General features: G+C 59.8%; 3 protein-coding genes and 1 long non-coding RNA gene across 5 annotated transcripts; 2 read left to right on the top strand and 2 right to left on the bottom strand.

Moving 5' to 3' along the window:
• Positions 1-2,732: 2,732 nt before the first annotated feature.
• CFAP46 (cilia and flagella associated protein 46) lies at positions 2,733-98,575 on the bottom strand. The gene is given in 60 exon segments (XM_038579185.1): positions 2,733-3,276; positions 3,996-4,076; positions 4,175-4,311; positions 4,903-4,984; positions 6,128-6,240; positions 8,486-8,588; positions 9,022-9,057; positions 9,128-9,188; positions 9,266-9,330; positions 13,337-13,498; positions 14,514-14,593; positions 15,613-15,689; positions 16,115-16,245; positions 16,733-16,809; positions 17,222-17,319; positions 22,977-23,147; positions 23,583-23,762; positions 23,837-23,971; positions 25,476-25,664; positions 26,333-26,521; positions 32,937-33,072; positions 34,153-34,329; positions 35,552-35,658; positions 35,748-35,945; positions 37,748-37,894; positions 38,490-38,622; positions 38,915-39,013; positions 39,836-39,984; positions 44,950-45,099; positions 45,686-45,916; positions 46,754-46,959; positions 47,234-47,393; positions 48,343-48,526; positions 48,722-48,860; positions 51,018-51,102; positions 57,115-57,277; positions 57,583-57,714; positions 64,955-65,121; positions 65,353-65,460; positions 66,077-66,226; positions 66,605-66,770; positions 68,252-68,464; positions 68,895-69,028; positions 69,952-70,076; positions 70,877-71,007; positions 71,183-71,306; positions 72,447-72,567; positions 72,661-72,889; positions 77,820-77,947; positions 77,949-78,011; positions 79,529-79,627; positions 88,765-88,864; positions 92,955-93,065; positions 94,075-94,169; positions 94,795-94,918; positions 95,738-95,902; positions 97,101-97,165; positions 97,661-97,792; positions 97,926-98,050; positions 98,441-98,575. Coding segments are annotated over 60 exon segments (7,812 nt in total). The 5' UTR covers positions 98,490-98,575; the 3' UTR covers positions 2,733-3,151.
• LOC111092938 lies at positions 38,843-41,069 on the top strand. Of its 2 annotated transcripts, XR_005380796.1 has the most exons (4): positions 38,843-38,991; positions 39,489-39,625; positions 39,879-39,966; positions 40,684-41,069. It is a non-coding gene; the product is annotated as an uncharacterized LOC111092938 (long non-coding RNA). The 2 variants fall into 2 exon arrangements; XR_005380797.1 differs by lacking the exon at positions 39,489-39,625.
• A 4,074-nt stretch (positions 98,576-102,649) lies between the features above and the next one.
• Positions 102,650-106,336, top strand: LOC119866543. The gene is made up of 3 exons (XM_038577974.1): positions 102,650-104,632; positions 104,767-104,849; positions 105,553-106,336. The coding sequence occupies exons 1-3, from the start codon at positions 104,536-104,538 to the stop codon at positions 106,027-106,029; spliced, it is 657 nt and encodes a 218-aa protein (XP_038433902.1). The 5' UTR covers positions 102,650-104,535; the 3' UTR covers positions 106,030-106,336.
• Positions 106,337-125,787: 19,451 nt separating this feature from the next.
• On the bottom strand, positions 125,788-127,042 carry LOC119877681 (basic proline-rich protein-like; the record flags this gene model as incomplete). The annotated part of the gene is made up of 4 exons (XM_038577989.1): positions 125,788-125,918; positions 126,014-126,371; positions 126,547-126,608; positions 126,664-127,042. Coding segments are annotated over 4 exons (930 nt in total), but the record flags the coding sequence as incomplete, so codon positions are not given.
• Between the last annotated feature and the right edge of the window lie 11,992 nt (positions 127,043-139,034).

A 139,034-nucleotide genomic window follows, 5' to 3' on the forward strand; every position in this document is an offset into this window, starting at 1 on the left:
CCCAGGCTCGGTGGGGACTTCTGCGGGGGACTCTCTCTCCCTCTGCACCCACCCCCGCCTCTGTAAAATACATAAATACGTCTTTTTAAAAAAATGGAAATCACAATTTTCAAGATATGAATTAAAACAGATGAAGGACGCCTGGGGGGCTCAGCGGTTGAGCACCTGCCTCCGGCGTAGGGCGTGACCCCAGGGTCCCGAGATCGAGTCCCAGGTCGGGCTCCCTGCATGGAGCCTGCTTCTCCCTCTGCCTGTGTCTCTGCCTCTCTCTGTGTCTCTCATGAAATAAAATCTTTAAAAAAAATTAAAACAGATGTGACTTTTAAAATGGTGACTGCCAAGCAAGCCGGAGCACGTTGGTGCTTCCAGTCGTTGCAAGGGAGGGGCCCGGCCGGCCTGGGCCTGGACACGCGGCCTGGGAGCGGGGCGAGGTCAGGCCCTTCCGGGCCCCGAGGCCAGGGCTGCCCTTCCCCTAGGACAGGACGGGCTCCCGAGTGACGGGCTCAGGGCCGCCTGGCCCCCTGCAGCCCCAGGGCCCCGGGCACGGGCATCGCGGGGATCCCGCCACCTCCCTCCGAGGCCGGCCCGCCATTCCAATTACCTTCCGTCTATGATCACCAATAAATTCCAAGTGATCCTTTCTCTCCTTACAGTTGTTAGGGTTACATAAATTCCACCCATGCAATTTTTTCATGCGTGAATATATTACGGGATGCCACTTCTGTTACAGGAGCTAATTGATAATGTGATTTGTCATGTTGCTGGGGCATAACTCAGAAAGTTATTTCAAAGCCTCCGATACGCGGACGAGCACTCACGTTTCATATTTCTCACACGCGTAGACACAGCATAAGGTAAAAAATGTGAGGCTGCACAGATGAAATATCTCCAGAGGCTTTTATTCTTGTTGTTTGGGTGGGTGCCAACATCTTTCTAGAAGGAAGCTCATATATCCACGGCTGCTCTGATTTGAATTTATTCCTTGATCATTAGTTAGCTCTTTTATTTTTTTTTTTTTAACTGGAAGAAGTATGTGTATGTTTGACAAAAGGGAAAAAATTAAACAAAAAGAAGGGAATCACCACCTTTCGATGTTCTCAGACATGAGCTGTTTTGAAAGTTCTTACGTTGAACTGACCGTAGATTTGCAAGGAGTCGCGGAGACAGTCGGGGCGGCGCGGCCCTCGCGTGGCTTCCCAGCGGGGCGCCTGGACCTGGAGCCCGACCGCCGCCGAGCTCCGTTCCGCCCGGTGCCCAGAGTGCGTGCACCTGCGCACGGACCCCTGCCTGCCCGGGCCCCGCGCCCCCTGCGCCCCCCGCGCCCCCCGCGACGCCGCCATGTTCTCCCTCCCTGTGCTCTCGTCATCCTGAGAATGCGTCGGACGCGACCCATGACGCGACCCATGCGGTGTGTGACCCGGCCGGTAGCGCCCCGGAGGCCGTCAGGGGTCGGCGGCTCGCTGCCTGTCCTTGGGGACCCCGCGGGCACACGCGCCAGGCCCCGCTCGGCCACTCCCGGGGAAGGACACTGGCCTGTGTCTAGGGCTCACGCTGGTGGGACGGACCGCGCGCCAACGGAGCCCGGAGCCCCGCTTCTCTGGGTGCGGCCTGGGGCGCGGGGCCGGGCGCGAGCTGGGCACACGCCGAGGTCAGAGGACGCAGCCCAACGGCCGCCCAGAGGCTGCCTCGTCTCCGCCCCGTGGGTGACGTCGGGGCCCGGGCCGCCTCTTCCCCGCAGCAGGGTCAGCAGGTCCATGGGATGCTCCCGCCGTCCAGTGTCACACTCTCTGCCTCACTATGGGGCCGGGCCTCCGCGCCACCCAGGAGGCCCCCGTGCAGCCTGTCTGGCCCCGGGCAGGGGCTGAGCGTGGGCTTGCCACCCGCGTCCAGGACACGAGGCCAGGACACGCGCGTCCACGCTCCTCACCGCACCAGAGGGAGGAACCCGGGCGAGCAGGTCTCCCGACCGCTTAGCTCCAGGCCTCCCAGCCCAGAGTGACCGTGGTGCCTTGGCCTAAGGGGGGCTGCCCCCGGCTCCCAGGTGTCCCCAGAGCTGGTGCTCGGAGGCCACGCGTGTCCAGGTGAGGCAGGCAGAAGGCTGCGATCTGTGCTGGGGCCTGGAAGGGGCAGTGCCAGTGGCCCCCGGGCCGGGCTCCCCGTCCTGGCTGCTGCGCCCCTGGGGACCAGGACCCCCACCGCCCGTGGACTCTGACGGGCTCAGCTCCACCCAGAGAGACCTGGAGCCGGCTCTCCTCGTCCACGGCCACCAGCCCGGGGGATTCTGGGGACACGGGGTCCTAGCCGCTCCGTCCCCAGCCTCCACATGGGCCAGGGTGGCTGGGGGCCTGCGCAGGGCACTTGCTGGGCACCGGGGCCTCTGCTCTTCCCACGGCCACCTCGGCTCTGGCGGCCTGTCCAGCCCTGGGTCGGCGGCCTCTCCCGGGGCTGCCCTGGTCCACTGTGGTGCCCACGACCGTGGGGGAGGTGTTGCTGCTGCACGTCCCCCCCGTGGGCCTGGGACACCAGGGCTGCACGTCTCAGCCACCTCTGCCTCCAGCAGACGCCCGTGACTCCCGGGGAGCTCTGGCTGCCTCTGGGGACCCGGCCTCATGGGCACATCCGAGGCCCCGGGGCTGGACTCCCTTCGCTCACGCGCTCATCCGGCGATGTCGGCTGAGGCCCATGCAGGACGGTGCTGCACCCGGGGCCCCAGGCCACACCGCACACGGGGATGCAGACACTTGTCGTTTACTAAGAGGCTCACGCCAAATCCATGGTGTTCCTTGTCCGGGACCCGGGGGACCCCCAGGGAGAGCCTCAGCCCAGGACCAGCCCTACCCCAAATACAGCCGCCCCCCACCACTGGGGCCCGAGGGAAGGCACAGTGCCGGGGAGGGTTCTGGGGTCCTGGCAGCCATGGGGTCAGCGATGCACCCCTCCGACTCTCCTCCTCCACCAGGGTCCCCAGACAAGCCTGGGGGAGGGGGTCCCGAGGAGGAAGCCCCTGAGCCGGCCAGACTCGGAGGGCCCTGGCCTGACCCCGAGCAGAACTGGGGCTCAGGGCGGGGCCACTGGAGGAGGGGAGCCGACGTCTGGGGAGGGCTGGGCGGTGGCTCCTCAGCGGCAGGGTCTGCAGGCCCTGGCCCCGGGGTCACCCGACGGCCAGGTGGGGCAGCCCATACAGGACGGAGTTGAGGGTGACAGGGAGCCAAGCGGAGTCACCGAGCTGCGGCCAGAGGTACGGAGGCTTGTCCCTGGAGGTCCACGCAGACTCATCTGAGGGAGAGTGGGACAGCGCTCGCGGCGGCCCGGCTCACGGGGGCACCCGGAGGACGAGGGGGCCCGACTGCCTGCGGACGCAGCCCTGAACGTGGACACTGCCGCCATCGGCTCCCGGGGACGCTGAGGGACACTGAGCCGAGGGGCCCACTCGCAGCACGGAGGGCCGGGCAGCCGGGCCCCCGCCAGCTCCGACCTCCTGCTGCCACCGCTGACTGTGGGGAGGCCTGCGCGACAATCACGGTTTTGTCCCTGCTTCCAGGGCACATCAGCACGGGACGGCAGCGAGCACGGGGGCGGGGGGGGGGGGCGCCGCGGCTTCCCCTTCCTCCGTCCACAGAGCAACTTGTCAGCAGCGGCTGCACGGCCGGCTCTCCCGGGGCCTCCGCCCTCATGCACCTGTGGCAGGTTCCACCCCCAACGCATTCACAGCCGTATGCGGGCCCCTGGACCCTGTCGCTCCTAAACCCTAAGCTCCTTCTGCGCTGCGCACCTAGAAGGCTCGTGCGCCCGCCCCAAGGGCTCCTGGGCTCCAGGCCTCCGGCGCCCGCGCACTCCTAACGCCCACGTTTTGCCCCAAGGGTCTGCGGTGCCAGCTCCCACGGGGGGCTGTGCTGTCCGTCGGCGCTGCTGGCCCGGGGAGGGGCGCAGACGCAGTGGGCACCCCGCCTTGCAGGCCGCGGGGACGCCGGCGGGGCTGAGGGACAGCCGCGTACCGTGGCTACTCACGTCACCAGCTCCCATCTTCTGAAGGACGCGCGCTGCTCTCCCGATCGGCTTGCCAAGCGCCAACAGATCTAGGAAGGCGACACCTCTCAGACTGGCCAGGGGCGCGGCCTGCGGGCTTCTGGGGGGCCCGCAGGCTGGGGCCGCGCCCGGGATGCCCGCCACTCACTTTCCCACAGGACGCTGGCCCGCAGCGCGTTGTCCCGCAGGAGCGTCGGCCACTGGTTTGCCAGGATGCTCCTGACCCCCGCCAGACTCAGGAGCACGGCGGTCTCGATGGGGTCCTCCAAGCACAGCTGGGCCACGCTGCGGGGGATGGAGCTCCAGTGGGACGGCCCGAGCCGCCCAGCCCTCAGACCAGATAGCACCGGGTAGTGGACGGAAGCTCTTGGGGTTCGCGAAGGAATCAGAACACCCTCCCGCCCCCCGCCCCCCCCCCATGTCGTCCAATAAGAGGGCGACCCGGGGCGCCGCCCAATCCCTCGGGGCCACTCCCAGCCTTTCGGGGGAGCCGGGACGCAAAGCATCCGTCATGAGACAGGCCCCTGCTCTGCCACCTTGGGAGCCCACACAGGCCTGGGGTGCACGAGACGTGGGGCGCTCTGAAGCCAGGGCACCCCCCCGGCGGCCGGCCCTCTGTCCCCTGGCCCAGTCCCAGCAGGCCTCGGGAGGACAGGCCGGCCTGTGCTCTGCTGCTGGAGCTGCCCTCCCCTCCCACTGCACCCCCGCCCCCGGCTCTTCCAGGGAAGGGGTCGGGGGCGGATTCCAGGGCTCTGCCCGGGGGTGCAGGGACACTCTGGCCCCCACAGCCCCTGGAGCACACCCATCAGTCCTGGCCCCCCGGCACCGGGAGTGGAGGCAGGCGGCCGGCCCAGGCCGGTGCAGGGGCCCAGGCACCTCTTGTTCTCCGAGCGCTCCGCCTGCCGCCGCATGCTCTTGTAGGACCGCGTCAGGTCCAGCAGGACCATCATCTGGCACTCTGCGGGGCACGGAGGGGCCTGAGCAGCTGCACGCCCAGGACGGGCAGGCCAGTGCAGGCTGGGGGCGGCACCAGGGGTGCGAGGATCGGGGAAACGCAGCCCCATACTCGGACCTGACGTCCACAGACCCTTTCCCAAGACCCACTGGCTGCACGAGCTCTCGGGGACGTAATCTGCTTCAGGAACTCCCCGCCCTTTGCTGTCTCCTCGTGCAGGCGGCTCTGCTCCCAGCATGCCATGCACAAGCACCCCAGCCTGCGGGGGGTGGTCTCAGGCACGGGGTGAAGGCTGGTCACCCTGGCTCGTGTGCCCCGAGATGGGTGCCAGGATCCGAGTGCGACCCCTGGCTGTGGGCACGCCGAGAGCCCCACTTCCTGCAGTGGCCTGGCTGTGGACAGGGGCAGGCGGCACCTCCAGCGCGTGAGGACGAGCCTCGATGGGGGCAGCACGGGGCGCCAGCGGTGCCGTCACCCTCCCCCAAGCCTGGTGAGCCTGAGAACTCAGCTTCGTGCCTCCGAGACGGCCCCTGAGAGGGCCGGTTCCTACCTCCCCTTGGGGCAAGGAATCCCCAGGTGACCGGCTCTGGGGTGGGTGGGCTGTGGATGGCCCATCTCTCGGGGGCTGGAAAGGAGACAGGTACCAGGTGATGGGCCAGGGGTTCAGCTGCCCTGACCACAGGACAGACGTCCCTGTGCTGCTTGTGCTGCCAGCAGGGGGCCGCGTGCCTCTTGAGGGCACCCTCTAGGGTCCCTGAAAGGCTCCCAGCGACTCTGCAGTGCGGCCAGTCAGCCACTGCCTCAGGACGAGGGCACCAAGGGCAAGTGAGGCCTCGTACTCGGGAGTCCTCAGGGGACAGCCACAGCGTGCCAGGCCGAGAGGAGCCGCGTGTACAGCAGGAGCGGTGGGGGCTGTGGCCAGTGTGCCCTGGAAGCGCCCGGCCAGCTCCCGACTCTGGCGGAGGGTCTCTGGGAGTGGAGGAGGGGCAGAGCCGGAGGGGCCCCCAAGGGCCCCCCCACAAGCCCTTTATCAGAGGGTGACCGGTGGGGACTCAGGGGCCTTGCTCTGTCCCTGCGTGGATTCATCCGGCGCACTGGGGCCCGGCAGAGCGTGGGGCTTTGGGCGGCGCTGAGGGACGGGCTCACCTTGAAGGTTCATGGCAGCCAAACTTTCCACCAGTATGTGAGACAGGAAGCTCTCCATCCCATAGAAGAAGAAGCCGCCACAGCTGCCCAGGAGCTGCTCCCACTCGGCCTGGCTGCAACGCAAAGGAGGGTGGCCCCGTGGGCGGAGCCAGAGGCAGGCAGCAGGTGTCCCGGTGTCCCCAGGTGCTGCAGCCAGGACCACCCCTGGACGGGGGCCTTCAGGGCTGCACACTCTCGGGATGGGTCTGTGCTCTTCACTCCCCGACCCCCTCGGCTGGGACAGAGCTAACGGCCACTCTCCTGGTGCCCAGGGTCAGCTCCCGCCTGGGCTCCTTCTATCCACGTGGCTCTCCTGACAATGGCCCTCGACTCCCAGTAATGAGTCCTCATCTCACTGAGCAGGGAGTCTGGAAAGTGCTAGAAGGATGCGTCCCTGACGGCCAACCGCACCCAGGTCTCAGAGAGCACCCACAGGGAAGTGTCCCTGCCCCCAGCACTCGGGCCCCGCCCCCAGCAGGCCCCGCCCTGCTCTCCCGCAGCCCCGCCCCCAGCAGGCCCCGCCCCCTCCCACAGCCCCGCCCCCAGCAGGCCCCGCCCTCCTCTCCCACAGCCCCGCCCCCAGCAGGCCCCGCCCTCTTCTCCCACAGCCCCGCCCCAGCAGGCCCCGCCTCCTCCCACAGCCCCGCCCCCAGCAGGCCCCGCCTCCTCCCACAGCCCCGCCCCCAGCAGGCCCCGCCCTGCTCTCCCACAACCCCGCCCCCAGCAGGCCCCGCCCTGCTCTCACAGCCCCGCCCCCAGCAGGCCCCGCCTCCTCCACAGCCCCGCCCCCAGCAGGCCCCGCCTCCTCCCACAGCCCCGCCCCCAGCAGGCCCCGCCCTCCTCTCCCACAGCCCCGCCCCCAGCAGGCCCCGCCCTCCTCTCCCACAGCCCCGCCCCAGCAGGCCCCACCTCCTCTCCCGCAGCCCCGCCCCCAGCAGGCCCCGCCTCCTCCACAGCCCCGCCCCCAGCAGGCCCCGCCTCCTCCCACAGCCCCGCCCCCAGCAGGCCCCGCCCTCCTCTCCCACAGCCCCGCCCCAGCAGGCCCCACCTCCTCTCCCGCAGCCCCGCCCCCATCAGGCCCCACCTCCTCTCCCACAGCCCCGCCCCCAGCAGGCCCCGCCCTCCTCTCCCACAGCCCCGCCCCAGCAGGCCCCACCCCCTCTCCCGCAGCCCCGCCCCCAGCAGGCCCCGCCTCCTCCACAGCCCCGCCCCCAGCAGGCCCCGCCCTCCTCTCCCGCAGCCCCGCCCCCAGCAGGCCCCGCCCTCCTCTCCCACAGCCCCGCCCCCAGCAGGCCCCGCCTCCTCCCACAGCCCCGCCCCCAGCAGGCCCCGCCCTCCTCTCCCACAGCCCCGCCCCAGCAGGCCCCACCTCCTCTCCCGCAGCCCCGCCCCCAGCAGGCCCCGCCTCCTCCCACAGCCCCGCCCCCAGCAGGCCCCGCCCTCCTCTCCCACAGCCCCGCCCCAGCAGGCCCCACCTCCTCTCCCGCAGCCCCGCCCCATCAGGCCCCACCTCCTCTCCCACAGCCCCGCCCCCAGCAGGCCCCGCCCTCCTCTCCCACAGCCCCGCCCCAGCAGGCCCCACCTCCTCTCCCGCAGCCCCGCCCCCATCAGGCCCCACCTCCTCTCCCGCAGCCCCGCCCCCAGCAGGCCCCACCTCCTCTCCCGCAGCCCCGCCCCCAGCAGGCCCCGCCCTCCTCTCCCGCAGCCCCGCCCCCAGCAGGCCCCGCCCTCCTCTCCCACAGCCCCGCCCCCAGCAGGCCCCGCCTCCTCCCACAGCCCCGCCCCCAGCAGGCCCCGCCCTCCTCTCCCACAGCCCCGCCCCCAGCAGGCCCCACCTCCTCTCCCGCAGCCCCGCCCCCAGCAGGCCCCGCCTCCTCCCACAGCCCCGCCCCCAGCAGGCCCCGCCCTCCTCTCCCACAGCCCCGCCCCCAGCAGGCCCCGCCCCTCTCCAGGTTCTCCCCAACACTCCCCCCAGCTGTCAGAGCCAGGGGCCGGCGGGCACTGGACTGCCTGGGGTTCCCGGGCAGGAGCCCACCCCTGGGTGCCAGGTCCTCACTTGTGCAGTGGGTATGAGGACAGTGACTCCCCCACACAGGCACCATGAGGACGGGGGAGCCCGCAGTGTGATGGAGAAAGGCCAGACCCCAGGAGCCCCTGGGGGGGCAGCAGAGGTGGGGGTGCACGGGGCAGAATGGGAGGTCCAGGCCGGGGGCGCCTGGGAGACAAGGGGAGACGGAGGACGGCCCCTCCCAGCACGTGCAGAGCACCCCTCCAGCTGCCCACACAGACCTGCCCCCTGCAGGACACCCCAACACCAACCTGGGCAGGTGCTTATTGCCCAGATGGCCCACCCACAGGGCGGTGAACGTGTCTCGGAATCTCTCCAGAATTTCCCGGGTGACGAAGACAGGAGTCAGCATTTCTGCGACAGGAATGGAGCGGTGAGCAAGCAGGGCGGAGCTGCGAGGCCGCGGGCGTGGGCAGCAGCAGGCCTGACCCAGGGCCCGGCCGACTCCACGTTTGCTGCTGGTGGGCACGTCAGGGCGCCTTCCCTCCTTTGTAAAGAGTCTAAAAACCAGTTTAGCCAAAGCAACCCCCAGGAGCTGACTACTCAGCGCTGCAGTGGGCAGCACCAAGTCCCGTTTCTGCACCGGACTCCGTTTAGGGGTTCATCTTTCCCACGACCACTGTCCTGACGTGGCTGTGAGGGCGAAGGGCCTACTCCCCCCGCGTGGTCGGTGTAACCGGGGCAGCCGGGGGACAGAGGCCGTGCCCAGGAGGCCGGCTCCGAGGCCACAGCACCGCGGCCACGCTGCCCTGTGAGGGAGCCCAGCGTGGCCCGGGGAGGCACTCACCTGTGCCCTGGGCCTCCTCGTAGGGGTCCACCACGACTAGGTCTCGGTTAAGGAGCAACAGCGCTCGGGCTTGGGCCACCCGGGCAGCGGGGCCGGTAAAGGATACACTTGAACTTGTCGGCGTCCACGATGATGCAGTCGGGCGGGATGAGCCGGGGTGGAGTGTCCTGCGCCACGGACAAGGGTCGTTGGGGTCCTGTGTCCCGCAGCTGGGACCCCAGGCCCCCCAGGCCCACGTGCCCACCTTCCATCCCTTCTTCCCTGGACTCCTCTTCTTGCCTCTGCCTTCCTTCTTCATGGCCCCTTCGGCTGCAGACGACACGAGAAGGTGGTGTTCGGGGCTAGTAGAGTTGGTGGCACACGGCATCATGAACACACTAACTGTCCCTGAACTGTTCATACTTTAAAAGGGTTAAGTTTACATTCTGTGACTTTCACCTCAATTAAAAAAAAACAAAAACAAAAAAACAAACCCAAAAGTAGTGAACAATTGACTTTAAATCTTTTTTTTTTTTTTTTTTTTTTTTTTTTACTTTAATTCTTGTGAAGCCGAGAGAGCAGTCGCCTCTGAATTGTTAAGGTCGCAGGGCCGGGGAAGGCGGCGCAGGGGACCCCACCAGAGGCGAGTCCCGGAGGCCCCAGCCCACCTGGCTGACCGTTCACACAGCGGGCCCAGCACCCACTGGGCGGTTCTGCCCCCCGCACGAGGATTTACGCCGCAGCGTTCTGGTGGCTCCTGGTTCTATCAGAGGGGCCCAGAGGATGGCAGTTTACTGCCTCGCCTTCCTCCCTCTCCCTCGTGCGTCCCGTTTCTGCACCCCCCCCCCCCCCCCCCGCATCGAGGCTCCAGCAGGGCGGGGACGGCAGGCTCCCCGGGGGTGCCCTCAGGAAGGCAGCGGGCCCCAGGTCCAGGTGGCGCCTCCACCGGCGTGAGGTATTTCACTCTGTCCCCTTTGCTAAGAATTTCTACTACGAATGCACGCATTTTATCAAATGTTGTTTTTCTGCAGCAATTGAGATGCTTGTAAGTTTGTTTTCGTTTAATCTAATCTAATGACACTTGTAAATTGTGGGTTCGGGCTGGGTGGTGAGAGTTCTATTTTTCTTTCTTGTGCTGTTCTTGGCAGTTTGGGTGCCCGGGGCGACGGAAGTCTAGGCCGGGTGGGCCCTCCGCTCTACTCTCGAGGAGACCCGTAGAGACTGGCGTGGACGGTTTCTGGAAAGTCTGGTCGATCCCAGCGGGGTAAGTCGTCCATCTCCCCTCCTTGCTGGCTCGGAGGCCCTCAGGGTTTTCCTTCGGGGTCCGGGAGCTGTGCTTCCCCAGGACGCGGTCCGCTTGGCCTAAGGGTTTGGATACGCGGTCGTCCGGTCTCTGACGATCTTCCAAATCTCTGCGGCATCTTTAGAGTTTGAGTCTCTTTTCATTCCTGACGCGTATTTGTGCACCATCCACTTCTTTCTTGATCATTCTTACCAGAATGTGTCTATTTAATGAGTTTTTTTAAAAAGATTTTGTTTTCTATTTTTGTTGATGTCTGCTCATGCGTTTATTGGACACTTCCTCTGCTTTCTTTTTTTTTTTCTTTTTCTTTTTCTTTTTTTTTTTCCTCTGCTTTCTTAAGAGATTTTTTTTTTGCTGTTCTTGCTCTAACTTCATAAATTCGATGCTTTAAGGCTTATGAACATCCAACCTTTTCCTTTCCCAATACAAATGTTCAAGCTGTGAGGCCCTTCCAGCCCCGCTGCCCTCACTCCGCCAGGCGTGGACCGTCCCGTCCCATGAGATGTGCACAAGTGTGTTTCTAAATTTCCAAATGCAGGGGGATTTAAGAAATCCACGTCCTGGTAGCGGCTTCTGTCCCAATCACTGTGGTGTCGGCCAGTGTTGCTCATCCCTCCGGGCGTCCTTGGGGCTTTGCCTCTCCTCTCCCTGGCCTGTGTGTGCTTCCCGGTCCCTGGCTCCCGGGGACTCGGCTCACGCGTTCCGTTCGTTTGTTTTTCTTACTCGTTCTCCGACTGTTGGTCTGGGGCTCATCCGCCAATTCTCTTCTTTTGGTCGTTCTCCCTGAAGAACCCTGAGCTCTTCCCACGCACGCGGCATTCCTGCAGCCGGCGCGGCCCGCGGCCCTGAGCTCGCCCCTGCTCTGGGTGTGCGGGGTCCTGGTGGTCAGCACCCACTAATGCGTTTGGAGAGCCTGAACTCACGCTTAGTCAGTATTACTGGTACTTCACGCTCAGAGCCTGTGTGCATGTCTCGTTGCTGCCCTAACAAACTGCCCCAAACGTGGGATCTTAAAATACACATTTACTGTCTCACCGTCTGGAGGTCAGAAGTCGAAAAGGGTCCCCCTGGGCTGGAATCCAGGTGTGGCCAGGCTGTTTCCTCCTGGGGGCTCTGGAGAGAATCTGTTCCCCGCCTTTTCCTTACAACCTGCCTCCTGGCGGCCTCGCTGCCTCCCCATCTTCAGAGGCCGCAGCGCGGCTCTTCCCATCCCTCTGCCACCCTCCTGCCTCCATCTTAAAAGGACCCTGGTGCTGCCATCGGGCCTCCTGGGTCATCTGGGTCACTCTGCTGTCTCAGGGCGGTCCCTGGGTCACATCTGCACAGGGGTCAGGTCACACTCAGATTCTGGGGAGTCCTCCCACCCCCCCGGGGGTGCTCTACTCTCTGCTGCTGCCACAGCAACACGGGCCACCCAGAGCAGAGGAGAAACAAGGACCTTCCTGTAAACGACGCACAGACCACTGGGTGCTCATGTCGGGAAAGAAATGGAAACCGTACCTTGCGCTGTAGGTCAGGAGGGTGGATAAAATGTTAAAGGCAGAAAAGAAAACCAGATGTATTTACGAGATACCATGGGAGAAGAGCTTCATGATTGTGAGTCAACAAGTTTTTAAAAAGACCCCAGAGCGGGGATCCCTGGGTGGCTCAACAGTTTAGCGCCTGCCTTCGACTCCAGGGCGTGATCCTGGGGTCCTGGATCGAGTCCCACGTCGGGCTCCCTGCATGGAGCCTGCTCCTCCCTCTGCCTATGTCTCTGCCTCTCTCTCTCTCTGTGTCCCTCATGCATAAATAAATAAAACCTTTTAAAATATATTTTGTTCAAAAGACACCATTTAAGAGAGTGAACAAACTACAGGGTGGGAGGCGGCATCTGTGGTCACAAAAATAAGAAAGTGCACACACAAACCTATGGAAACCCTGCCAACCAAAAAAAAAGAATGAAAACCAGACAACCTGCCAAAACTTGGCCCTGGACGCGGACTCGCCCACAAAGAGCCCTCCCTCTTCGTCGGGGGCTGGGACCCTCCACGGAGGAGGGGGCGCCTGCTGGTTGGTGTGGACACACCTGCTGTTTGTTTCTACCGGCCCCAGCGGCTCTTTCCCTTTTCCTGCCCTTTGCGCATTCCTGGGTGCTTCTGTGTTCCACTTCGCTGTCCTCACGGCGTGTGGGCTGCGGCTCCGACCCTCGGCACTAACGTAGGGATGTCTGTCGCTCGCCGGCTGCGCTGGCTCCGTCGGGAAGTCGGGGTCACTCTTGGCCTTGCTTCTGCGAGCGCAGCGCCTGTGTTCTGTGGCTGCTCCTGAAACGCCGCCCGGGGGCCTGTCGCTCTGACCACCCCCCCTGTAGTCTCCTCTCTGCCTCCTGTGGCTGGGGCTTATGGAAACTTCTGGACCCGTTGTTTTGCATTCGATTTGGTGGGAGACACTGGCCATTATTAATTGCCGTACTCCCCTTCCGAGGGCTCTGAGCACAGGTCATCGCTCCTCTAGGCTCGGATCCGTCTTATGTGGGGTCAGCCCCACCCTCCAGAGTCCAAAACCCACCGTTGCCTCTCTTTCCAGTTTTCACCTGTTTCTGTTGGAAGGGCAAATTCGGTCCTTGTTACCTCCTCTGGGATGGAAGCCAAAGCCCAAACTATTTGTTTTTAATTTAACTTCATATTTGTTGAAGTGCGTAAAACAGCACAGAGCACAAGCTACAGCCTAGATGGTTTCAGGCTCTGGGCCCATGGTTGCCAATGGCCTGAGTCCTGTCCCTGCTCCTGGTCCCTCCCTCCTTGCCTCTGCTCACCACCCAGGAAGCAGGTGGCCATGTCGTTGGTCACCACCCACCCACACCTTTCAAACAGGCTCGTGAGGCCGAGATCAGTGTTTAACCTCTCCTCCAGGGAGCCACGGCACCTCACACGCCATTGAGGCCCCCGAAGCAGGTGGCAGCCACTGATTAGAGCATGTGGCGGGAGCGCCTGGAGGTGACCCGGGTGGGCCCGCAGTGAAGGCAGTTGGGGCGCGGCCGAGGGTGCCCCTTACCTGTCTCCTCCTTCCGGAGGCGATTGCACAGCATCTGCAGGGAGAATTCTCGGGACACGGAGGACACCATCCCTGCCTCAAACACAGAGAGGCCCTCCAGGGGCAGCTCCAGAAGATGCCTGTCCACGATGAGGACGGTGTCGTCTGCAGCCTCGAGCTGAACTGTGGGCAGGGAGGCAGCAGCTACGAAGGCGGCGGGGGATGGGCTCCCCCGGACCTACGAAGCCCAGGATGGGCTGCACTCGCTGTGCGGAGATGCAGGCCCGCAGAGCTCCCGCCAGGTTCCCCAGGCCTCCGCGGTCCAGCCTCCACGTGGCCAGCTCCGGGGCAGCTCCAGGCCAGGACCCCTCTCACCACGGAGCCCCTCTCGAAGGATGAAGGTCTGCACACTTGTCACGTGGCAGCCCGCCCGGCGGCCGTGGAGCCCTCAAGGCCGGGGGACCTGCCTGGCCTGTTGGACGACCCGCTCCTTCCGCCAGGCCCAAAGCACGCAGAGGGCAAGGCCACAAGACACTTGGATTGAACGCGCCGTATGTTCAAAGCAAAACCAAATCGCTTAAAAGTGAGCAAAGACCTTAATCTGGGGAAGTTCTAGGGCAGAGCTGACCTCAGGCGGGCAGAGGCGGCCTCCGAACCACGGGGCGGGCCTGCTTCCCTCCATGCCCACAGCCTCCGGCCCTGGCCTCATCACCCTTCCCTCTGCTCATGGATTCTGCGGGGGCCACGGAAAGCCGACCCATAAAAATGCCTTTGAAGAGCGATTTATCAACCCGCAGTGCCGGGTGAGCGGTGGAGCCCCCGGGTGCGCCACAGCACCTCCCGTCTGGGCCGTGGCAGGTGGCGCAGGCAGGTCAGTGAGGCCGGCGGGTCTGTCCTGGCAGCGCAGAGGTGCCGAGGCCGCCCAGGCCCAAGCCGGGCCCTCTCCCCGGGGCGGCTGAGCCAGGCACACTTCATCCTGCGCTCATCGGCCGTGGGTCATCTGGGGTGCCCAGGAGGGTGACGGGCCACACGTCTCCGCTGCCCCAGCGCGCACATGGGCCACCAGCTCTCTGGGGAAGGGCAAGCGCGCTGGGTCCCCCTGTGCTGGCGGCCGGGCAGGCACAGACCCCTCTGGGGAGGCCTGGCCCCCACCCCGCCCAGCTGCCCCCCAGCAGAGCCCCGTCCAGCCCCCACTCACCCTGGGCCTGCGACACCTTCCTCTCCTTGTCTTTGCCCTTTGCCTTCCCAGAATCCGCGACAGCCGTGGGGACCTGCATCCTGGAAGCCAAAGCACGTCCTCGGGTTTTTAAAAACAAGTGAAAATCATGTGCACGAAGAATGGAAAGAACAGCTCTGGACGCCTCCACATCAGGGCGGTGAGTGCCACGAGGCACTTCTCACAGCTCAGGTTTGGGGCCGCCTCCCCGTACCAGGGCCCAGGGACGACCGGGCACAGCCAGGCACAGCCAGGACTCTGGATTATCTCTGACCCACTGCCAAGCCCTCTGCCTTCCTCTACTGAGAACAAATCACAGGGGCCGTGCCCCCCACTCCTCCCCTGTACCTGCACCAGGTGCTGCAAGGGCTGGGGGCACAGGGGACCTGAGTGGTGGGGACGAGCCCCCAGAAAGGATTTCCAGCAGAGCAGGGCTTCTCCCCTATGACAGACGCCCCGAGTCGGGCATTCTGGATGTGAAGGGCCCTTTGTGCACTTGCCGTTTGAATTCAGCACCGTCTGATTCGGCACAGACGGAAGCATCAGAGACTTGAACCTCCAGGTGGGAACAGCGTCCCCCACCCCACAGCCAGCCACCCGGCTCACCCTGGGATTCGGGGTCCCGCAGCGCTGGCCTGCAGGCTGAGCTCCCACCCCGTCGGCCCCAGGCGGGGCCCCATATTCCTGCCTACCCCCGGCATTTCGGGGCACTGCTGGGGATGGAGACACGGGGACCCTCCTGTCTGTCCCCGGGACAGCGCCGACTCTGGGCCCGAAACCCACCCCACGGGGTCTTGCAGATGTCGCTGGCCCCTCCCTGGCCCCGCCCACCCCAGTGGCCCCGCCCCACTCCCTGTGGCCCCGCCCACCCCTCCGTGCCCACCCCTCCGTGGCCCCGCCCCGCCCCGCGGCCCCGCCCACCCCTCCGTGGCCCCGCCCCATGGCCCCGCCCACCCCCAGTGGCCCCGCCCCACTCCCTGTGGCCCCGCCCACCCCTCCGTGGCCCCGCCCCATGGCCCCGCCCACCCGTCCGTGGCCCCGCCCACCCGCCCGTGGCCCAGCCCCCAGCCCCCGCAGGCACCTGGCCTCGGGGCCGCCGAGCACGGGGAACAGCGGCCTCAGGTACTCCTCCATGGACGCCAGGACGTCACTGAAGCTCTGCACAGAGTGTCCTTCCCTTTCAGGGCTGCACGTTTTCCAGCTCCTGGCTCAACCCAGGCATCAGCCCACGGTCAGAGCAGAGTGGAAGGACCCTGCAGGGCCCTCGAACCTGCCCTTCGGGAGAAAAGCCTGGGGGCCAGGGGCCCACCCACCCGCCCGCACACGGTGCTCCTGCCGGGGTTGCCTGCCCCCCACCCGAGAGGCCACCCTGGCACCCCCTGCCCCATCGGCTTCTCTGCTGGCATCAGGGAGGCATCGGCACCAGACTCACTCAGGGATGTCAACGATTGGCCACCCTGTGGGGCCCCCAGTCCAGGTGTCCAGCACTGCCTGGGGCCTGCATGGCTGAGGACACACTTGTCCCTCCCGACCCCACCTGCCTGGCGGTGGGAGCAGCCCGGAAGCTGGGCTCAGGGGCTCACCGGGCCTGAGCACGGGAGCAGGTCCTCATTGTTCACCTCGGCCTGGGTCAGCTCCCGGAACCGCTGGGTGCTGGCCAACAGGCGGGAGAAGGTGGCTGGATTCACGGCCACCCGAGCCACCTTGCAGGAGCCTGTGGAGACCGACACCCCTGCTGTGCCCGCCCCATGGCCTCACAGACCCGCCCTTTGGGGCTGAGGACAGAGTGGGGCCGTGCGTGAACGCTGGGAGTGTGGGACAGCATGAGCAAGCCGCCGGCACAGGGCTCCTCCACGTGAGAAGGTGCTGGCCACGGACACAGCTCGCCCGTGGGTGCTCACGATGGCCGTCAGAAGTGGGGACACGGATGGGAGCTTCCCGTGCGTGCTACAGCCTTCCTTCGTTTTAAATGAAATGCTAAGTGGAATCCTGTGCCTGAGGCCTGAGGAGAGCAGGAAGGTGGTGTTTCCAGGAGGGGGAGTGGGGGCCCCGGGGGCTGCCAGGGGTCCGGAAGCACATGCCTCTGCCTCCTTCCCAGGCTCAATGACCCCACCCAGCAAGTGCGTGGAGGGTGGACCTGCCTGTAGCAGCCCCACGGGGTGCGTGCCCCAGGCTCAGGATAAGCACCTCGCAGGACTCACCCCCCACTTGGAGCACCTTCCCTTTGGCCGCCGGGATGGACTTGGGTCTCTCATAAGCAGCACAGTACAGATGGGCCCTGTTGGCAGGACAAAGGGCAGGGTCAAAGCCCGGCTCGTGGGGTCCTAGAGGAGCCCCCGAGATGCTGATTCGGGGAACCAGATACACCCGGCAGGAGTCCCCTCCCCATAAATGGCTTGGCCAAGTCAAGACGCAGCGTTGAAATGGGCCCATCTGGGAGTCATCAGCGGCGAGCTCCCGAGCCAGGCCAGCGCGTCCGGGCCACGGTAAAGGTGGCCTTCAGCAGAGGCACAGGCCCCCGCCGTACAGCCTGGCCCCAGCCCATCTCAGTGGGAGCCCCTGCCAGCCCCTGTCTGTCCAGCCTTCGGTCCACGGACAACATGCCCCCCATCGAGGCTGCGTCCCCGCTACCCTGCTACACTCTTAACAGGGCGGGGAACGGCCCCAGAGCAGGAGCAGGAGGGCTTTACCTGTCCCGGGAGTGGTGCAGGATGAGGATCCGAAGGTTAGGCGGGATTTCATTCAGGAGGTTAAAATGCTGCTCGGTGACCGAGAGATTTTGCCAAGCCTGCGTGGGACAGGCAGGAATCAACCGACCGGGCACGATGCAGGCCCAGCCCCTGAGAAGTCCGGGAGGCTCTGAGGGCGTGGGCTGGGGGGCCGTCTACACCGCAAGGCTGGGGCCAGGCCCCCCAGGACTCGTGGAGGCCACAAGGGGGCAGAGGGCGCATGCGGAGTCCACCCGGACCCACGGAGCTGCCCCTCGGGCGACACAAACCTGACCTGCCTGAGAACCCAACAGGTAAGAGACAGAGTGTCCTCCAGCCACCCAGCCTGGTCCATCCTCTGCCTGGTCCCCTGGAGGATGGCATCCTCCATCCTCTGCCTGGTCCCCTGAACGCCACGGGTGTGGACACACTCACGCCCCCGCCCTCCCCTCTGCTGCGCGTGGCCCGCACCCCACCGGGGGGTGCTCCGCGGCCCTCAGCACAGACCCCCAGTCGCTGAGGAACCAGTTTCACATTTGCAAGCACCCACCGGGGCTGCACTGGCGTCATGTGTGCGGGTGGAGCAGACACACGGAAAGCGGAAAATCCTCAGTGGGCCGCACCGCCTGCCACGGGGAGCCGCAGGCCCGGAGCCCCCCCGTCCCCAGGGCACCGGGCAGGCTTCCCGGAGAGTCCTGCGCCTGAGCGCCCCAGCCTGTGCCCCGCGGGCAGGCCCCACCTTGGCTGCCCTGCCCGGGAAGCTGCTGGAGGTGCGGGAGCAGCTCTGCGGGCGCAGGCCCGGGGCGCAGGTGGGAGGCCCGCCCCGCCCACGCGCCCTCGCTCCGCCCGCGGCACCTGCTCGGGTCCCGCCGCTCTGGCGCGGGGCTACTGGCAGCTGAACGCAGCTTTAAGTTTTGCATTTCCCTGGTAACCGCTGAAGGTGAGGGCCATTAAAAACGTTTATGGACCATCTGGGTATCTTCTGTAAAATTCCAGTCTTGTAGTTGTTTTTCTCTGTGGGAGCGCCTGTCTTTTTCTTGTGGAAGGGAGCTCGTCCCTCGTATACACAGAATGTGGGCTCTGAGGCTCTCCTCTGGGGCTTGCTTTTTGTTTAAAGTTATTTTTTTTAAGATTTTATTTATTTATTCATGAGAGACATAGAGAGAGAGAGGCAGAGACACAGGTGGAGGGAGAAGCAGGCTCCATGCAGGGAGCCCGACGTGGGACTCGATCCCGGGTCTCCAGGGTCACATCCTGGGCTGAAGGCAGACGCTCAACCGCTGAGCCACCCGGGCAGCCCTGTTTAAAGTTATTTTAATTTCAAAATAGTTAACACTGCATTATATCCGTTTGGGGTGCACAGTGTCGTGATTCAATATGTGCACGCGTCACCCCAGCTCAAGTGCACACCTTCACCCCCCCGCCTCCCCTCTGCTGACCGTCAGCGGCTTCTCTAGGGCTAACAGTCTATTTCTCGGTTTCTCTCTCTCTTTTTCCCTTTGCTCATTTTGCTTCTTAAATTCCACATATGAGTGAAACCGTATGGTGTTTGCCCTTCTCTGACTGACTTCACTTAGCATAATAGTCTCTGGCTGTATCCACATCATCGCAAATGGCAAGATCTCATTCTTCTTGATGAGTAATATCCCATTGTGTACACGGACCACATCTTCTTTGTCCATTCCTCACTTGATGGACACTTGGGCAGCTTCCAGACCTTGGCTATTGTGTAGTAACGCGGCCACAAACATCGGGGGGCCTGTATCCCTCTGAATCGGTGTGTTTGTATTTCTTGGGTAAATACCCAGGACTGCGTTTGCTGGGTCCTAGGGCAGCTCTATTTTTAACTTTATGAGGAGCCTCCACGCTGTCTTCCAGAGTGGCTGCGCCAGCTTGTGTGCCCGCCGCCAGCAGCTCACCAGGGCTCCCCTTTCTCCACACCCGAGGTCACGAGGGGGCCGTCTCGTTTTCCCCTAATGCTGTTACGGTTTCCCCCTTCGCATGTAAGGTCTGCGATGTGGAGGGAGGCCCGGCGGACCCTGCACCACCCTGCCCCGCGGCCCTCAGTGCCACCCTTCACGCAGCGGGCGCTGTGTGGATGCAGCTTGTTCGGGATTTCTTCCGTGCTGTTGGCCCCCTTCTGTGGGTGGTATATTCTCTGTGTGTCAGCAGCACGCTGCCTTACCTTCTGTTGCTTTAAATGGGTCCTCAGGTTCCGGATAGCAAGTTGGCATTTCTGCACAAATTTTAGACTCCGATTGCCAATTGGTGAAAACAAACAAATAAATAAATGCGTGCCGGGAGCCTGATTTGGCTTCTGCTGCACCTGTGGGTTGACGGCCCACGGGAGGGCTTCCTGTGACTCCCAAGGCCGCCGGGGAGGTCAGGGCAGCGAGGCCCAGATGGCCAGACTCCACCACAGTGTGGCTGCGTCCAGTACTCCTTTCTTAGTTTTTTTGGAGTCTGAATGATCTCCATGATGTCTTTGTATGACTGATGGTGGAATTTGGGGTTTTCTTTCTTTCTTTCTTTCTTTCTTTCTTTCTTTCTTTCTTTCTTTCTTTCTTTCTTTCTTTCTTTCTTCTTCTTTCTTTCTTTCTTTTTTTTTTCCTTTTTGGGCCTTCCTAAATGCTCATCAACTTTATTAGTCCCCTTGGAACCCTTTTACCACTGTCGGTTTCTTCTTCCATATTTTGTCTCCTTTCCTTTGATTCTGTTGTATTTATTTGTTACCTTCTATTTTTCTTAGAGGTGTTTTTATTCTAGCTTCTAGAGGCCAAAACCTCGATTACAGTTTTTAAGGTTTCCTCCTTGTGTTCAGGGCTGTATTTTTCCTCTAAGGCCTGCTGTAGACAAGTCTCGTCGGTTTTGACACGTGGTATTTTCATTCCGTAAGTCACTTTAAAATATTTTCTAAATATCATCCCGATTTCTCCTTTAACTAATTGCTGATGATAAGGGTACTGTTTAATTTCAAATTAATTATAGCTCTCAGTTATGGGCCTTCTTCTAATTTAATTGCCTTGTGGTTAGGACACAGAGGGAATCAGACTCTACTCCTCTGGGAGTCTTCGGGTCCCGGTCGGGAACGGCGGCGGCGGGTCTGCACACGACGGGCTTTCCCCCACGGCCCCGCGTGCCGACTGGGTCTCTGGACGCCGGCCTGTCTGGGGCCCCTTTTATCCCTGTGACTCCTGTTTCGTGCCTATGAGGCTACATCACTGAACATACAGAGTTTGGGTGGGGATCCCTGTGACCGACCCGCGGGGCCCCTGGCTTTCATCTGACGAGTAGCTCCATGACTTGGATACTATTTCTCATCTTTTCCACCCAACATTTCTGTGACCTTGTATGTGCAGCATGTCTCTTTTAAACAGCACATGATTAGATTTTGTTTTTCTTTTCAGCCAGTCCGACAATCTTAGTCTGTGACTTGTACGATTTGGCCGATTTACATTTATTTTACTTACATAGATATTTGGGTTTTTATCTCTTATTACCCTGCTTTTTTTTTTTTCCTACTGGGACCATAATGTTTTTATATTTCTCTCCCCTCACTCTTTTTGCCTATCTTTGGGATAATAAAATACTATTACTTTTTCCCCCCTTTTTATTAACTTAGTTACACGTTGTTTTACTGGTTACCCTAGGGACTTTGGCCTACTGTGATCTCACAGAAATGTAGCTTTACCCTTCCCTAGCAGGGACAGAGCCTGCACGCTGTACGCTCTGACCCTTCCTGCTTTTTGTATCACCGTCTTTCACTTTACTTCTACAAAATAAGTTAAACTCCACAGGATGTTAAAATTACTATTTTGTACGTTCAAAGTTTATTTCCTTGTACCTAAGCGTTTGCCCTGTAGTATTCTCGGTTCTCTCCTACCTTCCGGTGTTTCTGTCTCGCCCCTCCTCCTAGTGTCGGGTGCTGCGGCCACCTGGTGGCACCTTCGCCCGGGCTCTGGGCCGCCACAGTGGGCAGCAGTCTCCCCTGGCTGCTCGCAGGTGCCCTCGGAGCGCCCATCCTGGGCGGCGGCAGCTGGGCGCACGTGCCCGTGGCTCTTGTGTTCCTCCCGCGTGCAGGAGCTGGCGTTCCTGAGTCTGTGACTCGTGAGTTTGGGGACACGGTAAGCCACTGTCAGGTCACTGCTGCCTCAGCTCCGGGTCACGTTCCCCTGGCCTCTGGACACGGGCCCAGTGTGCACGGCCTTCGGAGGGTCTCTCCCGGGGCGTTTGCCTCTGCTCCGCCTCTCCCACGCCCTCCCTCCGCAGCCGGGCGCCTCCTGCCAAACCTTGCTCCCTGCGCCGTGTCGTGCCCCCCGGGGAGACCTCACGTGGCATCTCCCAGAACCGGTGTCCTGGAGGCCACCTCCTCCCAGGACGGCCCTTACTTCCCAGGTGCTGTGAGAACCACGAGGGAGTTCACCGCTGTCCACAGCTGCAGGCAAGCTCCCCAGGGCCCGGGCGCCGCTGCAGTCCCCAGGCAGGTCACCACAGGCGGCCGCATGCCCCAGCAGGCGGCACTGACGCGGGCAGGCTGCTGCCGACAGCTTCCCGTCCCGGGAGCTGTCACAGGGCTTGCGAGGACAGCGGCTCCTGCTGTGGCTGCCGCGGCGGCCTGGCTGTGGTCCGCAGCCGCACCCCCACCTGCAGCCGACCCAAGCCTGCGACTGCTCTGTGCCCCTGACCAGGCCAATGCAGGGCTCCACAAGGACCCTTGGAACAGCAGCAGGAGGAGACGTCACAGCACCCATGATGGAGTTGGCCGCCCGGCACTCATCCCGACCCCCCTTCCGCCCCGACCCCGTCCCGCCCAACCTCGTCCCGATCCCGTCCTGCCCCAGACAGAGCCCCTGCCCTCCCCGCAACCGGCCCCGTCTTCAGCACTGCACGTGCATTGATGTGTCTGGTCCCTCAACTGTCCTCTGAGGTGAGCGGTAGGTTACCCTCACCCCGGCCTCAGTGGACACACATGGATGTGTCCTCCAAGGGCGGTGCCTGGCTGTGCTGCTTCTCCTGGGGGACTGGCCTGCTGGTCCCTGTGCCTCTGACGGCCGTGCTGCTCTTCAGGAGGAGAGCAGACTTTCCAGCAGTGGGGTTAAGGCGCTGGCTCTCAGCCGGGGTGATTCTGGGGACCTTGTGGCTGCCGCAGCTAGGGAGGGGCTGCCAGCACCTGCTGCGAGGAGGCCATGGATGGGGCTCAACGTCCCACGGCGCACTGGACGCCCCTCCACAAACGACGGTGCGGCCCCAAGCATCAGAGGGAGAAGGGAAGCCTCGGCTGAAGGGCCGAGGTCAGACCCACACAAGTGGGCACGGAAACAACAGGGGAGGCAGACGAATGGCATCGAGTGCCCCTAGCCCGTCATCCCGATTTGTTGCAGTTCATCAAGTTCCATTTCTTTAACCCCCCAATTCACACCTGCTCATCCAAGCAAAAGAGGATGTGCTGGTATCTGCAGTGGTCTCCTGCGGCTGAAACAAGTGCGCCCCCCAGGACACCCTCAGGGGCCCTGTCCCCTCCCGCAGTCTGCTGCAGGCCCGGGCCCCACCCGCCACCAACCAGGTGAGCTGCTAGCCCACAAGGCCCTCGGGGAAGCGGAGGCCAGGAGGGTGAGAGGCACCCCCAGAACCACACAGCTGGCAAGAGGCCGAGCTGGAGCATGCTGCCATCAGCTGGCGGCAGCGGGGTGGCACTGCAGAGCTGCATGGCCAGGGCAGGCTGCGCGGGCTCGCTCACCTTGGAAATGACAGCCAGCCTCTGCTTCACACTCGCAAACAAGCTGGTGGACATCCTCCCCTTCTGCTTCAGCTGGTGCTGGAGCTGCATCAGGGCCGCCAGCTGCGAGCTGCTGGTGTTGGCTGTGGCCGTGAACAGGACATCCCGCATCATCTCTGAAGCCGAGCAGCTCTGAACAGACACAGGAGGGCGCCACGGGGCTGAGCTCAGCCCTGGGCCTGGGCGGGGTGGGGGATGCCCATGCGGGAGGGTGGCAGGGGCTGCTACTTGGGATGCTGTGCTTCTCCTGGCCACCGGCAGTCCCCAGGCCCTTCACCACTGTGCCCCCGGCACCTGCCCACTTCTGGGCTCTAGAGCATGAGGCCTGGTGAACCAACGGGAAGTGAGTAATAGGGGCGGGGGCTCAGAGGGATGGGACAGCCTTCCCTACTTCTTCCAGGGCGGAAGCTCCCTCCCCAGCTGAGCACCACTTTCTCAAGGCAGAGACCTGCCCTATAGCCTGGCTGGCCAGCCCACCAGCAGGAGGAGTGCCGGGTGCTCAGGGAACTCCCCTTCCCAGGTAGGCCCAGCTGGGCCTCGAGGCAGGGGCACAGAGCAGAGCCATACCTGAGAGAGCGCCAGGAACTGGCAGGTGGTGGCGGGGTCCAGGGTGCCGGTGCACTCCACCATTTCCAGGCTGGCGGCCGCGGCAACGTCCAGGAGGCAGCTGCCCAGGGCGACCTGCATGCACTGCAGCAGCACCTCGGAGGCCTGGGCCAGGTAGCGCTGGGCCAGCACCAGTCTCCTCTGCAGGGGCCAAGGCTCAGGCTCAGGTGGGCTCTGTGGGCAGGGCATCGCGGGGCAGGTGAGTGCGGCCGTACCTGCAGGTCCGAGCCCTTCCTGGTGTGCTCCTCGGGGCTGGCCCTCATGGCCCGCGGGTCCCGGCAGTGATCCTCGCCCACCCCGTCCTCTGTGATGGTTTCCAGACGCCTAAGGCTGCTCAGCTCAGTGCCCGCCTATGGAGAAGAAGCCTCTTATCAGCCGGCATCTGCCACACGGCCACGCCCGGGGGTGCTGGTCGCCCTTGGGGCATCCCTGTGGACCCCTCAGTGCGGCGTGCTACGGGCAGTGGTCAGGCCTGTCGCCGATGGGGCTGACCCGCAGGGGCCTGGCCCAGGAGCGCTGGCGGCTGGCGGGTGAGCCTGTGTGGGGAAGCAGCTCTGGAGAAGCAGAGCAGTGCAGTTCTGTGCTTGCTCAGCAGTCCTTCAGGCACTGGCACCAGCCAGCATTGTGCCACCAGGAGGAGTCAGGTGCCCACCGCCCCCGGGTGCCAGGGACGAATGTTCAGACAAGCCCTCATGGGGACCTGGGCCTCCCTGACTGCAGGACAAGCCACCCTGAGGAGGACCTAGGGGTGCCGGGGGATCTCCAGGGGGTGTGTGGCAGCAGGTAAGAACTCGGGGTAAGGGGGAGCCCCGGGGTCTGTGGGGTCATGACAGGGAGCAGCAGGCGAAGCCCGGCTGGGGAACGGGGCTGATGGACGTGCTTCTTGAAAGCCACCTGCACCCAGTCACAAAGGATGTAGCACGTGTTTCCCAGGTGGCGCCTCTGCGAGGGAGCATCCTTGGTGCGGCTCCATAAACAAGGACCCAACCCCAAGGGGAGGCGCTGCCCAGGCCACATCTCTGGTCCACGCCCACCTGACTCAGAGCCACGGGCAGGTGCTCAACAAACAGACTGAGCGAGAGGCCAAAACTCCACCATTTCCCCCAAATGTGAGTCCAGCCCTGGGTCCTGGGATCCAGTTAATCCAGCAGGATGGCCAATCACACAGGGGTACAGAGCCCAGCCGCTTGGGCTGGGGGTCTTCCTAAAGGCCTGACTTTGCCTTTGGGCGGGTGCCTTCCAGTGGCAGAAGCGGCACCTGCAGAGGCATCTCGGATGGCGGCCTGGAGCTCCTACAGCCCTCGGTGGTGGTGGCTGTCACCCACGCTCCTTAGGAGGGGTGGGGTGCTCCCTGGGGGGTGCTCCCTGGGAGCACCAGTCCTCCTGGGCAGCCTTGCAGGGGGCTCTGCAGAAGGGAGCAAGCCTGAGTGTGTGACACGGCCAGTGCCTGGGCTTCACCAGACAGTGCGGGTGGAGGAGGAGCGTTAAGAGGGCTCGGGGTTCCCTGCTGCACGTGAGGAGGGGGGCTCAGCACTCAGCACTCAGGCGGACCCCAGGCTCCCTGGAGGAGAGCAGCCGAGGTGCAGGGGGGACGCCAGGAGCCACGACGTGCTGGACACATCTGGGCTGGGACGTCCTGCCCTTGCTCACTCCCCTCTCTCCAGGGCCCGTCCCCAGAAGTCTGTGTCTCTCCCACCCACTGGTCCCACCGGACAGACAACTTCCAGCCTTTTCTCCCTTTCTCGGGTCACAGCACCCTTCTTAAGCAGGGACAATTCGAGGCCTATTTCATGTCCCAGCTCTTACGAGATTAGTGGGAGGGCTCGTGGGTGAGCTAGAAGCAGGGGCACATACCAAGGGGCCCTCCTCCCAGTAGTGGGCGGGGCGCATGGGGTCTGCCTGCGTGGCCAGCAGGCGGAGGGCCTTCCCGGCCAGGCCCAGGACCTGAGCGCGGATCTCCACGCAGCCGCTGCACAGGGAGTGCAGACTCCCCAGCTGCGCCAGCACCACGTGCGCCAGGGTCCGCTTCAGCGTGAACCATTCCTGCAAACACAAACCGCCTAGTCACCTTCACCTCGCCTTGGGAAGTACAGAGGCCCACCCTCTGTCCCCTCTGGACCTCCCCCCACCCATCCAGTCCCTGAGATCCCCGGTCTAACACCCCGGGGTGGCAACATCCAAGCACTCTGACCTTTGGCACCTTTGGCATTGGGGGAGGGCACAACAGTCTGCTTAGATAATCTTATTCGGGGCTCGTGGGAAATACATTAGCTTGTATCGAGTTCGATTTTGGGGCTATCTTTGATGTATTTATAGTTACATCAAGGTAATTTGATTCGTGGCACATGGAATCCAAGAAGATGTCTGAAATAGCAGGATGTTTCCTTCCAATATTTTGCAAATTCAATTTTTTAAAAAACAAAATGAATTCACCTTTGTAGAGCTCTTTAACATGCTGACATAATTAAGTCAAAGCAAATGCATACCCTGGGTAAGAGAGTGCAATGCACCGAGGAACGTCCCCCAGGAGAGCCCCCCCTCCGCAGCCGTCAGACTGAGGAAAGGCCCCCAGGGCCCTGGGAGCCGCTGGGGCGAGCACACACTGGCGGCCCAGGAGCTGGGCGCCGCGCATCCTCCTGGCCACTCCTGCGTCCCAGCACGGTGCCCCGCGGACCGGAGCAACGGGCCCACGTCGTCTTGGGGACGGTTACCAGGCCTACGGAGGTGTAGTCCCTCGTGCTCTGCAGGTAGTCGGCCAGCAGCTTGTCCACAGAGCTCTGCTCCAGCTGCCGAGCCAGGGCCTCGGCCCACATGAGCTGCAGCATGTCCAGCGACACTTCTGCGAGGTGCAGCCGCAGGTGCGCCAGCTTCCTCATCAGAGGCGTGTTAATGTTCTGCAACTGGGCGTGCCAGACACACACGGTCAGAGCGCCACGATGAGCACAACGCCTGTGTCCCGCACCCCCAAGCCCTCACGGCCCTTTCTAACCAGCCCCTCCCTCCCGAGCAGCCCGGGGCCACACTCCTGCACCACGAGCTGGTTTGCAGTTTCCAGGGTTTTGTACCAGGGGGTCACACGGCACGTGCACACTCTGGCCTCTGCCACTCGCATAATTAATTACTCCAGACCCATCCGTGGTGCTGCCTGTGCTCACACCCTTCCACTGACCAGGAGTACCTGTCGTACAGGTGGGCCCCAGTGCACTTATCCACTCAACGCTGGGGGCTACTGCAAACACAACGGCCATGAACACGCATGCACGAGCTTCCGTGTGGCCGTGCAAATTCCCAGGAGTGGGGAGCTGGCTCCTCCAGTGGCCTGTGTTTAACTGCCAAGCTGTGGTCCGTGCTACACCCCGCACGACGACAAAGAGAGCTCGGTCCCCCCCACGTCCTTGCTAACGTTTGCTTGCTTGCTTGGTCTTTTCAATTGTAGCCACTTGAATAGATGTCTGGTGGTTTCCCTGACTCATCCCTTCGTGTAATTATTTACCATCCACCTATTTTCTTAGAGAAATGTCTGCTCAACTGTTTGCCTACTTTTTATGTTTTTTTTTTTAATTTTAAGAGTGTTCTATATTTTGAATACAAGACCTTGTCAGTTACATGGTTTGCAAATATGTTCCCCCCCCCAGCGTGCGCCTTGTCTTTTCATCCCCTGAATAGTGTCTTTTGAAGAGCAGACTCCAGTTTATCCATTTATTATTCTCTCGTGGATCGTGTTTTTGTTGTCGTATGTAAGGAGTCTTCACTGAATCCAAGGTCCCAAAGGTGTTTTCCTCTAGAAATACAGTTTCAGCTCTTACCTTCAGGTCTATGATCCACTTGGGGTCAATCTTCCGTCTGGTGTGAGGGATGAACTGCAGTCTGTGGTTTGGGTGTGGATGTCAGTTGCTCCAGCATCAGTTTTGAAGAGTAGCCTTTCTTCACTGAATTACCTTTGCTCTTTGGTAGAAAAGCAATCTTCTGCCGGTCTGTGTGTCTATTTCTGGATTCTCTGTTACGTTCCAAGATCTGCTCAGCTTATTTTTACACTAAAACCACAGTTTTGATTCCTGTCATTTTATAATAAGTCTTTTAAAAAATCAGATAGTGTTTGATCTCCAACTCAGTTTTTCTTTTTTTTTTTTAAATTTATTTTATTTTTTTAGCTTTTCTTTTTTTTTTTTTTTTAAAGATTTTATTTATTTATTCATGATAGTCACACACAGAGAGAGAGGCAGAGACACAGGCAGAGGGAAAAGCAGGCTCCATGCAGGGAGCCCGACGTGGGATTCGATCCCGGGTCTCCAGGATCACGCCCTGGGCCAAAGGCAGGCGCCAAACCGCTGCACCACCCAGGGATCCCAGCTTTTCTTTTTTAAAGTTGGGTTTGCTATGTTACATCTTTTGCAATTCCAAATGAATTCTAAAATATTTTTTTTTTCAATTTCTATTAAAAAGCCTGTAGCTTCTTGGTCAGGATTGCAGAAAATGTATTGAGATCTTAGTAATATCAAGTCTTCTGGTCCGCGAACATGGTATATCTCTCCATCTATTTAGGTTTTCTTCAATTTCTCTCAATGATGTTTTCTTGTTCTCAGGGGTAAGCTTTCACTTTTTTTGACAAATTTCATTTTTATGCTGTCAAATGCTATTGTTTTTGAATTTTTAATACTTGATCAATTGTTGCAAGTATACAGAAATAAAAAATTAATACTTGCCTATTGTTCTCATGTCCTGAAGCCTTACTGTAATCACTTGTTAGTCTTAGTACATTTATTACCATTTTTGTAGGTTGCAGGAGATTCTTTTTTTTTTTTTTTTTTAAGAGAGAGAGAGCGCTCAAGCATGCAAGCAGGCAGGGGAGGGGCAATGGAAGAGGTAGAGAGAACCTTGAGTAGCCTCCTCATCCAGTGTGGAGCCCGGCATGGGACTCAATCTCAGCACCCTGAGATCATGACCTGAGCTGAAATCAAGAGTTAGACACTTAACCAAGGTGCCATCCAGGTGCCCCTGCATGACATTTTCTATACAGATGATCATGTCATCTGTAAACAAAGATAATTTTACTTCCTTTTATTTTTTTTTTATTTTTTTTTTTAATTTTACTTCCTTTTAATTTCTTTCTCTTACCTATTGAGCTGGCTACAACTCAAGTATAATTCTGAATGAAGGTGGGGAGAAGGCACGCTGCCACCTTAGTGCTTTGCTTTCATGACTAAGTGTGACATGAGCCCTAGTGTTTTCACAGATGCCCTGTATCAGCTTGAGGAACATCCCTTCTATTAATAGTTTGCTAAGAGTCTTTTTTTTCCATCAGGGATGAGTGTTGGGTTTTGTCAACTGAGGTTATGGTATGGGTTTTTTAATTTTTTAAAAAATACAGTGAACCATGGGATCCCTGGGTGGCTCAGTGGTTTGGCACCTGCCTTTGGCCCAGGGCACGATCCTGGAGTCCCGGGATTGAGTCCCATGTTGGGCTCCTGGCATGGAGCCTGCTTGTCCCTCTGCCTGTCTCTCTCTCTCTCTCTCTCTCTCTATCATGAATAAATAAATAAAATCTTTAAAAAAATACGGTGAACCAAATTGACTTTTGAACGTTAAACAAACCCAGGATAGCCCCAACTTGGCAATGATGTATTATCCTTCTTACATATTACGTATATTAATTTGCTAAAATTTTGTTTACAACTTTTGCATCTGTGCTCTTGAAGAATAATGATCTGTAATTTTTGTTTTGGTATCAGGGTCATACTAGCCTTACAGAGTAGGGATGTGTTCCCTCCTTCTCAATTTTCTAGAAGACTTTGTGTTGAATTGATATTATGCTTCCCTTAAATGCTTGCTAGGACTCACCAGTAAAACTACCTCGATCTGATGTTTTCTTTGTGGAAAGACTTTATAAATTCCATTTCTTTAACAGATGGAGGGCTACTCAGGTGATTTATTTCTTTTTGAGTGAGTTTTGGTTGTTTGTGTCTTTCAGGGAATTGTTCTATATCATCATAAAACTGTTCAGAATATTCCCTTAGTATCTTTTTAAATACACGTAGGTTCAGTGGTGATGTTACATCTCTTGTTTCAGATATTGATTATTTAGGTCCTCTCTTTTTTTTTCTGATCAGTCTGGACAAAGTGTATGCATTTATTCATCTCAAATAACAACTTGTGGTTTTACTGATTTTACCTTTTATTTTTATGTTTCCTATTTCACTGATTTCTACTCTGATCTTTAATTTCCTTTCTTCTGCTTATTTGGAGTTTGCTCTTCTTCTACTTTATTAGAGTGAAGGCTAAGTTCACTAGTTTGGGATCTTTTTTCTTTTGTCATATGGTTATTTAGTGTTATAAGTTTCCCCCTGAGCATTACAATTAGAGACATCTTAAAAAGTGACATGTATTTTTTTCTCCCTTCAGTTCAGAAATACTTTCCCTTTTGATTTGTTCTCTGGCTCATAGTTATTTTGATGGATGCTATTTACTTTCCACATATTTGGGTATTTCACCCATAGCTTTCTGGTTTTGTTTTGTTTTTTAATTGAGGTAAAACTCATATAACATAAAATTAACCGTTTTAAAGTGTACAATTCAGTGGTACTTAGTGCATTCACAACTTTGTGCAGCACCACCCCACCTACCTCCAAGATGTCTCATCATTGCAATGGGAAACCCCATCCCCCATGTCTTATGTCCCTCTCCGGCCCCCTCCCCCACAACCACTAACCAGCTTTCTGTCTATGGACTTAACTGTTCTATCTTTTATGCTGCTTTTTGATTTCTACTTTAATTGCATTGTGGTCTTGGTTTACAAATATATTTTTTCCCTTAAATCTGCTTGTATTTATTGAGAATCGTTTTATGTTTATGATCCAGAGTACGGTCTATTGTGGAGAATGTCTTGTGTGCACACAAAACAAAAAGAATGTGATTCTGCTATTGCTGGGTGGAGTGCTGTATAGATTGGTTGGTGGTAGTGTTCAAATCTTCTAGTTCTTTGCTTGCTTTATGCCTCCTTGTTCTATTAATATTAATATTGAAATCTCTGGCTGTAATTGTAGATTTGTTTATTCCATTGGATGTGACAAGCTTTTACTTCATTTTGAAAATCTGCTGTTGGGCCGTTAGACATTGAGAACATTATGTCTTCTTGGTTAGTCGATCCCATTACATTGTGAAATGAACTCCTCTGTCCCTGGTGATGCTCCTTCTCTGAAGCCTGCTTTGCCCGATGTGAATGAACGTAGCCACCCCAGCTTTCTTTTGATGAAGGTCAGCATGTTTATCTTTCCCCACCTTTTTGAGTTTATTCATGTCTTTATATTTAAAGTGGCTGTCCTGCAGGCACACAGTTGTAGCACATAGTTGGGTTTTGCTTCTTCATACGGTCTGACAAGTCTGTCATTTACTTGGCCGTTCAGACCATTCTGATTTACCGTGATTGCTGATATGACTTGGTTTGAGGGCATCATCCTGCTGTTTGTTTTCTCTATGTTCCACTGGTTCTTTATTCTCTTTTCCCCTTTTCTGCTTTCTTGAGGAACAAGTGAATGATTTTTTTTTTGGATTTCCTTTCCTCTCCCTTCTTGGCTTATGAGGTATACCTCTTTGTTCTGCAATTTTCATAATTGCTTCACGGTTTGTGGTGTATTTTAACACTTCACATAGAGCACAAAAATCCTTCACACTATTGTTGTCATACACCTCATCTTTTACAAGCGTTATAAACCTGATGCTACGTTGTTATTATTTTTGCTTGAAAAGCCAGCTATCTTTTAGAGAGATTTAAATAATAAGAGAAAATCTTTGTAGGTTTTGCCAGGTAGCTCACCCTGTCAACGCCCTTCATTCACTTGTACAGGTCATATTTCCATTTGGTATCATTTTCCTTCTGCCTCCAAGACCACTTTGCTTGTTCCTGTTGTGTGTCTGCTGCTGATGTGTTCTCTTAGCTCTTGAATGTTGGGGGGAAAATCTTTATTTCACCTTAATTTTGGAAAGATGTTCGTGCTGGGTACAGATCAGCAGTTCTTTCTCCTAGTACCTTACAGATACTTTGCTGTATCTGAATCTGTGCTTCGCTGTCTCCTGAATCCTACTGCTTCTGGTTTCTGCTGTCACCTGATCTCTGCTGCTCTGTACATAAAATATGCTCTTCCACCTGCCTGATCTTAAGGAAATCTTCTAATCACCAGTTGTAAGCAGTTGGGTTATGACATGCCTTAGCATCACTTCAGTGCTCTTCATAGTTATTGAGCTTCTTGGATCTGTGGGTTTATGGTTCTTTTTATTAAATTTGGAAGTTTCAGCCATTATTTCCTCAAATATTTAATGTCCACTCTTATTCCTCCTCTTCTTGCAAGATTCCAGTTATTGCACACGTACCCGTGCTCGGGACATGCTAACTGGTGTTCTGGTGATGTCAGCTTCCGTTCTCTTTCCTCCTCGTCCACCACTACTGGTTTCTCCCCCATTTTCAGGTCCTCTGACCAGCTGCAGTCTCTGCCGTGTATCTACGCCATGCACGCTTCATCACACACATTGTGGTTTTTGCCCCTAAAAGTTCATTCTTGCTCTTTTTACACCTTCAATGTCTCTACTTAGCTTTCTGAGCATACAGAATGCGGTCAGTAGTAGCTTTTAACACCCCTGTTGTTGTATTCTGGTATCTGTGCCGATTCTCAGCTGGTCTTCATGGATTATTCCACATGTTATAAGCTATGTTTTCCCCTCTTTTTGGCATGGTAATTTTGGATGCAATTTTCGATTGGGATTTCGGCGTGATGATTTTTCATTGGTTGCCAGACATCATGCAACTTGTTTTTTTGGCAGATGGACATTCATGCTCCTACTTTCACTTTTGCTCTGGGACCACCATATGCAGACACTGTAGTCCTCTCAGGTCTATGACTCTTCAGGCAGTTCTGGGGCAGGTCTCATCAGGGCAGCTTATCCCGGATCGAGACAAGACCTTCCCTCTGCTCTGTGCCGTGCTCTGGGTCATGAGGTTGTCCAGTCTGGCCAGTGGGAGCAGGTGCTGCTCCAAGTGGCACTGCACTGACCCATTGGGCCCCTGCAGCTGTGGTGAGTGTGGACATGGGTGGGGCCGTCTGCTCGGGGTTGACGGTGCCCATGCTGACATATAGTGTGTTGAAAATCTGTGCCACATTTTTGTCTACTTTTTGGTTATTTTGGAAGGGAGAGCAAATCTTGTCACTGTTACTGCACCTCAGCCAGAAGTGGGAGCCGGCAGCTTGTTTAGGGCAAGTGCGGGGCATGTCTGTGTGTGCCACGGGGGTGCTCTGGGCTGCAGGGAGGGACCCAGGACAGACTCACCTCCTGCACGGACAGTAAGCCCCGCACGTGGCGGAACAGCTCCTCAGCCTCAGCCACGGCTGTCTGGACCAAGTCATGGGCTTCCAGGTGGTACGCCATTTTTTGCTCTTCATCTTTCTCATTTTGGGCACATAATCTTTGTAAGACGGAAGAGTGGAATTTAGAATAAAAATTTCAAGCATTATGCCAACAGTATTAACAAAACGCAGAGTATATGTAATTTTTAAATAATCATATGGTATTTTTATTTGTACTTCAAGCTTTCTGATGTTTTATATGTAAAGATATTGTTACTATATCTTAGCACAGTAAAATTAAATCTATGCCTGACAGAACCAGTGAACCAATACCACAACATTAACTGTGCTGATTTAACCACCTTGTTTTCCTATTTGTGCTTTTCTGCATTTCTAAAAGTTCTATGATGTCATATATCAATTTCACTGTAATAGGATCAAGGTTATATTCCCCAAGTGTCCAGGTTTCTTTTCCCTCCCAAAGGCTGTTTTTAAGACCTTACACAGGATTGGCCTGCTTTGCTTCGAAATGTCTGCGTGTCCACCAAGCACATGGGTGGCCTGGGGCCAGAGGGATGGAGGGCAGGTGAGAGAGGGAGGGCGGTTCCTGAGGCCTGGCCTCGTTCCTCTGCCTCTGGGCCAGCCCTTGCCCTCGATGACAGTGGGGACTCTGAGAGGTAGCACAAGGGAGGCTGACAGACCTGGAGCCAGTGTGAGCAGGTGCATGTATGTGAACACCTGTGAGTGCTCATGGGTAATGTGCACATGTGGGCGTGGCCTGTGTTGGCACAAATGTGACCACTGTGTGAGCGCTGTGGGGGTATGTCCGTGTGTTTGCAGAGACGGAGCCCATGGGATGCTGAGTAGACGGCACGAGAGTGAGGACACCCCCCTGTGCTGCTGCCCTGGAGGGAAGTGCGGGCGGCCACAGGGTCAGGGCCAGGAGGAGGAGGTTCTGTTGCACGACAATGGGGCCCAATGGGGGCTTGACCTAGGAGAGCTGGGCATGGGGTCAGGACATGGGGCAGGAGGTGGGGGCAAAGAGGGGCAAGAGGGGGAAGGGCTGGTGCAGCCTGGGGGAGCCGCATGCAGGGCTTGGGCACGGTGACGGTCACTGAACGAGTGACAGGCTGGCCCTGACTGTGCTCAGAGGGCCAGCCCCTCCGTCGCCTGGGAGGGCCCACAGCAGGGCTGCTCACCTCTTTATCTTTGCGCGCTCTAGTTTTATATTCACACAATTCTGTGGGCAGCCCCAGGTGATCAACTTTTTCTCAATCTCCATCAAGCGATCATCCATTTCGCTCAGTCGAAACAAGCCTTCGGGAGGTTCTCCACTGACTAGCTCCTGAGCAGCCCTGATCTGGAGGCTCACGCACCTGCAGGGGACACGGACCATCCCGTGCAGTGACTGCAGTCTGGGCAGCATCACCCGACGCCAGAGGAAACACCTGAGCACACCCCCCACAGGCCAGAAACCACCCAGGCCACATGCTTCCCCCGCAACGTGATTGAGTTGGAAAGTAGCAGCCCCCACCCCGGCATCACCTGCTTCGGGAAATTCAAAACCTCTGTCCTATGACTCAGGGGCAGAAAAGGAAACCCACGCGGAAGGGACAGGCTTCACACATGCAACGGTGGGGTGCTGCCGGGGGTGTCCCAGCGTCTGCAGTAGGAGCGGGAAGAGGGGAAGGGGAACAGGCATGGACGGCCACGGAGAGTCACGGGCAGCCCCTCCCAGATACAGAGCCAAGAACTTAGCAAAGACAACCAAAAATGAGGAAAACCAAAGTCAGACAAGCCTCCGTTGCTCTGGTCGAGATAGGACAGGCTGCCTCTCTGTTACAGTCGTTGAAGGGTGGGGTCCAGCTCTGAGGTAGGAGGAGAGCCAGGGCACGGGGTACGAGGCAGGGGACGGCCTTATGACAAAGACTCTGTGAAGTTCCGGGACAAGAGCCCAGACACACACAGCAACACAACCCAAAACCCAGAGGAAACAGTTTTCTAGAAGAATACAAATTACCAGAAAGATGGCTCAGAAATAAGCTGCAAATCTGAGAGACCAGAGCGCTGCCCTTCAGCTCTGCCCCCGGGCACCTGCCGCCCGCCTGCCCAGACAGGCCGCAGGCCCCCAGCAGCCGGAGCAGAGGTGAAGAAGGAGCAGGACAGACCCCAGGGTCTTCCCCCTCAGAGCTCCACGCTGGCAGGGGGGCCGGAGGGCACCCCGCGGCCAGACCACCCCACGCCTGCGCCTGCGCCCCCGTGTCTGCAGGACACCTACGCACACCTGGGGACACGAATTTAGGAACAACACAAGCCACCTGCATCCCTGGAAAGGAAGAGACACGTCCCCCAGGAGCCAGAAGGCCGAAGGTCAGGCTCTGGAAACCTCCCCAGGCTCCCCGCCCGGAGCCGCGTGTGGCAGGCAGGGGGTCCCCGGGTGGAAGGCCCCGCTTCGGAGCGGCTCAGCGGGGTTGGGGCGCGGGCCGATGGCTCTCCGGGTATGATTCTCGGCGCCTCACAGGTTTGAAACACGGCATAAAGAATAAAGCCGACCGTGACTTTTCATGTGAATTAACAGTTTTTCTTACAAAGAACTACCTGGCTTCTAGGTCTGTGATCATAAATTCCAAGACGGGTGTTCGGTTGGGTCTTTCCCTCTGCAGGGCCCTGAAGGCATCCATGAGTCTTTGAAACAACTGGCAGACCTGAGGGTGACGCAGCGCTGACATCTGCGTGTTGCTCTGGCCGTGGGGCCCAGCCACCGCCCCCCAGGGCCCCAGGGCGTCCGTACTACCGCCTCTCGGCCTTCACCCTCCATGGACAGGAGCGCGTCTGCCAGAGTCAGGGCTGAGCTGTACCAGAAGTCCTCACTGCCCCCCAGGCGCTGGGCCTGCTCCACCATCTCCTTCGCTTGTCCATAGTTTTTTTCCTTGTTTGCTAGCTGTGCTAGAAGGTGCAGGCATTTTGCTTCTGCACAAGGATCATCAAGCTCCTAAAAAATATTGTATACAGAGAGGGGATGGGGAAGCGGGAAGAAACAGAGCGAGGCAGCTCCAGGCACCAGGCCTGCCCCCACGGTGTCCACTGGGCTGCTCCCTCACCTCTGAAGGAGGCCCCCTACGTGCCCTCAGGGCACAGAGTGGGTGGGCTTGAGGCCTGTGCATGTGCTGAAACCTCCTCAGGGTTCTCGACGGTGCTCAGGGCCCTGGAAAGCCCCCTCCCCTTAGTGGCAGTCCCCAGCGCCCTCCCAGGAGCCCCTGTCCAGATGCTGGCTGAAGGCAGCAGGGTTCCGGGGCCGGCAAACAGACTCGCACCCTAGCCAGCCAGGGCTGTCTCATCCCCCATCCGTTGCATACAGTTGCAGGTGGCCTGGGCGTGGGGTGGGGGTGCTGTTGGCCTCTGAACCACACCCCAGCAGGAGGACACAGGGTGCTCAGGCGGGAAGAGCAAGAGTCCAAGGCGGCCGGCTCCAGACACAGCAGCTAGTATGCAGCCCAAAGAGACCCAAGTGGAGGCCCCAGGGGCCTGGAGCCAGGGCCCTGGAAGGCAAATGCAGGCTGGAGACGAGGAGAGCAAAGTGCACATGGTAGGTGGGCGGGCTGGCAGGTGGACACCTCTGCAGCAAAGAGGCAGACTGCGGGCTACTGTGGGTGGAAGCAGGCGCTTGTCCACCAGGCTCTGGCTCCATGTCCCCCATGGAGATGTGGCCATGGTGTGGGTGGTCCAGGGCGTGGGCCAAGCACCATCCATGTGTGTGGGACACATGCTAGAAGGCCAGGAGGGGCAGTGTGCTGTCTGGAGGAAGCAAAGGTGGCCCAGCCACCCTGTGGGGACTGACTCTGCCCCAGGACCTGTCTGACGTCCGGCAGGGCAGCGTGCGGCCTCTGAGACTCTTCCTCCCCAGCCTCGCTCCCTCCGCAGTCTGCCCGCCTGTCTCACTGCCAGGCCTGCACACGGCTGGCTGGCTGGCCAAGACCCACACGCCTGAGCACCCAGCCCACCACCTCTACCTCCCACGGCCTTGATTTCTGTTTTTATTAGGAACGTCTCACTCTCTGGAGTCCTTCAAAACAAGTGACAGCCTGTCTGGGCCCGTTTAACTTTGCCTCGCCCACCAGGGAATGCAGTTCTTGGAGGTGGACACAGTTAGAATCACTTGTCTGCAGGCGCCAGAGAATCACAACCTCTGCGAGGAGGGATGCGCACGTGGGCATCCATGCCCGGGGGGACAGAGCCCAGGAGAAAAGCAACAGCAGCTGGGGAGGAGCTGGCATCAGAGGGCCAGTCACCGGGGGCGCAGGAGGGCCGAAGAGCTGTGCTCAGGGTGGAGCGGGCCCAAGACGCTCAGCAGACGGGAGTCGCAGGGGGCTAAGGAGTGAGCTAGGATCCCAAGAGCCAGGCTGCAATGCAGGCCTGAGGGGTCAAAGAAGCCCGGGCTTCCACGAGGCCCCAGGGAGGCGCTAAGGATGAAGCTGCCCCCGGGCCCTCCAGGCTCTCAGCCTCCACACACGACATCAGGAAACAGCGCAGCCGCCCACTGGGAGCCCCACCGTCCAAGAGAAAGAGGCCGTGGAATCAGGCCCACAGCAGCCGTAGGAAGTAGAGACTTCAGCAAACTCTCAATAAAGAGTGAACAAAAACCAGAGAAATGCTGGGCAAAGGGCAGAGACTTGGATCCAAGTCTAACACGGATGTTCCAGAATGGCAAGAGGCTGGCCAGCTTCGGAGCAGACAGCCCGAGCCCCAGAGAGCAGCCGGGGATGCTGCTTTGGGCGGCCGGGGGCGGCCCCTCACCTGGAAGGCCAGGTAGGCCTCTGCCAGCAGCAGCCTCGCGGGCTGGTACAGGTCCATCTCCAGCAGCACCTCTGCTTTGAGGGTCCACAGCTCGGGAAAGGAGGTCCCTTCCAGGCCCTTCCCAGTCTCTCCGTTGATCTGCAGGATCTGTGAGGCAGGGCAGGCGTGTCCACACTGGCGGCCGGTCCTTGCCGCCCCAGCTCCCGCCCGTGCCCCGTGTTCTCAGGTACCGGGTGGCACCCGGCCCAGCCCGGGAGGTGTCCCTGGGCCCCTTGGCCTGTTCCCACCGCATCTCCCAAGTGGTGGACGCTGGGGGCTCACAAATGGAGTCCCAGATGTGGTGCTCCCATCTGGGACAAGTGGCTGGCATGGCTACTTTCCTTCGTGGGCGAGCCCACACAGGGGGAGCCGCTGTGTGGAGGGGAGAGCCTCCACTCTCTGCGGTCCAGGCCGGTCTGCCCTTCCTGGGGAGCCCCCTGGGCAGCCCCCACCCCGTCTTCTCTGAATGCTGCCCAGGGCCCGGGCAGGCCCGCCCCGAGGTGATCTGTGGCCCCATCTTCCTGAGACAGCCGGGGCCCGTGGGGAGGGGACACACCCGGCCAGTCCCGGGGTTTCCCGGGGACCCTGCGTGAGGGTTTAGGACACAGCTCGTGGCTAAGACACGTCCTGGCTAGTGGCCCGAGCACGGCCTCGGCGCTGCCCTGCCGGGCCAGGAACGCAGGCGGCCGGCAGAGAGAGGTACCTTATCCTTGGCCACCAGCGGCTTCACCTCTGCGGGCTGGACCGCAGCGACGGGCTCAGCCAGTGTCGCCACGCTGTCTTCCGAGAACGGTTCCTTATTCTTCTCCTTCCTCAAGGCGATCTCTTTTCTGCAGCTAATATAAGGAACATGGGCAAAATGCCAAAGAAGAAATTCAACAGCCGAGAAATACCTGAAAATCTTCAGTGTTATTAGTCATCAAGAAGTGCAAATGGAAACAGCTGCAGGAAGCCACACGCCACTGCCCACCCACATGTTTACAAAGATAACGAAAAGCTCCCTCGACCGCCCCCGGGCACAGCTGCCCCCCCACCCCCGCCGGGCACAGCCCCGCAGGCGGACGAGGGGCGGAGCCTGCGGTGGGGCAGGCGAGCTGGCGTCCCGCGGGGCCCACCCTGCCTGCCCACCTTGCCTGCTCCGCTTCGTAGATGTGTGTTTGCCCGGCCAGCGCCTCGTGGTGAGCGGCCGCCTCGCGCAGCTTCAGGTCGGAACAAACAACAGCAAGCCTAGGGGACGGGGGCGGCGGGGAGAGGGGACAGGCTACACGGACGCGGCAGATCCGCCCCGGGCTGTCCCGGGCCCTGTGTGCCTCATAAAGAGTGGTAAACGAAAAAGAAACGTCCACTTTGGTGATGTTTTCAATAAGTCTTAGACCTTCGCAGAATTACACAGGTGCCTCTGCCACATTTCAGGTAGAAAAAGTTTAATATTCATTCCTGTACCTGACTCCGTGCACACCTGCGCTCTTAGGGTCGCCTTTAGAGGTAAAAATAAGGCACGTGGGTGGGGCTCTGACCACCCGTCACAACTGCAAGCAGACAGGCTCTGCTTTGATTCTGGTGTGAAACGGTTTTATTTTGAAATGATTTCAAGCCTGCTTGAAGGCCGCACAAACACGGCAAAGGATGGCTGGTCCGTCCCTCGCCCAGACTCCCGTAGCACATGCGCTTCACCACGTTAGCTTTATCGTTTTCCCTCCAGGGCCGCCCCCACCCACGCACACCCCCTTGTATTTTTTTTTCTGGATGATTTGAGAGTAGGCGACAGACACAGCGGCCCTTTTTTCTAATACTTCAGTGAATGTTTCCTTAGAAGAATGACCTTCTCTTAAGGACCAGGTAGGAATTTTAAAATATAATTACTATTTTTATGTTCAAGTATATTGGTTTATTGGGTTTAACAAACCACAAGGAATAATATGTATAGAAACAGTCAACCACAGAATTAATTATTTGAAAATACCGTTTTTATATTGCTTTGGGGGAAATGTTCGCTTTAGCCACCTAAATAGTCCCCAGTTTCCCTGAAAATAAAACAGTTATACTGACCGAAGGTGGTAGAGATCTTTGAGGCTCTTGCTTTCTACCACAGAGGCTGCGATTACTACGCCCAGCTGCAGGACTGGGATGGTGAGCTCATAAAGGGACATCTTCTGCAAGGCTTTGACCAAATGGTCCAGGTAATATAAAGTGTATGTCTACATAAACACACAACAAACATGTAAGGTCAAAGAGGGGAGAAGTCTAGTTCTAGGCCACTAGTTTATAGGGTCTTTCTTCAAAAACTTCTCTCCTTCCCCCTGCCAAGCACGGCTCCTGGCACACAGCAGGTGCCCGGCACTGTTTGTGAATGAATGGACGACGTGCCCTCCCCCTGCTCTCCTTCATTCACAGCTTTCATCAGGTCACGTGGGAGCATCCAGAATCTTCAATGCCCAAGTGCAGCTAAAGGTCCTCATAAGAAATAATCCTTTTATGTATTTACTCAAATTAATGTTTTTGTTGGATTTCTTCCACTAAAAAAAAAAAAAAAAACTGCTGGTCCACTAAAAACAGAATATTTATGAACACATATAACTGCCTTAAAATTTAATACAGGTAGAGAAGAACTAATATTTACAAAGACAGAGTGGGTTTGATAAAATCATTATTCTGTAGCGGAAAATTAGAAAAGTTGGATGAAGTATTTTAGAAACATGCCAAAGGCTCTGAAGCCTGGGTGATGCTGGGAGAAGTTACCAGGCTGAGAGCCGGAAGACAATGGGCGTCCAGAGAAATGAGCCTGCCATAGTGGGGTACAGTTGTCCTGGGAGTTTCTGTGGATTCTGCAGCTGGGAGGCTGCATGTCACGGTACCTCTGGGTGTTTTTTATTTTTTTTATTTTTTTTTTTTTGTAGGGCAGAGACAAAAACCGGTGTTGAGGCCCCACTGAAAGCTACATGCCCAGACTGGATGCCCCAAGGGCTGCATTTTAGGATTAAGGGTGATCTAGAAGTAAAGCAGCCGTCTCCGGGATGTCCTCAAAAGCTTTGGGTGGCCTGGAAAACATCTTGTTCTTTGAGAGACTAGTCACTGAGAACTCCTGGTGAGGCCGGTCAGGAAAGAGGGGTGGGAAGACACAAATCCTACAGACCCTACAGACACTGAGGATAATAAAAGGATATTAAGAACAATTAGGGGATCCCTGGGTGGCGCAGCGGTTTAGCGCCTGCCTTTGACCCAGGGCGCGATCCTGGAGACCCGGGATCGAATCCCACGTCAGGCTCCCGGTGCATGGAGCCTGCTTCTCTCTCTGCCTGTGTCTCTGCCTCTCTCTCTCTGTGTCTATCATGAATAAATAAATAAAATCTTTAAAAAAAAAAAAAAAGAACAATTATATATATATATAATTGAAGGAATTCTTTTTTTTTTTTTTTTTTTGAAGGAATTCTTTAGCCTGGAAGTGACGCTGACAGTTTATGAATGCCCGGTCACCTTCCACTCTGTGCTTTTTATATATAATTATATATATATAAAAGAACAACATTATATTACAAACTTGAAATTTTATATTAAGTGGAAATACCCTAGAAAAACACAATCCGCCAGATTACCAGAAGAAACAGGAAATCTGAAGAGCTCCAGAACTGCAAAGTGAACTGAATCATAACCTGTGACCTTCCCATGTAGAAGAACTTGGCAGAAGTTTCCACCAGGGAATTCCACCAAATTTAGGGAAGAAAGAACAAATAATCTCATACAAATTCTCCCCAAGAATAGTAAAATAAATAAATAAATAAAATAAGGGGGGGGCAGCCTTCCGCGGCGGTGAGCGGAGTGTCCTGGCCGGCCCCACCCTCGTGCCCACCGGGCCAGCAAAGACCTGTGGTCTGCGGCCACAGGGAAAACGGTGGAAGGTTCGCTGTCACCATTCCCAGAAAGAGCGATTTAGGACTTTGTTCTTTTCTCAAGCTCCCAACTGGCCTTCGTGCTATGTGAGGTGTGAGCTTTTTTCCTGAATCCTGACGCCATTCCTTAGGCTCAACCTCCTGGCCTCAAACGTGCCGGGCGCTCGTCCCGCTTGGCTGCCTCCTCGTTCCGGTTAGTGGCTTAGGCTCTCGAGCTGGGATGCCCGTGAGGAGCGCCTCTCCACCCAACCCCACTCACACGGCCAGACCGCGAGGCTAAGGGCCACGGCAGAAGAAACCCCAGGAGAGCGAGGCCAGCCCAGCATGGAGCAACAGTCCCTTCCTGAGGTCAAGCAAATGTTCTCCCTCGTAGTCGAAGACCTTTATGCCAGAAACGAAATGGTTTGTGGACTCAAACCAAGCATTTATTATGTTTTGGCACAGTAATTTTGACCATAATTATTTTTATTATCTCCTATTAATACTCTGATATTGCAATGTAAAAAACTGAACTTCTTCGATTACATTCCATTAATATTGAAATGTTCTCAAATATTAGTTACTAAAGACAAAATAAACACAACATCGCCTTGTCATATACCAGACTTCTAAAAGAAATAAGTATCGGTAAAAGCAAGAAGTCCCTCCAAAAAAAAAAAAAAAAAAAAAATGGGGAGGGGGAGGGAATACTTCCTAATTGATGAAAAGGTCAGCGTGCATCCGCAGGACGTGCATCTCTGGCCCTTGTCCCTGGCTGCCGGCACGGAGCTCCTGAAGCCCCTGCCATCTCCTTACTCCCGAGCCCCTCCCACGCACACCTGAGTTCACGCCCGTGGGGTGACTGTGGCAGCCCCCAGACAGCTCGGGACCAGCCCTGTGACCGGAGGCCTGGAGGGTCCGGTCCCACCCCGATGCCGGGGACGGGAGAGGCAGGAGGTGGGCAGATCGCCCACGGCCAAGGATTTCATCAGTGGGGCCTGCGCCACGGACGCTCCCTGACACTAAGTGAAGGGCTGTGGGGAGTTTCTGGGGTGGTGGACACGTCCACGCGGGGGGCGCACCTGAGGCCACGCGCACAGGACTCTTGCGCCTGACCCCCACCCAGGCCTCGCCCCCAGGACCTCTTCACCCGGCCGCTCGCGTGTCTCCCTAACAGCCCGGCCACCCGGAGAGTGGTGTGTCCCTGCGTTCTGGGAGCCGTCCTAGCGAGTCCTCCAACCCCAGGGTCTCGCGGGAACCGCCGATCCGCAGCCACGTCACACAGGTGCGGGTGGCCCAGGGGCTCGGCACTTGCTGACCTGGGGCCGCCGCCCTGAACCTGCGGGGCCCCTGCCAACCACGCCTGGGGGGTGGGTGTCGGGCCTGTGGATCCCACAGACGACGGGCGGGAGCTGGACGCTGCGGGGAGAAGCCACACGCCTGGGTCACTGTCAGCGGGACCGGTTCTAGAGGTGAGCAGTGGAGGAGAGCATCCGTGGGACGGGCCCCGGGCTCAGGGAACGGAGGCCAGTGCCCACAGGCAGAGGGGCCGGCTGGGGGCCGCAAATGGCTCAGGGTCCGTGTTACTTTTTACCAAATCCTGCCAAGGGCGCTTGTACGGACGAGAAATGTGAGGGGAAGTCCATGACTTCTCAGAGAACAGGGTGAGGGTGCGCGGGCAGCAAACACGCAGGGTCACGACGCCCAGTAATCACGACAGTGAGGTGCGGACACTGGATTCAGGACAGACGTGGCGCTGCGAAGAAGGCGGGCGAACGCTTTCCCCATACACGGGGTTGGAACAGTCAGAAACCTTAGAACCTGAGGCGACCCTCCACCCGCGCCACGGCCACAACACCGTCTCCGTGGGCCGTGGGTCTGGATCGGACACATCAACCATTAACACTTGGGAAAATACTGTAAGAGAACATCTTCATGACCCTTGGAAAAGGAAACCACCTTTTTAAATAGGACATAAAAAATACCAGCGACACAGGAAAAGATCACTAGTTTTGTCCCATTAACACTAGGACAGTCACAAGACGACCTCAAGAGCCAAAGCACAGAGTGGAAGGAGACCGGGCGTTCATAAACTGTCAGCGTCACTTCCAGGCTAAAGAATTCCTTCAAATCAACAACAAAGAGACAGAAACCTTAATAAAATGTGGGCAACAGACTGGAAAGGCCACAGAAGAGGACATGCAAGTGGCCAGTGGGCACGGCAAGGGGCGCAGCCTCACGGTGCCCAGGGAGCGCCCAGCGAGGCCACGGGGACGTGCTGCCAGGCCCCGTCGGGGTGGCCGATGCGGGAGGGTGAGCCACAGGGGGCTGGCAAGGGCGTGGCGGGAGCTCCTGCCCGCCCCGGGTGGGGATGGAACCTGCACGGCCACTTGTGGGGCGGCCTGGCCACAGGCGATGCAGCGACCACACACGTACCCCAAGACGCTCAAGCCCTGCCACGGGTGCTCACAGCACATGACCCAAACGTCATCGTGAGCCCAATGGACAGAGTGTGGTCTCGTCATGGGCCGCGGGACCGCTCCACAGCAGTGAAAGCCACCGATGACGGAGACCCACGACCGTGGAGGAGTCCCACAACATACTGGATGAACGAACCCAAACGCGAAAGCTTTACGATGAATATTTCCACGTTTTTACACCCAAAAGACAGGCGGAAGGCAGTGGGTGATTAAGGTCCCGGAAGTCACTGGGTCAAAGCCCTGGAACCCCACACGGCAAGGGGCCTCGTCGCCAGTGCAGTGAATGTTATGATCCAGACAGGGAGAGACCTTTGTGGGTTCCCCGGAGGCCCCAATGTCATCACAGGGCTCACTGTAAGGGGGAGGTGGAGAGGGGTGGGACCCCGAGGTGGGAACCAGAGATGGGGGTGCACAGCCTGGGGACCCCTGGAGCTCTTCCTGGGAGACCCAGAGGGAAGGTGGCCCCGCTGACACCCCGACTTGGGCCCAGCGTGCCAGCCGTGGCCTCCGGCCTCCGCAGCGCAGGGAGGAGCTGTCTGCTGCTGCAGCCCCCAGCCCTGCTACCGCCCCAGCCCGACAGTAGGCACGGGGTCCCCGCGTTCCAGGGTGTTGGGGGGCCTGCATGAGCTTCCGAGGACACTGGTGGTTGTCTGGGGGCACCTGGGAGGGGCCCGGGGCCTGGGCCTGCTCGATAAGTGTCTAAGCCGGCCCCTTGCTTTGTCCCCCTCTTTCTGGGTGGACCTCGCGACGGAAAGGCTAGCGGGAGGGACACGGGCTCGGACCACAGGCGGCCCACGCCGCTGTGCAATCACCTCACCGGCTTCTGGATGCTTGATGGGTTCATGGTCAAGTCGCTTCTGTCCTGTTTAAACACAGACACCACGTCTTCGGGGCAGGAGTAGGACGCCCATTCTTCTATGCTCCCCGGTAAGTCTTCCGGTTGTTTGCCAGGAAGTGCCGTCTGGTTCTGCAAAGCAGGACCCCGGGGCTTAGCACCCAGCACAGCTTGAGCAGAGGGGGTGACGGCGCGCCCGCCCCTGCCCCGAGGGCGCCCCGCTGTCCCGGCCCGGGCGGACCACACCACAGCCGCATTCGAGGCCACGGGCAACGCGCTCCGATGTCACTCGCAGGCCGCGAAGCCAAAGCTCCTGGCCGCGGGCGCAGCCAGTGTCTCCCCGGAACCCGCACACCTGGGCCCGGTCAGTGCCGCGTGCACGAGCGCCCGGAGGACTCGGTGCCGCAGCCCAGTGTGGGCACCTGCTCCGGGGGCCGCGCCCACGGGACTGTCTCCCCGCGGCTCCCGAGAGCCGCCCTCCTGCGCACACACCTGCCCGGGCACGCACACGGCCCGGGTCACCCTCCTACCAGCCCGGGCTGGGGGTGAAGTCGCTGCCTCCACTTTACGGAAGAACAAACTGAGGCACAGAGAGGGTCTCCAGGCCTTGCAGCCTGGGTGTGGGCCTCCACTCGCTGCGTGGCCCCAGCCCGCGGCCCTGCCCTCCCACTGCCAGGGCCGCCCGGGCACAGTCTGCACACTCGGTCGTGCGCGGCACCTGCTTGGGGTCTCGGCCTTTCTCCTTCTCCTTCTCTTTATCTCTCTCCTTCTCCTTCTTCTCCTCTTTCTCCTTCTCCTTCTTCTCCTTCTCCTTCTTCTCCTTCTCTTTCTCCTTCTCTTTCTCCTTCTTCTTCTCCTTCTCTTTTTTAGGCAATAACAAATGTGAACTAGGTGCTGCTTCTAGAATTTTACTTTCTGAAATTGTTTTTCCTGCTGTTAATAAAGAAACCTGTGAAAAGTAAAATCCAGATTTGCCACATTAAGAGCAGCTGCGCCCACCCCCCTGCACCTGCGCCATCTGGGATCTGTGGTCCTAAGGCTCCGAGTGGGAACCTCGTGTCCGCTCAGGCGCCGGGGCCACACCAGTGAGCCCGCCCCCTGCACAGGTGGCTGCAGCGCCCCTCGGTGGTGGGACACTCGGCCTCCAGGACGCTGGGCCAGCGGGCACACAGGGCTGCCCTCCAAGGAGCACTTGTCAGCTCCATGACGTGAGCTCCTGTCTCTAATTAAGAGCACATACGACTTTTAGCAGTTCTCCTGGAAGACGTGTAAAGAATCCCTGTTTTGTGGGTGGTGGGAGAGTGGGCGGGGCATCCCGAAGCCCAGGGATGCCTCCCAGTCCCTCCCATTCTTCCCGCTGCCGACAGGTGACAGCCCCACTGTCCCCCAGCACGTTGCTGGGAGGGTCAGGGGCGCTGCCCTCAGGAGGTTCTCAAGGACCAGAGGCTCCAAGAGCTCCAAGGGAGTAAAGAGATGGTGGGGACGGGGGACACACGGAAGAAGGTTCTGGAAGCCGAGTGCCAGGGTGCGAGGGACAGGCAGATGCAAGCATAGGCTGGCCATCCCCTCCACATGCAGGGGCTTGGGCACCCTTGCCCCGGGCACTTCTGGGTGGATGGACAAGGGTGGTGGGTGGGCTTCGGAGAAGGGTGGCCCTGGCCACTGCAGTGGGGGAAGGCACCCCTCCGAGGGGCTGCACAAGCCGGTGAGGCCTGTGGGTACAAGGAGGAGGCACGGATTCCTGCCAAGGCCCGGGGACCCAGGGTGGAGCAGCCTCACGCCTCACCTGCCAGATGCGCTTGAGAAACGTGTAGGCCATGAGGCAGTAGTCCTCGTAGTCGGCAGCGCTCGGGGACACCACCAGGGCCAGCAGGGTGTAGGCGCGGGCCAGCGCCTCCAGCTGTCTCACGTTCCAAAGCCTCTCCAAGGGGGCCATCCCCGTGTCCTCGGGCCCTGGACTCTCAGGGGCCGCCTGAGCGGGCAGGTGCTCCTCTGCAAGACAGGGGTGCCCGCAGCCATGAGCACCCGATTGGGGGTCCTGGGCCCTTCTGGGAGGGGCGCCCACCGTCAGGGGCCAGGCTGACCTGAGGGACGGCCATCCCAGGGCTCCTCCCCTGGCTGCAGGTGCCAGCGGGGCCGAGAGGACACATCCGTCCCAGGCCCGCGTGGGACGGAGCTTCCCCACCTGAGCTCCCCCGGCGCCCCAGGGGGGCACAGCCCTGGACACACTGAACGCCGGCTGTGAACCAGAGCAACCCCACGTCACCTGCCGGCTCAGGCGTGTCCCTGGCAGATGTCATCATCAGCAGGATGTCAATCGCCCACTTTAGGTGGAAAGTCACATCTTCCATAGGAAACTGTTTGTAATAAAGCCACTCGCTGAATTCCATGATGTACTCGACTTTTTGCCACTCACTCTCTGGCTTCTTTGGGATGAAAAACAAGGACAGAAGAGACATGTGCTTGCCACTCGGTGTCCCAAACACTGAAATGGAGGGCGTCGCTGCTACATCCTCTGGAAGCAAGTGTGTGCACTGACCCCGCCTCCACTGCAGCGGGACCCCCTGGCCTGACTTATCTGACGGCCACACTGGTTGGAAGCTTTCCGTTGTCCTCAGAACACAGCCTGGCAGTCTCCCGGGGCCCTCCACTCCGTCCGCGGGTGCCCGCCAGCCCCGCCAGCCCCGCTCCCCACCTGCCCCCTCCTGAGTCAGGCCGTCTTTGCTCTGCGCAGCTTTGATTCCTCGGGCAATCGTTCGGATGTGCAGGTGAGGCTTTCTCTGGATGGTTCTGTGGTTAACCAGAGCTCCAGGGGTCAGGGAAGGTGCTGCTCCGAGCAGCAGGCAGCCCCAGCGTCCAGCCCAAGGCCCTGGCCCATGCTCAAACGAGGTCACGAATCCCTGACCCTCAGAGAGCAGAGCCAGCCCTGCCGATGGCGCCTCCGCCTTCCACCTGCTGGGCCCTACACCGAGGCACCCCCCGAATCCACTCCCACGTCACAGCTCTTGTTGGGGTGGGGAGCGCCCCAAGACCCCCGAATCTCCGAAGGCTGCAGAGTGCTGCTCCCTCCTCAGCCCAGTCTGGCCTCGGGCGTCCCCTCCTTGGGTAGGCTTCACCCGCTGCCCCCCACAACCATCTCCCCTGCAGCAACACGGGCGCCCCACCCACACGAGGACCTCGGCCCTCCACGCTGGGAAGGTGTCAGAGAAGACACGGGTCGTCGGTCCATTGCCCTTGACTCGTCAGAAGGGCCCATCACCTCGCGCGGCTGCACCTCCTCCTCTGAGGCTCCCGCACAGCAGCCGCCCGGGGGCTCAGCCTCCCTCCAGGGGCCACGTCTATACCGAGCAGCTCCAGTCACAGCCGCAGGCACACCTGTAAGGCCTGGATCGCGTTGTGGTAGCAGACCAGCTCCCCGTGGACGCTCTTTGAGTTCAAGGCCAGCCGGTGCCACATGTGTGCCAAATAATCTTCACTTTCGTCTTTGAATTTCTGTATTTCCATTGTAAAATTCTGGCCAAGTTTGGCCTTCACGATTACCATGTGTTTGAAAATCAAGCTAAAAAGAGGAAAAGAGAGAGATTAACGCTTGAGTGATAAACAAATATGTGTGATGCATCTAAAACTAAGGGGTCGGAGTCCCTTTTCCTTCTGACAAAGACAAACCAGAACGGAGCCTGAGTTACTTGGGATTCTCGCGTGTTGGGAATGTGGGGTGGGCGCCGAGGGGGCCCCAGGAGGGAGGAGCACTCACAGGCGGTGTGCCGTCCGGGGCAGCACGTGCACGGCCTCGTCCAGCACCTTGAGGCCTCCCTCCCAGTCGCCGTGGTCCGCGTGGCAGTGGAAGAGCAGGCCGTAGAGCGCCGCGCGGAGCGTCAGATCGTCCTCGGCCCCTGTGGCGGGAGAGGTGCTCAGGAGCCGGAGAAGGGGCCTGTGCGTGGGCAGCGAGGCTGGCAGGGCCCTCGGGTGCCACGGGGAGCTCACTCAGCAACACTCAGAGCCCCAAACTGTGGCCCGACCTCAGGGCCTGACAACTGCCCTCAGGCCGACACGCGGCGCTCCGTGGGGAGCAGAGCCACGTGACATGGCTCCTCAGGGGCTGCTGTCCCTGCAGCTGCCCCCCTGGTCTTCCTCCCCTGATGCGGTTCACCCCCACCAGGTGCTTCCTGAGCGCACCCGCACCCCTGCTGGGCCGCCCGCCCCCACTTAAGCTTGCTCAAACTCTGCGTCCTCCGAGCCCTTTGTCACGTTTCCGTAGCTCTGAAAATAAGCAGTGTGAGCATGAGGGGAGCAGAATCAGTCCCCACAGCCGTAACCAGCACCGTCAGCTGTGGCTGCTCGCTGGGCCCCGCAGGTGGAAGCACCTGCTGAGGGACGGCGACCACCGCTGAGCTTCAGCGCCCCACCGTCCATGTAAGCAGAGGCCCCGCCGTGGGCACAGGACACTCAGGTGGCTCTAGTTGACATTTCTGACCATGTAGCCATTCAAAACTTTCCCTGTTTTGAATTGTTGGAGCAGAGGGGAGAGCATGCCTGGGGACTCCGCCAGTACAGGCTGTGTGGGACCCGTGGGCCCCCTGTGGCCTCTGCACGGCCGGTGCTGGGATCTACAGGTGTCCCTGCTGTCCACGCCCAGGAGCAGGTGGATTCGGGCGCACGACCGGATAAGCTGGCCAACCTCTGAAACAGCCAATAGGGCTGCTGTTGGGCATTTCAGTCCTGCCTGGCTCAGGGGGACTGATCCCTGATCCTCAGTCATGGGCCTGTCATTGGACCACCTCCTGCTTCTCCAGTCCACCCACGGGGGGCTGTGGCCCAGGCCCCGCCCGCCAAAGAGCCCAGCAGTCGTCTGTGCGCTGGGACCCCCCCTCCTGCACCCCTTCCCCCACAGGTCCTTCCAGGGGAGGCCGTGAGGTGGAGGGGAGCCCACGAGGCCTTGCGGGGGAGACCAGTGCTAGTGGAGCTAAGCCCCTGGGCTCTGGGGCTACTTCGTTACCGCAGCACAGCACAGCCCACCCTGACTAATACGACTACATATCACAGGAGTTATTCATTTAGCTCCCAAATTTGGTGAAAATATTGTCCCAGTGTTTACTTTTTAATTTTCTGTATTTCCTATTGTTCTCATTATTTAAGTTTTTGTGTATTTGTAGGTGTGACTCTCTGCTCACTTTAAAGTTTAAGAGGTAATCTTCCCACAAAACACCTGCTACGCTCAATTCTACTTTCTCATTTTTCCCTACAGTTTGAATTCTTACTACTGCTCAACTGTTTAACCTCTGTCGTGTTTATTCTGGCGCAGGGAGTTCAGCGCACACTTGACCTGCACAGTGTCCCAGGGGTGCTGCATTCTAGCAGGCAGCGTGGGCTGCACGGGGCTACGTGTCCCCTGTGTGGGCCGCCAGCCACAGCACGCTCTGCAGCGCCAGCGGACTCCTGCCAACTGTTTGGGTGTAGGATTCAATGTTTAATTACACATGGGTATACTTTTGTTCATTATTTTAAATCAAGTTTATCTCTCTAAATAGACCTAAAGTTCTCGGGGAGGGGGGACTGCCATCCTAATCCCCGGCATTTACACTCTCCAACAGACACTGACACTCTTACAGGGATGATTATTTTTTAGCAGAATTAAACATGAATTCTCAAATATAGTTTTGCTGTTCTAAGTTCAGTTTGTGTCTTATTTGGTTTTGCAAGGGTCCATCTCCACATTTTTTTTTATGGAAGTTAGAAGAATATGGTCTATGTGCCTGAGTAAGCCAGGGGCCGGGTTTCACAGCGGCCACTAGGTTGAGAGCTCCTGCTCTGACCCCAGGGGGCCCTGGACAGGGGGCCTCTAGGCTTTGGTGTCCCTGTGCACACAACGGGGATTCCATGAAGTTGTTCACGAGAAGCGCTCAGGGCTCATTACCCATGAAGTGCCAAGTGCCGAGCAGACACTCCCTGTGGTCACCGTCCCAGTTAAGCAGCCTTCGCACAGGAATTCACAGCACTGAGCACTTCCCTTTCCTTGTGCCTCTGGCTGTGTCTGTCTTGTGTCTACAAACCTGGGAGAAAATGACCTTCTGTCGACCCTCCACTGTGGAAGTCCGCTGTAGGCCACTGGTGCAGGAGCAGTGCTTTGCCTTCTCTCTGATATAAAAACAAAGAAACAATACATAGATTTGAAAGTTGCAATTTATTCTTTCGCCATTTTGGTGTTTATTTGGCTCAGTGTCTAATAACAGAAACTGCAGCTAAATTTCTGAAATACTGGGCAGCCCCAGTGGGGCAGCGGTTTAACACTGCCTGCAGCCCAGGGCGTGATCCTGGAGACCCAGGATCGAGTCCCACGTCAGGCTCCCTGCATGGAGCCTGCTTCTCCCTCTGCCTGTGTCTCTGCCTCTCTCTCTCTCTCTCTGTGTGTCTCTATGAATAAAGTCTTTAACAATTTTTTTAAAAAAATAAATAAATTTCTGAAATACTAAGTCATAAAAAGTGAAGTCAAGTTTTGCCCATGAGAAAAGGCTCCCTGGAGCACAGGAGGACACACACATAGGGACTACCCCCAGCATAGCCTGCAGCTTTTTTAATGACAGGAAGCACCCAAATCCGTTTTAGAGCTTGAAATCAATGGGATCAAAAGCACATTAGAAAATACTTGTAAGGGGGTGCCTGGGTGATGCAGCTGGTTAAGCATCTGACTGTTGATTTAGGCTCAGGTCATGATCTCGGGGTCCTGGGATGGAGCCCTGCCTTGGGCTTCCTGCTCAGCGGGGCGTCTGCTTGAGATTCTCTCTCTCTGCCCCACTCCCCACTTGTGCAAGTTCTCTCTAAATAAATACATAAGGAAAAACTTGTAAGATACAGCAAAAGCAGTGCTCAGAGTTTATAGCTGCAAATGCCTACATCGATAGAAGAAAGATCTCAAATCAACAACCTAACTTCACAACTTAAGGAATTAGAAAAGAGCAACCAAACTCAAAGCCAACAGACCAGAGCACAGATAAATAAAACAGATTGGAAAAATCATTGAGAAAGTCAATGAAAAGATCAAGACAACTGACAAAATTTTAGCAAGACTAACAAAAAGGAAAAAAAAGTAGACACAAATAACTAGAATCAGAAGTGCAAGTGGGAACCTTGCCACCAATCCTGGAGAGATAAACAGGATTCTAGGAGAACCCTGGGGGCTAGCGTACACCACCAACAGATTAGAAGACCAGAAGAAATGGAAAAATACCTTGAAACATACACGCTGCCTAAGCTGACTCACCAAGAAATGGAAAAATCTCAACAAACGTGCACAAGCAGAGACGGAATCAATAATCAGCTCCCAACACAGAAAAGTCCTGGACTCAGTGGCTCATGGGTAGATTCTACTAAACATCTAAACAATTGACACTAATCCTCCTCAAGTCTTCAAAATACTGAAGGGGAAGAAATACTTCCACACTGATTCTGACACCAGCATTACCTTAATAGCAAATCCAGACGAAGGCATCACAAGGAAAATCACAGAAAAATACTCATAATGGATATAGATGAGGCAAAAATCCTCAACAAGATTTAGCAAATCAAATCCAGCTGCACGGTAAAAACATTATTCACCATGACCACATGGGGTTTATCCCAGGAATACAAGGGTGGTTGCACAGAAGATCAATCAATGTAACCCATCACATTCATAAAATGGCAGAGAAACTTCATGATCATCTCAACTGATGGAGAAAAGGCATTTGACAAAATCCAACAACTTTTCATAGTAAGATCCTAGAAAACTAAGAATAATGGGAACATTCTTCAACACATAAAGGGTATTTATGAAAGATCCACAGCTGACACTGTGCTCAGTGGTGAGAGACTGACGCTCGCCCCTGCTATCAGGAACAAGATGAGGATGCCTGCTTTCACTGCTGCTGTTCAAAATTTTACTGGAAATTCCAGCCAGAGTAATAGACAAGAAAAAGAATACACGTTATCCAAATTGGAAAGAAGAGGTAGAACTGTCTCCATTCGCAGAGGACATGATCCTATATACAGAAGATCCCAAAGAATCCCCAAGACAAAATTGGGACTAATAAATGAATTTCGCAAAGTTGCAGGACACAACAATACAACAATCGGTTGTTTTTCTACGTAGCAGCAATGAACAATCCAGAAAGGAAACTAGAAAGTGCTGTGGACTTAGTTGTGCACCCGCCCCCTCGACCCTCGTCCCCAGTGTGCTGATATTTGGAGATGAGGTCTTTGGGGGTAATTAGGATTAGATGAGGTCATGAGGGGAGGGAGGGTCCGCATGATGGGATTAGTGTCCTCCTAAGACGAGGAGACAGCAGATATCTTGCTCTGTCGCCACACTGCCCCAGAGGAGGACGGAGCAAGAAGGCAGATGTATGCAAGGCAGGAAGAAGGCCTGTATCAGAACCTGACCACGCTGCTTCCCTGGCCTTCGACTTCCAGACTCCAGAAGAACGTGAAACAAATTTCTGTTGTCTAAGCCACCCAGTCACCCAGCATTTTGTGACGGCAGCCAGAGCTAACACAGAAAGCGGTTTCATTTATATTAGCTCTTAAAAGAACTAAATCCAAAAAAAAAAAAAAAAAAAAAAAGAACTAAATCCTTCCAAAGAGATGAGAGACAGATCTGCTGCAAACTATGGAAACATCGCTGAAAGAAATTAAGGAAGATCTACATGAATGGAGAAACATCCATGTTCACGGAAAGTCTTCAAAATGTTAAACTGTCCGTACCACCCAAAGATATCTACGGAGTCAACACAATCCCTCTCGAAATTCCACCTTTTTTTTTCCGGAGACATAGGAAAGTCAATCCTCAAATTCATGTGGAATTGCAAGGAGGCCCCAAGTGGCCAAAACCCATCTCAAAAAGGATTAATAAAGTTGTAAGGCTCGTAGTTCCTGATTTCAAAGTTTACTACAAAGCTGTAGTAATCCGATCAGTGCGGTCCTGGCATAAAGACAGACACACAGACCAGAGGAATAGAAGACAGAGCCCAGAAACAACCTCTCACATACATGGTGAAATGGTCTTTGGCCAGGATGCCAAGATCATTCAACGGGGCAAGAACAGTCTTTTCAACAACTGGTGCGGGGGAAACTGGATTTTTACATGCAAAGGAATAAAACTTTCCCCCCATCTTACACCATATACTGAAATTAACTCAAAGTGAGGGAAAACAACCCTAAACCTAAGAGCTAAAGCTGTACCACTCTTAGAAGAAATCACTGGAAAAATTCTTCATGACATTGGATTTGGTGATGACTCTATGGACGTGACACCAAAAACACAGGCAAAAAGAAAAACATAGTTGAATTTCATCAGAATTAAGAACTTCTGTGCATCAAAAGATTCCACCAAGGGAGTGAAGAGGCAGTGAAACAAATGGAGAAAAAAATCTCCAAGTCTTTTGCCTGATAAGGGATTAATATCCAGGATACACAGAGAACTCTTACAACTCAACAACAAAAAACAAACCAGTTCAAAGATGGGCAAGGAACTTGAACAGATGTTTCTTTTTAAAAAAAACTTTTTTTATCGGTGTTCAATTTGCCAACATATAAAATAACACCCAGTGCTCATCCCGCCAAGTGCCCCCCTCAGTGCCCATCACCCAGTCCCCCTGGCCCCTGCCCACCTCCCCTTCCCCTACCCCTTGTTCATTTCCCAGAGTTAGGGGTCGCTCACATAAGAGATGTTTCCCAAAGAAAATCTGTGGATAGCTAATCGGCAAATGTAAAGCTCAATATCATTAGTCATCAGAAAATGCGAATCAAAACCATGGTGAGGCGTGGGAGCTCCTGGGCGGCTCAGTCCGTGAAGCGTCTGCCTTCGGCCCAGGTCATGATCCCAGGTCCTGGACTGGGCCCCACGTCGGGCTCCCTGCTCAGCCCAGAGTCTGCTTCTCCCTCGCCCTCTGACCCTCCTCCCACTTCTGGGTGCACACATGCATTCTCTCTCTCAAATAAATAAATAAAATCTTAAAAAAAAAAAAAAACCCACCACAATGAGGTACCGCTTTGTACCTCTCTATTGGGATGGGCATGATTTTTTTTTAACATGGGAACTAACAAGTGCTGACAAGGAGGTGCAGAAATCAGAAGGTCTGGTGGGAATGTACAATGGAGCAACTTCTGTGGTAAATACTTTTGCATTTCCCCCAAAGGTTAAACACACAAGTACCATATAACCCAGCAACTCCACTCCTAGGTACACGACCAAAAGAACTGAGAGCGGGGACACGGAGATACCTGTACACCCACGTTCACAGCAGCGAAATCACGTCCATCGATGGATGGATGGATAAGCCAACTGTGGTCCATCCCTACAGTGGAATACTACGCAGCCATAAAAAGGAAATGCTGACGCCTGCTACGACACGGACGAAGCTTGAGGACACTACGCCGAGTGAAATCAGCCAGACGCAGAAGGACAGGGCCCTTATGATTCCACTGATATGAGGAACCTAGGGCCCCCCATTCACAGACACAGGAAGTGGAGCTGTTGTCTTATGGGGACAGGGTTTCTATCGGGGATGATGAAAAGGCTTCAGGTATGGACACTGGTGAAGGCCACACTGAATTGTATACTTTCGATCAGTTAAAACAGTAAATATTATGTTACGTGTATTTTACCATAATTTTAAAAAGCACATTGGCAAGAACTGAACTTGAGGCTAAGTTCACGCCTGGGCTTGGCAAACCTTTCCCGTAAAGTGCCAGGTACTAAGTACTTCTGGCGTCGCGGGTCACCCGGCCGCCGTCACCACTACTCCCCTCTGCTGTGGTAGCCAAGCCACAGACAATACGTAAACGAACAGCACGATCGTGTCCCGATGAAACTTTATTTACACAAACAGCAGACAGGTGAGATGCGGCCCATGGGCAGCGCTGCGCACCCGCTCAGACCGCTGGAGCTCCTCAACACCCCAGTAAGGGGATAGGAAGCATCGACCAGGGATCCCTGGGTGGCGCAGCGGTTTGGCGCCTGCCTTTGGCTCAGGGCGTGATCCTGGAGACCCGGGATCGAATCCCACATCGGGCTCCTGGTGTATGGAGCCTGCTTCTCCCTCTGCCTGTGTCTCTGCCTCTCTCTCTCTCTCTGTGACTATCATAAGTAAATAAAAATTAAAAAAAAAAAAAAGGGTCATGTCCCCATTAAAAAAAAAAAAAAAAAAAAAAAAAAAAAAAAGGAAGCATCGACCAATTGCTTATGTGAGACTACGATTTTCCATTTTCTTCTTGCTGTGCCTTGGACGGCAGTCTCCCCGGCCGGGGACGGCCTTGGGAAGGTCACACGTTCACACACCGCTGTGGGCCCTCCTGCCACGAGCCCAGCGCTGGAGTCAGCGCAGCGGGTAGCTCCCCTGTGGTGCCCGTCCTCATCCTCGTCCCCCTCCCCGCCACGCCTCCCACAGCTCGTCTGGCTGCTGGCCTCTGAGGCTCCGCGGGGCGCTGGGCCGAGGGCCCAACCGGCTCCGTCCACAGGCTCTGCCCTACTGTCTGCCCACAGACCTTGGTCTGCCAACGCCTTTGACCTGCAGACCTTGCCCTCCTCGGGGCCCTGCTGAACACCGCGGGTTCATAGGCATGAGGCTGGCCTTCCCGGGCAGATGGGAAAGGTGCCGGAAGGCCTGCGGGGGCCAAGGGCTGGGGCTGGGAATGCGCAGGATGTGCTCGGGACACACGTGGTCAGCAGGCGGGAGGGCCGCCTCACGCACCTCCACGGACCCTCTCGCGCTGGCTCTGGGCCCAGCGGTGCCCGCTCAGGGGCCAGCCAGACACGGGGAGCCAGTCGGGGGCAGTCCCTCTACCAAGACCTCACGCGCTGGTGATGGGGTGGGCGTGGGGTGGTCACACCTTGACTTCTGCCATCTGAATCTACCCTTCTGTCCCCCCCTCCTCTGTCCCCTTCCTCTCTCCTGCTGGAGCTTTCTGGTGTGGGCCAGCGTCCTCCGGAGGGCACAGAGGGTGGGGTGACATTTCGCCCAGCTGGGATTTGGGAGAGGTCGCCGTCCTCCGAGCCCCCCACTCTGCGGGCCTTCGTGTTTCCGGTTTCGACAGCTCCCCGAGGTCTGTCTCCCTTGGGATGTCCCCTGCCCCTTCTGGAGGGAGCCCACCCCACCGCGGCCCCACGCGGCACACCTGCTTTTTCCTTTCGGTCTTGTTGATGATGCTAATGATCTTCTGTATGACGTTCTTGGTCTTCCTTCTGTTGACAGCGGAGGACAGGAACGGAAGCCAGGTGTTCCAGTAGTGCCTCGCGGCCAGCATCACCAGGGCGCTGCTCCCCGCAATGCCCCCGAACCTGAAAGGGAATCCCTGGCTGGGAGCGGCGCAGACACGGTGCATGGGAGGCTCCTGGATTTACAGGGAGGAGGTGGGGCTGGGTGCCACAGGGCACCCCACGATGCACGTGCCCCCTCCCTCTGATGACTCATGTCCAGGGGGTGGGGTAGGTGTCACCACAAAGGGTCACCAAGGAAGGGCCAGCCTTACTGACAGTCCCCACCAAGCGCCGGGCCCTTCATGCCGTGGTACTGCAGGTGCCGTTCATCTCCCCTACGCGGCGTGCACCCCAAACCCCTGGCCACTCGGCACGGTGCGGCGTACCTGGCGGCCTCTATGAAGGCCCTCGCGGCCGCCAGGCGCAGCTGCTTTCTCCCCTTCAGGTTCTCCATGATGCTCCTGCCCTGGACGCAGGCTGTGGTGCTCAGCATCTCCGCCACCGGCGCCGTCTCGGCCCTGGAGACAGAGAAGGGCCGCACATGCAGGACGGCTCTCCGGGGACACAGGCAGGAGGGGGTGGGAGCCCTGGGGGTGTCCGCGGAAACCTCAGGAAGGTCCCCAAACCACGACTAACTGGCTGAATCCGGTCGGCCCCCAGAACCACGACACACAATCGTGAACTGGGGTTTTACAGGACTCGTTTGTGGTTTGTCGCGCGGCAGCTACAGCCGAGCACCAGAAGCCCCCGTTGGCTCCCGCCTCGTAGGATGGCCGAGCCCCGCTGCGTGCTGAGAGCTCAGTCCTACAGTTTCGATGCAAACCCACGTCATGTGCGAGCCCTTCTCCCGAAATGTCTATGGTGGCCGCGCCGTGGCTGGTGCACACGCGACGCCCCATCGCCCCCGTCCGACGCTAGAGGGGAGCAAATCCCCGAAACTCCCCCCGGGGGGAACCTGGGCAGACTCCCTCCACGGGCCACTCGAGTCTTCGTTTTTGAAGAGAGTCTCTTGCAAACAGCTTCTCGTCGGCTCTTACTCACTGTATTCAGTGCAACACACCCCGCATATTTACCTAGACAGCTGGATGTGGTTGGGGTCGACCCCTCCCTTTGCCTTGCTTGCCTTTCAATCTCTATGTTGTTTCTTTCCTCCCCCCTTTTGAGTTAATCCACTATTTTTTAGCATTGTATTTCATCACCTCTATTGGATTTTTAGTTATACTTTTTTATTATTTTTTTAGGACTTGCCCTAGAGATTACAACATGCGTCCTTAACTAGTTACGGTCTAGCTTGGGTTAAGGCGATGTAAGAACACTGAACAATATACTCCTACGCACCTCCTTCCTGTCACCCGTGTTCCTGCGGCCGTGCATTTTACTTCTATATTAACAATCCCACAATTCAGCGTACTTTTGTTTCAAACAGGCAAATATCTTTTAAAGCATTTAAGAACTGAGGGGGAAAGCCCTTGTGTTTACCCACAGATTCGCCACTCTGGGCGCTCTCGACGGCTGCTTGGGCCAGGTTTCCATCAGCTGTATCATCTTCCTTTAGCCTGAAGAATTTCTTTTGACATCTCTTCTAGGAATGGACGATCTTACCTTTAGTTTACCTTAAAACATCTTGATTTTGCCTTCATTTTCTGAAGGCTATTCTTGGACGTACAATTTTAGATGGACAGATTTTTCTTCTTTTAAAAAAGATCTCATTTCACAAGAGGGAGCAATAGCACACACACAGGGGGAGCGGCAGGCAGAGGGAGAGGGAGCAGCAGACTCCACTGAGCAGGGAGCCCGACACGGGACTCGAGCCTCAGGCCACAGGATCCCAACCTGAGCCTGAAAGCAGCCGCTTAACCCTCTGACCCACCCAGGCGCCCGACTGTTTCTGTCCTAATGACTGTGTCTTCTCCTGGGAGGGGAGCACATCTCCTTGTGTTTCCACGTGTCTAGTGGTTTTTTATTTCATGCTGGACACTGTAAGGGCTCTATTGTCGAGAGTGTGGCTGACGTCTTCCTTTAGAGGAAGGTTGGGTTTCCTTCTGACGGGCAGTTAATTTACTGGTGGCTCAGCTTGTTCTATCAAGATTCGAATGAGGCTTCTTAGGGTGAGTCTACAGGAGGCCTTACCGCCCTATCCCCAACGTGAGGTCTTCCAGAGCGCCTGGCAAGTTCAGTGACGCGTCCCTGACTCTCGTTGGCCAACTCTAGGTTCCACCATCTGTCTTCAGCTTAGAGACCACACCTCCGTGCCTGTGAGCACACATGCTCTGTCCAGAAACCCCCCCTCTCACCACGTCATATCCTGTAAATGCCAGCTGCCTCAGCAGCCCCCAGCATGGGACCCTGTTTTATCCCAGGATGTCTTCCATCTGGTGTTTGAACAGCCCTCCAACCCCACACGGCAGAAGGTAAGAGTGAAATGTGAAGCCCACCTTTGAAGACCCCTTCTTGCAAAAATTTCTGCTCTGGACCGTCTGTTGTCCAACGCCTGAAAATGATTGTTTCATGTGTTTTGTTAATCTTTACAGTTTTTTTCCCACAGGACAAGAGTGTAATATCCATTACTGTATCATGGGCAGAAATGGTAGAAAGGGGGACATTCGAATTTATATAAAGACCCAACACTGATGATTATGTTAAATAATAAAATAATAATGGTGAACCAAGTAGAAATGTCCCAGATGCTCTTAGACTACTTCCTTTCAATCTACTTTGTGCTGTTTTAGGGACCCACATGAAATTTCTTATTAACGTATATTCCTTTACGTTGATACTGTAAACATGAAAGTTATTCTGGTAATTAAATACTCAGAGGTGAAAAATACTAATTGATTAGCAACTGTCCTATTTTTCACCAAGAACTAAAATTTATTTCTACTATTGAATGTGAAGTGCTATTATAAACTTGCTCTGTGACCAATTCCGTACTAGAGTTCTTACATATAACCTGCAAAATGGAAAAATTAGCACAAAAATTTGAAATGTGTATAGTTTTTTTAAAAAAAGAATCATCTGCGGTGCATGCCATGTGGCTGAGTGTGATTACGTATCCTGCTTGACCAGGCACAGGGTCCAGTGCTCTGAGCGACCGGCAAGATCACCGCAAAGTGTGGCGTCGCTTACAGAACCAAGGACCACTCGTGTCGGTCTCTCCCGCCGCCGAGCACTGAGCAGCATGCCTGGACACAGCTAGCACCCGAGGGTGGGGGATGAACCGTCAGAGCCACAGTCAAACCCGGGCGAGACGGCAACCCACGGGGTGCAGTGACGCTGGTTACCACCAGAGGACGGTGATGTTCTACAAATGAGTCCAAAAGTCAAAGTGGAAATTAAATTTTTACAGTACCTCTATTTCCCTGTTACTGTATGTAATATAAAATGTAAATGTAAAAATATTTGTATTTTTATAAGATTCGTCATTTTATTTTTATTTTTTAAAAATTTTTATTTATTTATGATAGTCATACACAGAGAGAGAGAGAGAGAGAGGCAGAGACACAGGCAGAGGGAGAAGCAGGCTCCATGCACCGGGAGCCCGACGTGGGATTCGATCCTGGGTCTCCAGGATCGTGCCCTGGGCCAAAGGCAGGCGCTAAACTGCTGCGCCACCCAGGGATCCCAAGATTTGTCATTTTAAAGTGAAAGTAAATTTAAGAGACTCTGACGAAGAATGGCAAAGCCAGGGCACCTGTGCTGCATTCCCTGGCCGCGCCCTCCTGACCAGCCCTCAACCAGCAACAGAGTCAGCCTCAGCCCAACGACAGGACTAACGCAGCGGTGCTCACGGACCGACCCCTTGTAGGACAATGTCTTTGCGGTGTTGGATTTTTATCGCAACGGAACCTGCACATGGTTAGGAGTAACTACCTCCTACCCACCCCCACGCTGTTCCCCCGAGGAAGTGACCCCTAAATCCACAGCTGTCCTCCAAGAGGCACGCGCTTGCCTCTAGAGCCCTGGCGTCGAACTTGACTTCCCATCGGACCACCTCACACCTTACCTACGGAGCTCTCACAGCGACCCACGGAGCTTAATCACTCAGACCCTCCTTTGCCCTCTTCCCAGCCTGTGGCACAGCTGATGGCGGCATGTGCCTCAGAACATCACACTAGGGATCCCTGGGTGGCTCAGCGGTTTAGCGCCTGCCTTTGGCCCAGAGCGCCATCCTGGAGACCTGGGATCGAGTCCTGCGTCAGGCTCCCGGCATGGAGCCTGCTTCTCCCTCCTCCTGTGTCTCTCTCTCTATGTCTATCATAAATAAATAAATAAATAAATAAATAAATAAATAAATAAATAAATAAATAAATAAAATAAATCTTAAAAAAGAAAAAAGAACATCACACTAGCTTCCAATCTGGTGGACCCGCAGCGGGTGACACCATGGGTCACCTCCTTGGGCGAGGACGTTATCACGGCAACACCCCTCCCCCCCGAAGTGTGTCGTCTGTGCTTTCACTGTGGCACCGTCAAAGTCGGTAACACTGATCTTCTGTTAAATAGTCACAAAATGTTGATCCTAAACTAAAATGTCAGCAAACACCGTGATAACGCAAGTGGCTTTCACCGGGAAGTCCAGCTGCGTATTACTCCGGGGTCTCCTGGAGCTTCCGGTTGGCTTTTTGTCCACTGTGTTATTTTCCTTCCTCACAACACCCGGGGTCCTCTGGCTTCCCTGCCCTCACTCCCCAGGGCATCCTCCATCCTGCCCCAGTTTACACGGTGGCTCTCGCAGCGAGCAGCACAGCTTGACAACTTTCTGGGTTGGATCTATTATTTCCAACATCCCACATTCTTCTCTTTTTTTGGTTTATTCCCTTGTTTTTCTGGAGCATATCCTTCAACGAGCTTTCTAAAAACAGGTGTGTGGGACATATATGTTCTAGGTCTGTGTCCATCTAAAAATGGCTCTCCGTACCCATAGATTTGACAATAAGTGTGGGTGAGCTAGAATTTCCACTTAGGAAGCTCCATTCTTCCTCTACCTTCCAGGGATGGGTTCAGACGACTTGAATTTCTGTCTCCTGCGGCCTCGCAGGTCCCTCTGTGGGGACTCTGTGGGGTGGCCTGCACCCGAGGGTCTCCTCGCTCTCTCTGCGGCTCCGTGGTGGCGGGGCTGCTCACGGGACGGGCTTCCTCTGCGTCACCCCTCACTCAGACTTCGCTCTCAAGACCATTCCCTGCTCCTTCTGGAGTCTGAAAGTTAGACGTCCCGCGTGTCTTCTGGCTTCTGTCCCGTTTTCTGTACATCTGTCCTTTTCATCGACTTCCTGCGAGACTTCCCCACACTTCATCTGCACTGAATTTCTGCTCAGGAGATCCTCCGTCCTTCGTTATTCATTTTCCACAACAACGCAGTGCTGTGCTTCTTCAATGCTGCATTTTTCGTATGTTTGAGAGGTTTCTCTTAACGTTCTCCTCCGATTGCTGTGCAATCTGCGCCGCAGACTGATTTCCCTACTTAAGAGTGTGGCTGAGGTGCTGCTGGGGAGCTCTTCATACGTGGCTTCGGCCCATCTGCTGACGGGCATAGCTTCACGCTGGTTGGTGGGCAGCCGGGGTCGGGCGAGGGACCCCCGATGCCTACCTGGGGCCAAATGTCCCGGCAGGTGGCCAGGTGCACGTCCCACCTCGGTGCATGGCTGTCTGCGTGGGCCAAGGCCAGCAGCAGCAGTCTCCTCGCAGCCCTCGGGCTGGGTGGCCCGGGACCACCCCTCGGTGCCCACCCACTGCATGGTAAGCCTGGGGTGGGAAGTCGAAAAGTAGGAGATTTTCCTTTTGGAAGCAAAGTAACTCTTATTACAGATTGTTGAGAAAAAATAATGTCTGGCCTCCAAGCGCCGTCAAATATACCACCACCACCACCAGTGCACGCTGTTTGGAGGAAGGGTCCCTCCCGACAGCAAGGCCCCCGGTGCTGTGGTGAGAAATGACAGGCCCCGTGGCGGCTGGCTCTGCTTCCCCAGAGAGCCTTCCTGACGTCCCACGGCTCCCGCCTCACCTCGGGGGGCCCGGGCACCTGGGGCGAGGCTGGCGGGCACAGGTGCCACATGCTCAGCTCCTCGGGGGCTTAGCCGACCGTGTGCTCACAGACTTGCGGGCTCCTGCCGCCTTCCAGCGGCCTCACGCTCCGCCCGCTGACCTCTCCTCCCCTCCGTGGGGCAAGCTCCGCAGCTCCACCTCATCCCAACACGCGTCCACGACGGGGGCGTTCTGGAAATCTCTGCCTCTGCTTCAGCGACGCCTGGGCCTCCTGGGTGCTGCCCTGAGCCCCGGGCTCCCTCGGGCGCTGCCCTGTCCTGACGGGTCATGCAGCCCAGCGTCCTGGGCGCCCGCCCCGACTTGCCCTGCAGGGCCACACCTCACCTGCCCGCCACCCACCGTGTTGAGCCGGGACCACAGCCCCCCAGCAGGACTTTACGGCCCCGTGTCCACCCCCTCCGCCCCCAGGGCGAGCTTCCTGCGCCCCGTCTGAGGCGGGAGGGCAGCTGGTGCTCTCAGAGCCCGAGCGGCCACCGTGATGGCTGATTCCCGGGAAGTTATGTAAAGTAACCAAACACGGGGGACCCCTGTTCAGTTCGGATGGTTTCCCAGTACTTTGCAGGAACGGACGTCGTTCCTCGGGCCGCGTCCTCAGAGCCCCTCTGTGGAGGGGCCTCTCCTGCCGCCTGTGCCCCCGCCCGGGGCTCCCGTCTCAGGGACGCGCACTCACAGGGGCCACGGCTGACGTCTCCGGCAGTTTCCAGCACGCTCCTGCCGACAGAGCGGGGGCCCCAGTCACGTCCGAGAGGCAGCCTCCAGTGGTCTCTGGGGGTGTGGGCTTGTTGCCCAGAGCGGGGTGGCCTCAGGCCAGCGACTCGACCTCTACTTGCCTCAGTTTCTCCCATCAACGTGGGAGCCGTCGTGCCCACCAGAGAGCTGCTCCAAGGTGTGAGGCAGCCCGAGAACCCCCGGCCACACGGTGCCCCCGCCAGCCCCTGAGCTGAGGCCCTGGCCACGCGCCGGTCAGCGGTGGGAGGACATCTCGGGTGCCTCCATTCGCCGGCCCCCAAATACACATCGGATGTGTCTGATGCAGGCCGTGGAGCTGCGGCTGAGATACGGCGGACGGATCCCATCCCCAGGGGTTCAGAGTAGGAGACGGAGCACCCCTCAACCACCAAGCGCGCTGCTGCAGGGGCGGCCAGGGCTGGGGACACAGGGTGGCGGGCACGCCTGCGATCTGCCCTCGGACAAGCAGACCGGCTGTTCGGCCACCAAGATCGTCTTCAGACTCTTCAGTTGGTGATTTTGCCATTTTCAGTAAATAACCCCAGAAGAACGTCCGGGACAGCTGTCTTCACCTCGGACGCAGTCACAGCAGCGACAGACGGGAGAGGTTGGGCTCGGGCGTTCCCGGGCGTGGGGCCGGGGGCCGGAGCAGGTCCTGGAGCCCTGGCCACCATGGCCCCGAGCGGGCGCGGGGGTGCTCCCGTCGCTGACAGTCCTCCCAGGGACTTCCAGACTCACCGGACACGTTCATGGCTACTTCAGTCGAAGCTCTGGGTGCCTCGGGCACAGCACACGTGGCTCCGGGCGCCCCCCGGCCTCTGCCCATCACGGGCAGCTCGGTGACCCGGGGAGGCTGCGGGGGGCTGGTGCGCACATGACCTCGGCCTGCCTGCCCCTCCGTCCACACGCAGCTGCCGCCCGTGTGCCCCTCGACCTGCGGGGAGTCAGTCCGCGTCGTATGGACACCGGGCGTCAGGTGCTACTTACGGGCTACACATCCGCAGGTACCGGATGCCCATCTGGACGGCCTTCTGTGAGCACAGCATGGTGACCTCGTAGTCATGGGCCACGTGGGCAAAGTGGGTCAGTCGCATCAGGGTCTGCAGCTCCACCAGGGGGTCCGACCAGGTGCACTCAGAAGCCATCTTCACCAACTTCCAGGGTTGGGGGGGGTCTTAGTGCAGCCGCGTGAGCCCCACGGGCTGCCCTTGCCCTGCACTGAGCTCCCGTGGGGAAGGGACCTCGGGGGCCCTGCAGGGACGGCGCCGACTCCGAGGTGAGGACGGGGTCACTGCATGGGGCGCTGAGTCCCTCCTCCCCCCGTAGGGGAGGCCCCCGACCCCAGCTCCATGTCCAAGGAGCAGCCTCGGGGCGGGGACTCCTACCTGGGCCAAGGGGGGCACGGTGAAGTCCATGAGGCCCAGCCCGTTGCAGGAGTACATCTCCAGGGCGACGAGGACCCGTGTCACTGAGTTCACGTCCTCGTTGGGATTCTGGGGGAGGAAGCAGCAGCGTCCATCAGCCCAAGGACGCCAGACACCGGGACCGTGGCCCCAGGACACGTGGCCCCTGCCACTGCTGTGCCCGTTTCTCTCCAAGATCCCTTTCCAGGCTGTGACAGGTGGTGGCTGGGCTGGCCGGTGGGGCGGGGCCTGCCCTCCTGCGGCCCAGGTGCCCTCTGACTGCCCACCAACTCAGAGCCCACGTCTGGGGGAGCAGAGGCCGTGGGCCCCCTGTCCCTCTCCTCCCCGGGCCCCTGTTCGCCCGCCCAGCCTCACCCCCACAGCCTGGTTCCCTCCAGCCTGGGTTCCGCACCAGGTAAGGCCAGAGGACTCAGGAGAGGACGCTGTGGCCGGGGCAGGGACCTCAGCGGGCACAGACCTTCCTGGAGGGCAAGCGCTCCTCAGCGGGAGGAGGGGGTCTCCCCGCCACGCACTCTCATGCACGTCGGCGAGGCCGCATGGTGCCCACCCCGCTGCCCCTTCAGGTGGGAAACAGAGGAAGATTCCGGCCAGAGGCGCCTGCCCACAGGTCCTGGCACGTGGGGACAAGCCTCCCCAAGCCCACGGGCACCCCTGGACGCTGGCTAGCACCCCAGGGTGCCGGCACCTGCTCATCGATGCCCAGTCGTGGCCCGATCTGCTGCTGCAGCAGCTGCTTGGCCTTCACCCAGGTGGCGATGAGCTGCTGCCGGGTGCTGGTGGGCACCACCTCCTCGGGCACAGTCCCGTCGGTCAGGCCCAGGGCAAACTCACAGACCTAGAACAGACAGCTCCTCGCTCATAGGACCTGAATTTCGAACAGGGAAATCTGAGCTAAAGCCCCCATTATTAAAAATAAGTGGACGCGGCTCCCGGTCAGACCGCAGCAGTGGTTCAAGTGGGCACCGGCCCTGAAGCTGGGCGGCCTGACCCGCACATACCCTGGGGGAGCCCGAGCCCCGGGGCCCTGAGCCTCCCCGAGAACGTCCAGGTCTCTGCGGCGGCCTTAATTTTAGAGAAATCCATGTTTTCCGCCCCTCTGTGCCGTGCACCCTGCTTCCTGGCCGTGGCCAGCCCCCCTCCCGACCGCCCGGCCCTCTGTCACCTGCCCGCACTGAGCGGGGTCCCGCGGCCTCACGTGCAGCGGGGGCCGTACCTCTACAGCAGTTCTGACTTCAGAGCTGGCTCCCGAGTCCAGGGGTATATGAAACAGGTTTGGGCGCACGGGTCTTTTAGATTTTTCTGGCACTTGGGTGGGAATCCAGGTGATAATCAAGCCCCGAGCCAAAGCATTGCACAGCATCACCAGCATGGTGGGGTCTCTGAAAGCAAGCACCAGCGGGTGAGAGCACAGTCGCACGCACACCGGTTCACGGTTCTCAGGCCTTCCGGGGGGCGCTGGCTGTGACGAGGTCCACACTGGTGACGCCTCGGTCCCCCGCCGCCGCCGGCCTTCACACCGAGAGGGCGCCCCATGCCAGGTGGGCAGGCTCCCCGGGCGCCGTGGGGTGCTGCACAGAGAGAACCTGGCCTCCTCGGCCGCTGCGAGGCGTCTGTGCACCCGGCCCCGGTCACAGCCCAGGCATGCCCAACGGTCAGTTAAATTTGTCAAAAATGGTCTCCACGTGTCAAGAATCAGGGACACAAAGTCTGATCCCCATCCACGTGGCAACTGGCAGGACAAAAGGGAGAGGCTGGTATCCAGGGGGTCCCGGCGGGCGCCCGAGTCAGAGCTCTGGGCTGTCCGTGGGGCCTGCTGAGCTCTTCTGGATCTTGTGGCCCATTTTTGTTATTTGTCACAAAAATCCACAAAAGCACTGCTGCGCCCTGACCCACCACGGCGTCTCTGCCTCAGTACCTGATGCAAAAACCTAAAATCTTATCATTCAGGGGATGCCTAGGGGGGGCTCAGCAGTTGAGCACCTGCCTTCAGCTCAGGGCGGGACCCCGAGGTCCCGGGATCGAGTCCTGCATCGGGCTCCCCGCAGGGAGTCTGCTTCTCCCTCTGCCTGGGTCTCTGCCTCTCTCTCTCGTGAATAAATAAATTATTTTTTAAAAATAAAATCTTGGGATCCCTGGGTGGCGCAGCGGTTTGGCGCCTGCCTTTGGCCCAGGGCGCAATCCTGGAGACCTGGGATCGAATCCCACGTCGGGCTCCCGGTGCATGGAGCCTGCTTCTCCCTCTGCCTGTGTCTCTGCCCCTCTCTCTCTCTCTCTGTGACTATCATAAATAAAAATAAATAAATAAATAAATAAAAATAAAAATAAATAAAAAATAAAAATAAATAAAAATAAAATCTTATCATTCAGACTAAAACCCAAACCAACAACAACAAAAAGGAGAGCTCTAAAACGTCATCCTCGTCAGGGAAGCTTCGGCCGACCGGATGTTTCCAAGGTCTGCCTCAGCTCACGAGAGCGTTGTCTCTCACAGACTCACACCCACCGGATAAGAAATCACAGATGAAGCGTCTCAACCCCACGCGGAACCCGAGTGAGGTTCGTATAGAGGGTCCTGTCCCCTCCCATTTCCCAAGTCTCAGCAAACTTTCCTCAAAATCCTTCTGTCTGGAACAGTGAGGTTGGCGGGATCCACGCAGGGCCGCTGCGGGGCAGGGGCGGGGCTGTGTGCGGGAGGGTGAGCACCGCTGGGGGTGCAGGGCAGCAAAGAGCCGGGGACGGCCTGAGCAGCCCCCCACGTCCCCGCCACCGCCAGACACCGGCCAACGGCAGTCCCAGCCCTCCCCGCAGGGAGCGGTCTCGGGGCAGCGGATGGAGCCTCCGTGGGGCTGGGCGCACCTACCCGCTGTGGCCCGTGGCCTTGACGATGCTCAGGAGGTGGTCCAAGGTGTTCACGAGCTCCTTCTGCCTCCCGGCCACGATGAGGTGGTGGTTGTGGTTCAGGACGTAGACCACCGCATTCTGCACGATCCAGCTCTCCTGGATCTCTCGTCCGATCTCGGCGGACCGCAGCCAGCAGCTCATGGCGCTCTGCGACAGTCCCTCGATCCAGGTCCTGCGGAGCAACGCCCCCTCAGGCTTCCCCTGAAGGGACGCCCCCCCCAAACGGGCATCAAAGGCACGAACGTGACCTCTGCCAGCGGCCTGCGGCGTCTGGGGCCAGGAAGAGGCCCCTGCACGGGGCTGTCCCTGCGACCGCGGCTGCCTCCTGGCCCCGCGGCAGGTCCCGTGAGGAGCCGTCCTCGGAGCACACAGAGCGCGCCCCCCGCACACGCCCGCCACTAACACCACCTCCTCGTCTCCCATTTGCACTAATAACAGACCCACCGGAAGGAGGCAGTTCGAAGTCTAAAACACACCAGACACATCTGTGCTTCCAGGCACACGGCGCCAACCGCGGCCCTGGGCTGCGCACAGCCACCCTGAGCCTGCACCCTGCTGCCCCCACCGCTGCGGGGTCGCCCGGGCCCCGGCAGGCCACCTACTGGTACGTGATCCACTGCGTGTTGTCCTCCGGGGACTCGAGTGTGTAGCCAGCCGAGTGCTGGCTCAGGTCCTCGGGGGGCTGCGGACGGTCATTTAGCTCCACACCTTCCGACCGCAGCAGGTGCACGGTGGCCTGGGAAGGAAGGGCGCGGCAGGAGCGGTCGCAGGAGAGGGCCCGGGCGCCAGGCGGGAGGTGGCGGGCCCCGGGAGGAAGCCACGGTCTCCCCAGCCTCGAGCATCCTCCCCCCCGCCCCCTGCTCGCGTCTCACCCATAAAGGCTGTGTCTCGGGGAGAGAAGGCCCTGCCAGGAGCACCAGCCTGGTCGGCCCCTGGCTCAGACACGCTCACTTCTCGACGGCACCAAGTGCCTGGCCAGCGCCACCCCCGCCCCCGGTCACTCCGCCAGTGTGTGGAGACACTGACTGCTCTTGGGCGCGCCGGCGTGGGCGGGCAGGGCTGCTCACAGCGGGGCCCAGGGCCCTGCCGCTCCTGGCTGCCTGCTCCCCAGCACAGGGCTCCGCGCCGTCACCACCGTGTCCCCAGCTCACAGCACCGGGCCCGCCCTCGGGAGGCGCTCGGCAGACCCTGACCGAATCATTCGGGTTTCCCCACTGACCCCAAGAGAAACCATGGGAAGCGGCTCCAGGAACCATGAAGTGACAAACGTCACCACGTATCCCCTCCCTGGGTGCGGGTGCAGGTGCGTGGCTGAGACGGGAGCCTGGGGTCCCCTGGGCTCACTCCGGCGGCAGCCGTGACGCCCGGGAAGGCCCCGGGGGCCGGTCCCTGGAACTCCCAGCCCTCCTCCCTACTACACCTCGCTAAAGGTGCCGTCGAAGCCCACACCGACGCAAACACCCCCACACGCAGCAACGGTCACCTTGTGGTACCTCCAGACTTAGGGCTCGGGATTCAGAAATGACTTCTAAGGAATATGAGATCATCGCGACACATTCGTGAGCCCAGGAAAGCGCCACCCCCCCCCCCCCCCGCACTGCCGTTCCCGGAGACCGTGTCGGGGTGCCCGCTGGGCGCACGCTGCAGACAGGGGCGCACCTCTGCACTGATGAACCCCACCTCCGCGAACTTCCGGAGCAGGCTGGACGACACCTGCTTCTGCAGGGGGACCTCCGACGGGCCCCGGGAGTCCTGGGCAGAGCTGTCTCCGCCCTTCTTCCTCCCTGAGGGAAAGAGCCACGGTGCAGCCTCGGCCAGACATGCTCGGCTTTCCCGGCAAACAAAGCACAGGGGTCCTGGCCCACCCCAGCTGTGGGGTCGTGCTGGTCTTGGAGGTGGGCCTTCTGCCCAGGACGGTGGGCCGGGCCCCGGGGGAGGACGGCTAAGGCGGCCCCAGGTCAGCTGAGGACGTTCCTGACACAGTCGTGGCTTTTCCTCCTGCACTTCTGCACCCGAGAAGCCCTGGCCCTGCCCAGCCTGTAGCAACCTCATGCCCAGAGGCCCCGGCCCCAGCCCCCCCCCGGTGCCCAGTAGCCCCAACACCCCTGTGCCCAGCGGCCCCAGCCCCCCTGCGCCCAGCGGCCCGACAGCCCCATGCCCGGCCGTGGGGCCCCTGCGTGCATCCCCTGTGTCCTCACAGTCCACTAGACCGCGGCCCCTCCAGAGCTGCCCCGAGCCATCCCAGACCTTGTGCCGACGCGGGTAGCTGGCTGCTCCCCGACTCCTGAGGGGCCCGCCTTCAGCCCTGTGCTCCGCCCTCCGCCCCCAGGCTCCCACGCAGCGGCCCATTTCCCTGCTCACGGCAGGTGCCTGCGCTGAGCCCCTGACGACCTCAGGGGACCGGAGGGCCAGCAGACACGGCGAGAGCAGCCGCTGCACGGAGGGCCCAATGGGCCCCACTGAGCTGGGCTCGGGCACAGGCGCCCGCCCCCGGCCACCCTGAGCTGACGGCCCCACGGCCCCTCGGCTCCGGTTCCGGGGAGGCCGAAGCCCCGAGCTGCACACGCGCGGCCACGCCCCGTACCTTTCTTCAGCCACATGGGCTTCTTCACCTTGACGTTGTCGTACAGGAGGCAGAAGCGGCTGGCGGCCCGGCAAACATCCCACACTCCCTGCTTCCGCGCCACTTTGGCGAGCTCCGCCCAGATCTGGATCCTGCTCACAGGACAGGGAAGCGCGGACGCGAGGAGTGGGATGAGGCGGGAGCGGCCCAGAGCCCTGCTGCTGCTGCGCAGGGCCACGGTGCTCCCGGGTCGTGGCAGGCACCCGCGCTCCCCCCGCCGTCTGCCCCGCACCCGTCCTGTCCCCGGGTCAGGCGCCACCCACCCACCTCTCCTTGTCGTTCTTGTTCCCCAGACGCCGCAAATGCCCGGCGGCTTTGTCCACGCTGATGATGTGGTGCCGCGCCTTCGCGAACAGGTAGGTGAACCGGCCCCTGATTTTCCCCGTGGAAACTGAGGGTGGAAATGGAAACGCAAGGCTGAGGCTGACGGTGAGGGACCCCAGGCCGGGCGGAGCTGCGTCTCCATGGGGCAGTGTGCCTGGCGGGCCCTGCTCGACGCCCCCCCACCCCATGGCCCGGCCCCTTGGTCTGCCTGGTGCCAGAGGCTCCTGCTGGCGAGGAAAGCACAGACTACGAGAGCCCGGCCGCTCCAGGCACCGGCTGCCCAGCACAGTCGTGCAGGGTGTGCGACACAAGCAGCTCCCCTCAGCCAACATGCCAGCCCCTCCAGGAGCCGGCCCTCAGAGCCCCCGGAAGACCCTCACCATGCGGGGCCACGAGGCCGTCTCCAGCTGGGCTACTGCAGGCGGGCAGCCAGCTTGCTGGTGGGAGCACGTCAGCACTGCCGCCAGAGCCCGACACCAGCTGGGCAACGTGGAAACCCGTGGTGGCACCACCACACCTCAGATGAGCCCGAAGGCCGACGGAGGGCCACGTCCCAGGCCATCCGCCCCCACCGCTAGGGCATGACAGCTGGGGATGCAGAGCCCTGGGGCGGCTGTGGTGGGGCCCCAGCTGGGCACAGACTGGCCGTCCACAAGGACGTGATGCACTCGGCGGATCAGTGTCCCCGGAAAGGTCTGATGGAGCCCTAAGCCCAGAACCTCACGATGCGACCTTACTTGGGTCTCTACTGGGACAATCCAGTTACAGTGAGATCATTAGGGTGGATCCTGATCCATTACGATAGACGTCCTTAAAAGGGGCAACTCTGGACCCAGAGAAACAGGTACAGAGGGAAGATGCTGTGAAGACCCGGAGAAGACCACCGGCTGTAAGCCAAAGGGGCAGGGCCGCGCTCTGCCCGGGCTCAGGGGTTGCTCCCCGCCCCGCCGACACCTCATCTGGGCCCCGGGCCTCCAGACCGTGATGGTCCGTCCTGCGGTGACGGGGTCCCGGGTGACGGCGGCCGCGCGGAGACCCAGACCATACATCAAGGCCTGCACAAGGGCTGCACAGCGGGTGCAGACCTCAGGCGGGGCGCAGCACGGTCCCCACATGTCGGGCGGGGGGTCTGCTTCCCGAGGACGTGAGGCTCGGGGCGGTTCGTGAGCAGAACCTTCTGGGCTCCGGGAGTGAGGGCGCTCTGTACCTTTGGCCTCGTTCTCGCTGTCGAGCACGATCTGGAAGGTGTCGGGGGCTAGCGCCAGGCCCGCGTTCACCAGGAGAGCCCGCTTCTTCCTGACGCTATCCTTCAGGATGGCTTTTTTTGCCTGCAACAGGAAGAGAAGGTATGGAGAGTAGGCTGTTACGCCGTCTGAGGCGACACCGCCCCGGGCTGTCCCACAAAGAGGCCATGACGGCACCTGCTCGATGGCCATGATGGCCTGGTCCTCCGCACGCTCGGGGGACTGGTACTGCATGGTGCACAGGTGCAGCCGGTTGAAGGCCATTGTGAGCTTGTCCTGGTAGAGGCCGAGGCTGTCCAGGAGCATGGCCTTCTGCAAGTGCTGCATGGCCGGCTCCAGCCGGTCCTCGTCCTCGTCGATGTGAGCCATCTCCATGTGCACTTGGCAGCGGAGCAGGACCATGAGGCTGCGGAGGGACAGCGTGCTGCTACACAGGCCCCGGGCGAGACCCTCTTGCCGCCTGGGCTTCCCGGCATCCTCAGCTCCCCCGGTCTGGCCTGGGGGACTCCCAGCGAGGAGGAGCAGGGAGGTCCCTGCAGAGCGGCTAGGACCGGGGCTCCGGGGCTGAGGAGCAGCAGGTCAGCAGACTGGGGACGTGCCAGTGAGACCTGCTGGTGGAGGGCCCAGCGGACACGGAAGCTTGCAATGCTGCCACCGCCATCTCTGTCCATCAGTGCCGTCCCACCCACCGCCCCACAGGCGCTCGCCCCTGCCTGGCGGAGAGAGACCCCACGTCATGGCCACCGTCCTGGGAACCAGCATTAGCAAACCCGACCAATTTGGCCGAATCCAAGTTCTGCAGGACCCGTGAACCAACTGAGCGCAGACGGAGGTGTCCGTGCCTGTGACCTCAGGGACAGGGGAGTGCCTGTGGCTTCACCCGCACCCGTGAGCCGTCCCTGGTTAGTGCCAGGGGAGGTCCACACTTGCCAGGGAACCAGCTCCCACAGACTCTGCCCAGAATGCGCCATGTTTCTGGGACAGGCCCTGCACTGAGTCATGGGCCTGGAGGAGACCCCACCGTGGGAGACCCGCCCAGGGCTGGCGGAGCTGAAGAACCGGCCGAGGCAAGCCAGCAGCACACGCCGTGGGAGGAGAGCCCATGTCAGAAGCAGCCCGGCAGACAGCTCACTCGAGGAGGCAGTGACTCCCGTGAGCAGACCCAGACCTCCCGGAGCAGAGGAACGGAACCAGCCGACAAGGACATAGAAGTGAGAAAATCTCGGGCTTAACTTCTACTTCCAGCCATGGGAAGTGACTCTGCCACACGTAACCACCATCCACCTGAGCCAGATGCACCAGCTTTACCAGCACGGGGCTCTGGGCAGCACGAGGCTGCAGCCCCTGGAGGGTCGGGAGGGGGGAGCCCGTGATTGTGGCCCCCACCGGGGACAGAGCAGGGGCTGCTGAGCCAGGGGGGCGAGACGGGAGCACAGCCTGGGACGGAGACCGCATGGGCAAGAGCCTGCTCATCACCAGACGTAGTTAACTCAACAGCTACTACAACACGAATGAAGAGGGCGGGGGCCAAGCACTCCTGGCGCATCTCCCTACGACGCCCCGCACACCACGGTAACACTAGACGTGCAAGGGAAGAGAAGAATGCGACCCAGCGTCAGGATATGGGAAGGAACAGATGTTGGGTTTACCAGAGAAGTCCTTCAACACGGATGCTGCAACACAAAACGTGTTCACAAACCTGCGGAAGACAACAGTAAGGACAGAACAGGCGTGGACTCTCAGGAGGCCAGGGCCCGGAATCAGAATATGTGGCGTTGGGAAGCCGCTGCTCGGGGCTCACGGCTCACAGCAGGCCGGGGACGGGGAGCCAGCGAGCCCAGAGATCGCCCGCCGGAGCGCAGGTTGCACGAGCAAGACGGTATAGACACGCGCAGAGGCTCGGGACCTGCGGGCAGGACTCAGGGCGTGTGCGCAGCTCGAGTCCCAGGAGGCGGCCGCCCAGCGGAACGGCTCATGAGAGGCCCCGTCCGCGTCTGAGCGTCCCAGCAGACCCGTGGAGGAGTTTCTAAAGGCTCCAGGGAAAACCCCAGTCGGGACTCTGAAAACAGAAGGAGCGGCAGGACCGCAGCCTGCATGGGGACCCCCCGGCATGGGGCGCAGCCTCGCCCGAGCACAGCGGCCTCTTACCCGCATCTGCAGAACAACGTCTAGGAACCCAGAACCCAGTAGCCGGTGGCAACAGGCTTCAAGGATGAGGGTGAGGGAAAGGCCTTTCCAGGTCAACAGGAAGAGTTCATCTCCAGCAGGAAGGTTTGGGGTTGAAATAAAGCAGGTGAGAGAGAACTGGGACGTGTGGGAAGGAAAGAGCCTGCGGGATCAGCAAACGAGGTAGAACTACTGTTTTCCTCTGTGATTTTCTTAAAGACAACAATCAAACCGCTGGCTGCTCAGAGCAGATGACAGCCCTGGAGGGGAGGTGGATCCACGTACGTGGAGGATGCATCTGCCTGGACGTGAAACCCACGAGCACAAGCGCGGGAAGGCGTGGGCGCGGTGAGGGGGGAAGCGGGCAAGGCTCTACCCTGGGGCGTGGGGGAGGCGTGCAGCTGACCCCGCGCACCCCGCCGCCTGACGACCCGTGCTACTGGCCCTCGATCGACACCCCCCTGCCCGCCCCAGGAGGTGCAGCCGAGAAACAAAGAAGCCAGTGGAGGAAATGGAGCAGGATTCTAAAAATTAACCTCAAGGAAGGCAGGGAAGGAGCAGCAGGAAGCAGAAGGGACGAGCAGAAAGAAATGAGGTTGAAGACAAGCGCAACGCGGCGGCGGAGGGGCTGGAGCTCCAGCCACCGCACAGATGGTCCCAGTAGATGAAAGGAGGACGGCGGATGCCCACCAGACGCCCGCGTCAAGCCACGCTCCAGGCTTTAACTTGAAGATGCACGGTGGGGGGCGGAGAGTAAAAGTAGGGAGCGGAGAGGCTGTGCAGCTGCCACACATGGGGCCTCCGGGCGGGGGGGGCAGGAGGCTAAGGGGGCAGACACGACCCCAAACATGCAGGCACGGCGTCTGGAAACACACAGAGCGAGGCTGATTATCCACGGGGCGTGAGAGGCCAGCCTGCTCGAGCCGGAGGCCGTCCCCTCGGGCGCTTGCCGGGATGAGCATGGCCCACTGGGGACGGAAGGCCAGACCCCTTCGGCACAGGCGGGCGATGCCCCGGCCGCCACCAGGACTCCCTCCCGTCAACATACCACGGGGCTGTGGCCGCCTGGGCCTCCCCATGGGAATAGTCCCCAGGCCCAGAGCATTCCACCGGGTTCTATCAACCATGTACGGAAAAACACCAATATCTGCAGAGTCCTTCAGAAAGCAAGGGAGAAAGAGGCTGCCCAGCTCCCAAAGCATTTATAAAGTCAGCCTGATGTGCCGTTCAACCCTGGCAGGCCAGCGTCCCCGTCACCAGACACACGGAACGCTGCGACACGACCCCAGGCCCTAAGCGGGCAGCACGCTGCAACGTGGCTACCCCAGGCCGTGTGCACAGGGCAAGGCTGGCTTGACCCCCGAAACTCCGCATAGTTTGCGGCAAAGAACAAAGGAGACAAGGCACGTGACCGTCTCCAGAGACACAGCACGACGCCGTCTGGGTTCGAGGACCCGTCGGCAGACCAGGTGTTCACACACGTGGTCTGTGTTCCACGCCTCAACGTCATCAGGACAGAATTACGGGAGAGAAAGGGGAGCGGCAAGTAGTCTTCAAAGCTCCGGCAAAGGTGGATACAAACTAATAGGACAGATTGGGAAATGGGAAATAAAGTCCTTAAGGTTAAAAACAGGCCAAAGACAAGAAAGAATTATAGACAATCTGCAACACAAAGAACTGATGGAAATGAGGCGGGGGTTGGGGTGACTGGGTGACGGGCACTGAGGGGGCACGTGACGGGATGAGCACGGGTGTGATAATCTATGTTGGCAAATCGAACTCCAATTTAAAAAAAAAAAGGAAATGAGGAGGCCCGGGGAGGCGGCCCGCACAACCTCCAGCCGCCGGCCGCCCACCCGCACCCGCTGCCGACCATCCTCCCCGCACAGCCCGCTCCCCCCAGCACTGGAACCCCGCCCCACCCTCCCGGTTGCCTGGCGCCCTGTCCGGAGCCCAGGTGACCTCCCTGAAGATCCCTGCGAGCTCCAGACACAATTCCCACAGCCTCTCAAGCCAGGGGTTGTGTGCCGCCTGCCTCCTTCGGATCCGTCCTCTGGGCCCCGCTGGCTTCCAGGCCACCGTGTCACCTGCACGCCTGTGCCAGCTCTGTCTCAGGCTGTTCTCAACAGCCGCAGAGCAGCCATCTGACCACCGAACACCCCTCCTCCATGCCAGGTCCTCTGATGACCCCCTAGCAGAACCCCTGTCCTGAGGGGAGGGGCCTTCACAAGCCCCCTTCAGGGTGGACACAGGGCTCTGCTCCTGGGGCGCCACCCCCCTAGCCCCCAGGCCGTCCCCTCTGCCTGGACTCCAACAGGAAGTGGGCTTCTCAGGGACCAACCAGGACCACTCTGCCTAAACAGCATCCTCTGCCCCTCCCTCCCTGCTTCACTGCCTTCTTAGCACTTAACACGACCAGCCTACTGCGCAGAGTGCAGATGTAGGTGTGGGTGCAGGCGGAGACGGGGGGGGGCAGGTGGAGACGGGAGTGCGGGTGGAGACGGGGGTGCAGGGGCAGGCATGGGTGCAGGTGGAGATGGGGGTGCAGGTGGAGATAGGCACAGGGGCAGTCATGGGTGCAGGTGGAGATGGGAGTGCGGGTAGAGACGGGGGCACAGGAGCAGGTGTGGGTGCAGGTGGAGACTGGGGCGCAGGGGCAGGCGTGGGTGCAGGCACTTGGCTGCACACCCTTGCTGTGTGTGTCCAGGCCGGCGTGGCTCCTGGCCCCGGGTAGGCGCTCACAAGTGCGTGATGTATGCCTCCGACGCAGTGAGCACAGAAGGCGGGTGTCGCCTCAGCACTGACCCCGGAGTGTTCCAGGCACCAGGTGATGGGCGCTGGCTTCCCGGCCTGCGGGCCCCCCACGGTGGCTGGTGGAGCACAGACCCCGTGTGCAGGCGCCGGCCGTCAGGCGACCCGAAGGGGTTCCCGCTGCTGGGGGTGCGCCTGCAGGCTCGCGGCTCGGCGGGGCCGGGCTGCCCTGAGAGCCTGTCAGCGGCTGAGGAGGCCCACCCGGCCCCGCCCCGGGCACACTCCCGGCCTCTGACGCAGGGGGACTTTCCTGCTGGCACGGCTGCTTGGGGCCCGAGTCAGATGGCCTCGTGTCCCCGGTGCTGGAGGGTTCCGCGCCAGGCCGCTCCCGCCCGAGCGGCCCCCTGGAGGGCAGCTACCTGTCCACCTTCTCCAGGATGTCCGCGATGTTGGTCAGCGGCTTCCGCAGGTGGTAGCGCAGGTTGTGCTGGAGCAAAGGGAGACACGTGTTCCACTGCGTGGTGCACACCACGTGGATGAGCCTGGGGTTCGCCGAGGCGCACGGCTCGCTGTAGCGCGACGTCAAGCCTCTGCACTAGATTCAGCTGCGTCTGCACAAAACACACGGGCCGGTCCGTGAGGACGGGAGGTGAGGAGCACGCACCGCCCTGGGGCTGGAGGGTCAGGAGGCAGCCGGTGCGCCAGGGCGGGTCTGGCCGGGGCAGCGTCTCCGGAAGGCCCTGCTGTGTATTCGACGCCTCCGTAAAGGGCCTAGAACGGGCTCTGCACACCCAGGGACACGCTTCTCTTCCATGAATTGACTCCACCAGCATTTCTCCGGCTTATCTGCTCACTGCGCCCTGGGGCCGGGGAGCACCCCTGGAACACCTCTGCTCTGTGCTATGCGCGCCTCCCACCGGACAGGCTCCGGCCCCACATCTGAGGATCCGTGGACCCTGTTACCAGCCCCACGCTTCCTCAGAGCCCACCGGGGCTGCCAGCGGGCCTGAGCTCGCCCACATCCCGCGGCCTCTGGCTGCCGCCACCCCCAGGGCATCTGTTGTGCTGCTGGTGAATGGGCCCCGGGGGCAGCAGCACAGGGGCCCCGTGCACCCCTGCCTCCTCTGCTCGAACATGGCCCGGTGGGCTCCGCCAACCGCTGCCTACGCCCCTGGACAGGCTCTGCCAGGAGCCAGACAGGTCCATGCCGGCAGCCACACGCGCCAGTGCAAGGGGGCACGGGAAGCCACGGGTGTGGGGACGGAGCCTGGACGGCAGATCCCTGGAACCCGGAGGCGCCTGAGCTCATCCTACCGCACCGGCCTCCAAATCCACAGGGGCCACCGTGACTGTTTCAACAGATTTTTTTTTAAGCTGCAAAATCCTCATTCAAGACTCGTCTAAAATACTCTCTGGATTCCTTCTCTGGCCAGGGCTGCTGGGCCAAATCCTACCGCGTGAAGTAAGCAGACGGGAGGGGCAGTGGGCCGAGCTCGCACCCCTGCTTCCGGACCCTGAGCTCACACAACCCCCTGCTCCGGGCCCTGTGCTCACGACCCAGTGTGAGCCCTCGGGACCTGGCCTCCCCGGGCTCCTCGCCCCTCCCCATGGACCCCCGGGGTGCCTGTATGCCCAACCCCCTCTGGCGACCCTCCTCTGCTCGCCCCGGGAACCCCCTGGCCCCCGTCCCTGGCAGTGACCTTACCCCGCCCCCAGGCCCAGCGAGGCGGATGGCCCCACGCCGGGCAGGCCACTCCTGCCTTCCTGGACAAGAGTCACGGGGGCAAAGAGCCACGACGGGGACACGGAGGCCCTGACCAACGGCAAGTGCCGTCAGCGTGCACGTTGGCGAGGGGAAGAGCAGCTGCACACGGGCGGCAGGAGGGCTCCCCAGGGGCTCCCCCGCCCCCCCTTCCAGCCCCGCACACAGGCTGCAGGACCCTGACGGGCCTGGGACGCCGTGGGGGGCGGCAGCTAGTCCTGGTGCGGCTCCCACCAGAGAGGCCGTGTCACAGGTGCGAACCCGCAGACTGGGGCGCTGGCCTCGTGTCCCCGCCTCCCGGGAGCCAGCAGCTTCCAGGACACGTGGAAACCGCTCCGAGTCGCTGACTCCTGCTCAGGGACTTACCTCAACAGCTGCTCGGACGTACATTTTAACTTTACTCTCGAGTCTTAAAGCTTCTAGTTCGTACTCCAGGCATTCGATTTCAATCAGCTTCCCGGGATCCTGCAGGACACACGGCTTTTGTCAGCGGGGCAGATGCTTCACGAACGACGCAATCACGCACATTCCTCGGCTTCAAAGACCATTTTAAAATATAACTAATGTGCTAGGTAGAGATTCAACAACAACAACAAAAAATCAGAGAATACAAAGACATACAACGAAAGCTTAAGATGTTTCCCCCAAATGCAAAGATGTTAAGTGAAAAACAGTTTTTTAAAAGACTTTTTTAATTGTGCGCCGGGCGGAGGCCGGGAGTGGGGGGGGGGAGATGATTTCACTGGACATTGAATTTTTACATAATCACGTCAACTTCAGATGAACTCATAAAATGTGGCAAATGTGTTTTACTTGGTCCCCGACAGGGCTAGGAGAGGCGGAGGAGAGGCGGTGGGCAGCAGGCCCGGGGGCCTTCAGGGGCACCCTTGGCCTCCAGCAAACCGCGTGCGGCTCTGCGGGGCTGCGGGGCTGCAAGCCGGGGCTGAGGAGAGCGGAGGCCTCCGGCCCTCCCCCCGGGGAGTAGGGCCCGGCTACGGTCATGGGTCTGCTGCTGTGCAGGCTGCGTGGCCATCTCTGCCTGGTTCCCGGCGGAGCACTCCCGACACCCTTGGGGTGCCCTGGGGGCATCTTTCCTTCCAAGGGTGAGACTCCCGTGGGCTCCCAGGTGGGGGCTGCTCACCCGTGATTGCAAGCTTGGGACTCTGAGCCTGCCCCATCCTCCAGAGTGGGGAGGGGCTGGAAACAGACCGATAATTGGATCACGCCTACGTGAGGAAGGCCCATGAAATCCCAATAGTACCGGGTTCGAGGAGCCTCCAGGTGGGTAACCCGTCCACACGCGGGGAGCGTGACCCACCAACTCCGCAGGGACAGAAGCTCCCGCCTCGCCTGGGCCTCTCCCAGACCCTCCCTCTGTGTCTCTTCATCTGTGCCTTCATCTGCATCCTTTATCACGTCACTTATTACACAAGAAGTCGGCAAACGTGTGTCCCTGAGTTCTGTAAGCTGCTCTGGAAAATTAATCAAACCCGAGGAGGCGGTTGTGGGAGCCCCTCACTTGTAGGCAAAGATGACAGAAGCTGCGGGTAACTTGGGGACCTTTCTCCTCGCTGTTGGCACCAAAGTCGGGGGGCAGTTTTGTGGGATTGAGTCCTTCACCCGTGGGATCTGACGCTGCCCCCCGTTAAGAGCGTCAGGGTTGCATAAAATTGTAGGACACCCAGCCGGAGTCCCAGAGAACTGCTCGAGGTGGGGAACACCCACCCCTTTTGGTGCTGGAAGTGCCAGAAGTGCACTGTTCTGTGTAAAAGCAAAGCCGAAGTCGTCAGGACTTGGAAAAGCAGCTCTTCCCAGACAGAGTAGTTAGTGGCGTCACAAGGCGTGATGCTCAGCGCCTCCTCCCTCCATCCACGCATCCTCACCGGGGCAAGTGAGGGGGGCTCCATCCAGAGCGTCCCCCCCCCCTCGCCCCGCCTTTTTTTCCCCCGTTGTTGGCTTTCTTGAGTATTGAGAGTTCTCTGCATACTCTGGATACGAAGCCCTTTATCAGATATGTGATTTGCAGACATTTGCACTCGGGATCTCATTCGTATTTCCATTTTCTGAACGATATCAAAGAACAAAAGTTCTTCGTTTTAACAAAATGTATTAATTTCTTGTATGGATTACACTTTGACATCACTTCTGAGAATTCTTTGCCTAACTCAAAGTCACAAAGACTTTTTTTTTTTTTTTCCCCTAAAAGCTGTATCATTTTGACTCTCACATTTAGGTCTACGGTGCATTTTGAGCTAATTTCTGTATATAGAGTGAAGTAGGGGGCCACGGTTTTCCTTTGTTCTACCATGTGGCTCGTCACCTGCTCCAGGAACACTACACCTGTGTCAAGTCAGCTGGCCTCACGTCTGCGGCTCTGACGCTGGGCTCCTTTCATCCCGTTCATCTGCGTCACCTCCTTCCGAGCAGCACCACACTGGCTGAACTACCGTCCTCAGGTGACGCAGCGTCCACCTTCTGACACCGCACTGCTTTTCCTTTTTTTAAATTTTATTTTTTTATTTTTATTTTTTGCACTGCTCTTCCAAAGTGGCTTTTAGGTATTTTGGTTCCTTTGCATTTCCATCCACGTTTTACCATGAGGGTGTCCCTCTCCGAAGCACTCCCGCTGGGACTCTGGTTGCGAGTGCCCTGAAGCCACCGTCCCAACCCAGAGGGAGCTGGCATCTCAACGGGAAGTCTTGTGATTCCCACCGGTCTCGTCTCTCTGAACAGCCAATGATCTCTTGAAGAGATTCAAATATCTTAAAAAGTCTTTCACATTTGCTCACGTTGTCGCCCTCTCTGGGGCTCCTCTCTATTTTCTGCAGACTTGGGATCTGCACCGGGCACCGCTTTCTTCTACCTGAACAGCTGCCTCCCAAGTTTCCTGTAGCCTGAGTCAGACTCCTTCAGATTTTGTATATTTTGTATAAATATTTTACCTCCGGGTTTTTTTTAAGATTTATTTTTATTTATGATACAGAGAGAGAGAGAGAGAGGCAGAGACACAGGCAGAGGGAGAAGCAGGCTCCATGCACCGGGAGCCCGACATGGGACTCGATCCCGGGTCTCCAGGATCACACCTTGGGCCAAAGGCAGGCGCGAAACCGCTGAGCCACCCAGGGATCCCCTTACCTCTGGTTTTTAAAGACACTTTCTGAGTATAGATTTTTAGGTGAATACTTTTTTCTTTTCATATTTTACAGATGTTGTCAATTTTACCTTTTTTAAAAAATAGCTATTAGGTTTTTTTGTAAAAAATAGCTATTAGTTACATTAATCTTTTTTATTGGCTTTTTGATGTCTATTTCATTTATTTTTGCTCTGATCTTCCTTCCTTCTGCTAACTGGGCTTGTTTCTTCTTTTTCTAGTTCCTTGAGGTATAAGGATAGGTTGTTTACTGTAGAGCTTTCTTTTTTCCCTACGTTGGGCGTTTTTACTGCCCTGTTAGGACTGCTTTGGCTGCATCCCGTAAGTCTTGATATGTTGTGTTTCCCTTGTCATACGTTCCAAGATACTTTAGATTTCCCTCTTGATTTCTTCCTTGACCGATTGGTGGTTCAGGAACATATTGTTTTAATTTCCATGTTTGTGAATTTCCTAGCTTTCTTCCCATTACTAACTTCTGGTTTCCTATCACTGTGTTCAGAAAGGATACTTGATATGATTTCAGTCTTCTTAATGCATCAAGATGTGTTTTGTGACTTAATGTATGATCTATCACGGAGAATGCTTTCGTGTGTGCTTAGATGTATTTTGCTGCTGTTGGGTGATAAGCTCTACATATGTCTATCAAGCCCATTTGGTCTAAAGCGTAGCTCAAGCCCGATATATCCCTAATGAGTTTCTGTCTGGATGATATACCCATGTTGAAAGTGAAGTGCTGGGACGCCCCGGTGGCTCAGTGGTTGAGCTTCTGCCTTAGGCCCGGGACGGGATCCCGGGGTCCCAGGATCAAGTCCCACGTCGGGCTCCCTGCATGGAGCCTGCTTCTCCCTCTGCCTGTGTCTCTGCCTCTCTCTCTCTCTCTCTCTCTCTCTCTCTCTGTGTCTCCATGAATAAATAAGTAAAATCCTAAAAAAAAAAAAAGTGAAGTATTGTAGATCCCTACTATTATTGTGTTGCTATATATTTCTGCTTTCAGATCTGCTAATACTCTCACCTCATACACTTAGGAGTTCCAATGCAAGGTACATATGTCTGCACAATTGCTATATTCTCTTTTTTAAGATTTTATTTATTCTGGGATCACATTATAATCTGTTATATTCTCTTGATTAATCAATTGCATGTCATTATAGAATGATCATCTTTGTCTCATTACATTTTTTTTTTACTTTTGTATAAATATAGCTACTCCTGCTCTTTTGGTTACCATCAGCATGGAATGTTTTTTTCCCATTCCTTCACTTTCAGCCTACATGTATCCTTAAAGTTGAAGTGAGTCTCTTGTGGGCAGCATATGTGTATTTTTTTTTAATACATTCAGTATTCTGTGTCTTTTGATAGGAGAACTTAGTCCTTCATATTTAAAGTAATTGTTAATAGGTAAAGACTTATCGCCATCTTCTTTTCTGGCTGTTTTACAGTTTCTTTGTTTCTTTCTCCTGCTTTCTTCTTTTGTGATTTGATGATTCTCCATTGTGGTATCCTTTAATTCTTTTAATCTTCTGCACATTGTGCTTTGTGGTTACCATGAAGATTACATAAAACACTTAAAAACATTTATGTTAAATGACAATCTATTTTAAGTTGAAACAGCTTTACTCCAATCACATACAAAAACTCTTCTTACTATCCCCCCATTGGTTTTTTGTCACAATTTACATCTTTTAGTGTTTTGTAACCATTAACAGATTATTGTAGCAAGTTATTTTTACTAATTTTGTCTTTTAAACTAGTGATTTACACGCCACCATTACAATAGGAGTATTCTGACATAACTATATACTTACCTTTACCAGTTAGTTTTATACTTTCATATATTTTTATGTTACTAATTAATGTCCTTCCATTTCACCTTGAAGAACTCTCTTTAGCATTTCTTCTAAGGCAGGTCTGGTAACTCACCCAACTTTTGTTTCTCTGGAACTGTCTTTCTCTGTCCTTCGTTTCTGAAGGACAGCTTTGCTGGATAAAATATTGTCTCACAGTTTTTTTTCTTTTAGCACTTTGAATATATCATCTGATTCCCTCCTGGCCTGCAAGGTCTCTGCTGGTAAATCCATTGATAGCCTTATGGCAGTTTTCTTTCATCAGATCAGTTTGTTTCTCCTGTTACTTTCAAAATTCTCTCCTTTATAACAATAATTTTTATAAAACTTTTAACAGTTTTATTATAACATGTCTTGGTGAAGTCTTCACTGGGCTGAATCTCCATGGGACCTATGAGCTTTATGTACTTGGATGACCATACCTCTCTGCAGTTTTGGGAAGTTTTCAACCATTATTTTTAAAAATCATTTTTCTTTCCCCTTTATCTTCTTTTGCCTTCTGGAACTCCCATAATACAAATATTGTTTTGCTTACTAGTGTCCCATAATTCACATAGGCTTTCTACGTTCTTTTTTTTTTTTTTTTTTTCTCTACGCTCTTTTTCATTTTTTTCTCTGGATAATTTCAAGTGATGTTTTAGGTTACAAATTCTTTTTTCTGCTTGATCAAGCCTCCTACTGATGCTCTCCACAGACTTCATTCACTGTATTTATTCTTCAGCTCCAGGATTTCTATTTTATTTTATTTATTTTTTTATTTTTTTTACTATTAAACTCATTTTCGTCACATATGTTTTTCCTGATTTCATTGTGTACCTGTGTTCTCTTGCAGCTTGCTGAGCTTCCTTAAAACAATTATTTTGATTTCTTCGTCTGGAAATTCATATATCTCCATTTCTATGGAGTAGGTTACTGGAAAACTGTTCTCTTGGTGGTGTCATGTTTCCTTGATTTTTTGCTGTTTCTTGTAGCCTAGTGTTGACATCTGTGCATTTGATGTAATCATTTTTTTCATACCTTACAGTCCAGTTTTGGTGGGGAGAGACCGTCACCTGTGGGTGGGGTGAGAATGCAAGCTAAGAAGGATGTGGCAGCTATAGTTGTAGGGAAGGCCTAGAACTCCATGCAGCTCCACAGCTGAGGTCAGCCACAGCAAACACTAGGATTCCTCAAAAGTCAAGACTGCTAGTCTCTAGTTTCAAGGTCTGTTGGGGTCTTTGGTGGTAAAGCCTGCTAGGACCCCCCTGATCACTTTTTCTCCCTCAGGGGATGTTGTGGCCATGGGGGATCTCTTGTGGCACTAGGTCTGGGTTGCAAGCACCCTAGCAGTGGTGGCACTGATTTCTGATGCACAGGCACCCACAGAGCCACTTAGAGCTGAAGACTGCATTGGAGGGCACTTTCAGAGTCACAGCAGTTCTGGGGTCCTAGGTACTGGCTAGCTGACAGCAGTGATATGGAGTGTGACACGGGCGTGACAAGTGGCCATGAGACCAGGATCTACATCTAACTGCTTTAAATTCCATTCCAGGAACTATTCTCAGCCCTATGTAACTTCTGAAGGTTGTTCCCTGGTCTCCTTTTAGGTGGCTCTCTCTCCAGCTTGTGTGGTTCCCTTATAAACATGCACTAATCAGAACTCAGTTGAAGATTTGAGGGGTAGCCTCTGTAGGTCTCCAGAGCTCTCACTCTGTGCAGTTCACTCCTCCATCCTATCAACCACAGCTGCTCTGTCCTCCTCACTGCCAACTCCTCCTCAACTCGGGTAGACAGGCCCAGGCTTCACCAGTGTGCTCTTCCCTCGCCGAGTCTGCAAAGTCTCCAGGCAGTAAGCTGGGTGATGACAACGAGACTCACCCCCATGTGTTCCCCACCTCTCCAGTTTTGCCTTCTTTCATTATCTACTGTTCAGTGTCTTCAAACATATTGTTACAAATATTGTTTGGCTTTTTTCAGTTGTTTCAGGCTTGAAGGCCTTTGACTCCAATTTGGCCAGAAACGTTCATTTCTTTCACTATATCATTTTCATATTCTTTCCCCCTTTTAAGAAAAGTCTCATTTATTTCTGAACAATCATATATGATTACGTATTTGTTTTTGCTTTGTATTTGTTTATTGTTCCTCTCAAGAAGGTAGTAAAATATCAGGCATTGCAATTCAGTGTTGGAGATCTAACCCAGCCTCACAGTCATTTCTGCTTTCCTCGATTGCCTCTTCCCCCTCGATTGATGTCACTCCACACTGAGCTCCTCGGAGTGACCCAACTCCTACACTTCCCAACCATGTGGCCTATCACCAACAAAATTTGCCGCACACCTCTTAAGTGCCAGGCATTAGGCTAGGAAGCAAACAGATCAGGTCCCCGTCCTCCAGGAGGTCTCGTTCCCATTGGGAAAATGGGCAAATCACCAAGTAACACATGAACATCATTATTAGGCATAAAGAGGGGCGAGATGTAATAATGTAACCACTTGCCAGGAAAATCTAACAATTCCAAACCTATATGAACAAATACACATAAGAAACAACAAATGTACAGTGTAAAACTGAGAAACCCGTGTTTGTAGGGAGACTTTTAACACATTTCTCATAGAACTCAATAGAGCAAACAGATAAAAATGAGTGAAACCCTGAAACAATGAACACTGCAGTGCTGTTTAATGGATACGTACAGAATCCTTTACTTAAAAAATGAAGAAATCCTTTTTGAGTATGCACAGAATGTTTACAAAAACTAAGAGCAATAAATACTGAGTATGTTGCAAAGTGCCAGCAAGGAGAGGGTGCCTTCATCTCAGAGGTGCAGTTCACCAAATGAACGCTCTGCGTTTGAGTTATACATTTAAGTTAAAAAAAAGAACCAGTACTAGTCATTTCCACAGATACCACACGGCAACACCAGGAAGGATAACACAGCCCGGGGGGAACGTCCCTCTCGTACACAGAGGCTGCTCTGTGCAGATGGTCTGAGGGAGGCGATGTCCGAGCTGAGGCCGGGCAGGGAGAGTCCCCTGGGGGACGTGCTCTGGAAACACCAGAGTGGTGAGGGCCCCACCACCTACATGTGATCCTCCTTTACAGGAACCTGCTGGCGGCAACGAGGGCGACTCACCTCACCATAGGCAGAGCATCTGCGTGACTTCCGTAGCAGCACCAGGAAAAGGGGCTTAGCCCTGCTGACATTTTACAGAGATAAAAACCCACACTCCGAGGGTGTCACTCGGCTGGTGAGTGATGCAAGCACGGTGAGACCCCAATGCTAAGTTAGGGCCACTGTGTGTGGAAACAGACTATGGGAATGGGGCCATAAAAGAACTCTGAAACCCTTTGAAAATAGGCACCTCTGCTGTTTTCATCCTGTGCCTTCTGGTCTAGGTGTTCCCAGCCCGAGCTGCACCCATGCTTGCACGCCATCCTACCTCTCCCACCAGCAGTCCTATCCAAGTCCTACCAGGCCACCAAGGTGCAAATTTCCTGCTTTAGAACAATTTCCAGATCAACATGACCATGATATGACGACTGATTTCCCTTCTGCTAAACCATAGGTCTTGGGCACCTGGGTGGCTCAGCGGTCGAGCATCTGCCGTCAGCTCAGGTCATGACCCCAAGTCCCGGGATCAAGTCCTACATCAGGCTCCCTGCATGGAGCCTGCTTCTCCCTCTGCCTGTGTCTCTACCTCTCTGTTTCTCATGAATACATAAGTATTAAAAAAAAAAAAAAAACTGTAGGTCTTATTATCTGCACCGTGGAAGAGGCACTACCCTAGAGCTTTATTTGGAGGAAACTCCTGAGGGTCAGCTGATATCTAGGACTCCAGGTACTTTGAGCCCAGCAGGTGTTCCCTGGAAAGGGCAGACACTGATGCCCCTGCAAATGGTCCCACTGCCCGAGTGAATCCTCCTCCCTCCGCCTCTGTCACCCTCACGGGCAGCAGTGCCCCCAGCAACACCTGCTGGTCACCAGGCACTACGTCCACACCGCCTGTGCCAGTGGCTAAATGAACCTCTGCTCTGAGCAAGAGTCCTTGCAGCTTCTTACGTTAAAACACATACACCTGAACTGAAGCATGTGCTCTTAGAAACTCCTGACGGCAGTGTAAATTTTTCTTTGGAGGGCAGTGTTGTAATATGTGTTTTAAAATCCTCAAAGTGAAAATTCCCAAGTAATTTCATGTCGATGAGCTTACCTTAGCGGAAAAAAAAAAAAAAAAAACTACGTGCAAATAAAAGCTTTGAGTGTAAAATATTGATTGCAGCCCTTTAGGTAGAAGCAAAAAGTAACAGGCTTTAAACGTCCAATCACGGGGCTGAAGAATCTGCTTTGGATCATGAATACCATGAAATGCTGTGCAGCCTTCAAGTGAATCGTGTAAACACCTGGTGGCAACACGGGCCGCTGCTGTGATGGCAGCGAGAGCGCGTGATGCAAGTGTCACATCGTCTCCACTGTGTCAAGGGCACATGTGGAAAACTGGAAGCGGTTTACCGACCACACGCTGCGAGGCCCTCCTGCCGGAGGGTTTTGTAATTCCTTTCCCTTCCTTTAGCCTTTTATGTCCAGAAGACAACGGGCAGGTGCCGCACATCCACAGTCACCCGTCACTTACTTTGCTGTCCATGTTCTTCAAGTCTGAGAGGCAGCCAGAGGAGATCTCCTCACATTTCAAGGTCAAAGAAAGACGAGCCAATTCAAAAAGCAAAAGAATTCTGGAAATGAAAAAACAAAAAAGCAAGGCATCAATAGAGGCGTCGGGGAGCATGTACCTGCAGGTCGCTGTCGGGGAGAGAAAGCAGTCAGTATTCAACCAGAGGCAGGAAGTAAAAATAAAATAAATACCCTGCCCAGCCCCCGCCAGGCCCTGACACAGAATTTGGCAGAGCTGCGTCCGCTGGGCGAGCTGCTCCTCCGCCGCCGCCGCCCTCACGTGGGTACAAGTGCGGTGAAGGAGGCAGGAACAAACAGCCCTGCACACTGACTCGGCGCCACGGGTGTCACCGTCCGAATCACCAGGGCAGTGGGGGCAACATGGGGAACAGGCAGGAATTTCCTGACTCAAAGCCTCTTCCTCCAACCACGGGACAAACACCCAAGGACGTCACCAGTGGGCATCTTTGTACGAAGTGGCAGGGGGACTCTGACATCTACAAGGAAACGCAAAACACCGACAGCCTAAGCGAACTTGGAAAAAGCCCAAGGCTGGAGGACCAGCCACCTGACCGTGAGACTTGGTATAAAATCGTAGGAGTCCAGGCCTGACGCAGGACAGGCCCGAGTCCTCCGCCTCGACCCTGACATTCCGGACCAGGCCTCCTCGCTGGGCATGGGACACCCGTCGTGTGCACCAGGCGCAGTACGTGTCGCAGCATCCCTGGCGGCCAGGCACGGGATGCCAGTAGCAGCCCCAGCGGCGGCCACCGGCGGTGTCTCCAGACATGCCCACTGGCCCCTCGATGAGCCAGTGCCCCCCTGCCCCTTGCCAGCCAACCATCAGTCTTACCCAGGCCCTAAATGGCTTGTCTGCTATAAGAGCCGAACTTGGGGTCACCACCCTCCCCTCCCTGCACTCGGAGTGACATGGGTCCCTGCACCCCCACCGTGCCGGCCCATGTCCTCTGCCACCTGCTCACCCCTGGAGCCGCGGGGCCCTGGCAGGCCTGGCCTCCTGACATTGGCCCCTCAGTGCTCCCCGAGCTCTGGCCACACGCACCCACCACACAGGTCCAAAGAGAAAACCCATAAAGATAAATATCACTGGGTTTTAGTCCTTTTTTGTTTTTTTTTTTAGTTTTAAACAGAACATTTTTCCCACCTAGAATTCTTGGCACAGAAGCCAGGGTGGAGGGGTGTCAGCAGGGTCCCTCACAGAGTCGGGGAGGACCTGACAGCAAACACACAGAGGCAGCTGCGGCCGGCAGACGGCACGGCCGCTCCCCCAGGCCGAGGAGCACCGACCACGTGCCGGCGGCAGGCGAAGCCACACGGAAACCCGACTATCCACGTCGAAGCTGCTGGGTCGCCCTCTGTGGCCACGCATAGCGATGGCACAAGTTCTTACAAAAGTCAAGGCGCAGAGACGCGGCAGGGGAAGGGCCGTGCCGGGCACATACGCAGAGTTGGGGGCACACGACGGGGGGCAGAGTGTGCAGCGGCTCTGAGTTGGAGCCGCATGGCCTGGACTTCGGGGGGACCCGGGTCAGCCTCGCCCCACAGGGCTGTTGGGCAGGGAATCCGCGACAGGCCCGGGACTGGCGGGAGTGGACGGGGGTTCAAATCATTCTCACGTTAAATAAAACATTTCTGTACATAAAAAATTAATTTTATAAACCTAAGAGATACACAAACGGGAAAATTGATACATATACTGGAGCTGGAGGGCTCAAATTTTAAAATAGAAAAAGCTTCTGCACATCAATAATGAAACAATTTCTACTCCACTTACAAAAAACAGGCAAAAGAAACGTATAGGAAACTAATAAAGGGACAAAATGCCAGGGAACATGACAAAACGGCAGCAGCCAGAGGACTCAGGGTGAGAGCAAGGGTGCGTCCCCTCCCCTCCGACTTGCTCCAAGGCGACCGGAGCGACTCGGAGGCCCGGGTCTTCACGTGCGCGCTCCGTAGGGCTCCTGCAGCATGTCTCAAGTGCCCCAGAGGCCCATTTCTAGAAACTTCCCCCAGGGCTGCTCTTATCAATAGTGATGCGTCCAAGGGAGGGCCACTGTGCCAGGGGGTGCCAGAGGGGACCCTGCACATTCGTGCCTGCACGTGCCTATGCATTCAAAAACGTGTGCCCGGGTTCACGGGACCCAGAGCGCTCGGGCTGACCTCCTAGAGCGCTTGAAAACCCAGGGGGAGAACCTAGTTGTAGAATATTCTGTGATGCAGAAACACGTTCACAATTCACATGGGAAAAGCGGGTTAAAAACCTATCTTACGATAATGTTGAAAATATACGTTGATCCATTTCAGACTTTCTGCAATTATCGCATATTACATTTGAAATTTAAAAGATGATGAAAATCATTTGAAGATTATTTGGGGGGGGGGGACAGGGAGAGGGAGAGGGAGAGGTGGGTAGCGGCAGGGGAGGGAGAACCGCAAGCTGACTTTGCACTGAGCGCGGAGCCTGATGTGGGGTCGGTCTCACAGGCCCGAGGTCGGCCTGAGCGGAAGCCAGGAGGCGGATGCTCCTCCGACCGGCCACGCCGGCCCCTGCTGGGGGGAATCACGGGCAGTTCTGTGTACGCAGCACCCCCGGCCCGTGCACTCAGGAGCCGCGGCGCAGCTCACGCGGGCAGCGACAGCATGAACACCAGACAGCCGGCCGGCCCTTTCGTCCGATCTGCCCCAGGCCGCCTGGAGACACCCGGCGACCCTGAGCCCTGCTGTTGGCGGCCTGCGTGACCCCTTCCCCCGGGTGACTCCCGTCTAACCAAGGAGGCCTCGACGTTGGGCCTGCTCAGACCCCAGGCAGCTCGGACCTCCTCGTGCGTGTTCCCCCTGCTGGCTCTGATAAAGCACCTGCTTGGTCGGGCTTCGCGAGAGACCGCAGCCCCGCCGTCACCCGGGCGGCGGCCGCGCCTGACTGCCCCACAGACACGGCAAGAGGACCCACGTGCAGGGTCAGCAGCTGCGGCTCTGGGGTGATGGTGACGCCGCGTCGCTAACACCCCCTCCACGGGCCTCTGCTCGACTGACTGGCCCAAACACCAGAAATCCCGTCTTCCCCGGTTCTCGGGGCCCGGAGACTGGGAGCAGGCGCGCAGGACCGCGCTCCCTGGCGGGCTCAGGGCTGCCTTGCTCCCCCAGCTTCCGGAGTTTGCCGGCCAGCCCGGGTGCTCCCCGGCCCGCAGCTGCAACACCCCGACCCTGCCTCTATTGTCACCCGGCCTTCGTCCCCGCGAGCATCCACATCCCAAATTTCCCTCGTCTTATAAGGACAGAAGTCACTGGTTAGGGCCCATCCTCGTCCAGCATGACCCCATCTCAACTCGATGACTCTGCAAAGATCCTATATCCAAACCAGATCGTGTTCACAGGCAGCAAGTCCCAAGGGTGGGCACGTGACTCTACCTTTTTGGGGAACACGATTCTGCCCATAACAACCCAAAATCAATGAATGAATGACAGACGGAAAAAATACATCAGTAATTACCACAGACGACGGCCCAAATGTTTCACATGTTAGGAGCGCAGAGGCGCTGACGAGAAAGTCAGAGAAGCCAAAAGAGAAATTCTCCCAAGGGGTGGTTCGGAGGCCTCCGCACGTGCTGAGTGGGACGCCGCACTGGTGACCGCACTGGTGACCGGTGCGCGGGGGAAGCCAAGGCGGGGGGTGACTCCAGCCGCCGCGTGCACGGGGTGGGCCGGGGCGTCGGTCCTCTGAGTCTGCACCCGCGGGAAGCGCATCCGCCATTTCCGGGGCTCCGCTACGGGCTGCTCCCCGCTCCTCCCGTCAGCCTGACGCCGCGGCGGCCGCTGGGCTCCGGTCCGGGAGGCCCCCCCACTCGCTCAGCCCCGAGGCTGAGGACTCCAGCTGCCGGACGGACGTTACGCTGCGACTCCGACAGGTGGGAGACGCTTCAGTAACTTGGAAACCACCTGCGCTTACAGGTCAGCCTGGATTTCAGAAGCGTGATGTGAAGTCACGTATCCCGAGCGCCCCCCAGACCGCACAAACCGCCAGAGCCTCCACGGTGGCTGCCGAGGCCGCTTCGTCCACCGCGCCCCGTTTCCTGTACTTCGGGTCTCACGCAGCGACGGCGCAGACGCCCGGGGGGCGAGGGGGACACTTACTTTTCCTCTCTGACTGAAGGGAGGTGCTGGTGATTGAAATAGCTCAAGTGCTTATAGGTCTTCTTCAGAATCGCACCGACATCTTCAGGTAAATCATTTTTATCCAATTTCCTAGAATTTATAAGAACCAAAACATCATGTCACATTCGTTCAAACCATCCTAGGGGAGACTCCGAGTCTAAGGACCTGTGTTTCCCACTGAACAGAAGGCCTAACGACAACCCCCTCCCGCGTTCTTCACTCCCAGAACTCCTCCCGCCTTCCTCACGCTCCTCCTGCCAGAGCAGGCGCGTCCTCCCCGCGCAGCCCGGCGGCCAACCCGGACTCACAGGAGGGCAACTACGTGGACGGGCCTGACCCGTAGTACTGGGGCGGGCGCGCCTCCCGCCGGAACCTGCCTCTCGTCACCCGCACGCTGATCTTCACACGCACTCGTCTCCCCGCCCTCTCCCCTCACACACGCTCATCTGCTCACCGCCCTCCCCTTACACACACTTGTCTCCTCACACGCAACGGTCTCCTCACCACCCTCCTCCCACACGCACTGGTCTCACCACCCTCTCCCCTCACACAGGCTCGTCTCCTCACCACCCTTCCCATACACACATTCGTTTCCTCACCACCGTCCCCTCAGAAGCATTCATCTCCTCACCGCCCTGTCCTCACATGCGCTCGTCTCCTCACACGCGCTCGTCTCCTGGCCGCCCTCCTCCCAGGGCACCGGTCTCCTCAGTGCCTTTCCCCTCACACAGCGCACCCCCCTCGTCACTCCCTCCGCCACGGTAGCAGCTCTCTCTGTGCCGTTCCCCTCCTCCCTCACCTCACCCACTACTGTCGAGTTAGCTACTGTTGTTTTCCTCGACGTCGGGGTGCAACGTCCAGCCTCCTGGGGGGGCCGTCGCCAGATCTCAGGCCGCCCGCCAGTCCTCCTCCCCCACCCTCCTCACTGGCGTAGCAGCCGCTCACCTCCTGGCAGCCTCTCGCTCCTCGCGGTAAAGGCAGGGAGGCCGAGTGCGTCCTGTGCGCGGCGCCCCTCCGGCCCCCTCCCGCGCACAGCCGTAGCCCGTCTGGGGCGGACCCCGAGTGCGCAGCGGCCGGCACCGACCCCCTGAGCACTTACGCTTTGAGCACGTTGATGTCGTAAGTGACAGACAGGCTCACGGAGGTTCTCTTTTCCTGCTTTAGCTGAAGCTCATCCACTAATTCGTGTTGTACCTGCAACAAAATGGAACCGAATTACTAACCGGCTTAAATAATTAGGCAGAGACGCAGGAATTAGTTCCTTTACATTTATTTCTCCTTTAAAATTAATATTGTAACGAACAACATCTCCTCGTTAGTTAGGTTTCCCGTTTAGTTTTCACAAAGAACCTCAGCTGGTTTCCTACACACGGAAGTTAGCAAAGGGCGACGGTCCTCGTACCTTGGGGGGCTGGTTACTTCAGTAACGAGCTTTCTGCTGCTCTTTTTTTATTTTAAGATTTTATTTATCTATTCATGAAAGACACAGAGGGAGAGAGAGAGGCGGAGACACAGGCGGGGGGAGACGCAGGCTCCATGCCGGGAGCCCGACGTGGACTCGATCCCGGGGCCGAAGGTGGCCCTAAACCGCTGAGCGCCCGGGCTGCCCTCTCCTGGCCTTTTTTAATTCAAGGCTGTCATGAGTGACCTATTCAAAGATCACGGTGAAGGGAAAAGATTCTGTTTGTCTCCTCAGGTACGCACGACGTACGCGTGCTTTGGTGTCTCTCGGGGGATGGACTTGGCTGTTTTTATAGTTTTGCAAAAACGACATCGAAGCCCGTTCCCTCCTCCCGGAGTCCTCAACGCGCCAACCTACCAGGACAGAAAACATCTGTCGATATCTGTGTGGCACGTGGGCCTTTATAAACGGCGCTGCAGTGACACAAAACTTCGCGGCCTCCTCCTTCCTTCCAGCCTGTAGGTAACAGTCCAGAAGCTCCCTGGATGATACAAAAACACTGTTACCACTGACGAAATCGCCTCCTGCTGCAAACGTCGAGCCGCCGGGTTATCACGCGTTTACTCCTGTCCCGGTTCACGAGGTTCGAGAAGCCGCCCACGGCCGCGTGGGCCACACTCCTGCAGCGCAGGGCCCGGGACTGGCGCGGGGCTGGCGGGGCGGGAGGACGTGTACGCACCGCGACTCCCCCCAGTGCTTAGAGTCGCACTTCGAAGAGAGGCTGTCTCGGCGCTTGTGGTCTGTTCAAGGCTCCCCACGTCACCAGGCCGCAGGTGGGACAGCCCGGGGATTCTGGGTTCCCACGTCGGGCGGATGGCGGGTCCCTGCGGACACTCACGCAGTCGCTGGCCTGCAGCGGCGCTCCCCTCGAGGGGCAGCCCGCCACTGCCTTCGGGTGCACCCAGCTCGGGGACCGCACGCTGCCCGTGTCACTGAGGCCCGTTGGGCTGTCTGCGTGCAGACACGCTTGTGCGCGCTGCCCTGAGCAGGCCCCACCGCCTGGGGTCATCTGCTGCCGCAGCCACCATGTCACCCATGCACAGGGCCGACTTCTAACCCCCGAGCGCGGATGTGACAGAAGCTCGGTTTCCTGCGCTCTAAGTGTCAACGGCCATCATGTTGTGCCATCCACATGATCGGCCCCGAGTCCAGCCACAGACCCCAGCGAACAAGACGACGACACGACTCTAACCACGCGGCAGAGAGCACTGACGTCCCCCTGTGGGCCACCGGGCCGGGAAGGTCACGGGGCCGCGGGTCCTGCTCAGGCCTCGCCGCAGGGGAGGCGGCTTCAACTCACAGCATCAGCTCTGCGCGCCACTCCTTGTCCTCCTCCTCCGTCTGATTTAACACGGCGACGATCTGCGACAGGCTGGAGATCAGGTGGTGGTGGAACCCGGGCTTCAGGAAGGGCCTCACCATGTGCCAGTACAGCACCGACGCGTTATACACCAGGAAGTAATACCTGCGGCGGGGGACAGTCACCCAGGAGGTCGTCACGGGAGGGGACATTGTGGGGGAGGTGGTTGTGGGAGGGGATGTCGCAGGGGGGGGGAACGTCGTGGGGGGGGGGAGGACGTCGCAGGAGGGGATGTCGTGGGGGAGGTGGTCGCAGGGGAGGTGGTTGCGGGAGGGGACATCACAGGAGGGAACGTCGTGGGGGAGGTGGTCACGGGAGGGGAGAGCCCTCCCAGGGCGTCCTGGCAGAAGGGGCTCGAGGCTGCAGGTCAGCCCGGGCCATGAGGACCCAGCCACGGGGCTCCTGAGTCCAGACCAGAGGTCCGTTCACTCATTCACCCATTCACTCATTCACTCATTCCCAAAGTGATCGGCTCCCTGTAAAAACACAGCACCACAAGGTCTTTGGCTCCCAAGGGACAGACGAGAACAGGCAGGCACAGCAGGAACCCAGGAAGTCTTCCCGGAGGGAGTAACATCTTCTGAGACCTGCACCGTGACGAGCAATCAGCCCGGAGACAGCGCACAGGAGGGGCCGACAGGCAGAGGTGGGGGAGCAGAGCCTTTGGGGAACGAAGTCCCCAAGCCTGCACTCGGAGTGCAAAGTAAGGTGGGGGGGCAGGGGCCCCCCGGAGGGCGGGCCTCCCACTGGGCGCATCTGAGTGAGGAGCCCCCTCTCGGGAGAGGCCAGCTCGGCCTGGGACGCCCCAGGTGCCGGGAGGAGGCCGTGCGGCCGTGCACCCCGGGCTCCTTCCACGGGGCAGCCTGCTCGATTAGCGGTGTTCACACGGGCTCGTCTGCGAGCCCAACGGTTTCGGGAACCTTGCTTTCTGATGAAGGAGACGGTAAGTAGAAAACCCGGCTACTTCCAGCTAAATCACTAGGGACGCGGACACGAGGCCTGGCAATCTGCCTGGGGGAGAGGACCCCGATGCTGAACCCTCAGGGAGGCCCAGGGAGTGAGGGGCTGTGGGGAGACCCCAGAGGAGGTTCCCGTGGAGAAAGCACACAAAAGTCATCGCAGACCACAGACTGCAGGACAGACAGAAGGACAAAGGCGTGCGCCGTGCCCGGCCCTCCACGTCAGAGACAGAGCCTACAGCACGCACAAAACCCTGCAGTGTGAACAGGTGTCAGCACATGGGAGCCGTGGTCCCGAACCCCTTCCACAATCCTCGTAGAAACGCCGCGTGCATTACGCCCACCTGGGTTCTCCTTTTGCGAAGTTTATTGCCTTCATATACTGGGTCACACAGTTTTCAAATTCCTCCTAAAACAATGTAAAGAACGCACAATTACATGAATTTGCCCCTGAAACCTCAATCGTGGCTCGTGGTCGCTTCTGCGGACAGTAAGGAGCCCACGGTAAGCAGCAGGAGCGGCCACGGTCAGGTGTCAGACACGCCCGCTCACAGGCCGGGGCCCTGGCACCAGCAGGGCAGGGCGCAGCCGCCAAACGTCAAGCAGGAGCTGAGTCCTGGAGCAGCCCACACGCAGCCCACACGCTGCTCACCGTATCCGTAAAGGGCACGTGAGGACACGTCTGGCCCCACAGTTCCGGAAGCAGAGTGGGACTGCGTTTCCACACGAGACACAGAGTGCTGAGGATCAAGGCAGCCTCGGGGAAAACCCGGAGTGGGACAAACCACTAGCCACCCCGGAACGGCCCACTGGCAGGGGTGCTGGGTCCCCCGGAAGCCTTGGGGCTGTGCCCACCAGGGCTGCACCCTCAAGCCCCCGCCTGCCCCCCTGGGGCATCTCTCACCAGGTTTTCCGACGACTTGGGGGCACAGAGCTGGGCCCGGCACAGGTGCGCTCTGCCCAGGAACTGGGTGACCGGCCCCTTCACCTTGAAGTACATCTGGATGCAGTCGTCGCTCATCTCGGGCTGCCCCATCTGCAGGACAGGGGTGCCCCCCCAAGTCGCTCTGACGGCAGCCTGAGGGCGCAGGTCCAGCAGATCCCCAGGGACCCCCCTGGGTGCTCCTGCCCTATCCGCCCCGCGACCCCTGGACCCCTGGACTCGGTACCTTCAGGGCCTGCTCCGCACACAGAACAAACAGGTCGGGGCTGAAGCTCTCCGTGGGGTCAAACTCTGACTTGCCCAGGTTGGCCGACTTAATGAGCTCATAGGCCCTCCTTAGGGAGGCGGCATCTACCGGAGGCCAAGGTCCGGCGGAGGCCGTGAGGAGGGGCTGCAGCCCGGGTCCACACCCTCCCGCGCCGGCCTCCCCTCCCCATCCCCCCCCCCCCGTGGGCCTCCTCCCCTCCCCCCTGCTGCCCGGCGTCTGCACCCTCCCCTCCCCCTCCCCCATCCCCCCGCGGGGCTCCTCCCCTCCCCGCGCCCCCTCCGCTGCCTCCCCCAGGCCGAGCCCCCGCAGCAGTGGAGGATGACACGACACGGGGTCGCGGAGGCCCCGCGGGGGGAGCGGCGGACGGGGGTTCGGGGGCGCCCCGAGTCAGGGGTCTGCTGGGGCGGGCGTGTCGCCTCCCGGGGCGGGGTCGGGGTCGGGGTCTGGTCGGGGTCGGGGTCGGGCCGGCGCACCCTGCTGGCTCTGGGCTCGGGCCAGCTCCTGCGTGATGACCAGGTCCATGGCGGCGGCCCCGGGCCCTGGGTTTCCTCCCTCTCGCGGCCGGAGCGCGGTTGCCTAGCGACGGGGGACGCCGCGGGCCCTACGGGTCGGCGCCGGGGCCACACTAGTGCGGAGGCGAACGGCCGCCGGGGCCGCCTTCCCCACGGGGGCGGGGGCGAGGGCAGCGGAGCCAGGGCGGGGCGCGCTCGCGTCGGGGTCCGGTCGGGTCGGGTCGGGTCGGGTCGGGGTCGCGCTGCCCGGGCGCCCTCACCGCACCCGCCCCGCTCCCCCCGCCCCGGCTGATGCTCCGGGGAGCCCCGCCCCCTCGCCCGCATCCCCCCAGCCCAAGGATGCCCCGGCCTGGTCCCGGCCCCGGAAGTGTCCTGCCGGCCTTAACTCCTTCACTCGGGCATGCACGCGTGCGCTCATTCACTCGTTCCTTCGTTCATTCATTCGTGCCCGCTGCAGAAGGAGGATCCTACAGCTGCTGACCCTGCGGGGCGGGGCTGAGCGCGCCTGGGAGCGCAGCAGGTGCACCTGCCGCTGCCTGCGCCTGCGGAGGGGATGTCAGGCACAGCGAATGCCTGCCAGGGGTCGGATCCCGAGGGGGTGGCGCAGGCGAGGGCTGGGGGCCGAGCTGAGATCCGCCAGAGGAGAGGAGGCTCCCCACAAGTGCGGGATGAGCAGCACCTGCGCCGGCGGGGAGCAGGACTGGGTGCCCAGGAGGCGTGGGGGGGGAGGGAACCCGCCAGGGCAGGTGCCCCCCACACCAGGATATTGGACCCAGTGGCCCAGGGTCTCAGCGTTTTCTGATGGTACCAGGTGGAGACTGGTTTGGAGGTGGTGACAAGGCCACAGGCTCATGCCCAGGGCAGGAAGGGAGAGCGGGTCTGGGTGACAGGTGTATGGGTGACAGGTGTGGGACCAAAGAGGACCAAGAGGGCCGTCCACCCCGGGGGTGCACAGGGCAGGCACCAGGCCGGGGAGCTCCAGGAGAGGGCTGGCCAGGGGCAGCTCAGGAGCGGGTCCTGGGTGTTCTGTGGGGGCATGTGGGATGCTGAGTATTCAGAGCTCATGTTCGCAGGAAGGCTCTGGGCTGGAGATGCAGGCGTGCACACACCTGCCCCGGCCTTGGTGTGCGGGTGAGAGCCCCGGGGCCAGGGGGGCTGGAGACCGGCCTTGGAGAGCCCTTGGCCAGGAGCAGCGGGAAGAGCTGCAGGAAGAGCTGCAGAGGTGGAAGGGAAGCCGTGCAGAGCCCCCGCAGCAAGGGCAGGGGTTGGGGGAGGGCGTCAGCTACGTGAAATGTGGCCAAGGTGTCGTGAGGCGAGCGCTTAGAAGCAGTGGTCGGGGTTAGCAGCGTGGAGGCTGTGAGCAACCCCAGGACAACCATTTCTCTGAAGGGGGCGTTGGGGGGGGGTGCAAGAGTGAGTGGGCCCTGGAGCAGAGACAGAGCGAGTTGCACAGCTTTTTCAAGAAATTTGACTTCTCACGGAGTGGAGGAGACGAGGCAGGGACTTAGTCATCTGGGAGGGATATTTCTAAAGGAATGAGACAGGCGAGCTTGTAAAGCTGATGGGCTTTTATTGCCTCACGTGGCGGCGAATGTGGAGAATCCTGCAGCCTCCACGGAGACAAACAGCTACTAGGAAGTGACTTTAGCCAGGAACAGGGTACGATGCCAACAGTGAGTGTGGATCGTGTCTGTAAATACCAGCAACAAGCAGAAAAGGACAGAAACACGCCGTCTAGAACAGCACCAAAACAGAGCACTTTGGAATAAATTTAACAAAAGATGCGTAAAACCGCAGCAGTAAGGCTACAAAACGTGGCTGAGAGGTCGCAAGTCTGGGATTTGGGGTTCGGGAGATGCCCTTTCCTTCGGAGGGGCGCTTCTCGCTCCGGGCAATCCCAGTCACGATCCCAGCAGACCTTTCTCTGGAAACCTGCAGGTGACCCTAAAATATCCACAGATACACGAAGGACGCAGAGTGGCCAAGATGACGCTGAGGAGCAGGGCGGCCTTGGAGGACGCACGCTGCTTCCTTTCAGGCCTGACGGTGAGGCTGCGGCCGGACGCGACACGGTGTGGACCAGCGGAGCCGAGCAGCCGCAGAGCCAGCACCTGTGTCCGCAGCCCGCCGACCCTGCACCCCATGGGGAACGGAGCGGTGTCTCCCCCTGGGCGCCGGGTGCCTCGGCCTCGCCGGGCAGCCCCGTCACAGCCCCGTCTCAGGCTTGGGGGCCGATTTAAGGGTGTGGAAGAGGGAAACAACCACACCGTCTTGGAGCAGATGGAAGTTTCTTAGCAAGGGCACAAAAGGGAAACCATCAAGGAAAACATAAAGCCGTCCTCGTCGAAAGTGAGACCTCTGCTCTCCGAAAGGCTGCAAAGAAAATGAACAGACCGGAGGAAAGTATTCGCAGTAAATGTGCCTGACACGGGGATTGGGCCCAGGCTGTATTCCTAAAACCACTAAATCAATACGGAAAGACAAACAGCACACAAAAACTCGGCCACAAGAAACGCTGAAATTAAAGACACTGGCCACAGTGAGTATCGGTGGGAGGTGCCGCGCGACCCTCACACGCGGCCCATGGGAATGAAAAGTGGTGCAATGTCCGAGACAGACAGGGTAACTTCCACCTACCCCGACCCCCCCATCCTCCTTTTAGGGGTTTACCCAACACACATGATGCCTCCACAGAAGCCCGTGCACAAGCATGTCCACAGCAGCTCTGTCCCCATCTCCCCGAAGTGGAAACCACCCAAGCATCCCGCAGCCACAGTGTGCTGAGCTCCCACGGCCACGTCTCCGCTGGGAGAAGAGGAGCCAGGCCACCGCCCCAACACCTGCGGACCTGCCGACCTGCCGACCTGCCACCTGCCGAGGAGCAGCGCCCCAGAGTGGGGAGAGGGGGAGCCCTCCTGAGAGCTGCACCTGGAGGATGGACCAAGCCAACGCGGGGCATAAACCCACAGAGCTGGGGAGGGACGGGGGGGAGGGGCTGGCCTGAGAGGGCAGCCAGGTGGGGGCCTGGTGGGTGGGAGGGTTGGGGGGGCCAGGGTGGGGGCCAGGAGGGGGTCAGGCAGGGGTCAGGCAGGAGCTAGGAGGGAGGGGGGGGCAGAAGAAGGGGGGATGGGAAGGCCAAGGGAGGCACGAGGGGGGCGGAGCCAGGCGGGTGGGGGCCGGGTGGGGGTCAAGCTGGGGACTGGGTGAGGGGGCCAGAAGCGGGGACCAGGAGCTAGGCAGGGGTGGGGGGCCAGGAGGGTGGTGGGGCCAGGCTGGGAGCTGGGCAAGAGGCCAAGCAGGATGGGAGGGACCTGGGGACTAGGCAGGGACGGGGGACCGGAATGGGGCCTGGGAGGATGAGGGGGCTGGGTAGGGGCCAGGATGGGGTGGGGCCAGAAGGGGGGCAGGCAGGGGTCAGGCAGGAGCTACAAGGGGCAGGGGACCAGAAGGGGGGCCAGGGGGATGGGGGGCCAAGCGGGGTCACGACGGGGCAGAGCCAGGAGGGGGGGAGCCGGGCGGGGGTCAAGCTGGGGGCTGGGTGAGGGGACCAATGGGGGGACCAGGAGCTAGGCAGGGGTGGGGGACAGGAGGGTGGTGGGCCAGGCTGGGGGCTGGGCGGGAGGCCAGGCGGGATGGGGGGACCTGGGGCTAGGCAGGGGCGGGGGCCAGGGGGATGTGGGGGGGCCGAACGGGGGGGGCAGGCAGGGGTCCAGCAGGACAGGCAGCAGGACTGGGTGGAGGATCAGCGCATGCCCCGGGAAACCCTGGACTCCGGGGGGCATGGGGGGGGGCTCCTGCTCCTGGGTAGTGCACAGGCGGGTGGTCTGCGGGGTGGGGGTGAGGTGCCCAGGGCTGGGTGTGGAGGAGGACGGTCCAGAGGCCCCAGGGGTGGGCAGAGCAAGGCCCCCCGAGGTTGGAGCCCCTTCCCCGTGACCTCTGCCCACCTGCAGGCCCCCAGGATGAGGGAAGGCCCCCCTGGGGTCCTCCTGGAGGGAGGGCTGGCCAGCCCCGCAGAGTCCCCACGGCTGGTGGGCGGGAGCTGTGGGCCGCTCGGGCCTGCGATACGGGGTGAGGGGAGTGGGCGGGAGGGGGGGGTGTGGGGAGGGGGGAGGAGGGAGGGGGCGCGGAGGGGGCGGGCAGGGAGTCGGGGGCAGCCCCCCACAAGAGCTGCAGAGGAGGCCACCTGGAGCTGTTGGGGTGTCCGCTCCCTTGGGGGCCCCGCCCGCGGTGGGCGAGTCTGCGGGCCTTGTCTACACCGTCCCTCCCCTTCCTGTGTGAGGAAGAGACTCCGATTCCCGCAGGCACGAGGCTCCCTGACGTTGCACCTCCCTATCGCCAGGGTGGCCAGGTGTGCAAGCTCTGGGCACCTTAAAGCAGTTTGGGGGTGTATCGTCACGGGAGCGCAATCCCTTGGTGGGCCCTTCCTCTTGCCTGCCGCGGAGACACAGCCGTGAAGGCTGGAGCTGGAGCAGCCCCTTTGTGCCACGTGGGGGTAACCTGTGGGGCAGCTGCTGTCCCCCACGGCCTGTGGGAAAGAGAAGTAGGCACCTCCCCTGGTAAGCGTAAGCTGCCTCTTCCCTGTGCGCTCCCCGCCGATGTCTTCCCTCCGCCTCCACTTTGCCTTTGGAAGACGAGGATTCGGGAAGATTTCGGGCAAGTATCATGTCTACGTTCTCTTAGATAAGATTTAAATTCAAAGCATGACAAGATGTACATACCTGCACGTACGTGTGCACACGTGAGAGATGCGGCGCGGTGGGCGAGAGTGAGCGTGTGCTGAAATGGCTTCTGCCCGGACACGATTCTGACCCCGTTTCGCCCGGGATCTGCAGTCACGCGGGGACCGGAGGGAGAAGGCTCGGGTCTCGTCGGCCAGCTGTCAGCTCCACAGTGTCCTGAAACGTCTCCGTTTATTCAGGGGGACGCGGGGCACCGCGCACACGGCGGTTATAAAACATTTATTCCCCCCAAGGAAGCATCTGCCAACGTTACGTAGTAAGAGATTTTCCAAATCCTGGAGCATGAAGTATTAAAACTCCTTTTCCTCGCGCTGCAGCGTCTCAGGTTGGAGAATGGAGCACAGGCTTCTTTGTTCGACGGACGGGGGTTCATTTAGTGAAGACGATTCGGGTCAGGCCCAACCCGCTCTTCCCCTTCCTCCGCCTGAGACCCGAGTGTGGACCTTGCGGGGTGCCCCGTGTCCCCCAAGAGCATCTCCTTGTCCTTGCTGTGACCCAGGCCCCACGAGGACAGCACCGAGCACTGCGGCATCGCCCATGAGGGACACGCTGCACCCGCAGGACCGTCCCTCGTGCCCCCTGAGTGGCTTCCTTCCAGGTGCACCAGCGCCCACTGCAGCAGGACCTCCCTGATGTGCCCCCCACGCACCCCCCACAGCGTCTCGGTCCCGTGACGTGGCCACGCCCACGTGTACCTCCCTCAGCCCGGCTGCACCGACTCGGGCTCCTCAGTGGCCGCCCTGGGGCAGCGAGGGGGGCTGCTCCTCCGGGCCCACAGCGTCAGGCCTCCTAACGCTGTGCCTCCGCACGGGGGCGGGAGGTGGCCTGGGTTTCTGTCCGTGAGAATTCAAAGGTTTGTTCCTCCAAGGCCACCAGCTCTTGTGAAACTGGATTGTTCTTTTGTTTGTTTTCAACAAGCGACCTTGAGAGTGTGTCTGCATGCGTGTGGGTGTGTGCAGGTGGGTGTGTGCACGGGGGTGGGTGTGTGTGGGTGGGTGTGTGTGTGTGTGACACACCCGCCCGCACTTTTCTGGAACAGCATCGGCGTCACCCGGGCTTCAGGACGCGCAGCCGTGAACGTGGTTGTGTCTCGTCTCCGCGGTGCCTCGGGCTGTTTCCTTCCCACGGCTCCTTTATCCTGCGTCTCTTTAACGTCCTACTTTACTCTCTTCCTGTTTTTAAAGACTGAGCTTTCAGGCTTCTTCATTGATCGTAGAATTCATTTTCGACTAATTTCTTCTGTACTTGCCCGCTCGCCCCTTTTTGTCACTTAGCGCGACTTCTTGGGTGCTTGGCTCGCTTCCTTCCACCCCTCCTATGAGCCAACCGACCATGAGCAGAGGCACGGGCAGGTGCGCGGCGGGCGCACAGCGTCGGGGCGGAGACCGCGTGGCTCCTCGGCCACCTTCCACAGGTGACCTCTCTGTCCCCGGGTTGGACGGCTGTCGGGAGGCCCGGCGGGGGCCCTGCCCTCTGCGTGGCCAGACGGGCACGGTCACAGAGCCGTTACTTTGCTTTCTCCGAATCTGGCTACGTTTACCTGAACAGCGGGGATCTCCGCGGCGTTGTCTACGGGACGTCCTGGAACGAGAGCTCTCGGGTCTCCTCTGGAGCAACAGGCTCCGAAGAAGGTGCGTGTTCCGGCGGCGGCGGCGCTCCTGCCTCCTGTGCTGTGGGGAGCGCGGCGGCACCCCACTCGGCTCCCGCATCGTCCCGCAGACATGTGCCAGGCCTGCGCTGGGCATCAGCACATTTCCATCCCACGGTTTGCCTGGCGTTCTCTGGCGTCCGGCTGCTATTCTCGCTGAACACGATGCTCTCCACCCTCGTCCACGCTGCTGTGTGTGCGGCGTTTTCCTTCATTTGCTGACGCGTAGAGCTGACCCCGAACACGGGGGGAAGGGGCGCCCACCCCGCGCAGCTGAAAATCCGCGTGTAACCAGATTCCCCCAGAACTTAGCTACCGATCGCCTGCCGCGGACCCGCGGACTTGCCCGCCACAGACGCGTGCTGACGCTGGTTCATGCGTGCACGTGTCCTGCGCTGTGTTCTTACAAGGAAACACGCTGGCGTCACCATGGCGCTCGTAGAAACCGCTCCATGTGGGAACGGGCCCGCCCGAGCGCCCTGTCGCTGTGGGCTGCGCTCTGCTGGGTCACACGCACGTCCCTGTCCTCTGGGGCCTCGGGGAGCAAGGCTACCGTCAAGTCGGCGTGTTTGGGGCGCCGGCCCTGGCTTCCCAGGGTGGGCGGTAAGACGCAGGGTGGCTGAGGCCTTAGCCTCACGACGACTGCAAACTGCTTTCCAAGGGGCTCCTTTTGCCATTTGCGCCAGGACGTGGGACAGTTCCGGCCGCCCCGGATATCCGGCACGGTTTGCTGTCACCTTCATAGTGTCACCGATCCTGTGGACGGGACGCAGCGATCCAGCCTGGCTTCTGCTTGCACGTCCTTACTGACGCCCCGTGGGACTGCGGGACTGCGCAGCCGGCTCGGCGGAGGGTCCGGCCCTGGCCTTTCGCCTGTTCGCGGAGTCAAGCCATCTGTCCCTTGGCGATGGGGTCACGGCTCCTGGCACATCCCGCGGACAGGCCTTCCCCCACGGGCTGTGGGGCGGGAACGTGACCTGCCCTCCGCCGAGTCCCCTGGGTTTGCAAGCGGGTCAGCGTCACCTGCACAGGTGCAGGCTGCCCACGGGGCCGTGGGGTGGAGGCCTCCGCGTGGCTGGAGGGACGGGCCTTGTTCCGTGGCTGCTTTCGGGCTCCTCTGTGGCTCCTCCACACGGCTGTTTCTGGAACCTGCACTTTTTTGAGGTTTTCAGCCCCGTGGGTCATCTGCCAGTGAGCCCAGAGCTGCAGAGCCGGGGAGCAGCCTCAGCGGGCACGGCCAGAGCCCCCACGCCACCACCTCAGCCCCCCCCAGAACGGGGCCGCGCCCCTGTTTCTGGCGCCAGGACGAGGGAGACGGCAGCCCTGCCCCTGTGTCCTGCGCCCTCCCGCCCCACAGAACCACTGACACTAGATTCAAGAGGCAGCGTCTTTCGGAACCGCTAAGAATTCATTTGACAAAGTAAATGTCAGGGGTCCGACTGGCTTTGTTCAATGATTCAAGAACCGGGTGCCCCCATCCTGCAGACAGGAGGGCGTCGGGGAGGGGGCCTGGGAATTACCAACAGAAGCGGGGGGCGGTGAGGGCCAGGGGACGGCGCCGTCAGGCCGATGGCCTCCAGGCTGCCCCGGCCGCTCCCACCTCACTGCCCTCAGGATCCGTTTCTGGGGAAGCCGAACCTGTAATTAGGGTTTGGGTGGGTGACCTGAGGCTTGGGGTGGCGAGTCCGCGTCGGGCCTGTTGTCTTGTTTGCACAAGACCCTGCAGGAAGGTGACTGGGGGGGTCCTCCTGCCTCACCAGCCCCAGTGTGGACGGGACCCCAGCCCCCCAACGCCCCCTCCCACTGGGACCTGAGGACGTGCCCTCCCAGGACAGTGGTTGGCGGTGGTGCCCTGGCTAAGAAAGAGGCAGGGGTCAGGGAAAGGATTTCCAGGGGGGGTTTCACTGTGCGCAAAGCACAAGGCACGAGAACCTTCTAGAACTGTGCTTTCCTCTCACCCTCCCAAGCAGGATTTGGTGGAGGAAGCAGCCAGTCTGAAAAATGTCCTGCAAACGGGAGCTCTGGGGGCACGCTTTGACATTGGGGGTTCAGAAGGCCCCGGGGGCTCAGCATGTCCCCAGCCCCTCAGGGAGAGAGGACTCTCGGGTCACGATCAGCTCTTTGGGCAGAAATGTCTGGCAAGAAGCGAGAGGCTTCCGGAAGGGGCAGGGTGGGAGCCTCGTCCTCGCAGGCCCAGAGTCGGGCCCCGGGGGAAGCCAGAGCCCTGGACGTGAGGGGTTTGGAGCCGACACTCGGGCACCTTCGCGTGGGCTGGGCCTCCCGCGGCAGCTGCACGGGCCCTGGGCACAGCCACAGACGCAGGCTCTGCGTGGGCACAGCGAGTGCAGGTCCTGAGCGCCCAAGGCTGAGCGAGGCCCAGGTGCCATGACCTCTCCCTGCTGGTGGCCAGATGCTCGCCAGGACCCCCCCGCCCCAGGCTCAGGAGCCCCCAGCCTGGCCTCGAGCCGCACGCTTGGTGTCCTCCTGCCATTGCCTGTTTTAGGAGACGCCACGTCGTTACTCACGTGCTCAGGCCTCCCTGCCCGGGGCTCTGCTCTGCGCTGGCCGCTGCCCCGTGCTCCGGCCTCGGAGTCCAGCCGGGCCGGCAGGTAGCCCGGCACTCTCAGGGAAGGGGCCGCGTGGGACAGGCCGGTCCGGGGGTGGGCACGCGTGGGCTGTGACCCGGGGGTCCGGAGGTCAGTGCAGGGGCAGCCCAGGCCGTCGGGCGGCTCCGCAGCAGAGGGATGCGCAGTGACGCCCGGTGAAGCTGCAGGGGAGGGGGGCTCGTGGAGTAGAGGGGAGTGCGGACCTGCAGCAGGAGTCGGCGTCGGTGCCTGTTCCCGCTGCCCGGGTGGTTGCTCGGGAGAACCTGCAGGATGAAGGCCCAGGAAGGAGGGGCCCAGGAGAGGGGATTGCAGATGCTCCGGAAAGTTCCGGGGGGCTGGGGAGCAGCCCCCACCTGTGTGGACTGGGGTAGTAGGGACGACAGGGCTGCTCACAGATGGGTCCCTCCTGCTGGGCAGGGAAGGGCAGGGACGGGCCGTGTGTCCCGGGGCGGGAGGGCCAGCAGCCCCACGGCCACAGTCCCAGGGCCCCGGGTACCCGCGTGCTTCCCCAGCGACTGGCTGGGAGAGTCCTCAGCTCCGGGCCCGCTCGACCGCTCCCCTGGTTCCTGTCAGCAGAACCTCAGAAATCCCACCCCAGAGATTCAAAGAATTTTATGGAAAAAATGCATTAAGAGGAAAAAGGAAAAAAGCCCAGGCAGGGGTAATGAAGCGGAGGCGCCCTGGGATGCCAGCGAGGCCATGGAGAAGCCTCAGCACCAGCCTGCCACGTCCACAGCGAGCCACACAAGCCCAAGCACAGGATTCACAGGTCATTTGGCGAAACAGAAAGATAAAAAAAAAAAAAATGATAAAGACAGAAAGCATCACATACAAATTTTAAAAATAGGAATAAACATGAAATATAAATAAAACAGATAAATGCATAAAATATAATAAGACCAAAGTCATATCCATGAATATCACAGGCTTAGAACACACCCGTGGAATGAAAAAGGCTCGAATTGGAACATAAAACAAACGAGTCACTTGCTGTCAAAAGAGACCCGAGGGCACCCGAGTGGCCCAGAGAGGTCAGACAGGCTGACAGGCCAGACGGAGCGTCCGCCGCCGGACGAGGTTAAAATCAAATTAAGAGAGCGTCAGCAAAAATAAACAAAAAAAAAGCGTCAGCAAACACAGTAGAAAAATATTCATAACAGGAAATTCCAGTTCCGTCTCGTCCACAACGGGGCCGAGGAGACAGACCGAGATCTGTACCGGAGGCTGAACGTAGAGAACAAAGCTTTGTTTCCCACAGAATGTTCCATCGCTCGTCCCAAAAACCCTCAAATGGTCCCCAAAGTAGAAACAGCGCAGAGGACGTTGTCTGATCATGACAACAAAATCAGACGTTACAACACAACAGCAAACAGCCCTAGAAGCACCCGCGTCCTCACGCTGAGATTCAAGGAGAAACGAAAACAAATCTGTGAACCGGAGCATCCCAGGAACGAGGGAGGGCGTACTCGGCGCCGCGGGGCAGGCGTTCCCCCAGGACTCGCGGGCGCTCAGGGGTGTGGGCCGGCAGGTGCCCACCGTCCAGCTCAGGCCCCAGAGGACGAGCATCCACGTACGAGCGCAAGACGGAAGCAAGGCGATCGTAGCAGGGGGACGACGGAGCGGAAGGACCGAGCTCCGCGGCCACGCCCGGCGCCAGGTCAGCTCCTCGCTAGTCCAGAAGATCCGAAAAGGCACAAATACGCAAAAGCATCCGGGGTAAAGGGGAATCGCGGAGATTTAGAATGAACCCCCGGGAGAGAGCCCCGTCGTGTGGAGGTTTTGCAGGAAGAGGTGAAGTAGGAGAGCTCCGGGGACAGAGCCTCTCGGTGGGCCCGTGGCCGCGGAGGATGCGGGGACGGTGGCTCGGCCGCGCACCCCGGGACGCAGACCCGGCCCATGGCGGACAGGCCGCGGGACCTCACGGCAGAGCCGACCCCATGCTGGGCCCTGCAGAGAGGAGCGGGGACTCGGGTGTCCTCGGAGGCGGGGACTCAGCGTGGCCGGGACACAGGTCTCTTTAATTAATAATTAAAAATGATTACTAACAATTAATTAATCATTGATTAATGACAATTAATAATTCATCTTCCGTGAAGAGTCGCAGAGCGCAGAAAAGGAGGCAAGCTCCCAGGTGGGGTCGATGAAGACAGGACGACCTCGGTGTCTCACTCCGACCAAGGCGGCACACGAGTGGATTCTTGTAGTTCGGGCTCCTCGTCGCTGGACCCCGAAGGGGGCGGTGAAGGGGCCGGTGAAGGCGGCAGCCGCGTGCGGGCCCCTCGGAGCTCAGTCCGCAGGAGGTAGGTGGACGCTGCTCCTCAGCAAGCCGTGTCCACGTCCACCTGGAACCTGTGACCGTGACGGCACCTGGAAATAAGGTCTTCGGGTGTGATTAAGGTGTCAGGACGACATCATCCTCGATAGGGGGGGGACCCTCCACGCAAGTCCCAGAGTCCCTCCCTGTGAGGGGACAGAGGAGGGGAGGGGCCCCGGGACGGCGAGGCCACAGGCGGGGGACACCCAGGCCCTGGGGCTGGAAGAGGCGGGAAGGGTCCTCCCCTGGAGCCTCTGGAGGGAGCCCCACGGGCTTCGGGCTCCTGCCGCCAGCACCCCAGCACGTCTCCCCGAGTGTGCATTTGTCGCGTCAGCCCTGGGAAACCAATGCCCCGGGACGCCAGCCCCGACCTCTGCCCTCGCCCAGCATGCAGTGGCTTCAGGGAGGGCAGCGGTGAGCACGCGGGGGTGGTGAGCACAGGGGGGGCTTCGGGGAGGAGGGGTGGGCGCCGGCGGCCACGTCCACCCAGAGCAGTCGAGCTCCCGGGGGGTGACCGCAGCGCCCCCGCCCCCTGACCCGAGGCCGCTGCCCCCGCGGACACCCCTCCTGTGGGCCGCCCGATGCTGCGGGGTGCGGGCGCCCCCTCAACCACAGCCGTGAGGCGCAGCGGGCGGGCCCGGAGTCGGCCGGGGCCTCAGTGGAACGAAGTCGGCCCTCGGGGAGCGGGTACCAGAAGCTCGGCCGCGTCTGGTGCTCAGCCGGGCTGCGCCCATCTGTACTCAGGTCTCGTCTGGCGGGAGGTCCCTTAAGTGTTCAGTTCAATGGTCTAAAAATATGGGCGCTGCCACCTTTGCCCACTTGCCTTCCTTTCTTGGAGGAGGAGGGAGGTCTTGCCCCGAGCGAGCCGCTGGCCTGGCGAGCAGTGAGCACAAGGGCAGCCACTGATGCTTGGGGTCTCGTTGCTCCGTGAATATTTCAGCAGAGAGTAGGAGGCTCCGTATAGGGCAGCAGCAAGGTGGCTGGGGGGCCGGGCGCTGGGGGCCGGGGTGTGGGGGGCCGGGAGCTGGGGGCCAGGGAGCCCGGGGGACTGGGAGCCGGGGGCTGGGGGGCTTGGGTGCGGGGGCCCTGGGTGCTGGGGGCTGGGGTGCTGGGGGCTGGGGTACTGGGAGCTGAGGGCTGGGGGCCAGAGAGCCCAGGGTGCTGGGGGCCAGGGTGTGGGGGCCCTGGGTGCTGGGGGCTGGGAGCCAGGGAGCCCCGGGGGACTGGGGGCCGGGCACTGGGGCCGGGGTATTGGGGGCCAGAGAGCCCGGGGTGCTGGGGGCCAGGGTGCGGGGGGCCGCGCCTCCTTCCTCCCCTGACTCTCCTGAAGTCATTTGTTTGAAATTCAGGCAGGCGTCGGCTCCATTTTCCGTCACCGAAGAGGCCGTCTACACTGAGGAGGACGCCGGGCGCCCCCCACCCCCGGGGCCGGGCCTCCTTCTGCGCCCACGAGGTGTGTGGTGAGGCGGGTCCCGCTCCGGCTGCCGTGGGTGGTGCCACGCGGTATCGCAGGTGCCCGGCATCGTGCTGGCAGGTCCGTGACGCCGGCGTCACACGTGGGGCAGGGAGACGGCTGGGATGGACACACCTGCTGGGGACAAGACTCTCACAGATGCACGCGTGTGCTCACACTCACGTTTCACAAACACACACGTACGCACTCATGCCCATGCTCATATCCTCATACACCCCTGAACTCATAAATGTGCATGTACTCACACGCACGCTCACAGCCCCCACTCACACACGCACACTGAGCTCACGCTCACACCCCCACTCACACTCACGTTCACACTCACACACTCACCCCCCCACTCACACACTGTGCTCACGCTCGCGCTGACACATGCTCACACCCCCCACTCACACACGCACACGTGTGCTCGCACACACACAGCCCACCATCCTCGGGAGCCAGCTGGCCTTCACCCGGGGGCTCCCAGGGCACAGGCTGGCGGCTGGAGGGTTCACTCTGCACGGAAATGTCACCATGTCCTTCGTGCGACCGCAGCCTCTCGTCCTTGCCCTGCGCCTCAGGAATGTCATTAGAGCCGACCTCGGTCAAACCGTTCCCAAATTTTCCAGGACACCCGCCGACAGCATTAACTAGCAACTCCTTTGCACGTCCCACCGCCTAAACGTGAGAGCCCTCCCTTGGCGTCAGGAGTGGCCTTGACCCTGGCGGGCGCTGGGCTGGGTGCCTGTCGGTCGGGGAACACCCGAGAAGTGTCTCCCCGGCCCCATCACCCTCCCATGTACCTGAGGCCTGATATCAGGACAGTTTGGACTCACACCTGTTCTCTCTCCTCAGGGGACAAGCCGCGGCATCCCTGGGAGGGTGGCCAGGCCCCGCGACCTCCGCCCTGACCCACGGAGGGGGCCTCACCCCTGCAGGGGGCCTTTCTCCTCACAGTGTGAGGTGGGAGCAACGTCAGGGCCAGGCTGGGACACGAACCAGGCAGGCAGGTGGTGACCCCTCCTGGCTGTGGGTGTGGGCAGCTGAGTCCCTCTCGGTCCCCATGCACCCACCTACTCAGGCCACACGGGTGGGATATGTGATCGTCCTGGGGGGTCCGACGTGGACGCTGGGGAGAGGTCGCTGAGCCGGGCCCAGGAGGGCGCTTGGCCGTGCCGTGGGCTGGCCTGGCCACAGGCCTGATCTGGGGTCCAAGTGCATGTTTGCTGGGGGGGGCTGAGAAGCGGGTGGGGACAGAGGAGGAGGGAGAGGGAGGAGGGACCCCCTCCCTGGTCCCGACGTGGACTCCTGCTCCGGCCCCGGGGCTCAGTCCTGCTGGGGCCCAGGACACATGGAGGAGCCCGGGCAGGTGGGGGCGTGTCCCGGGGGAGGCACGCGGGGAGACCAAGTGCACGTTTACGTGAACTACAAAACGCCACCCTCCCAGGGCGGGCACAGAAACCACCCCTGGGGTGACGGGCCCCGGAAGGTGCCGGCGCCTTTGTACCGGGGAGACAGTCCACCGACCCCCAGGGGCCAGGAAGAGTGGCCAGGGAGGAGGATGGGCCCTGCCTCCAACCTATGGGCTGGGGCCGCAGGAGGAGGGGCCGCGTCCCCCCTGCACGGCGACGCGGTGGGGTGCTGGAGGCCAGCCCTCCGGGAGCCGGGGACGTGGCTCGCACCCCGCCAGGACCCCCCGGGGCCGCCGTGACACGGAGGCTGGGTGGGGCAGGAGGCCTGTAGGGGCCACAGGCAGCGATCCAGGTGGGAGGGCGGCAGAGCGGGGGTCTCCACAGGGGGGCATTAGCCCCGTGTGGCAGCTAGAACCTGGGGGCTCACGGCCCCGCCGCGCCGACCACCCGGAGGGGCTGCATCTCCAGCACCCCCATGGGTCGCCGGCTGCAGAGAGTGGGGTCGTCTGCCCTCCGGGGACCTGCAGGTCAGGCTTCCCAGCCGGAGCGGCAGCACCGCACGTCGTGGGTGGGATGCCCTGGAAGGAGGCCGAGGGCGGGCCCTCCGGTCACCCCTGCCGGTTCCCTGCCGTGGGTTGTTTAGCCGAGGGCTCCTGTTGGATGACGGGCCCCATGGGCGGACCGTGCACGCCACGTCCCCATGCTCGGGGTGCGTCAGGGATGCCAGCCAGATGGCCGCACGGAGTGGGCAGGGCTGCTGGCCACGGGGGTTTGCGGCCACGTGTGGAAGTTCGGGCACAGGGAGCGGCCGCCGGCCTGGCCCACTTGCTTCCCAGAGCGCTGTGGGGTCGGACCGTCCCCATCCCTGTCCTTCCCACACGGATGGATGCAGGGGCTGCCCTGTCCGCGGATGGACACGTCCCTTCTTAGGAGGCGCTGGCCTTAAACGCGGCTGTGCCCCCACCCCGTCCCCGCGCTTTCCTGAGCGTGTGGCCACTTTCGGGCAGATTTGCAGACGTGGGTGCGGAAGCCAGGCCTCCGCCCGTACCACGTGCTGCCGCTGGTCCTCGCTTGTCTGTCTTTTTACCTCCTTACGGCGGGATTTTTATCATTTCGAAGTTCTGGGCTGCCTTTCACAGTCTCCGAGTCCCTGCACGCTCACACCGGACCGAGACTGTGTGACGTCTCCTGCTGCTTCTGGAGTCTCGGTCCCCGTTTCTCTGTGTCGCTTGTGGATTCCCTGGAAGGATCCCGGGGTTAGCAGGAAGTAGGACCGTCCACCCCCGCCCCCTCGCTGCCGGGACCCCGGGAGGGCGCGCCCTCGCCCTCTCACAGTGGGGCCGCCCCTCAGCCCCCGCAGGGAGTGTCCACGCCCTTCGCCCCGCGCCCATGCCCGGGACACGGCCCTCCCGTCCCCACCGCCCGAAGGACCGGTGTACCCTCGATTCCGCCACAGGAGTTTTGAATGTGTGTGGGCTTGTTTCTCAAAATAAAACTTGGCCCAGGGGACCCCTGGGTGGCGCAGTGGTTTAGCGCCTGCCTTTGGCCCAGGGCGCGATCCTGGAGACCCGGGATCAAATCCCACGTCGGGCTCCCGGTGCATGGAGCCTGCTTCTCCCTCTGCCTGTGTCTCTGCCTCTCTCTCTCTCTCTCTTTCTATCATAAATTTAAAAATTTTAAAAAAAGAAAAAATAAAACTTGGCCCCAACCTGACCAGTTCTGAGCACATACACGCACCTCCATGGATTTGGTGACATCGACTTTATAGGTTAATTGTGGGAGAATGAGTCTCTGTAATATCGAGCTTTTCTGTCCAAGAACACGGCCGCTCCTCCCAGTTGTTTCCCCGTCTTCAGGAGCATCGCGAATTTTCTTTGTGAACATCTAAGCTATTTCTTGTTAGGTTTACTCCTGGGCACTTGGTGCCGGAGTCGCCGTGGTGGTGGTAGACGGCGTCACCTTCCCGCGGTCCCTTTAACGGGTCACGGTCTTCGCAGGACGTGTGTGGACTATGACGCGTGGTCTTCCGCTGACCTGTTTGCGACGTGCCCACGGCCCTGCCTTCCCGAAATACAAGTCACTTTACCTCCGTTTCCCCCTCTTTATGCCTCTGATTTCTGCATTTTTACCAAATTGCATCAAGGTAACATTGAACATCTTTGTCTGTCTTCTGACTTAAGGAGGGTAATGATAATATTCCCTTAGGATGATGGAAAATGCTCGTTTCTTCCCAATTAATTGAGAGCTTTTAATCAAAAATGGATGTTTAGATTTTATCAAATTCCTTTCAGGCATTTATGGAAATAATCATGTTTTGTTTTTTTCTGTTTAAGATCATTACGTGCTGATTTATAAGAATAAATGCCCACGTGTTACGCTGCCTTTGAATTCCCAGGACGAGCCCACCTGGTCGTCCTTCTCTTTTTCTTTCTTTTTTTTTTTTTCTTTCTTTATTTGTGCTGTTAAATTCTGCTCGCTAATAGTTTACTTATTGCAGGTTTTTACATTGATGTGCACAGCAAGGTTGGTCTGTAGCTTCCACTCGTGTGCCGCCTTGGTCGGAATGAGACACCGAGGTCGTCCTGTCTTCATCGACCCCACCTGGGAGCTTGCCTCCTTTTCTGCGCTCCGCGACTCTTCACGGAAGATGAATTATTAATTGTTATTTATTAGCAATTACTTAATTGTTATTATTATTTTTAATTATTAATTAAAGAGACCTGTGTCCCGGCCACGCTGAGTCCCCGCCTCCGAGGACACCCGAGTCCCCGCTCCTCTCTGCAGGGCCCAGCGTGGGGTCGGCTCTGCCGTGAGGTCCCGCGGCCTGTCCGCCGTGGGCCGGGTCTGCGTCCCGGGGTGCGCGGCCGAGCCACCGTCCCCGCATCCTCCGCGGCCACGGGCCCACCGAGAGGCTCTGTCCCCGGAGCTCTCCTACTTCACCTCTTCCTGCAAAACCTCCACACGATGGGGCTCTCTCCCTCTGCAGGGGCTGGGTCCTCCTCAGTCGGGCTTGGGCCTCAGGAGGTCACGGGCTGACCCTCCCTAGAGCAACGCTGGACGGGCAGCAGCCGCATGAGAGAGGACACCCCCCGGGGGAGAGGACTGGCTGTGGGCACAGGGGACGGTGTGGGTGCAGGGGGTGGGGGAGGGGGTGCGGGAGGCAGGGGCAGAGGCCCAGGGCAGTGAACGTCCCTGCTGCCTTGGAGGCACGGCCACTTGCGCTCTGAGTGACCTCCAGCCTCCCCAGGGAAGCTTCCAGGATCCTTCTCCATCTTTCCGTTGCCCCGTGACGTCTTTGGCAGCCCCCCCCTCCATCCCGCCTCTTGCCCCCCGTGGGGTCCCTACCCTGAGTCCTTGGCTGGCAGCTGGGAGTAGACACAGTGTCACCTGGGGGAAGCCGTGACCCCCTTCCTCGGAGGCCCCCTAACCCTGGGGCCCCAGCTAGAGCTGAGTGGGACTCCCCTACGTCCCCCCGCTGCTGGGTCACGGCAAGGATGGAGGGGCTGCGTTCCTGTCCCCTGTCCCGGGACCCAGGGAGCTGGGTGAACACCGGGGGCACCTGACCACACTCCGTGTGAGGGGAGGCTCTGAAGGCAAAGGGAGGGAGGGAGGGGGAAGGGACAGAGAAGGAGAGACACTCAGGGGGCAGGGGGAGGGAGGGAGGACCCCCAGGCTGCTTGGCAGGGCCAGCATCCACTAGGTCAGCTGGCTGGCCACCCAGAGGGACCCCAGAGGGACCCCAGGGGGACCCCAGAGGGACTCCAAAGGGACACACAGAGGGACTCCAGAGGGACACTCAGAGGGACCCCAGAGGGACTCCAGGGGGACACGCAGAGCAACACCAGGGAGACACCCAGAGGGACCCCATAGGAACCCCAGAGGGGCACGCAGAGGGACACGCAGAGGGCCCCCAGAGGGAACCCAGAGGGACTCCAGGGGGAGACACGGACCCTAGAGGGACCCCAGAGGGACATGCAGAGGGACACCCAGAGGGACCCCAGGGGTCGCCGGGCTGTGCGGGCCCACATGCCAACCCTCAGGCCACCCAGGATGTCTCTGTCCGTGGAGCTGGTGTCCCCTGGAGGGGGCTCTGTCCCAGCCCCAGGGCACAGCTCTGTGCACTGCCTGGGGGGAGCACAGCAGGGAGGACGGTGACTGGCAAGACAGGCTGTCTGTCCGAGACTGGGGGCCTTCGGGTGCTCATGGCCCTCAGGACACAGGCCCCACGTCTGGTGCTGGGCCCGCGGGTGGGGGACGCCCCTGGGACGCCCTGCAGGGAGGAGGGCCACCCGCCCTGACAGAGGAGCCTGGGGCCTGGGGGCCTGGGCTGACGAGGGGGTGGAGGCACCGCAGCCCGCGGACGCACGCGCCCTGGTCGCCACCCCGTCCATGCAGGAGGGAGCCTCAGGGATGGCACTCGGTGCTTTCGCTGTCCCGACCCCAAGTAGAGGCTGAGAGGGGCCCACGTCTCACCCACGGATGGGGCCTCGTCACCACCGAGGCGGGGACCCCGGCTGCAGCCCAGCCCCCCAAGGCTCCCACTGGGGGCTCCCATCACAGGTCAGTGGAAATCGCCAACCCGAGGGACGCAGAGGCAAGGACAGAGCGCGGCCCGTCCCCCGGCCCGGGTGCGGCCCTCGCCCAAGTGGAGCAAGACGACGGCGGAAGACTCGCTCAGCTGAGGGCCGACATCCCCCCAAGTCTGCGGAAAAGCCGACGCGTCCAGGTGCCCGCAGTCCAGCGAGTCCAAACCAGAATAAGGCCGCGCAGAGCCGGGGGGACACGCGTGCAAGTGTGGAGTGGAGATGGACGCCCGCGTGGGGGACCCGCCGGCCGACGCAGGCTGCCGGGAGGAAATGAGGCGCAGACGCCGCGGGCCCCGGTGGAGGGCAGGTCCCGGGAGCAGGCGCGGGGTGTGGGGAAGCGGGGGGACAGGAAAGCCACGCCAACCTCAACCCAGCGCATCTGCAAACGAGCTGAATTGTCGTCACAAGAACCTCAAGGTGGAGAAGACAGTGCGGGGCCCACCCACCTGCTGGGGTCACGGAGAGGGAGGGAGTGCGGCCGCTGGGCTTCCAGGACGCCGTGCGGGGCACCCCCGAGCCACTGACCCGCGGGCCCGCCCTGGCGCCTCTGTGACACGAGCTCCTTCCGCTCATTCTCTCAGCGGAGCCGAGTCGTCCTTCCTCGGAGGGTCCCCAAGGGCCGGGTCTCCTCGGCGGGGTCGGCGGCCACCGGGCGGCACAAGGGGCCCGGGGTGGGGGGACAGGGCACGGGCGGGACGGCGCAGTCTGCCACCAGGAGGCGGAGCCCAGGCCGTGGTCGACCTGCCCCAGATAGAATAACCGATGGAATCAATCGATCGATTAATTAATTAAACCAATTGATGGAATTATCGTCAGGCCCAGGCTGGACTTTTTCAGGCCAACCTGCGTTTTCCTGCACATACGTGTAGGGCCAGCTGTCAGTTTCTGAGCTGCTTACGAGGGCCGCTCGTGGGCACCCCGTCCAGCGCGGTGGAGCGACAGTCCCGCCGCCTGTCCCGCCGCGACGCCCCACGGGGCAGGCCCAGTCCAGTCTGGCTCTGGGGCACAGGGTGCCGTGAGCGCAGGCCCCTTCTCCAGACGGGTCCCCGCCAAGGAGGTGCAAGCGGCTGTTTGTCGCCGTCCTTCCCGGGAAGCTGAGTTCCCAGGACCTGACTGTGGGGCCCTCGCGCCTCCGCCTGTGGCCGCGTCACGACTTCCCAGGCGGCCCGGACACACCGAGGCTGCGGCGCCGGCGGGCCTTCGTCCAACGCAGGCCTCCATGTGGCACCAGCTCCGAGGCGGTTGGGGAGGCATTTCTATGGAAACAAAAGAAAAACAGAAGTTAATAGTTACTGTTATAAACTCAATTCCTGGGGATCCCCAGGGGGCGTCACCCCGGGGTCCCGGGATCGAGTCCCGCGTGGGGCTCCCTGCATGGAGCCTGCTTCTCCCTCTGCCTGTGTCTCTGCCTCTCTCCGTGTCTCTTAGGAATAAATAAATAAAATCTTTAAAAACAAACAAAACTCCTTTCCTCAGGTCGGAGAGCATCCAGTTGAGAAGCTTTCTGCCTTTGAGCTTGGAGCATCTTTAGATGGTGGAACGAGGATGGTGGTTTATTTAATTTTTTAAAGAAAGATTTTATTTATTTATTTGAGAGAGAGAAAGAGAGAGCATGGGGGGGGCAGTGGGAGGGAGACGCGGGGAGCCCGACGCAGGGCTTAAACCCAGGACCCCGGGGTCCTGACCTGAGCCGAGGGTGGAGCTCCAGGACCGAGCGCCCCAGCGCCCCGACGACGGGGTTTCAATCAGGTGGGTGCTGCTGGTTTGCGGCCGGAGCGTCCCTGGCGGTGTCACCAGACGTCCTGCTGGGTTCTCTGAGCCGTCCACGCGGTCGGCGGAGGCTTGTCCCCGCGGGCTCGGTCCGGGTGGCTTCTCTGGACTTGGCACCGAGGGGTCCAGCCGTCCATCAAGCTCTCGGGGCTTCAGGAAAATGGTAGCTTCAGTTCTTAGCCAGAACGTTCTTTCTTTAGTCAGGAAGGTGGAGGAGATGCCCAGAGAGCTGGGGGCACTGGGAGGATTTAGGACCGAGGCCAGTTCGCGGGGAGATGCCGAGGCCTCAGGAACCATGAACAGGACTGGAGTGTGGGGCGGGCAGCCTGCGTCCCCCCCGGAACGTGCTGCCCGATGCGTCACGGTCGGAGGGGGCCCGCCTCCCCGAACACCGCCTGAGTGTCCCGTGGGGCGGCGGGAGCAGTGATTTCATGCATATTCTCCAGTGGGATGTTGAGGCCACGCCTGGGTGATCCCCGAGGGCGTCGTGGGCTCCAAAAGTCGGTCTCGGCTCCTCAAAAGCCGTGCGGGAATAAGGAACCTCCGATGAGATGTCTGGAGCGTCCCGGGTGGAAGCCAAGCCAAGGGCTCCCCCGCCGTGTCCCGTTCCAAGGACGACAGGCTGTTTTGAGTTTGGGTGAATCCCTACGTGACCGTGAAAATAAGAACACTCGGCGGGAGGCCCTGCATTCCGGAGGGATCGGGGCGGCGGGGGAATAAATGTTTTATTTCTGTTTATGCAGAAGCGCAGGTCACCGAATTGCTGTAAGTTAAGAGCTGGCACGAAAGGAGATCCTCAGATCTGGACGCGCGACGCGAAGGACGGCGCTGAGGGGAGGCGCAAGCGCTGTAACGGCCCCGTCGGTTCACGCGACCTGATTAGTTCTGGGTCTGCTGGTCGGAGCCGGCGGTTCGAGGGCCCGGGTCCCGGCCGACGGTGTAGGTCCTCGCCGGGCTCGGGGCCGCGCTCTGCAGGTCTGTCGGCGGCCGGCAGCGTCAGGGAGGAGCCCACGGGGACACGGGCGCTGCGAGGGACGCGGCCGCGGGGCAAGGGCAGGCGAGACACCCCGGGAAAGCACGGCCTCGCTGCCCGGGGGGCTCGGTCGCCTCCGTGACGTGTGGCATTTTGAGATCGTAGCAACCAGGAATGTGATCCTGCGCACAGCAGCGACGCGGAGAAATTTCTAGGCATTTTACGTGACTTCCCGGAACACGCAGCCAGGGAAATAAAGGCAAGAGAAGCAAGTTACGAGCGGCAGCCCCGCAGCCCCGCAGCCCCGCAGCCCTGCGCCAGACCTGCTGGGCCAGGGGTGGGGGTCCCGGGGCTCAGGACCACCCCCTGGCGCCCCCTCGCGGCCGTGAGCCGGGAACGGCCGGGGCCATCCCTGGGTTTGACAGCTCCGTGCTTTCCTGCGTCCTCCCCTCGTCCCCCCACCCGCCCGCAAACACTTCATCCCCAAGGAGCGGGGGCTCGGAGTGCGGCTGGGCGGGGAGGGCTGACCGCTGACCCTGCGAGTGCTCCGGCCCCGGGGGGGGGGGGTGACCCCAGGCCCCAGCGCTGGGGGCCGAAGCCCCGGCAGCTCCCGCCCCCCGCGTCCATGAGAGCCTGGCCATGGGGCGCACTGGAGCCTCCTCTCCTGCCAACATCCTTTGTAATAATTCCGGGGCCCCCTCTGTGACGATCGTGATTTACAATAAAAATAGGTACTTGGTCTTCACCGGCTCCGGGCTCAGAGCTCCTCAAACTCTCGCATTTCCTAAGTGGTGACCGCAGCGGGTGCCACCCCCCCCCCCCCACCAAGGAAGGCGATAGAGCGCGGCCTCTGCAGGTGCCCGGGCCGGTGGGGCTCTGTCCCCGAGGCCGCAGCCTGATGCCCCCCCCGCCCCCGCTCCCCTCTGCTCTGAGGCCCGGACTCCTGCAGAGGCTGGAGGGAGGCCTCCTGCGGCCAACGGGCTCTTGCTGCCGCGCTCCTGCCTCTCCCAGAGCTGCACCTGCCCAGGGACCATCTCTGCATGTGACGCGGGTCTCGGTGGGCCCCGGCCCCGGGAAGGGAGGGCACGGACTTGCAGGTGGAGGAGGAGGGCGCGGTCGGGCTCCCGCAGGCAGCTCCTCACGGGGCGGGGGACACTGGGAGACGATGTTCCCCGGGACAAGCTCCGGGCTCCTGGGACGTCGGCTGTCGGGGCCGCAGGGTGGTGGCCGTGGGGAGCGCTGTGTCCTGGGCATTGACCCCGGCCTCGGGCGTGCAGGATGGAGACCCCCCCACAGAGGCCCTGCTGCCCCTCCCTCCGCACCAGGGCACGGGGCCCACCAACGGTCATCTGGGCGGACGGAGGGCCCCCCACCCCGGCCAGCGCTCTGGGGGGATGAGGAGGCTCATGGTGGGTCCATGGAAGCCGCCGGGAGGATGACCTGGGTCTGCGCGTCCTGGGACGGCCGTGGGGGTCTGCTGTGACCTCCAGGGGGCGGGAGCTGCTTCCCCGCAGATTTCAGGGGACCTGCGGCGCTGGAACCCGGGGGGAGGGCCTGGGCCCCGTTTCTGGCAGGCACCTGCCGGCCGCCCGTCCCCGAGGCTCCCCCAGGCCTGCTGTCCCCGCTTCCTCCTTCCGGAGCAGCCGCCCTCGGGCTGATGTTCGCGGCTCAACCCCGCTGGGCGAGACCTGATGAAGAGCTTCGCACACCTCACTCTGCGTACCCGGGGGTCCTACTCCCGCAGGAGGGAGCGGCTCCCAGGAGGGCGACCCTCGTCCATGGGCGTCGGTCCGGCACTTCCTTCGGGAGCGGGAGCGGCGCTGCCCTCGGAGACCGGACGTCGGGAACTGGAACTGGCCTCGCGGAGCAAACTGGCTCAGCTCTGGGCAGCGAGGGGGCCCCGGAATCACGGCTCCCACCTCTGGGGCGAGGAGCCGGGCAGGCGCCAGGCTGGGGGGCGTCGAGGGGCTCCTGCCGCCGCCTCTGCGGGGCCACCCCTACGTCCTCGTCACTGAACGCCAAGGGGCGGGCCACCGGGGAGCAGGGCCAGGCCCCCCAGCTGCCCCATCAACCCCGGAGGGATGTGGAACCCGAGTCCTGGCCGGAAGCCCTCCTCGCCCGCGGGTCAGAAGGGGCCCCAAGGGACAAGCCCCGCTCAGTGGTGTGGGACCCATGGGACAAGCACCCAGAAGGCCAGACCCCGGGGTTTGACCTGACCCTCTCCACTCGGCAGCACGGCCGATGGGGCCAGCAGAGAGGGGCTGGGCTCGAGGGACCTGCCCCGGGGCTGCGAGTGAGCACATCCCGCATGCCCCGTGGCGACTGCTACCTGTGGGCACGTGGCGGGAAGCTCGGCCAGGCCCCTTCCCCGGCGTGTCCTTGCTCAGCCCCTTGGGGGTCCACCTGCCTCCGTCCTCCTGCCCCCGGACCGTGGGCCTGACACCCTCCAAGGAACCTGCCCCTCGTGGGGTTCAGGCTGTGCCAGGGACGCGGCACACACGTCCAGCATCCGTCCCGGCAGCCCCGAGGGCCCGGCCTGCGCCCACCGTCCTCTCCAGATGCTCCCCACCTGCCCACCCAGAGCCCTGGTCGCTCTGGCCCCGCCGCCTGGCCACCCTCCCGCCTGGGACGCGCCTGGGTGGGCCTCTGTCTCCGCTGGCCCCCAGCTCTGTTCTAACCTACGTCCAGTGAGGTCGGGGCCCCTGCCGCCCCCCGTGGGGCCCGGCCCAGGGCGTAGTTCTTCGGGGGCTACTTACTAACTGTCCACCCTGCTCTCGGGGTGGGGCCTTGGCTCGCCCAGTGTCCAAGCTGGGGGGACCCCACTGAGTCTGTGCAGGCCCAAGCGCCCCACAACACTCCTACTTGCTGGGGTGCAGGTGGCGGCCGTCCTTCCCCCCGGCGCCCCCACCTTCCGTGCCTCACTGGCCGGTCCAGGCTCGGGGAGCCTCAGCAGCTGCAACCCCAGGCGCCAGGCACCGGCTTGAACTGGCCGAAGGGGAGAAGCCCCGGGAAGGCGTAGGGGGTGGGGTGGGGCTGGGGGAGCCTGTCTGCCCCTCGGGCGCGTCTCCGGGCCGGGAGCTCGCGGCTGCTCTGCCCCCTCGGAGGCCGGAGGGTCCCGGAGGGTCCGGCCTTTCCCCGGATGGCGACCGGCGACGTCGCAGAAAGGCTACTGTGAGAATAATAAACACCCAACCTGTCAGCGTCAGAAAAGAACCCCACCTCGGCAAGGTAGGAACGCATCATCTGCCAGAGGTTGATTACCGAGTTTTGTTGAACCTTGTCTTGGATTTTTGAAGACAGATTTTACCATTAGCAGCAGAAACCGTGGAGCAGGGAAAAAATCAGCCTCTCTCTCTTCTATAAAAAGGACAGGTGATTTAGTTAAAAATAGCCGGGCTGCCCCTCCTCGCGACCCGGAAATCTCATCATGCCCTTTGCTCTGTCCACATGCAGGTTGTGAGGGCTCCTGACGGCCTGGCTGCCTGCTCCCCGCACCCCGGGCTGGCGGTCCTGCGGGCTGGTGCTCCCGGAGGGCCCACTGGGCTGTGGGGAGTGGAGGGAGGGGTGGGGGGAGGTGGAGGGAGGAGGGAGGGGTGGGAGGAGGGGGGAGGAGGAGGAGTAGCGGGAGGCAGGGGGTGGGGGGAGGCGGGGGAGAGGAAAGAGGAATGGGAGGAGGGGGAGGAGGGGGGGAGGGGGGAGGCAGGAGGGAGGGGGAGGGGTAGGGGAGGAGGGAAGGGTGGGAGGAGGGGGGAGGAGGCAGGGGTGGGGGGAGGTAGTGGGGAGGAGAGAGGGATGGGGGAGGTGGGGGGAGAGGAGAGGCAGGTGTGCCCTTCTGTATTATAGGGTGGCTTCCCGAAGGCCCCCAGTCTGGTGAGGCCTCCGTCTGTCGTGGGCTTGCACCTGCTTCTCCACCCTGCTTGAGGCCACCCTAGGACCCATCTTCTGATGGGGAATAACACGCTTCCACACTGCAGGGAGTGCTCTGGGTGGGGCCGCTGCAGGGAGTGCTCCCGGGGGACTGTCCCGCTGCAGGGAGTGCTCCGAGTGCTCCCGGGGGCCCGCCTAGAGCTGCCTGAACCCTGGAGGGCACCTTCCCGTTGCTTCCTTAGACATCAAACACTAACACCAACCCCAGAAAGTCGTCTGAAGGTCACCGACGATGATGGGAATCAACAAAATGAATGTCGTGTGAGGGGAGTTCGGGCCAGGAGAGTGAGCCGTGCACCTGTGCTCTCGGGGGACCCCCGCGTCCTCCAGCTGCAGGGTGTCTGCTCCAGGTGGGAGCACCAGGCAGCACCATCAGTGGCCCCTAACAGCGCCGGGCCTGCTCCTGGGGCCACTGCGGACTCCGCTGGACCCTCAGCGGCTGTGAGGCGAGGGCAGGGGACAGGGAGGCCACTGCCTTCCGGTTACGGAGGCGTCTGGTGTGGCCGCAGTCGGGTCTCCACTTCCCGCTCCCGACTGCCGGGTCGTCTCCGTGCGGAGACAGGCGGGCGAACACGCCACACGGCGGAGGCGCCCAAGGAGGAAACGGGGAAGCAGCGCGGGTTTGAAGCCAATTCCTGGAGCCTGCGACACGTGGCTGGCTCCCGCCAGCTGGGTCTCTTCCGAACGGTGTCCTGGCCTTGGCCCCGTGGAAAGGCCCAGAAGCTTCATGCTGGGCATGGAGACGTGAGGGACCGGGTGCGGTCGGGGTGCGGGCCAGGCCACAGCAGCCAACTCTGTAGGCCCTCGGCTTCCGGGGCGTCAGGAAGGATCCCCCACCCCAAGGACGGGGCCGCACCAGAGACGAGCTCGGCGGGCGGGTGGCACGTCTGGGGCCCTGGCGGCCCGGGGTCTGTCCGGGGAAGCTCTCCTCCCTGACCTTGAGCCGCACGGGTGCCTCCAGAAAAGAAGCTGATGTTTTTGGTGCTGGACACTCCACGGACATAAAATGAAAAAACATAATTTTTACTGTCAAACCTTGACTTCACTCTGCAAGAGTCTGAGGACCACGGGTGCATGCAAGTGCACATTCACCTCAAAATCCCCGGTTCTTGGGCATCTGTCCGCGTCGGGGGCCGGTGGCGTCCTTGGATGGGGCAGCCTCTCGTCTGGCAGCTGGGGGCTCCTTCCCGCAGAGCCAAGCCTGGTGTAGACACTGTTGAATTCCACTCGAGACAGTTTCCCTGCCGGCGAAGCTCCCTCTGGCCCCGTGGGTCCGCATTGGCTCTGGTGGGACATCTCCGAGGTGCCCAGAGGCTTGTCCCCTGATGGGCAAGGACCGAGGAGCTCTGGGGCACAGGAGGGCGGGCTGCGCAGGAGCCTCTGGGCCTCCGGCACCCAGGGCGGCTCTGCTGCAGGTTTCCATCTGGTTTCCATCTGAATCCATCTTCTGGATTCCATCTGAGGCTTTGTTCAGGAAAACCAAGGCTCTTCTGCTGAAAAGGAAAAAACAGAAAAAAATGTGGAAACTGTTTAACGTGTGCTTTGCTGTTTAGGCTTTGGGGCGATCCACGTGGGGGGCCCCCATCTATACCTACTGCAGGTCTCCCCTGGAAACACATGGCAGGTGTGCTGGGACAGGTGTGCAGGAGTGACATGAGTCCAAAAGCTGAGTTGAAAGAACGTCTTTTCATTCTCCCTTCACGAATGGATCACTGCGTTCCAACGAATTCCTGACCTCGGCGCTGTCCAGGTCCCAGAAGTATCCGGAGGTGGTGATGGTGGTGATGGTGGTGGAGGTGGTGGTGGTGGTGGTGATGGTGATGACGGTGGTGGTGGTGGTGGTGTGACGGTGGTGGTGATGGTGGTGATGGTGGTGACGGTGGTGGTGGTGGTGGTGGTGACGGTGGTGACGGTGGTGGTGGTGGTGGTGGTGGTGATGGTGGTGGAGGTGGTGGTGGTGGTGACGGTGGTGGTGGTGGTGGTGGTGGTGGTGATGGTGGTGACGGTGGTGGTGGTGGTGGTGATGGTGGTGATGGTGGTGACGGTGGGGTGGTGGTGGTGGTGATGGTGGTGATGGTGGTGGTGGTGACGGTGGTGGTGGTGACGGTGGTGGTGGTGATGGTGACGGTGGTGGTGGTGATGGTGGTGACGGTGGTGGTGGTGGTGGTGATGGTGGTGACGGTGGTGGTGGTGGTGATGGTGGTGACGGTGGTGGTGGTGACGGTGGTGACGGTGGTGACGGTGGTGGTGGTGGTGATGGTGGTGACGGTGGTGGTGGTGGTGGTGATGGTGGTGGAGGTGGTGGTGGTGGTGATGGTGGTGACGGTGGTGGTGGTGGTGGTGATGGTGGTGATGGTGACGGTGGTGGTGGTGGTGATGGTGGTGACGGTGGTGGTGGTGACGGTGGTGGTGGTGACGGTGGGTGGTAATGGTGGTGAGCGGTGGTGGTGGTGGTGGTGGGGTGGTGAGGTGGGTGGGGGTGGTGGGGGGGGTGGTGGTGATGGTGGTGGATGGTGGTGGTGGGGTGGGGGTGGGGGGGGTGGTGGTGGTGGGGGTGGTGGTGGTGGTGGTGGGGGTGGTGGTGGTGGTGGTGGTGGTGTGGTGGTGGTGGTGGTGGTGGTGGGTGGTGGTGGTGGTGGTGGTGATGGTGGTGATGGTGGTGGTGGTGACGGTGGTGGTGGTGGTGGTGGTGATGGTGGTGAGGTGGTGGTGGTGATAGTGGTGACGGTGGTGGTGTGGTGGTGGTGGTGATGACGGTGGTGGTGGTGGTGGTGGTGATGGTGGTGGAGGTGGTGGTGGTGACGGTGGTGGTGACGGTGGTGATGGTGGTGATGGTGGTGGTGATGACGGTGGTGGTGGTGGTGGTGGTGATGGTGGTGACGGTGGTGATGGTGACGGTGGTGGTGGTGGTGGTGGTGATGGTGGTGGTGGTGATGGTGGTGGGGGTGATGGTGGTGGTGGTGGTGGTGGTGGTGATGGTGGTGGTGGTGACGGTGGTGGTGGTGGTGGTGGTGGTGGTGACGATGGTGGAGGTGGTGGTGGTGGTGGTGGTGATGGTGGTGACAGTGGTGGTGGTGGTGATGGTGGTGGTGGTGGTGGTGATGGTGGTGGTGGTGGTGGTGGTGGTGACGATGGTGGAGGTGGTGGTGGTGGTGGTGGTGGTTGTGGTGGTGATGATCATGGTGGTAGAGGTCATGGTGGGGATGATGACAATGCTGGGGGTGATCACGGTGGCGGGGACCATGCTGACAGTGGGACGGTGGCAGCAGGCCCGTCCTGAGGACTCCCACACACCCTGCGGTGTCAGTAAGGCCTGGAGCCCTCCCGGCTGGTTGGCAATGCCGCGTCGTCCCTTTGAAGGCTGACTGGGAGTGGGTCTGAAGTCCTGCTCCGGAGCCAACACAGCACCTCACGGGTCAGCGCCTGAGCTCCTTTGACTCAGCAGCCGTGAGGCCCTGCTGAGTGACAGACTCTGAGCCTCGTGACAATGACAAGTGGCCCTAACAAGTGTCGGCCATCGAAGGTGCTGTTCCTGTGGACCGTGACTCTCAGGGGCCAGGACGCCTCATCGGAGGGATGAGGAGGACGTGCCGGCTGGAGAGGGGGGCGGGCGGGGTGAGCCCGTGTGCAGACCACGGCCTGGAGCCCCGGGCACACAGGGAGCGTCTGGCGGGGCCTGGGCAGCCCCCGGGGATGCGGGGCAGGGCCGAGAGGGGAGGTGACAGCAGCATTCTCTGCGGGGGCCAGGCGGACAAGCTGTGTGCCCAGAGCAGATGGGACCCCGGGTGCGTGTCCGGGGCTCTCTTCCACTGGGCAGCGCCCCCCGCTCCCAGGCACGCGTGGACGGCCCTCGTCTCCACAGAGGGTTGGATTGTGCTGGAGTCGCACGCAGGGGGCAGTCACAGGCTCCAGGTGGGGGGACCACCCACTGGTTTGCTGGGACCACTTGCCGTCTCGGCCCTGAAGGTCCCACGGGCACCGCAACACAGCGAGGTCGCAGGGAGACGAGGACGTGCCCCTGGGGCAAGGGGCCCAGGCGGCGGGCTGCGGGGACTGTACCTTGCGCTGAGCCTGGGACCCTGCGCTTGGTGGCGCCGCCTCCCGGAGCGTCTCCCCGCGTAGCTCCCTGGATTCCGCTGCACGAGCGTCGGGGGCCCACTCGCTAGCGGGTCGTGGACGAATCAGCCATATCTCCTCATTCCCAAGAGGCTGCGGTTCCGAGGTGCTTTATGGCCCCCGGTTGCTGGGACACGGGCGCCCCGTTTTCTGAGTTGACGGAGCCCGGAGGTGGGGGCCAGCGGGGCCGGGCGCTGAGCTGTGGACCTGGGAGGGGGCGTCCGTCCGCGGTCCTTTGTCGCCGCCCAGAACGACGCCTGTGAGCCGCCCCAGGTGCCCTCCCAGGGCGGGAGCAGGTGGGTGCGTTCAGGCCGCGGGGGCGGGGACCAGCGAGGGACACGGGCCAGACCTGTGAGGCGCGGGCGGCGCTGACGGCAGAGGCAGCCCGTGGCCCTGCTGTGCCCCCCGTGCCCCCCAAGCCAGGGCTGGCCGCGCTCCACGAGGGCTCCCACGGCCCTGCTTCAGGCTGCTCGGCCCGAGGTCTGCGCGGCCGCCAGGGGCGCCGTGAGGTGGGCGCCAGTCGCCTGCCTGCAGCGGCCTGGGGCTCGGGCTGCCCTGGGGCAGGGTCACTCACCCCGCGGCTCAGCCCAGCCCCCCAAGAGCCGGGACCGGACTCAGCCGACCCCTCGCTGGACTGAGGTCCAGAGCCAGGAGCCCCGGAAAGCAGCCTTCCCGGCCGCGGCCTGCGCCCTCGCCACCGACGCGCTCTACGTGAGGAGCCGTAGTCGGCGGGCCGGGGGGGCGCGTCCAGCCTGGGGGGCAAGGGGGCCGGGGGTCTGGTCCTGCCCTGACCCCCTCGGGCTCCCGTCCTGGCCCCCCCAACCTGAGCTCCGGCCCCACCAGGGCCTCGGGGCATCTCCGCCGTCCCTCCCCGCGCTCAGCCATCGGCGGTGCCCCTGGAGGGCATCAGGCTCCCCTTGGTCGGGGGGGGGTGGGGACCCCAGGAGGAGAGGCCCCACCGAGGTCCTGTCTGCCGGGCGGCCTTCTCGGCGGCACAGGGACGAATGCTGCCGCTTGAAAGGACAGGCTGAGGGCAATGGTAGGAAGTGCCGTCTCCTCGGGACCTGGGTTAACTGGTTCTGACAGTCCCTGCGCGTCTGTCCCCGCCTTTCCAGCTGAGCGGCCGGGAGCCGGGTTAAATATTCCAGAAAATATGGTTTGTCAGGGCCGTCCTGACAGCGTCTCTTTAATATTTGAAAACCTCGCTTTCTGCCCGGGCAGCCGTGGGGCAGGCTGTGACCTGGGGTGTGGGGCAAAGGCCCATCAGGCGCCCCCGAAGCCACGGGGGTTCCCTCTGCGGCTCTCCCTGAAAGAGGCTCTGCCGTCCGAGATGGTGGCCCAGGGCGGTGGGGCCCCAGGGGCCAGGGCGGTGGGGTCAGGGCAGGACCCAGGGCTGAGGTCTGGGGCAGGGGGCAGGGGGCAGGGGGCAGGGGGCAGGGCCGGGGCTACGGCCGGGGGCAGAGGCGGGGCCGGGACTGGGTCCAGGCCTCAGCTAGGATGCACGTCAGGGCTCCGTGTGCCGTCACCCTGGAGAGGGCAGTCGCCGTGGTACGAGGGGACTGGGGCCACCAGGCTGGGGGTCTGTCTGCGGAGCGCCCGTTCCTGCCGAGCCCACAGCCCCTCCTTGGGGCACCCGGCTGCACACGGATGGTGGGAGCCTGGGCCACGCACGTCCGGGGGTAGCACGCCTGCTGTGAGCTCCCGCCTCACACTCTGTCCCCTTGGGCCCGGTGGAGGCCTGGGGCGGGCGGGTGGGGGGCGCTTCCCTGGGACCCCCTGGAGCCCGGGCCTGTGCAGCCAGGAGGGCCCAGCCACGCGAGACCAGGAGCAGGACCTCCGAGCTGCAGCCTCCGGACCCCGCTGGGTCCTCCCCACAGCCCGGACGGGCTGCACGGCCAGCTGCGAGCCGCGGGCGCTGGGGAGGGGCTCCCAGGGGCCCTGATGGCCGGCGTGTCCTCGGCTTGCTTCCCGTGTCTCTGTCCCCCCACGTCCAGCCAGGGTCCTGGCCATGCTCCGGCCTCACCGCCCGCCTCTGCCCCGGTGACGCCCGGCACGTCCCTGGGCGGGAGCTCTGGTCCAGGACCACCAGCAACTCGGGGCGTCCCCCCACCTGCAGGTGGCGACTGGTCCACTGAACATCCCTGGGCTCCTGCGGGTGCCCGCCCGGGGTCGGGGGTCCTTGCGGCGGGATCACGTGGGTGTGGGAGCCAGACCCTGACCTCAGACTGCCCGTCTCACCCCCGGCTTGCTGACCCGTCCCTATCCTACAAGTTCCAGAACGGCCCCTTCCTGGAGCCGGCTCGGTCGGCACCAGGTTTTCCCGTGTACGACACCTCGGGTTTGCTGTTGCCGCGGAACCGGGTGGGACAGGCCCCCAGCCGGGCCCGGGGGCGGGAGAGGCGGCCCAAGGGACAGCTGCCCCACGCTCCGTGGCCCTGGCCCCCCCGGGACGCCCTGCCGCCCAAGCCCCGAGCCCCTGGGCGTGCGGCCAGCGTGCCATCAGCGGCAACACGGGGCGGCGGCGCGGTGGGCAGGTGGGTGCCAGGGAGCCCCCCGTCCTCCCCATCCCACGCTCCTCGCTCCAGAACTCAGGCGCCGCTTTCACGTCTACGTAGCGTCATCTGTGCAACAAAACATCTGGGCTTCCCACGGCGCGGCCGACGGGATTGGATGTTCACGCCGGAAGCTCTGAGGAGCCACGGCGGCTCCCGCGAAGCCCTCGGCGCGGCCTCCACGAGCTCGGCCCACGGGGTCTGATGAAGGCCGGAGCCTCCTCCGTGCACGTGGGAGATCGGAGGAGCCCGTGCCCAGTGGCACCTCCTCTGGGCGGACAGCGGGATCCTGGACAAGTGCTGTGGGCAACGCCTCAGGGTCAAGGCCCCCTCGCCGCGTGGCTTCACGGGACCCCCCCAGGCCAGGTGGGCGGCCAGCACACGGCAGCGTCCAAGGGGCCCCGGCCACGTCCCGGCCCCGCACTCCTGACCCACGCAGAGCCCAGCTTCTGGAAGCTCGGGAGGCTGCGACGGGGACCCCGAACACCCCTCCCTCTACGCCGACTCCGTGCTTTCCTGCTGTTGACCTGCCCCCCCACACCCCCTCCCCGCCCCACCCCGCCCGGCCTCGTCAACCCTGCTGCCCGGCTCCAGGGGCTCCAGCCATCGCCGTCGGTGAAGGTGACCGGACACCCTCGGCCGCCCCTCGTTGGCTGGCCGTCCCGTGGCCCGTGGCCCTGCGCAGCTGTGTCCGCTCGGTCTGCTTGGCCTCCGGGAGACCCCTGCTGACCCTCGGCTCCGCGGTGCCCGTTTCGGTGGCCATGTCTGCCCCGGGATGCACCGTCTTTGCCGAATTGTCTTCACGGCTCCTTCGAACCCACTTACGTCCACGAGGCGGCCGGCACCCGGAGTCCTCTCTTTTTAGCTAAAGATTTGTCAATATTGTTGACCTTCCCGGAGAACCTGGGTCTGGTTTGCTGACTGTCCCCGTGGCCCTTCTGCCCCCGCCTCGTTCCCTGCGCTCCCGTCTCCTACCGCCTGCCTCAGCCCGCTGCGTGCCGAGCCTGCCCTTCTTTTCCTAGTTTCTACAGGCGGGAGACTGAACTGCCGACGTGCGGGGTCCCCCTCCTTCAGACTCGCGTTCACGGCGTCTGTTCCCGCCGCACGGCTCGGCGGCCTCTGTGGGTTTCGTTACGACGTCCCTTCCTCCTGAACCCACAGGTTATCGGGAGCATCCTGTTCAACCTCCATAGATTCTGAATTTCTCAGATTTCCCTGTTACCAGTTTCCATTTTCCTTCCAGCCCCCCTGCCGAGGCAGAAACACGCTCCGAGTTCAGTCCTTTCCAACGTCCTGGAACTATTTCTGGCCCAACACACGACGGAATCTGCAGAGTTCTCAACGATGCCCCAGGACCACGTGGGAAGAACGTGGTGCTGCCGCCGTCGGGTGGGGTTTCTGGGGCGTCTGTCGCCCGGTGGCTCCTGTCTTTCTGCACCCTCCCATGACCCTCTGTCTGGCCACTCTTCAGTGTAGACGGCGGGGGGTCAAGCGCCCAGCTCTCAGACCGAGTGCTGACGCCCCCTTGAAGCTCCTGCATTTAGAGCTGAGTCGTCAGGTGTTTGCAGGTTTATAATGTTCCGTCTTCTTGAAGGATTGAGGCTCTTGTCATCTGAACGTGTCCTTTATCTCTAGTAACAAATTTGTCTCAAGACCTAGGTCATCTCTTGGGGACGCCTGGGCGGCTCAGTGGTTGAGCATCTGCCTTTGGCTCAGGGCCTGATCCTGGGGTCCCGGAATCGAGTCCCGCGTCGGGCTCCCTGCATGGAGCCTGCTTCTCCCTCTGCCCATGTCTCTGCCTCTCTCTCTCTCTGTCTCTGTGTGTCATGAATAAATAAATAAAATCTTTTTTAAAAATTTAAAGATCTCGTCTCACATTAGCGTAGCCACTCCAGGTCACCGTTTGCAGGTGTGTCCATTTCCATGCCTCCTACTCTCAATTTACTCCCGTCTTTGAATCTGAGCTTGTCTTTTGCAGAAAATGTTGGAGCACTTTTAAAAAGCCCATTTCTGGCAGCCCGGGTGGCTCAGCGGTTTAGCACCACCTTCAGCCCAGGGCGTGATCCTGGGGTCCCGGGATTGAGTCCTGCATCAGGCTCCCTGCATAGAGCCTGCTCCTCCCTCTGCCTGTGTCTCTGCCTCTGTCTCTCTCTTTCTCATGAATAAATAAATAAAAACTTTTTTAAAAATCCCATTTCAGGGATCCCTGGGTGGCGCAGCGGTTTAGCGCCTGCCTTTGGCCCGGGACGCGATCCTGGAGACCCGGGATCGAATCCCACATTAGGCTCCCGGTGCATGGAGCCTGTTTCTCCCTCTGCCTGTGTCTCTGCCTCTCTCGCTCTCTCTGTGTGACTATCATAAATAAATTAAAAAAAAAATTTAAAAAAAAAAAAATCCCATTTCATTGATCTCTGCCTTTTGAGTATGTGTTTAACCCATTTACATTTAATATAATTACTGAGAGGTAGGATTTGTGTGTGTCATTTGTTCTCTAACCATCTTTTTAAAAGAATGTGTATGTTATTTATGGAAAACCCATTTCAAGTGTCTTACTAGGTGTTTGGATTTTCCCCCACTGTTTTATTCTGTGCTATAATAACACACAGCATAAAATTACCATCTTAATGGTTTTTAAGTGTATGACTCAGTGATACTAAACACATGCGTGGTGTTGTGCAACCAGCACAGACCGTTCTTCTCCAAAACACCTTTTATCTTGTAAAAATGAGACTCTGCACCCAGCAAACCCTCAATTCTCCTGTCTCCAGCCCCCGGGCCCCCCCTTTCTCCATCGTGTCTGCATAATTCTAAGTACCTCCTAGAAGTGCAACCACATGATACTCGCCTTCCTGTGCTTGGATTATCTCACTAAGCAGTGTCCTCGAGGTGTGTCGGTGTTTTGCAGAAATAATGTCCTTTTTGAGACTGAATGATGGCGTGTATGATGCACCACATTTTGCTTGTCCGTTAATCTATGAGTGGACGTTTGTTTTGCTTCCATGGTGCAGCTCCTGTAGTCGGTGACGCGCGCCTAGGTACCTCTCCGAATCGTGCTGTCGATTATTTCGGGTGCATGCCCAGAGGTGGGATTCCTGGACCACGTGGCAATTCTGCTTCCACGGTGACTGCCCCATGTTAACGTTCCCGCCATCTCTCCACATCCTCCCCACACTTGGTATTTTCTAGCTTTTTTGGAAGTGGCTGTCCCCATGGATGTGAGGTGGCGTCTCATTGTGGTTTGGATCTGCATTTCCCTAGTGACTAGTGGTGTCACCTTATGGGACCATCTGTACCTCTTCTTTGGACAGATGTCTGTTCAAGTCCTTTGCTTGTATTTTCATTGTTTTTTTTTTTAAGATTTTATTTATTTATTCATGAGAGACACACAGAGAGAGGCAGAGACACAGGCAGAGGGAGAAGCAGGACTCCATGCAGGGAGCCCGATGCGGGACTCGATCCCGGGACCCCGGGGTCATGCCCTGGGCCAAAGGCAGGTGCTAAACCACTGAGCCACCCGTGCTGCCCTCATCGGGTTTTTTATTGATGTTAAATTTTAGGGATTTGCTGTACATTCTGGATAGTAATCTCTCACCAGCTACATGGTTTGCAAATACGTCCTCCCATCCCGTGGGTTGCCTATTTACTCTGTGGATATTGTCTTTTGAGGCACAAGCTTAAATTATTTTTCATGATGTCAGATGTATCTATTACTCTCTTTTGCCGCCGGTGCCTTTTACATCATATCCAAGAAATCACTGTCACACCCAGTGTTGTGAAGCTTTTGTCCTGTGTTTTCTTCCAAGAGGTTGAGCTCTTGTATTTAGGGCCCTTGATCCGTTTTGAGTTAATGTTTGTGGCGTAAGAGCGCAGCTTCATTCTTTTGCAGGTGGCCAGCGCAGGCTGGTTTGCAAAGGACAGGGGGCACCTCTGAGGTGCAGGTCTGCGGTGGCGAGGGGCCCCCGTGGGTGTAGCAGCCATGGTCCGGTGGGCCCCCTCCCGTCCCTGCCGCTGGCCTGCCCACTGCGGGCTTCCTGTGCTGTGGGGCCAGGGGCCCGGTGGACTCGGGTGGGGGAGTGTGGACCGCCGTGTGGCCCCCTCCCACTGCCCGCAGGAGCAGGGCTCAGCGCTGAGCGGGCCCAGCCTCCCCCGGTGGCCGTGGGCTGAGCCGTAGCCACAGATTTCCTCTCATTCCTGTGCGCTGCTAACCAGCTCCTCGCTCCGGAGGTGTCTCCACAGCCCTGCAGTAAAGCAGCCTGGCTCCCGAGTTCGAATCCTCTGTCTGGCCAATTGCACTTCCGAGACTCCGCACCACGTTCCCTGCTGAGACCAGTCAAGCTCCCCCGGGGGGGGCTGTCACTTTGCTGGCCACGCTGCGTGAGGGACACCACGCCGGGCCTCCGCAGGGGCCTCACTCCACCCCGGGACCCACCGGCGGGCCTGTGCGCCCTGATGGCACCTGCTGTGTAAGCTCTGCGTCACGCGTGGGCGAGGCAGGAGGCCAGAGCTGGAAACCGGAGTCTTGCCGTGATGTCTCGCCAAGTCTGAGGTCTTCCTTGCTCCATCCCGGCGGATTATAGTTAAGGCGCTTTGTAGTGGGTTAAACGGCGTCTCCCAAAGAGACCCGCCTCGCCCTTAGCGGGTCCCCGTGAAGGTGACCTTGTTTGGCAAAAGTTCTGTGAAGTGTGATTGACTTAAGGAATTAGGTGAGCCCGAGTCCCCGACGAGCATCCCCGGCAGAGGCAGAGGGGGCTGGGGTTCGGGGCGGAGGAGCAGTGCTCAGGGCCCAGGTGGCGGCTGGAAGGGGGTCCTCGGGGCCCCTGGGGGAGCACAGGCCTCCGACACCTCGGCCTCACACCTCCGAGGTGACAAGTGTGCCGCCTAAGCCCCCGGCTTCTGGTGACCTGTTTTGTGGCCCGGCCGCTCCAACACGTGTCCCCGAGGCAGACGGAGCAGATGGCACCCTGCCCAGATTGCGTCGTCGGCCAAATACACACATTTTCAAAAGCATCTTTATCCAATTACACCCAATTCTCCACCACTGGTGTCAGAACTGATGGTGTTTCAACCCCTCGAAGCCCGTAGACATCACCCAGAGGGCCAGAGGAGGTGGGCTCTCTCCCCCGGGCAGCGAGCACCCCTCTGGGGATGCCGCCCTGGGTGCACGCTCTGGCCTTCCTGCCACCAGACCGCCCCCCGTGGGAGTCTCCCCGCTGGACTGGGGGCCAGGTCGCCTCCCAGAGCAGGCCCAGCTCCGGGCTCACCGGGCCCCGCGTGCCTCCACCTGGCTGCTCTCTGGCCTCCGTGGAGTCCTGAGCCGCAAGCAGCTTCTGGACGGGAGGATGGTGCTTTCCATGTCCGCAGCCCTGGACGCGCTGTGAGCGTCGTGTCTGCACCTGGTGCTGCCACAGGTCGGGCTGAATGAGGAGGCGGGGGTGGGGGGGCGGCACACAGGCCCGAGGGCCACGCAAACCAGGGCAGCTGCTACCAAACCCAACCCCCCCGCGGGTCGGAGGCCGGCTGCACGCCCATGCAGGGGCCCCGTGGACACCGCCGCTTCCCCCAGGCCGGCCCGCAAGCCCCGTCCCTGAGGCCAGCGCCTCCCGGGGCCCCTGCTCCACTCTGGGAAGGCGTCCGAGCACCTGGGTGTGTGAGGCAAGCGGTGGGGGCGGACCCCACGGACGCCGCCAGCAGAGCCGGGCAGGGGCCGTGGATGCGCCGTGCAGCCCAGCCCAAGCCGCCCTGTGCCCAGACCACGGAGGACCCGCTGCTCGAGACCTAAGCAGAGGCCACAGCAGGGGAGTCGCCCATCGGCGCAGACCCGGAGACCGCAGGACGGACGTCAGAGCCCTGACTCCCCGGGGTGCACAGGCTCCTGTTATCGGGGTTCGGGATGAAGATTCAGAGCACAGGCCTCGTTATCACACAGTGGGCAGGGCGAGGTGTGCCCTCGCGGGCACCCGCTGTAGGTGATGCTAATGGAGCTTGTGCCCCCCGCCGCCGGGTGGATTTTCACGTTATGACGATGCTGCAGGCCAGCTGGACCCCTTACGCTTCGTCTGTGCAGATGCTCAAAGCGTTTCCTCTCCTCTTCCAGCAGTTCCGTGGTTAACTTCTAAAAATAAACTCGGTGGTCACGCAAAAGCTCCTGGGGCTTCCTGAGATTGGGGGTCCCACCAGTGACACCCATGCCCGGGCGCTGGGCTGCAGCGCTGGGGTGTGTGGGGCGAGGTGGGCCGCTCCTCCGCGCTCTGTGAGGACCCCGGGCAGCCGTCGCCGCCGTCACACGCCCCCAGGTGCACGGCCTCCAGTCCCCAGCCGAGGTTCCCGAGAGCCCATCGGTGCCGACGGGGAGCTCGGTCCACAGAGACACCAACACCTACAGTTCTGAAGACGCATGTTGAGTGGCCTGTGTGACCTTTGTCTTCTCAGCGCGCGGGACGGACGTGGAGAGTGCGCAGGATTTTGAGAATTCCTCGCCGCGACCCCTCACAGGCGATCGCCGTGGCCCCGGGGAGGAAACGCGTTCTCGGCGCAGGGGCGAGTCGGCTGCTTCCGAAAGGAGCGACGAGGCCGTCGAGCGGGCGAGCGGCCGCCTTTCCCGGTCTGTGAGCGCCGCCGCCGCGAGTCCTGCTTCCGGCTTGTGCGCCACGGCCGGGGCTCCGGTGAGTCTGCGGGACGGGAGGGCCGGCCTCAGAGCCCCAGCGCCCTCGAGGTGAGGGGTGTTTCCAAGTGAGTGTTTGCCGCGAAGCACCCAGCAAACCCGTGCTGAGCGGCCACCGAGGACCAGTGGGGACACTCCTGGACCCGCCCGGGGGCCGAGGCCGGGTGGCGTCTTGCACTCACTGGCCATTCCTGCATCTCCTTTGGTGACGTCTCCGCTCAAGGGTTTGTCCACTTTATTGGGTTCTGTGCTGCGTCACGGGGCGGTAGGGGCTCTTTCTGTACGCCGCACACAAGTCCCTGACAGACGCGCGGCTGGCAAGGGCGCCTTCCAGGCTGCGGCTTGTCTTTGCCTCTTTAAATGATGCCTTTTTAGGTCCATTTGACTGGTTCTTCATTTGCTTGTCCTTTGCGTGTCCCTCTAAGGAATCCCTGCCTGAGCCGAGCTCAGGAAGTCCTACTCCTCTGCTTTGTTTTAAGTTTTTTTAAATTAATTAATTAATTAATTTATTTATTTATTTATTTATAATAATCACAGAGAGAGAGGCAGAGACACAGGCAGAGGGAGAAGCAGGCTCCATGCACCGGGAGCCCGACGTGGGATTCGATCCCGGGTCTCCAGGATCGCGCCCTCGGCCAAAGGCAGGCGCCAAACCGCTGCGCCACCCAGGGATCCCGTTTTAAGAGTTTTTAAATTTCCATTTGTTCATTTAGGTCTTTGACTCATTTTGATCCAGTTCTCGTTTCCATGCAAGTTCCTCTTCTTGCACGTGGACGTCCAGCAGTCGTGGCCTCAGGTCCTGTCCCCCCTTGGAGTGCTTCTGGGCCTCTGTCCGAGGTCTGAGGGCTGATGTCCGGCCCCTGCTCGCGGCCCCGATCCATGTGTCCGTCCTCACGCCAGAGCCACAGGCCGCGATGGCCAGTGTGTGGGACTAGCTCGAAGCGGCCGTGGGAGCCTCACACTCTTCTTTTTCCAGCCTGGCTGCTCTGGTCCGTTCGCTCCGTAAGGGGGTTCGGCTTTGCCGGTGTCTGAAGAGTCCTTGTTCTTTTACTTCTGGGGTCTGTGCTCTGCCCGGAGCAGACTCTCCACCCCAAACCTTGCTCTCGGGGTCTGCGCGTCCGCAGCTCTGACGCCCGCGGCCTGGCCCCGTGGGGGCGGAGTCGCCACCAGAAACGGGGTTTCCTCTGCTCGTGCCGGGGTCAGGCCTTGCTTGGCCGTCGGGGCCGTGAGGTCCTCTCGCAAAGGCGCTCGGCAGCTGCTGGCAGTGCAGCGTCTAGGTGAGTGCCCGCGCGACAGCGGGACGGCCCAGAGGGCACGGGGGGGTGGCCGAGTGTGCAGCTCACTCAACCAGGCGGGTCTTAATTTTCTTTTTTAAACAGCCTGATAACAAAATACGGGAGCTCGCAGCGCCCCTGCCTTTTGCCGTCCACCCTGGGGCGAGAATGGCCAGCAGCTCTGGTCTGGGGACAGACCCCGTGACCCCCCGGCCCCCCAGCCTCGGGCCAGGTGCAGTTTGTCCCGGGCGCAGAGCTGTCCGCAGCGGATGCTCGCCGCCCTGGCCGCGGGCGGGGACCTGGGCCACCAGCCCCAATTCAGAGAAGCCCGTGAGCGAGGCCTCACCAAGCCGCGGAAGGAAGGGCAGCCCCGCGGACAGCGCGGCCGCCAACCCCGGAGCCCCCCGCCCACCCCAGGTCCGGGCTGGCCTCCCCGCGAATCCAGGCTGAGTCAGCAGGAGAATCGTCTCCCCCGAGATGCCCACGGCCCGGAGAGGCCCTCTCCGATCTGCTGGTTCAGA

This window comes from Canis lupus, chromosome 28 (assembly GCF_011100685.1).
Source record: "Canis lupus familiaris isolate Mischka breed German Shepherd chromosome 28, alternate assembly UU_Cfam_GSD_1.0, whole genome shotgun sequence".
Lineage (NCBI taxonomy): Eukaryota > Metazoa > Chordata > Mammalia > Carnivora > Canidae > Canis > Canis lupus.

Coding starts and splice junctions, on each gene's coding strand:
- LOC119866543 (XM_038577974.1), top strand. CDS start 104,536: ATGAGCCAACCGACCATGAGCAGAGGCACGGGCAGGTGCGCGGCGGGC. Junction 104,633..104,766: donor TCCTCGGCCACCTTCCACAG/GTGACCTCTCTG, acceptor TTACCTGAACAG/CGGGGATCTCCGCGGCGTTG. Junction 104,850..105,552: donor AGCAACAGGCTCCGAAGAAG/GTGCGTGTTCCG, acceptor CATTTGCGCCAG/GACGTGGGACAGTTCCGGCC.